A 127626-nucleotide genomic window follows, 5' to 3' on the forward strand; every position below is an offset into this window, starting at 1 on the left:
AATTATAAAACATTATATACAACTTTTAAGAAAATTGGGATATTAGAGATCGTTAAATAACATTCTCTATGTACTTTTAACTTTAATTTATATTATATAAATTTAAATTATACGATCATCTGACTTAGTATTTACTATTTTACTACTATAAATATAACTTGAACTTTAACAAAAATGTGTTAAATTAAATTTAATTGATCTACTGATCCAAAACTGCATTTACAATGCCAACTTTAAGGCGACTTTCCGCATTGTTCGCTGCTCTTGTCGTTAATAATGCCAACGCCAAATTAATTGAAAACTTTCATACAAAAAATTATATATTTTTAACTATTTGGCTAATAGAAAGTTTTCTGGGCAGTTTGAAAAGAAATTGGGCGCTCATTATGTGCATTTTCTTTATACATTTTTTTTCTTTTTGGGCATTTGGCTTTTCTTAATGCAAAACTTTGTATAAAGCGTCAAAGGGCGCTACAACTAAAAGCAGCGGCAACTGAGCAATTGCTGCTTGGCTCAACCTCAAGTCCGGGTTTAAGTTTGAAGCGCTGGCCAGGGACAAGGGCGGATTGTGGTCCTCTTGGCCAACGGAAGGAGTGAGCGGCGAGGGGATGTGGCAAAAGTGTTATTAGTTTGTGCGGTGCACGCTCATAAAATGTTTTTCTTTTTTTTTCAAGTGCCGCCGTCGCGGGCTCAAAAGTTTGGCGTTTTCTTCTGTATATTTTTGCCCAGTTTTTATTATTTATAATTTTTTTTTACCATATTTATTTTTTTGTGTGTGTGTGTTGAGGGTTGGAGCAAAAAACGGGTGGCGTAAAAGAGAAAATAATTAAAAAATGTGAAATGGCTACGTGACTGCTTAGTTATAAAGTTGAAAAACGTCAGTGAAAAGTAGTTGGACAAGTTGAACCAGCAGGGATTATGGTCGAAAACAAAAAGTTTGCCGACAAGCAGCCAGCTAAGGATTATATTGGAAATGTTGTGAGAAATTGATTAAACTTGAGAGCAAAAGAAAAGGAATGCAGTAAGCGACTGTAAATATATTTATGACACTGATTGATTGTAATTTATATGTTCCTTTAATTAATAAATGGTATTTAATTATTTAATATTGTAAATTATCGCATTTACCTTTTTGTTATGTTAAATTCTTTGACATTAAGAAGTAAAGCAAGATGCATTGACATAACTGTCATTAGCTTGGGTAAATTGTTTGCGCATTCTCAACATGCTTGACACATAACTTGGTTCAACAATTTATCAATATCTCAGCTATAAATACACACACACACATATATACACCCATGTATATGAAGTATATATAAAATTGGCAAGTCAAGTTGACATTTCTGTTTTGCTATCAACAACATTTTTCGTTGTACTTTGTTTTAAGCTGTTTATGTTTGGTTTGCAATGCAGACGAGAGTCGCATTTTTGACACATACCATTGCACTCACTCACACACATACACTCGAATGTTGAACATATGTGTGGCATGCCTCATGAGTGAGCATCCTCTTTTCTCTCTCTCTCTCTCTCTCTCGTTACAGCTGCCAAGAGGAAATATGTGGACAGATTCTCGCAACTTGATAATGATGATGTTCCTGCTGATGACGATGATGATGAGCACTTCTAGCAATGCCACTTGACTTGCCCCACACACACACACACACACTAACATACCTCTTGTGGACTTTTTCAGTGAGGTTGTTGAGTGGACGCAAGTGTCAAAAGCCTTTGTGGCATTGGCCAGTTGAAAGCAGCAAAGCAACAAAGCAAATGCTGCGCCACATTTTGACAATTGCTGCCAGAGAGAGTCCGCACAGAAGACTGAAGCCTACTTGTAATTAGCTTAAATTACAATAGCACCCCAAGCAAAGCAATTTCTAGCTAGGGAAACGAACCCTTTTTTTTATGCCGCGCTGAACTGTGAACTCTGTTCAGATATTATTAACTTTTGCTCGGCATTTTCTCATAATTTCCTTGCGCTTTTGCTTTGCATTGGCTTCTGTTTTTTTCCCCCTGCTATTTTCTTCTCCCCCTCAATACACTTAGAGTGGGAGAAGTCATTGGGGAGCTGAGCTGAAAGACTCTGTTGGCATTTGGCAACGTCAACGGCAGCTTTGGCAAAAAAGTTATTGTTCCCCCAAGTGCGTGCTGAACATTTATATTGGCCATAAAATATTTCTCATCTCTATATATGTGCAAAGTACACATGAAAAATGTCCAACGAAGCACACACACACACACACACACACAAATACAATACGAACTGAAATTGTACGAGATGTTCGCTGTGCAGTTCAATCAACTTTCCATGGATTCGCCATTGTGCACACAAATTGTTTACAAATGCAATAGCAATTATGCAATAATTTGTGGCAGCAAATTAAAAGCGATTTATATGCAGCAACGAGGTGCGCTTCCCTGCTCTTCTCTTCTCTTCTCTCCCCCCCGCCCGCCTTCAGCAGCAGCGTCATTGAAGTGCCCCTTAGAAAATCGATGGCCCAATACAGCAAATATAAATCGAGCTGTGTAAAGTAGAGGCGCTGTTGAGACTCCACTACGAGTATAACAGCAGCAGGCCTGGGTCCACTTCAGTTGATCTGGGGGTCTGGGGCAGGTCAGTGTTGCAGCAGCAGCAACAGCAACAGCAACAGCAAAAGCAATGGCAATGGCAGCCAACGCCCAATCGTCCTCATCGTTGTCGGCGCTGATTGCATGCAATTGTGTATGTGGGTGGGGTCCACGCTGCGTATGAATGACCAGAGACCACATTGCGAATGAGTGCTTTTGACTCATGCTCACGGGGTTCCACATTCGTTGCTCTCAGCCCACCACCCAATCTCTGACTCTCTCTCTGCTCTCTCTCTCGGTTGCTGCTGCTATCTGTGGCTGCTTCTCTGACTCCTGGTCAGCCGCAGCCGCCCACTTGGGCAATGTGCATCTGCTTATTTGTATGTATTGTATTAGCCAACATAATGGCCGCAGCACCAACAACAACAACAACAACAACAACAATGAGACGTTGCTCATAACGCAGGCTTGTGTGTGTGTGTGTGTGTGTGTGTGTGTGGGTCAGGCAGCGTTGCCGCTTCCGTTTCCGGCTGTTGTTGTTGTTGTTGTTGCTGCTGCTGCTGCTGCAATCCAATTTTCGTTGCTGCTATGTTTTTGACACTTACAAAGTGGTTACGGCTTTTGCTTTGGCATTTCTCACTTCAGCAACCGCACAAGCACCCTCACACACCCACACACACACACATAGTAAGAGGCACCGCAGCAATTTACAAATGTGTGTCAAAATCTGCACACGTAGTGTGGCATGCCCCTTGCCCTTTGCCCATCTCGCATCTCACGTCTCGTCGCTCTTTGCTTTGCCATTACTTTGCCTCGACTGGCGTCCAATTTTCATTGACGAGGTCAGCTTTTAACAAAGCATAGCACTTCAGCCAAAGCTGCAGCCCATCAACAGCACAATCATAATCATCATCATCATCATCATGATCATCTTCGTCATGCTGAACAGCAGCGTCATCTCTTGGGGGGATTATTGAGCTGGTCCTTAGTGGGCCACTGACTATTTCCATATGTCTATTTGTTCCCTCTGCTCTGAGCAAACATTTATTTGCATTCGTTTATTGCCATGGCCATAATTGATTTATCATTTCGCAATTGCAATGCGTGGCCTGAATTTCAAGTGGTTTCACATTTCACATTTCAACAGAAAAAAAAAGTTTATTTTCGATGAGCTGAAGAGTTTGTAATTCTTTTAAGCAAGTATTTTGGCAAGTGCTTTATTAGATTAAACTTCAATTATGACAATTATGGAAAAAATTCATACAACAAACTGAAATGCTGAAAGAAATGTATACGAAGTCTGTCTGTTCAGTAGGAAAATTAAAGAAGTATTTGATAAGAAATATAGAATTGTAATAATAATGGTGCAAGTATTTGTAATGCAATCAATTTATCGTTTAAGATATGAATACACATATAAATAATTTATTAGGAAATGTAAGATAAAGTAAAGTGTTATTTTTGGTACTTTGAATATGTCTGAGTATGAAATAAATAGAAAAATATTGGCTGCAAATTAAAGTATATTATTGCTAAGCATTGGATTCAGGATTGAAAGATTAAAATAATGGACGTAGAAGTACCATTAAAGTTACTAAACTAAGCAGTAAATAAATCTAACAGGGGGATAACAGTAAACTAATGGAATGTAGTAATGTGCTTTAGATTGAAGAATTTTAATGTGAATGCTTTAAAAATGTAAAAATAATAACAGGAATGTATGAATAGATCGATAGATTCTATCAGTTTCGGTTTGCATTAGCGAGTCGGTAGGCACGAAGTTATCGGTATCATCAGTCGTCAGTAGTATATCATCAGTTGTTGGAAGTAAAGCTTTAGTGGTAAGACTTAGGTTAACAGTCGTGTGAAGTAGGTCATCAGTCATCAGTCATCAGTCATTTATTATTTATTTATTATTTTTCCACATATCAAAGGTTATCTATAAACCAACATTACATAAAAATTACACTGCTCAATAAGTAAATAACAGAATATTCGAATTTTCATAAAAGTATATACATAAATAAATGATGACAAAAATGAAGTGTTGAAGATATATTATTAGGTATTGCAATAATAATAATGTGTAAGAATAATGTAAATCAAATCAAACTTTATTGCAAATTACGCACATTTCTCAAAAATATGTTATTTTGTTAGATTTCGCTTATAAATGAATGAGCATAAACATAACATCAATTGTTGATAAATTTTTATGTCGTCTACATGCCAGCGGAGCTCAAGCTTTGAGTTCAGAAATTGATAATGTTGAGTGTTGCTGCTGCTGCTGTTGTTGTTGTTGTTGTTGCTGTTAGCCAGCACATATTACAAATGTTGTGCATTAAGGACATGAATTTTACACACTTATGACACCCAAGCGAGTCGTAAAAAGAACCGCACGCAAATAACATTAGTCGGCGATAGATGCTGGCATGTCTGAGAGGGCGGATTGAGAGGGGACTAAGAGGGGGCTGAGAGGGAGGCTTGGGGTGGGGTACGAATATGGCTGACAGCTGAGCTGCTGTGGCATTTATTAGAGTTGCCACGCGACATAGCCACAGCTACAGCCAGCGACTCAGCCACAACGCGACTTAAGCTTATACCAAATGGCTGTCCATGTGACAGCGTCAAGCTGGCAAAAAGAAGAACGGTGGCGAGGAAGCCAAAGATGACTTTGGTCTCTTTGGTCCCTGGTCGTGGCTGAACGTCTTATTGTCTTGCCAAGAGGGGGAAATATCCCCTCCAGACACACACACTCACACAGACAGACACAGAGAGCGCTCTAACAAGCCAGTCAAATTGTATTTGCATGCAAGTTGCCACAGAACCAGAGTCAAAGCTGGAGCTGAAGCTAAAGCTACATGCTTGCAATGTCCTTGCTGCAAATATGCAGATGCCTGGCAAACAGATACAAGGAAGCAGAAGCGCAGAAGCAACGCATGCGACAGCCACGACAGTCTAAGTGAATTTTATGTCGAAAACTTTGAAAAGGGTAGCCGAGCAGAGGCGGGGTAAAGAGATTTGAGGATGACTCCTCCAACTTAAGCAACAAGTGCTTAGCAAATGTGCAGCAAACCGTGAGGCAAAGCGTCTTCCTTCTGCTTCTCCTTCTCGGCTACCTCAATCCTTGGCTGTGTCTGTGCGGCATTTGCATTTTTTGAATCTTTCGCATTTTTGGTCGTTCTTTTTGGCCTGACAAATTATGTAAATGCTGAAATAAATTGAAATTTATACTTGAAACCGCGCTGCGGCATTGCTTAAGCTAATTGAAATAACGAATTTTAAAGGATCCACTCGTTCCATTTTAATTACCTTTGCTGCGAAAGTCGAAAGTGCAGGCCATCAAATGTGGCTGCAACGAATTGCACTTTGGCTGCATAAAACGCCAAACAGTCTGGATGAGGTCAGTCCACACACACACACACACAGACAACTGCCATTTTTGCAATTAACTGCAAAAAGCAAATTGCAGTCAAGTCGCTTGGCCGGCAAAACCATAAAAAGATACGACAACTTGCAGTGTCACGCACTTATGTGGCCATTTCAATTGCCTTTGCAAATTATGAACTCGACGCGGCAAAAGCAGACAGAATGTGCTTGCCACATTGCCAGAGACAGAGGGAGAGGCAGAGACAGAGACAGCGACAGGCGGCAGCTTAAAACGGCGCCCAGCACAGCTGCCACATAACTTGCGCCAATTAGAAATATTTACAGCCATAAACAACATTCGTTGCTCTGTTGCGGCTGCCATTGTTATTGCTGTTGCTGTTGCTCTTGCTGTTGCCTTTTTTGCCAAGCGTATTTGGGTTTTTTATTAAATTACGCGCAGCGACATTAATTTCCTACTCTCGTCCCATGGAATCCAATAAAGTATAACGCAGCTGAGACTCAAACTCAGACTTCGACTGCGACTGCGACTGCGAATTCTAAGCCAGTCGGCAAAAATAAAATCCTCTTCAACATTTAATTGTGCACTCCAACTTTAAGCGATAAAGTTTAATAAATAACAAGATAAGACTTGTTAATTTAAATAAATGTGTGGCCAAGGTAGTGCAAATGGCCTACAAAATGATCAAATAAATTATTTCGGTAGCTGCAATTATCTGAAATGTACTGCAAAATGTGAACTTGACACACGATTGCCAAAAATGATTGCAGGCAATTATTTAAAAGTTTATTTTGTATTAAATTTATAAGAATACTTGGCCATAACAATGTAAATAATAAGTTAGTTTATCAACTAACAACTTGCTATTTTAGAATGCGCCTGAAAATATGCTTTAAATTGTTGGTGATGCTAATGAACTTGAGAAATATTTGACTGCAATAACAAAAAATAATAAAAACATATTTAAATATGCTGCTTGCTTTTAGATTAAATCTGAAAGAATGCTTTGAATTAGGGAGAGACTTTATTAAGTATACAGATGTTGCTTGGGAAGCACTATAGGAAATTTGACCACTTTCTCTGGCCAAAAGTCATTTTTTGAAAGTTGGCAGATTGAACTAATTTTAGGTGCAATGTGTTCACAATAGATCATTCATCAATGTTGCATACCAGAATTTTCGATAGATGGCGCCACTCAAGAAATATCAGCGGATAAAAACAGCTGTGTGAATGGCAGTTCACGTGTTTTTGCATATTGCATTTTTCTTGCAATTTTCCAATTGTTAATAGCGAAAAATTAAAGCACATTGCTAAAATTTTTGAAATGAGTTCTATCCACAGTGGTTTGTATTATGTGTTTGTGCTTGTCAAATGTGTAAAAAATTCGTGTTGTCCCCTGAATAGATTAAAATTGTTAGTAACCTAAAAAATGGATATTTTTGATGGAGTCTCATTTTTCGAAAGCTGTGTAAAGTGAGGGCACCAGAGGGACTTGATGAAATGTTTTCTATGTTGTAGAGTATTTCATTCTTGTTCAAATGAGAGTAATTAAAAAGATCACAAATAACCACAAGCCCCTTAAATTTTAATTTTTAGAAGGTAATCTAACTGCAAAAATTTAGAGTTTTAGGTTAAATGAAAATTAATGTCGAGAAAAAAAAACACAAAATTGATTTTTTTGTTAACTCTTATATGTAGTATGTGATATAAGTAGGAAAAAGCAATTTTACCACAAAAAACAATGAAAAATATCAATCAACACATTGCATGAAATTTTTTTTTTTGTAATTTTTATTAAATTACGGCGTGCCACGCCCACTAATGTTACAAAATATGTAAAATAATTATTATAGAAACATTTCTTGTATATTAAAATAGTATTTTAAACATTTTCGCAAAATTGCTTAAATTAAAAAAAAAAGGGGGCGGTGCCACACCCATTTTTTTTTTATTTCAATAGGTAATGGTTGGGTTAACCTAATGCAAAAAACCGATTTGAATTATCTTGCTCCGTTCTTGAGATATTAATTTTGGCCAGAGAAAGTGGTCAAATTTCCTATAGTGGGAAGTAAAACATTTATTTCAGCAAATCTAACTAAATCACAATTTTTCCTTATAATTACAATTCGATGAAAGTTCATAAACAGTTAAGCATTTTATTTATGTATTCTATTTTCTTTTATTAAACCAATTTCCTTTTATGGCAACTTGGCATTTTTACACAAATTAGAAATAAAATATTTGTTTCTCCACCTTTAAACTCCGTCAAGTTCTCAATGTCTAATGCGTCACATTATATATTTGTGTATTATTGCCAACTAGGCCATTTGTGGAATTTGTCAATCCTAACGCGCCAAGCTGAGACTGCATTTTTCTTTCTTACATCGGCCGAACAAAGCCCGGACATATTTGTGAGCTGCTCGAGGAGGCAACTAAACCAGCGACTTCTACGCCCACTTCGAAGCTTAGAATACATACATATCGTTGTGGTTGCGCCACAGACTGTGGCACGCATGCTGCATATTTAATAGATTCAGATGGCCGCATAGACACGTTTGTGTGTGTGTGTGTGTCTAGCAATCCGGTCTAGGCCAGACCAGGACTTAGGACCGTTTATGCTCAGAATTTTAAGCATAATTGGCCGCATATTTGGGCAGTGTATTATTTAACTATTAACGTTCAATTGCCACAAGGATTTATCGTGCCGCATACGCATACAGTCTCGGCATTTTTTCATATCTTAAAGCTGTGCGCGCTGGAATGTTTGGAAAAGGGGAATTGCCTTGCCTCGGTTTGGCTTGGCTTGGCTTGGAAGACAGTCTGAGCTGCACGAACAAAAAGGTAATTCAATATCTTAATATCCGCATAGATCAAGTGCAGGTACGTGCAGGTTTGCACAGTTTGACTTGGGCGCCGTTTAGCGTTAACGTTAACGTTAGTTCTAGCTGCGACTTTACTGTGGCTTCATTTCTTTAACGGGGCTGAGAACTCGTTTTGCGACTATTGCTTAAAGGGTGACTGGCTGCGCTTGATTAGAGCCGCTTTTGCATTTTACTTTTTTTTGTGTGGCTGCTCAACGGTTTTATGGACAAACAAACATTCAGTCAGTCTGTCAGTCAGTCAATCAACTAAGCAACTCGTCTGTCAGCAGTCGATTTGTAGTCGAATTGCTGGCAAAGGGAAAGTGTTGTTGAGGCAAGTTTTCTTTTTTTTTTTGGGTGGCTCTTTGTGGCCAAAGTCCCAAAAACTTCTGCCTTGTGGTTATTATTATACATAGACTTTATATATTTTTTTTTTGTGGGTGGCAGTCTCCATGCTGTTTCGACCGAAAATCTCGTCGAAACTTTGGCAATAAAACTAAAAGTTTCAACGTTTATTGTCGCCAACTTGAAAGTTTAAACAATGAGCCACAGTTCATGAGCTACATTCTGAAGGTACGGGGGAATTCTGTGGCCAGGGGTTGTCGGGATAATTAAAAGCCATCGTTGAGTATGGGATATTACAACTTTTCAAAGCGTTAGTTCGCTCGGTTTCGGAATCGGAGGGGAAGCTCGAATTGGTTTTGGGGGGCGGGTGCAATTAATATAAAAAAGATAAGCTGCAAAAAATGAAATTAAAATTTTCAAATGCGAGCGTAGGTACAGTTAGCTGCAGTATTATGTAGATATTATGAAATATTAAAACTGTCGTTGGCGAAAAACCAAATTAAATGCGCACGCATTGAAAATATTACGTATACGTATTCGTATACGGGCTTATGTTTAATTTAAAACAGAAAATTCAACGTTGTCGCTGCCGTTGACGTTTTTATTGACCCACTTACCCCCGCTTGGGCCCACCGCGAGAGCAAGTGAAAAAAATAGAAATAATAGTAATAATAATAAAATGACAACTAAAATTGCATTTTGTGGCAGCTGCAGAGTATCGGGCCACGCTATATGCGACTATATAGAGTATAGAATGTTGTATAACGAGAGCTCCACATATCGTTTTAATGCCTGTTTTTTAGTAAATAAAATTTATTTATTTAATTTGCCGCTTTTGCTGTGTTTTCTGCCGCTGCGTTCTGTGCAAACAAATGCGCGAACAATTCATTTAAAATGTAACGTGAACACACACTTTCAAACACTGTTACACAATCACACACACACATAGAGAGAGAGACATACATATTGCAGTTATTTGCATACAATGTTGTTGGGGCAACGGAAAGCCAAGTTTTTTCACTTTTTTGTATATTTGTGGCATATTTTTTGTGGCGCACTTTGTGGTGATTTTATTTTTGCTTTTGATGCTTTTCAATTGATTTTTAGCGGATGTAAAAGGGCTCACAAATTGCAGATGTATTTGTATTCGTATTTTTATGCGGGTGTGTGTCTACACACACACACACACACACAGTAGATACAAAGCTAAAATGCATAGATGGGAGCGATAGTGCTCAGGGCTCTATCTCAATGGGTTTATCGCAAAAAATAGCTGCAAACCGAAAATATTGAATTAATATTTAATTGCTGAAATGTCAACAAAGCTCTCAGTAAATTTGTTTATATACTGCACCTAGATTTGCAGTTGGTCGTTGGTGTACACACTCAGCTCTGTTATGTGCTCTGAATTTAGCACTAGAAATAACTAGGAAAATCCATAATAAATAAAATATAAATACTACAAATAAATAGAGTCGCATAATAAATAACAAAATGTTACAGAGAATAAAGCTAAATTGTTTCCTTAAATTACATATGTTCAGCAACAACTGCAAAAACTTTAAAGTTATGCATATTTGTGATATTTATTTAATAAATTGTCATACTTATTTTATTAATAAGCAAAAAGTTATAAAAATAATGTTTGTGTATAGAAATATAAAAAAAAAATTCTTAACAAGATATTTAATAAATAAAATAAATGCCCACCCGTATAATAAACTACAGAGAAATTTCTCAATAACTGCAGAAACTATAACAGTCTTTCATATTTATTGAATTTTAAAAATAACAACACTATTTTTTTGTAATTGAATATATAATTTTAAGATTAATAATCATATTATGAAATCCAACAATTATTTTAGGTAATTAATTTAATAAAAACAAGTATGAAAGACGATTGTGTTCGATTTCGAGATTCCCGGTACTTCTTTTGAATGATAGAAAAACAGTGTGATATTTTTTAAAATATACCAAATAAAATAAAATACCGTTATATGGCATAGTATTATATTTAAAATGTACCATAGAATGCAAAATATAGCAGATTGTTAGGCAAAGGCAACTAAGACTTCTAGTAAGTAAACATTTTTTAAATAACTTCTACAATTTTTATTTGATCGCAAGCAAGAAACTTTAATAGGTTTGACAACTCATTTTCTTTAAGAATTTACAATGCTTATTGTATAGATAAATAAATAATTAAAATAATGATAATTATAAATATAAATTAGATAATAATATGTGAAATTTTGCTTAATAAATAAAATACGTATATAATCGTATCATAAGCAACAGCAAAGTGACTTTAAGTAAATCTGCCACTAAAACTAAGCTTGCTATGCATATTCAAAGCCGTGGCTTAGCTATGCAGCTAGCAGGATATTTTAAATAAATTAAAAAAGCACCCGCTATAACCGCAAAGCGTAATGCAGCAGCATAAAAGTTATGTCATTGCCCCAAGAGACAGAAATGTGACGACGCCGACGACGACTACGAGGACGACAAGCAAAGGCAATTCGGATGGCAAGAAGTTGTGCATCTAATAAATGGCAAAAGCTTCAGTTGAAATGCGGCATTTATTGTGCTGGGTCCTGTTGCTGCTGCGGCCAAATGCTGGTGCTCTGGTCCAGGACAATTGCTTAAGAAACTTGCAAGTCGCTTTTGCCGTTGGCTAAGCGAACGTAAAAACTTTTTGCAGCATTGTAAACAAATCCCAATACACAATTCAATGCGCTTCAACACGCCTTAATGTATGCTCAACAGAGAAAGTTGCACACAACAGAGACCAGAGAGAGATAGTGAGTGAGTGGCTGGGAAAGTTGTGCTGCATATTATTGTATTAGTTTTTGTTTTGGCCAAGAGTCCCCAGAGTTGTAGCCAACATAAGTGGAATGAATGAATGTGAGTCCCCCTCCTCCCTCTCTCACAACACAGCTGCAAACCATCAACTCAACTCAACACTGCTCTGCTCTGCTCTTCTCTTCTCTTCTGTACTCTGCTTGACTTGAGCTTCGCATCGCATTTTGTTTGTACTTCAATCTGTTGGTTTATCTTGGCACTGGCCAGCGAGTGAGTGCCTGCTGCTGTCAATTGGCCATTGGCATTTTGTTTGCGAAACATATCAAAAACTTTGGGGCCACTCTTTTACTACCATCATCATCTTTTGTGTGTCTCTCTGGGTGTGTGTGTGTGCTTGCTCTTGAGCTTTGGGCGCCTGTTCATTATTGGGCTCTTATTATAATAAGTAATATGCTTATCAGTTGTGGCTCAGTTCATTGAACTTTGAGCCGCATAATGTTCCAGCTTGTTCAAATAAATCTGCTATTCTATGACAATAAATATATAAAAGATATTAATTTCCGTTTTGTCTGCAGGACGCACACAAACACAAACGCACAAACGCACCGATATGGCAGCCATTTTGTAGCGCACGTAGCGGAAATGAAAATCCAAATACATAGAAATCCGATTTAATTGCGTGTAATTGACAGTCGCTTTGAAGCATCAAACGAACAAACCACAAAACGGATGTTATTCGCAATTTTTTTTTATTTGTGCTTTGTTCTTGGCCGCAGTTTGAAGTCGTTTAAATCATACGAAATTAAAGTTGTACTTTAACATTGTGAGTCTATCTTAATCAACGTAGAGTATAGATACTTAAAGTGTTTATATTTTTCTTTATTCGATTTTAAAGTGTTCATCTTCACTTGCTTATCTTAATTAAATTGCTTACAGTTTCGACATGAGCTCTTCTGTGTTATCTCGCTTTGCCCTTAAGTAACTCATTCATTTTCATCATTATTGGTCGTTTGCTGTTTGTCAAGCAAACAAATTAGCTAACCGAAGCTGTACAGGTGAGTTCAACCCAATCACACACACACACCCATACACACACACAGAGTACTAGAGATTGTTGTAGTGTTATCGAATTGCGTTTGGATGGCAGACAAAGTCAATTTGCCTGAACTTTTGGGCTAATATCCTGTCGCCGCATTTTGGCAAAACTATTTTCGATGTGCTATCGAAAATGTTGTTGTGATTTTTAATTGCTTTCGCTGGGGGCTCTTGAGTCTTAATTATAATTTGAATTGCTTTTACGACTGCCGCAAAACTATGGCAATTATTTTGATTGCATTGCTCTAGCTCATGGTTTCACTACTTTTTTTGTTGCTCTTCTGTTCTCAATGTTGTGAACTTTTGTTTTGGGGTCGACTCGAAGTCAAAGCTTTTTGTTAATTTTCAGCGCATAATTGAGCTGGGGTGACTGTTGAAAAATACTACAATAAAACGTATGCGCAATAAATTTACGAAAATTGCTTTTTATGGTCATTAATTAGAAATACAATTTCCGTAGGCGAAACAGTCGAAGGTTGCAGATGAAGCAGGATGTGAACAATGCTCTGGGGCTCTGGCTGACACCTGAACAACAAGACTCAGTTACATCCGGTCAAAAGGACGACGACCAGCTGGGCTAACTGATGAGATTAATTAAGCAAGGCAAACAAAAGGATTTTAGTTTCCATGTATACACACTTGGCATAGTTGTTCTTGTTGCTCTTGTTGTAGTCGAAGTTGCCTGCTGTTGATGTTGCTGCTATTGCTGCTGCTGCTGTTGCCTGACAGGCAGCAATGCGTATGCCTGCTGGCATTTTTATTGACAAGGACACATTAATTACTCAATGACATTGTAATCAAATGTAAGCATAGCCTGGAAGCTCATCATGATTGTTGTTGTTATTGTCGATGTGTGTGGGTGTGTGTGTGCAGTCAAAGTTCAACTTTGGTCTGTAAATCTTTGCCGCTGTCAATATTGCGTATACGCCAGCATCACTCAAGTTTGTGAAGCGCGCATGTTTATCTACATGGCATGCAGCATGTTTTATTAATTACGTAATTATGTAACAAATTAAATGCGTGTGTGTTTCGGTGTGCAATAGCACTCGCATTTCAAACAGCATTTGCGCTCGTTGAAAGGGTTTTCCAGCTACTCAAAGCGAACGAATACTGGCACAAGTATTTTGTGAATGTAAATGGGTTAACTTGGTTAAACGACACACACAGACAGACATGTTTGTGACATGTGTGCGGCGTTGCACAAAGGACACGTTGTGTGTTGACGCCGCCTCGCATGGTCTGCTAAGCATTTGAAGCACTTTCTGCTGCTGCTGCTGCTTCTGGTGCTGTTGCATTAAAATGAAAATAATTTGATGAATGGATCATTATAAGCAACATTGAAGTTAAGCCAAGAGTGACAGCACTGACTGAAACTAAGCAAAGAAACATTGCGTGAATGGCAAGTAGGTTAAGTAATTAGCCTTAGATAAGTATTAGCTTAGAGACTGTAGCTCAAAATATTCTTTCAATTATAAAATGTATTTCTATTTCTCATTTCAATTATTTTGTAATGCAAGCCAAGTGCAGCCTAAGCTGTGCAATCAGCGTACGCTGTTTATAATCAATTAGTGACAGCATAACTAACAATGCGGAAACCAACAACAACGTGCTGGAATCCGAGCCTTTTAGGATTGCGACACTAGCACTGAAAACTTTGTCAGTCACACCTGAAGTCGATGTCGCTACAAGATGCTGCTGTTGCTGCCACAAGGCACACAAACCATAAAAACTTTCTCCTGGCATTTCCGCCACACTGTTCCGTGTGCCATGCGCCTCCTGCTTCGTGCCTCATGCCGCATTTGTCTCGTTTTTCTTGCTGCCTCTGCTGCCTGCTGCTGGTAGCGAAGATTGAGTTGGTGCGTCGAGGGTCGCTTGCCTGGTTTCACATTACGCCGTGGCACGCATTTAAAATCCAAATTAAATATTTCCGCATGAAACTCAAATCTTACAACTGATTAAATAAACCAGCGTCGACTGAAAGAGAGAGAGATGCGGGTGCTCCGGCAAATGGCTTTAGGGGCAAGTCAAAAAGGCAGCACGTAAATTGCGACAAATATTCTGTGTGTGTGTGTGTGTGTGAAGTGTGTGTGTGTGTATAATTGGCATGCACAGAAGACACACGTTCTGTGGCTTTTTTTCTTGCAGTTGAAAAATTTTTAACATTTAACAAAAACTCGTTGCTACGTCGCCGGGGTAATTGTGTTGTTATTTGCCCTCCACACCTTGCCTTCTCCCTTCTCTCATCCGTTGGTCTGTTTCTAAAACTTGCTCCTACACAAAAAACTCATTTGCCCGACCAGTTGCCAACTGCACACCTTCTTCTGGTTGCTTTATGAATGAATTCAGCTGCTCAGCATTCAGCATCGCATTCGTATTCGCATTCACATTCGCATTCGCCATTTGTGCCTCAACTTCACCTGGTTGTCTGAGTGACTGGGAAATGACAATGAGGCGAATGCCGCAGAAACGAAGATGAAAACTTTGTCCTTTGCCTTGAGGGAAGTCTCTTCACTCTTCCCCACCCTCCCTCAAGATGATGACGATGGGGGCAGCCCATCTAACTAACCCCTTTGCCTGAGTTACAGTTACAACTTGTTCAGGCAGCAACATGAAGTTGCTGGTCGTGGCAAGTCGACGAGGCAAGTCGTGGCAAGCTGAGGCCAGGCCAAAGTGAAAATCATTTGCACGGTAAAACGTTTTTCGGTAAACTTGACTTGACTTAGATTGTGGAATATAAAATAAAATTACCAACAAATTGAAAATTGCATCCTGCGTGCAATGCCAAAGCTTGCCATCGCTTTCTCTCTCTACTTTACTCGCTTACTCTGTCGCTCAGTAGGTACACGAAAACTTTTCTATTTCATACTCAAGGATTATGCTATGAATATAAAATCTTGCAAAATTACAGACACACACACACACACACACACACACACACACGCACAGCTACAGAGGGAAAGTAACTATAAGTTGCGGTCATGAGGCGTGTTGCGGGAGGCATCACTGAGGTTATGACTATCTGTCTCTCAGTCTCCTTATCTATCTGTCTCTCTGTCTGTTTGTGCTTTTGGATTTGAGTGCACTGCAAAAAATTGCACGCCAAATAAATTGCTCTGAGCTCTGATGCAACAAGCTTAACATAAAAGTTGTTTCCGACTACATGTAAAATTTAATTTATTTTACATTGAAATTTACGCTATGCTTTTAATAAAAAAATCTGTCACTTGAATATCACATGTATAAGTTAGAGACTAGCAAAGTTTTTGGGTATTAAAAGGAGAAGAATTTGTTCATGCTTTGGTAATTTAGAAGAAGGAAAATTATAACAGATTTGTCTCTATCAACACAATTTCAAATTGTTTTACTTTTATTTGAAATAAATCATAATGAAAATATATATTTTACAATTTATTTGATGTTCATTTTGACTTGTCAATATCAGCAACTTCATTGAATTTGAAATCAAAAAAATACAAATTAATACTTGATAAACTAAGTTTGGTTACTTTAAAATTCAAAAATATGTTAGCTTTAGATAAAGTTTACGTTTCAACAAGTTTTGCATTTTAACACTTGCATTTTAATACTACCGTAAAGTGTCGTTTAGTTTTACCTTAAATATATCGAAAAGAGCAACAGTGTTGCGCTTTGGCAACGTGTGATAAGAATAATGTTAATAAGAAAACGTGCTGAACTGTAGTTAAATGTGACCTGCGAAAACCTGCACAAACAAGTCGAGGACGTACTTAGTAATTTTAATCAGATCAAAAGCGAGCGAGTTGAGAGAGAAGTATGCAACAAAATGCAGCAGATATGCGTGTAGAATGAAACTGCCCTGAAGGTGTAAGAGTGCGCAGTGTAGCATCTCAAATTTGCTGCAATTTAAGCAACTTACTTGCAGTTTTTGTCGCTGCATCCTGCGGCAAAAGGAAGTGCAGAAGATGCTGGTGGAGCGGGTGAAGCGGGGTGCAGCGGGTGGAAAAGAGCAGCTGGTGACGCTGCCGCAAGCGCAATCATAAGCTAACACCTAAGCACGTCAACAACACTGCCAACTCCCCCGGGTAGTTGCTTCTCTCCTCTCGACACTCCTCATCCTATCCAGACAATCTCATCAAGAGTGACTCCTGCTCTCTCTCCTGCTGGCGTTGCTGCTAACGCTATTTAGTGTTAGAGACAGCGAAAACTTTTTGCAGGTCCTACAAGTAAAACTAAAATTTGCCAGATCATTGCTTCCGCTACGTGCAAGGATTCACTGAGGCAACAGCCGGTTCAGCGTTCAGTAGCTTGGCACGGATTTCAGAGCAACTCCTGCCGGTTGCTGGTAGCTGGTTGCTCGTTGCTCGTTGCCGGTTGCTGCTGAGCTGCATACATAAGCAATGTTAGTTTTTTGGCCAACTGCACAAATGGTATAACGCACATAGAGAGCCTAGCAGAAGAGCAGAAGCTAGCAAGTTGTGATTGTCACTGGTAAAAAGCTTTGGCTTTCTGCAGGAGCAACTTTGGCTGCAGTTAAGGACAGGCTTATGCTTGTGCTGGCTAAAGGCCTTCAGCCTTTAAGCCATATGCATGGTGCAAGTTTGGCCAAATTAAATGTTAATTAAATTGTTATCAGGCCTTTTCCTTCTCTGACGCTGAAGCTGACGCTGAGTTGTGTTGCTCAACAATTGTTGTTGGCATTCGTTTATTTTTGTATTGCTGTTGCTGTTGTTGTTGCTGTTGCTGCTCTTCGCTTTGAAACTAAAGTTAAACATAATTTCTGCACGAATTGCCACTTGGCATGGCAGCTGGGAAATGCAAAGAGCAGAGAATACAGCTTACTGCTGCTTATAGCTTTAGTTTTGCTCCTCCATGCTGCTGCTTTTGCTACTTGAGCGTAAATTGCATAGCTTCAACACAAGAGTCCAACAGCGACTGCGACTCCGACTCCGACTCTGACGCTTACTCTGAGTCCGAGTTTGAGTTGCAGTTGAAGTCGGATGCGAATCACAGATGTAGATGGAGATGGAGATGGAGCTGGAGAGCCAGCGGTTCGTAATACACAAAGCCGTGCACTGAGGCGCATAAAGTGTGGGGGGGAGGGGCGGCGAAATGGGAAATGGGAAGGCAAAAGGCAAGCTCCAGTTTCAGTCATTGAGGCACTATAAAACTGCAATGAATGGTTAATCAAGCAACCGGCCTGAACTGAACTGAACTGCTGCTTTTGGCTTCATTTTGCCAGCGCACTCGTGCGCAACTAGAGAAGGGGCCACACCAAACCAAACGAACCAAAGTAAGTATATAATGTGCAAAACGCATATAAACAAAACAAAAGCGCACACAAAATAGGCCGAGTGCAGTAAGCTGCAGTGCAGTGCGGTTGACATGGCAATGCTCAACTTCAACATGAGATTCTAATTAGTGCAAAAAGTGATGTGAAGTTCATTGCAGCAACTTGGTCAGCTCACAAAGTAAGTGCAGCTAATTAATCGATTACATTATTAATACAATATTATGGTGACAATTTATACTTTCAAACAAATCTCGTTTGCTTATGGTCCGCTCCTTTTAATCATAATAAACAGAAATTAATTAAATGTTCAGTCAGCTGTTGGCAACTGAATTTTAATCAACTGCATAAATTCATCTATGTGTTGCATTATTTTACGACTTTGCTGCAAGCTACTTTTATGTGCATGCAAAACAAAGCTGATAAATGGAAAATGGGTGATCCTTACCAGCTGCTGCTGATGTTGCTGCTGCGAAGCACCTGACAGTTTAACTATCTGCTAAGAGAATTAAAAAACGCAAATAAAACGAGTGAGAAAAAAGCAAACTAAAAATAAATTTCCGTTTTTATTGGCTGCCAAGCTTAAAAACGTTGAATTTCTATTAAATATCTGGCGCTCACGTCGTATACGTAATATCAGATTACGGCGCCGGCTTAAAGGCAAACAAACAAAAAGCACAGCAACAACAACAACAACAACAGCGGGAACAAAAAAAAGCAAAAAGAATAAAACAAAATAACAAAACAACAAAGGTAAATAGCGAAAAAAGAGTGCAGCAAACAAAAAACTCGCGCATAAAATAAAATGGAAATTACACAGAAAGACAGCACAAGAGCAGCGAAGACATGAAGAGGGGTGAGCAAAGAGAGGCGAACAGAGGGGGTAGCTGGCTATGTAGAGAGCCGGTGTAGTTGGCTAGGTATGGAGGTGCTTACGCTTTTTTTTAATTACCTCGTTTAAGGCAGCGGGCCTTGAGTTGCCCATTCGCATATGAGAGCGAATGTTTGCATGTGTATTTGTGAGCTTACGCTATTTGTATTTGTATTTGTGTGCGAGTATGTATGTGTGTGTGTGCGAGTGTTTGACTGTGTGCGCGCTTTTATCAACTCGTTTCGCCGTGTTTTACTCACTCGCAGACGTTGCCATAAGTTTTAATTAAAATTACTTTGCCCGCTACTGGCTGCTGGCTGACGGCTGCTGCTTTCTCTTCTTCTTCTCCAGCTCAGCTCGATGTTGTTGCCAGTTGTTGTTGTGGCTGCCGGTTGAGTGTTTTGCCGTGTGCTTTTTGTTATTTGCTGTTTGGCCGCTCACACTCACCAGCCGAACGAACGAAAGAACGAACGTTCGTTCTGTGTTTGTGAGTGTTTTTTGCGGTTTTTGCTTGCTGCCGTCGTCTGTCGTCTGTCGTCCATCGTCCGTCGTCCGCCATCGTCCTTGCTGATTTCGCTGCTGGCACCGGCAGTTTGTTTGCGGCCTGCGTTTCTGACATTGCCCCAGCAAATGACAATGGCGGCCGCGGTCGTCGCTGCCGCTGCAGTCAGCAGTCAATGGCCGCTGGCCGTTGGCTTTCGCGCTGCAATTGTTTGTTGCATACTTTTAGGCAGACCGGAAATTAAAAGCTGCAAAAGTTGCAGAAATTATTGAACAATTTGTTGAAAATCTGCGGGCGGCTGTGCAAATTGTGACTGCTGCAATTTTAAAGACATTCCTGGCAAATATGTGATTTATTTGTGTGCATTTTTATGGTATACAAAATGGATGATATATGTGCGAAATGCGCATATTGAAGTTGTGATTTAGCAGCTGTTTAACTGGGCGTGACAATTCGAATGCCAGTTAGCATCAAAGCGCAGCTTTATGGGCTTTGCACGCTGCTGACGTCGTCATCATTCAAACAATCAGCGAACTGTGAAGCGACGCGCCCAAACGAGCGGCTCTAAACGCGCATTTCAACGCTTGGCTTGCTTTGGCTTGGCTTGGCTTGGTTCCTCGACAGCAGCCAGCAGCCAGCTAGCCAGAGTCAAAGTCAGAGAACAGGAATGGATAGCGTAGCTGTGTAGGGATGCTGGCTGGCACAGGCGGTGGTCCTGGAGTATATTTGCCACATGCTGATAAGCAGACATAATAATAAAAAATGTATGAGCTGCCTCGCAAGCGGCAGTCATAATAAAATGTGCAGAATAAAATGAAATGGCGAATAACCACACAAAGAGAGAGCAAGAGCAAGTAAGAGTGGAGAGAGCAAACGGATGTGCGCCAAAAGCAGTAACGGAAACGTTGCACAATTTTTGCGGCGACAACGCGACGCGGGTGGTGGACCAAGGAAACGGGACATAATGAAGTCAAAAGTTGGCCAAAGAGTTTTGAACGTTTTGCTAATGAGAGCTCTGCACAAGGCGACAGTGATTATCTGAGGCTCTGCTCTGTACAGTGTTGGGTTGGACTTAAAGTTGAGCTGCCAACACGAAACTGAAATGACAGTTTGTAATCCGCTTTCCACAGAATTTCGCCGGGTTTTCGTTTAGTCAGCTAAATGCGTTAATACTCTGAAATGTTTGGTCATATGAGAATTGGCGAAATTAAGCAGAAAGAGCAAAAGATTTTTCCAACACACACACAAACGCACACAACAAGCAAAAAGCAAAACCAACATCAACATCAATAAAAACGAGCAAAAAATAAGGAAAAATATTTACGCTAAGAGTTTGCTGTTGATATTTTGTGACCCAGGCGACAACATTCATGGCCTTTGGCATTAAGAACCTTCATAAATTTCGGAGTGAGGCGAACAGAGCGCAGAGTGCAAAAGCATCAAACAGCAAGCAGCAAGCAGCAAGCACCAAGCAGCAAAGTCTGCTTTTGATTGATACTTGAAGGCAGCAGCGACGCCAGGCGATGAAGTTGAAGTTGACGTTGCTGTTGCTGTTGATGTTGATGTTGCGATGCTGGGGCCCCATTGTTGTTCTTGTTGTTGTTTGTTTACTCTGTCAGTGTTATCGTTGTTGTTGCGGTCGTTGTTGTTGTCATAAGCAACACAATTTAATAATAGATTCATTACACACACAGACATCATATTCGCAGCTCCACCACAGTCAAACACAAACACAAACACATACACTCACATATGTATGTATGTGGTGCTCCTTGGGCGCCGTCTTTTAACACGCCACGCGAACAACATTCGGGGGAATGTTCCGCAGTTTCGCAGTTTCATGCGTATCATTATGTCAACACAAAACAAGTGTCTCTATACAGAATATAATAAATTGAATATATTTTCATCAGCAATAACAGCAAACAAACGCATCAGCGACAGCAACAGCAACAGCGACAGAAACAACAATAACAAGAAGAACATCCACAACAATATCAATGAAAACATCATGTTAACAAAATGGCCAAGCAATCCGCCAGAAAATGGTAGCAATAAAATTAATAGAGCTGCGAGGGTGAGGGTGAGGGTGAAAATGAGGGTGAGGGTTCAACAATAGCGCGACAAGTGATGTGTGCGTGTGGTAAACAAAAAGATTGAGGGCACCAAAATGAGTTCTAATTGCGAGAGACGCTCGACATCTTGTTAAGCGCAGAATTAAGTATACGACGAGTAACCATATGAATCAAGATTCCTACAGAACGGTTACATTTATTTAAAATACAATTTACATTCAATGAAATAATTTCATATTGTTCATAAATTAAATCATAAACATCACTATCAATAATAATATTGTGTGTTTGTTGTTTCTATTATTTATTTTACAAATTTATTGGCAAAGAACTAGATTAATCAACTAACATTTACCATAGTAATATTGTATTATTTGTTTCTTATTGATATAACGGTATTATATAATATTTTGTGTTTACTATTTGTTTCTCAATATTCTTTAGAACTGTAATTAATTTCAGTCATTTTTCAGCCCTTTCTGAATACTGGAATTATATTCTAAGTTTCTATTACTAAAATTTTAAAATTGGAAGATCTATGTATATATCTTTAAAGCAAATAAAATTCTATTTTTTACAATCAATACACAGATTCATCAAGATGCACTATATACTTGAATATTTCATTGCAATATTGTATCTTTAAATTTAATGCAATTCTATAACCCGAGCCAGAGCTTCATTGAAGTACTCATTAAGAATTATGTATGTGGGAATGGGTCTGGCAACGCCAATCTATCCCCTATCGATGATATGAAGAAAGGAGTATCGATGATATGAAGATAGGAGTATCGATTGAGAAGGAGTATCGATTGAGAAGGAAGTCGATACAAGAGACTTGGAAGATGACGACGACGAGAAAAGCAAGACGTGCTAACGACAACCGCGACGTATATTTTTAAATAATTAAATTAATAAATAAACTAAATACAATAATAATTAAGGATTAAACTTATGAAATAATAAATAAACATAATCATAAAACCAATCCCACATGTATTGAGCTGATAATTTAATTTGCAGTTTCTGTTAATTACTTTTCTATTTTATGTTTCCTAATCCTTTGAGCAGCCCTCGCCTTGCCGTAACACTTCTATGCCTATCGCAACTGCTGCTAATACTAATTTATAATAAAACCCCAAGTCTATTTGTAACATTCGAGTATTTGTGAAAATGTCGCTTTCGCTAACTATTCCTCGCGTATACTATATATCTTGAGTATCCGTATCTGTATCTGTATCTGTAACTGGCTGTCAGGAGCCGAGCACAAATTGAAATGAGGCGACGATGCGCCAACAGTTTGGAAGTTTATTTGGCAGCTAGCTGAGGATGAGAAGCAGACGATGCGATTGAGGATGAGGATGAAGATGAGGAAGCGAATAAAGAGGAGACATGAAAACCGCCAAGATGCCAGCATTTCAACGCCAACACTCGACGCGTCGGTTGTTGTTTATCTCTTGTTGTTGCTGTAGTTGATGGTGTGGTTGCTGAAGCTTATTATCTTGAACCAGCAGGCGGTTCCTGCAAACACTAACGCAGGGACCATAATCAACGCCAGCTGAAGCCTTTTTCCATAAGGCGCTGTCGCCCCGCTCTGTGGTTTTGCCAAGAAGTTTCAATAAAGTTTGCCGTCGTCTTGGCATAAAAATTTCATGTGAACTTGCTTTGATATTTTATTTATTTTTATTTGTTTGCAGCCCACAGTATTTGCCGTCACTCTTTCACTCGCACTCCCAAAACTTTTTCCCTCACTCCCTCTCTCTTTTCATCTCGCTGTTTTCTTACGGGCTACTTCTAATCAATTCCGAATCATTTAGCACACGCATGAGAGCTGTCAGTGTGTCGCTGTGTGCGTGTGTGTTTCTGTTTGTGAGTGAGTGAGTGAGTGAATGGCATCCGCCATTTTGTTTAACTTAAAGCTGCTGCTGCTGCTGCTGTTGGGGGGCTTTAAGCTCGTTGCTGGCCATAAATCAGAGGCGTGACGGCGCACAAAAGGCTGCTGACAAAGCCCAAAAGCTGTGCGGGTAATTATGACTAATTAACGTAGCAAATGAACGCCCCAAAGACCCATTTATCCTCCTCCCATGTTTGCACCTCATCGGGGTGGGGGTAAAAGGGCCTTCTATCGATATGTCGAGTTACTGCGAGTCGCCTTAATAAAATCATCGAATTTGCCTCGAGCCAAGCATAAAAGGCTTTCGGTCGAGCCATAAAAACGTCGTCGCTGGCCAATGCCCAATGCCATTTTGATATGCCTCACACGCGCACCGCAGCTGATAAACTGAACAGCATTCGAGCATTTATGGACGCCACATGGCACATGGTATAATGTCCAACGTCCACTCGATACGTAATGTAAGTGGCGTAAATTTGTGGTCAAGAGGTTGGCCAGCGAAACAATGGAAAATGGGGAACTAAAACTTTGTCGCATATGTGAACGGGGAGAGGAATGAAAGAGAGTGTCGCTTAGCACTCGCTCTGGCTCCAATTTCGAGCCATTTCGTGATACTTTATGGCTGCTGGCATGCGTCTGTGGGTGGCTCAGCGTAAAATATGACAGTTCACTTTAGCGTCTCCCTTGTGTGACCAACAAAAAAAAACCAAAAATGTAATTTCAGTTAACAGAAAAAATTATAAACTGCGTTACGACATTTTGCCACTTTCAATTCTCACATCTGCCAAGCACTTTTCACTTGTAATGCAGCTCTCTCTGCCCCCCAAACATATATCTCTTTGTCGGTATCTTGGAGTTTTTGAGGAACAAACCACATTTTTTCCGTTGCGGACTTATTTACTCTGAGCTCTGTCAGAATACGCAATTCTGCACGTTCCTTTTGTTCGCCGCAAAATGTTCATAAATAAGTTGATTAGTTTTTTTATGTGGCTGGCGATGGGCGACGTTTTGAGTGGCAGCCGCCACAGACCGGAGCAGGGCAGAGAATGGCGAAGAGTCTCTGGTTGCAGCTCAGTAATTGAAAATGGTACTTAATGCGTGATTATTATATTCGCAGAGCCTGCCAGCAACGTGATAGGACCAAAAAGCAGCACTCCATTCACTTTGTTTATTATACTCGTCCTCGTACTCGACTCGCATATTCGTTTATTATGAACTCTGTGTGGTGTGTGAATGGAAACTGCGTGTTAAGCGGCTTTTGTGGTGGCCCCCGGAAAAGATGGACAACAACAGATTTCGTGTAACAACATTTGAAATCTCAGAGATGATTTTTAATATCATCTGTTTGACATCAATTTTGTGAAGTATTTTTGATTGATTGATGAATGTGTCAAAGTAAGAATAATAAATTGCATGAAATATGTTTTCAATTCAAGTAGTTTGAGCAGCAAAATTAATCGATTAGTTGCAATATACAACTGCTTATCGATAAGTTCAAAATATAAGCATTGATTGAAGAGCATATGAGCATTTTGATAATTAATTTGAACAAAAGATATTTAACATCTGCTTGTTTGCCAAAAGCATTTACACAATTTATGGAACAGTAGAGAAATGTTTATTTATTTGTATTTATTTTCTTTAATTTGAAGCTTACTCTGTTTATACAAAGGGTGGAGCAGCTGCTAAAGTGTGTCACATAAAATGAAATTAAACATGTTTACAATAGTCGAATGTCTGTTCAGATAACAAATTACCATAGCTATTATCGATTAGATGTAGTGGATTATTGCGCTGTTTATCGATAAGTTTCGACATTTTAAATGCAATTTATAAGATCATATAAAGCAGTTCGCTTGGCAAAGTTCTCAGCAACTTGACATCAAATAAACTTGGCCGGAACAACTTTTTCTTTTGCTTACTCAATTTTTTTTGCTGTTCTATATACTCGAATGTTGGCCAAAAGGATTGCTCTTGGCTAGAGCGGAAACTAAGTAACGGTTATTTGTCTATACTGTACAAATACATATACTCGTACACATAAGAGCATATGTAGTTGTATTTATGTTGGCATTTTCGTCACAATTTCCGCTTTTAGCTCCGCTGAAACTCAAATCGAACAAAGCCAGAAATAGGAAACTTTGTTTCAACAACTTTTCGGGCATTCTCGGCAGCTCTTAAGTTTATATGCTCAACAACTACTTGGCAAATTGTTTGCCATTGCCATTTCCATTGCCATTTGATAAATATAAAACGATTGCACTGCAATCTGTTTTTTATACCCGCCCATAAAATGTGCCCCAGAAAAAAAAGAGGAGAAAGAGCAGAAAGAATACTCGTATCACCTAAACTACGAGCATGTCTTGTACTGTCGACTGCACTGTGATTATTTAGGTGCCGGGGGAAGCAGTTGCTTGGCTTTATGACAGTTTAATCATAGCCAGGGTAACTGCTAGTCAGCCAGTTGTGTACCCCGAAAATGTTACTTTCTGACATTTATGGATTGAACTATTGAGTAACGTTTGCTGCATTTTGGGGGCAAAGTTTTTAATCATTTAATGTGCAACAACTCGAAATGCATTTCGCATAATTTGTTTTTGTATTTTGTGCACTGAGGCGTGCTCTGGAATCAACACACATCCCATCCCCAACCCCCCTAGCTATGTGAGCTATGATATCCCCTGTGCTGCAGTGCCATCAGGCTATTTGTATGCTGTCATGTGTGTGTGCCAGGGCAGCTAAGGACTCACAGGTTGGGGTTGCCTGGCACTCGTGTTGCTGTTGCTGTTGGTGTGTTGTCTCAAACAGCGAACCCCCACCCCACGATGCACTTACACTCTCACTTTAATTTGTGTGCCAGGCGTATACACACACACACACACTCATACACGAGCGACGACCCAGGGGCTCCTCCCGCCCTTCCAAAACAATGTCGCTTGTCCTTTGTGAGCTCACGTGTTACATGCAAATGCGCTTCCTGCCCAGAACAGAAGACTTACAACTCTCACAATTCAGAACTCAACTCGTTGTTTTTCCTGCTCCTGCTTCCCAGCTCAAGCTGCTGTTTCTGCTTTTGTCTTTTGTACTTTGCCTTTGTTTTTGTCTTTGTCTTCGTCTTTGTCGTTGTCGTTGTCGCTGGCATCTCCCCTGCCCCCTTCGGCACTTGTTGGGGGAGGTTAAGAGTGTGCACAAATAAATATTGTAATGATGTATGTGATTTCTTTTATGCCCAAGCAACACACATCCGCATCCACAAAAGAAGCTCCTGCCTATCAGTTTATTGAAATCTCTTTAGCTCAACGACAACTCCGACTCCAACTCCGACTCCGACTACGACTTCAACAACTCATCTCGGGCTGTGGTTGTGGCTGCAACTCAAGTGGCGTTCCACTTGAGGGGAATTCGTAAAAAAAATATGCAACATTTTTTCGATAGCATTCGCTCTTAATGAAGTAACAACCTGGCAAAAAGTCATTAAAAAAATGTCCGCTAAAAGCATGTGGCATGCAAAAATCAATAAACAATCAACAGCAAAATATAAAAATAAATGTGTATTCAAAATGTGTATAGAACATAGAAACATAGAAGCAGAGAAAGGTGCAGGCAGGCCTCAAGGCTGCAATTATGAAATGTTTGTCAAAGGAGTTTCGCCTAGGCGCAAAAAAAAAAGTTGTATAAATGTGAAAATGCGTTGACGATTGCATTTTTCAAGTGCACAGCAGCCGCATCAAGTGTGGCATTGCAAGGGTTGGGCATTGCAATTTAAAGAGCAATACACACACACATACAAAGAGAGAGAGAGACATGTAGGCATGGTCATTGCGATGACGCGCGAAAAAGCATGTATACCAATTAAATGCAGAACGGACAACGCCCAAAAAGTAAGCTACAAAAAAAGTGCACAAAAAATGTATGGCAACTGCTGTCAATGACAGCGCAAATAAAATGCAACAAAGCGCGTGTAATACGCGCAAAAATGAAAATCAATAGCGACACACACACATTCGTCCCTCCCCTCCCGCAGGACACCAACACCAAGAGAGAGAGAGAGACATATGCATGTGTACATAAGATTGTGCGAGTGTATATAGAAGGCCTGGTCAGCTGGTGTTTGCTTAAACATAGCGCAGCCCGGCAGCTTGGGCATTTGTCATAACAGCGGCAATAATCAGAACGACAAGCCGACAACAACAACAACAGTAGTAGGAGAGGTGCAACAACAGCAACAGCAACAACACGGGAAACGGAAACGGACTGTGCAGGCCCATCCATGTTGACGTCAGTCACACAGCGTGCAAATGTTGACCTACATACAAAACGTTGAGCAAACAGGCGCATAAATGCCACGCCAAACAACAGCAGCAACAACAGCAGCAACAGCAGCAATAACAACATCTACGAACAGCGCAGATAAGTCGGACTTTTTGTCCAGTTGCCAGCTGCATTGTTAGAAATATGACGGACATAGTCATAGTCTATATAGCTGTATATATACATATATATCTTTGCATTCATACATATCTATGCTAGCACAATCATAGTTGTTGTCTAAGCTCAGCTGCTGCCGTTATTGTTTTTAATACTAACCAGCATCATAATTGTTGTTATGTAGATTTATAGAATTGGGTTGCCAGCATCATTTGATGTCCACTGCCCCAAAGGCGGATGTGCCACGGACATTAAGCACAAGCCAACTGGACACTGTGCACAGTGGTGTACATTTCTAGCTATTAAGTATTTATGCTTTATATTAATATAATGTTAAATACCTCATTATGTTCTTTTAAATCACTTTTATTTTATGAGGAACTCTGTAAAATAACATTTAAGAATTCACATTGAGTTAGAGACGTCATTGGGGATACTATACATACAAGAGTTTTAGCATTCCCTTTCGGGTATCAATTAATGAATATCGAAGATGTTTTTAACATAAGTAAGTATTAATAAGCAAGTAAGAATAATACAGTCGAGTGTGCTCGAGTATGAGATACCCGACAACCTAACCCGACACAAAAGAAAAGTAGTGCGGCATTAATTATAAAATATACCAAATTATATACTAGAAAAATACTGAAAATGTGCCAAAGGACATATTTGAAATATTGATATAGTACTACATTCAAAATATACATTAGAGTGCGAAAGCTAAAGCAACAAATAACTTCTACAATTTTTATCTGATCGCATCCATATTTTCAGGAATTTTAAATACTATAGTTATTATTGTATGTAGCAAAAACAGCTCTATCTCTTATAGTCTCTGAGATCCAGTATATCATAAGGTTGATCAAGAATATGTGTATATACTTTATGGTGTCGCAGATGATTCCTTCTATCTAATACACACGTTTCATTTAAATACAAAGTTATAATACTCTACTTTCTCATTTAACTCGGAACTTATGATAAGCAACCAGAACAGCGATTATACGAACTGTGAACTACGTGAACAATAATGTTGACCTCACGAGTTGATAATTGAGCTGAAGTTGTTTCGATATTATATCATTAGTTACGGCTTATCATTTTGAATATAATTGAGTCTGTAATTGACTTGTTTTTATTAAACTTTATTGACTTCATTAGCGTATAATGACAACATTATATTTCCAGAGAACCTCCATCACAAAAGGAGCTGGACTGGACGACATTTTAAGTTTCATGTGCAGTTGATAGCGTCCAGGAGGATGAAAACTCGGCAGAACTTTAGCCTTTCGCAAGTTCTGCAGAACATATACTTTTGGTAGAATGGGACACTTGAAGAGTGTCTTATTGGCGAGAATCATTTGGTAAATATATCCGAAAGCTTTGCTCATAAGTGGATTGTTGAGAAACTGACAGCCTTCCAATTTGTTTATCTGATACATAATACGCTGCGATTTTAATGCTCGAATGGTGATGTCCATCGTAAAGCTTTTTGCTAGTTTGACCACTCGGAAAGCGTACAACTCTGAGCCAGGCACTTGGCGAAAGTATTCCACAAAATCATGATCACTTTCAGTTTCAACAGATTCTAAAGTCGTTTTGACTTTGCCGCGCACATAGAACTAAATACCAACAAAATTTATAATTTAATTATAATAGTATTGATCACATGTCATCTTACTGTATCGTTTGATTCCAAACTGGCGAAGAGCAGCGAATACAACAAGCAAACGAAAAGGGAAATCATCATGAACTGTGAATCAGACTTAAAATAGAATGCTTTTTATGGTAATGCATCATTAGCTGCGAGTTATTATGCTAATTATATATTTGCGACTTTAATTTGATTGTAATTAAGTTATTTTTGTCATACTTTATTTGATATTAGCCACTTTATATTTCCATAGAACCTCCATGACAAAAGGCGATGGGCTGATCGACATGTGAACTTTCATGCTCTGTTGATAGTGTCCAGGCGGATGCATGTACTGCAGAACCCTGGCCGTTCTTAAGTTCTGTAGAAAATACACTTTTGGACGAATGGGACATCTGAAGAAAGTCTTGTTGGCGACAATCATACGATAGGTATGAGCGAAAGCCTTGCTAACAAATGGATTGTTGAGAAACTGACAGCCTTCCAATTTCTTCAAGTGATACAATACGCGTTGCGACTTTGTTGCTTTGATAGTGATGCTAATCGTGAAGGTTGGAGCCTCTTTTACCACACGGAAAGTATAGAGCTGAGAGCCAGGCACTTGTCGAAAGTATTCCACAAAATCCTGATCACAATTTGTCTCCACAGACTCGATGCTCGTTCTGAGCTTGCCACGCACATAATACTATTGAGCAATAAATTTAAATTAGAATTATTGTAGTTATTAATTTTTTTGATCTTACTGTGTCATTTGCCTCAGTGTTCACAATGAGTAGCGAATAAAACATGTAAACTACAAGTGAGTACATTATGAACTGTGAATTGCCAATCCATATTTACCTCGCACGAGCTTCATTGTCGAGCAATTCATTTATAATAATGTATCATTAGCTTAAATCTGAAAGTTGATAGACTATATAATTTAGAATTGTCAGTTCGATCATTTCTAAATCAAATGATTTTATTTAAAACAAATTGATGCTATGATCGAACTAGTAAATATGTTATTCTCATTCTTAATTTTTTCAACCGAAAATGTTTAACGCTCATTTTAAGACTCTGTACTTCCACTGAACCTGCATGACAAAGGGCGCAGGACTCAGTGACATTCTGACTTGCACCGTTAGCTGATAGTGTCCAAGTGGATGAATTGTGGGCACTATGAATGCTTTGGATACATTCTTCAAAAAGTATACCTTGGGTTGAATGGGGCACTTGAAGAAGCTGTTGTTCACGACCAAGGTGTGGTATGTGGGTGCCAATGCCTTGTTTAACAATGGATTGTTCACGAACTGACAGCCATCCAAATCGGCGATCTTGTACATTATTCTTTGGGATTTCATGGCTCGCATCACAATGCTTAAAGAAAATGATGGAGCCAGCTTAACAACTCGAAATGTGTGTAAAGTTGTATGCGGAACTGGTCGAAAATATTCCACAAAATCGTGATCACTCTCCGTTTCCACCGATTCCAAAATAACCTTAATTTTGCCACCCACAATTACCTACAGCAAAGGTTATAAATAAGTTACATTAAAACATAATCTCAAAAGATCTCACCAGCTCCATTGCAATGACTAGTAGAGTGCTTAGCAGGCAAACCTGAGGTGCCCACATTGCGAACTTCTTGCAGTCTATTCTCAATGAAAAGTCAACAACAAGTGCTTAAACATTTTATCTACGTTGCACGCAAATTAATGAGTAATTTATAAACAGCAAATTAAGTTTTGTTACACATCATTAGTCAGTACTTATTTCAAATGTTCTATACTATATTTCCAGTTAATATCCATCACGAAAGGTGCATTGGTCTGTGGCATTCTGACGCGAGCATTCATCTGAAATTGTCCAGCGGGATGAAACGCGGGCATTGCAAAAAGTGCAGCTACATTTTTCATAAAGTAAACCTTTGGTGGAATGGGACACTTGAAGGTGGTATTAACCAGTATCTTACGATAGGTAGAGCCCAAGACTTTGTTTATGATGGGATTGCTAAGAAACGGACAGCCATCCACGGTGATCTTGTACATAACTCTCTTGGTCTTTGCGGAGCGCGTGGTGATGGTGAGGTTAAAAGAAGGCGCTACCTTGGCGACACGAAAAGTGAAGAGTAAGATCTTGTTGGGCACTATATCAAAGTATTCCACATAATCATGATCACAATCGGTCTCAACTGATTCTATAATTGTTTTCACTTTGCCACGCACATTGACGATCTAGAAGATATGAAAGGTTAAGCGATAAGAAATTGCATCATTAAAATTCTACTACCGTTTCATTACAGTCAACTTCAAAGATTGGCAGAGTGTAAAGCAGACAAACTGTCAACCAACGCATTGTAACTACGATTAACAATCTCTTGTATAGGCTTTTTTACATGAGTTCATTTTTATATGTTGCGCATGGTTTCGATAAGCTTAACAATTAATTGAGTAGCATAATTTATTTTAAATTGTAAAAATTCAACAGTTTTGGAGTGTGGTATTGGTTAATTGGGTACATTTTCAGTAAATTCGACAACTGAAACATTATGAACTAATAGACAACAATAATTTTGTTATTTTTAATGAACAAAAAGTAATAGTATTTTTTGTAAGCATCATTGTGTATGCTTATCGAAAATAGATATCTAAGTCGTTATTGTACATAGTTACTAGAGGTGGAGAACTATCGATAGTCTGCGCCATCGATAGTGATTCATAGTTTCCATAAACTATCAGCTATCGACGATAGCAAGGAAAATCTATCATCGATAGTTGTCGATAATGCAGTAAAAGAAAATAATTTAATTAGTTTTTAAAATAATCCATAAGTATGAGAGTATGAAATTGGCTTTCAAATCTTTATCTAAAAATAATAAAAAAATAATTCAAATAGTATGGATTTTCTATTTTTTAGGTTTATCTTAGCTGCTATTTATATATTTGTTTCAACCAATAATTTTGTACGCCTATTTGAAATGATTTGTCCTGCTTTGCTGAAGACCCTCTCCGACTCTACGAAGGATGCGGGTATACAAAGAAATTTGAAAAAATATCGACCACTATCGACGATAGCGATTCGATCGATAGCGATCGAGAGTGCGCGCCGCTATCGAGAGCGTGTTTCCACCTCTAATAGGTACTTACGGAGCGCGTTCTGGGCTTGAGAGTAAAGGTGCACTCGACACATAAAATCTGTTCAGTAAATTCAAGAGTGACACCATAAAATTGTGATCACAACTTGTACGAATTAAACTATGAATATCTTGATATAAAACATAAAATTAAAGTGAATTTGAAGTTTTAGATGAAATTTTCTACCAAACCATAAAAGTTGAGAGGTAAGCCAGACTGATTATCGACTGTCTCATTACGATTGAATAAGCTATTGTGTGGTGAATTTAAATCTGATGAACATGCAAACACAATGATAACAGCTAAACTAAATTAGCTGCTTGCAGTGCTCAATTCGTGTGTTTAGTTAAATCTAGAAGTATTTGTGGCGTAAAAGTGAAAACAGAAATCGATTTCAAAGCTGGTTTTATTGCAATTTGGCCCACTGTGCAAATGGCTGTCATGAGTACTCGGCATTGTTGGTCATTTGGTCATAGACCGTGTTGCCATGTCCATGGCCGCCTTTTTTGATGCGGGCTTGTTTTTGTTTTAGATTGTTGGCTCGATGATGATGGGTAGCTCTTGGTTTTTTGGCACGTTGCACGTTGAACGTTGAACGTTGCACAGTTGCCTAGTTGCATGGTTGCAATGTGAAGCAAGAGAGTGGCAAAGCCAATGCAGTGCCACCTGACAATGTCTAATGATGATGGAGTAAGTGCAGCGGCAACTACATAATCACAGCCATAACGTCAAGGCAGCAACAGCAGTGCCTATTGTTGTTGTTGTCGTTGTTGTAGTTGTTGTTGTTGTCTACGTGCAGACACGCAGGCAGTGAACCAAGCAGACAACCAACCAGCGAACCAACCAAACGAGCCAGCAAACAAACAAGCTAACGCTGCTTGAGCCAACGAGTGTTGCCGTGTGGTAAGTGGGCTGCATCCTCCTCTCGCCTCTTTAGGAGGAGGCGTGGCGCTTTTTAGAGAGGGGCGGCGTTTTGTTATCGCACCCACCCACACACACACACACCCCAACACACACACACTGAGGGAAAACTCAATGAGTCAATGACTTTTTGGTGTCGCCCGTTGATGCGCGACGCGGTGTCGTTGTCATTAGCAACAACATCGACACGCACTCACACATACACGTATACTAACTCACATACACTTACACACACACATAGAATGCAACCACATATGTCCGTTTGTTGGCGACTGTTGTGCCTTTGGCCACTGTGGGGACATTTGAGCGGGTCCAGCAATAAATTTGGCAAACAAACACGTTTTGGCTTATGTTTTATTGTTGTTGTTGTTGTTCTTGTTGTTGCCTATTGCGGCTGATGTTTCGTTGTTGTCCTTGGCGTACCTAATGTATGTCAACGGCAACCAGCGCAGCTGCTGCTTCTGTTCTCTTGCTGTTGTTGTTGTTGTTGCGGCTTTCCTTTTTTGTTTTCCTATTTTGGTTGACGTCCTTTTTTGCTCATTCAGATTCAGCAGCAGTTGAGTGGAGTACGGAGAATGAGTAGACTCTGATTCAGTTTGCTTTTTACGCATTCACGCGCCTCAAATTGGCCAACAGCATGTTAGGAAAACAAGAAAAACAAAAACAAATTATATGTTGCATGCTTTTAGGCTAAGTAATTATCATTTTTTGGCAGCAGCAACACTTGGCACAACCATTTAGTGAGGCTCTTCCTGCTCACTCAGTAGACATAATTTCCCCAGTCGCTCATTAGCCGCACTCCGTGCCGTGCTCCATCCAACATGGCCCTAAGTGTGAAATTGTTTGGGTAATGCCAAGTAAATTATGCAAATATATTATATTACGAGTTCATAGATGTGTCCGCACAGCTCTCGCTCTCTTAACTCTCAACTCTCCATCTCGCATCTCATCACAGCAGCAGCCCACGTACATTTTTGTTGTGCATACATTGTTGGGCATGATTTGATTAAACTATTTACGCAGTGGAGTTCTAATATTATGACTGAATTTCAAATTTATGGGTGAAAATAGTATATGTATAAAGACGAGAAATTTATGTAAGAACAGAAATACATTTATTTACATTTTATTATTAAAAATTTACACAGATAATAATAACTATATTATTTCATATTCCAGATAAATTGGTTGCGAACGGATTAATAAATGGTGGAAGGTATTTAATAAATACTTTTGTGAGGCAAATAACGCATATTTCAATAGGGTTTAGTTGTTCGGTCTAACAATCTTGTATGTTTCGATCTCTGTAGTATATTTCGAATGTACAATGTTATACCAAATATAGTATGGTCTTTGGTATCTCATAGTCGAGCATACTCATATAGAGCCTTCTTACTTGCTCCAAACTGAATTTATATTACTTGATCTACATTTCAATTGATAAGAATGAACTGTAGAATACTCCAACTGTTTATATTCTATTCTGCATAAATCCGTTAGCTACTTAATTTTACTTGGAAAATATCAGAAGATTCTCTGCAGCAATGGAAGAACCATTTGTCACGCACTCATTCGATTATGCTGAAAATAAATGTCATCTAGCCAAAATAATTGAAACATTAAACGAGGCGCTCAGCCATGGCGCAAGAAAGGCCTGCTCCACAAAACACACACACACACATACACACACACACACACATAGAGAGACGAAAGTCCAGTGTAAACACACGGAGCACAGCTGTTTGGTCTGCTTGTCGCAGCTCCCTCTACTTCATAGAGCTTCCTGCTCGTGCCTAACCACAGACAACAAAATGTTAGGCGCATGCGTCGAGTGTGCAGCGTCAAGTGCACCGCCAAAGCGGAAACACCACAGTCGACAACAGAAAGTGTTCGACACTCAGTTCAGTTGCTTTTCGAGGCTCGTAGGATACGCACGGCTCAGTCGGTTCAGAGAAATGCGGCAACCGAGTAGTGAACAGTGAGGTACTCAGTGTACTATCAATGTGAGAGTGCTGTGAGTTGAGTTTCAGAGTGTCGAGCTGTGGTGAATAGGCGCCGGCTTAAGAGAGAGAGAGAGTGCACGCTATCCAAAAAGAAGAGAGCGAGTACAGAGTGCAAAGAGCTTGACAGCATCACAGAAACAACGAGCATCGCAGTCAAGTTGAATCCTTGCAAGCGTGCAGTTGCCTCGAACGGAACGGAAGTGTTGCGTGCCGTGCGGGAGTGTTTGCCGTGTGCGCGTGTGTGTGTGCGTGAGTGTGTGTGCTCGGAGTGTGCCGGCTTCAAAAGTCTCAACAAAACATGCTAAAACACAACAAAGTTCGCTTCGTTCGCAATTAGTCAACACAACAAATCGCAAAATTTATTTTCATCAGAAATTGTGCCAAATCAAAAGAGAAAAGAGAAGAAAAGAAATTCGAATTGAAATCGAAATCGAAATTGAGATGTAAAGCCGCCTTTGAAATTGAATCAAAATTGCTCAATAAATCATTGCATAAACCGATAGGCAAACAAAACAAATAAAACGAGTCGGAACGGAGAGCAAACAAGCCAACGAACGACGTAAAGTAAATCAAAATCAAAACAGAAAACCGGAAAGCATGTGGATTAGTAGCCGCCTTTTTGTGATTTGTTTGCTGCTCAGGTTTGGTAGGTGCAACTTATAACTCACTCTCTTTCTCTTTCTGTTTCTGTTTCTCTGCCTTGCCTTTACCGCCTTTTATTTCTCTTGCAACTCTTAAGCCTGACTGCCGGCTTTATTTAGTCGAATCGCTTGGCACGCGCCGCAAAGTATGCTTCAAATTTTTTGTTGGCTTGCGTGTCTGTGTGTCTTGGGAGTATACAAGTGTGTGTGTGTTGTGGTATGCCCATCAACAGCTGTCGGCATATTCCCTTTTCGTGCTCTTCAAAAAAACACAAAAACTTATTATGCCAAAAGGCGCTAAGGCTCAGAAGGATTTTTTGGGATTTGATGGGGCAAAACAGCAAAGAGCTTATCAACAGTGTTTTTCCCTGGCCACAAATTAAACTGGTAATCTGAGTGTCGTCTATCACTTGTAGTATAAATGTCACACACAATTATATTTGTTCACTCGTAGTGCGAGCAGCTCTGCATAAATAAATAATATTTTAATTTAAATAAAAATAATAATCTGCTGTGGCAAAAATGCGATTTCATGCTACAATGAGCATATATGAATACAAAACGTTTCTCCGAGGTGGAGAGGTGTTAACATAATTTATGGTTGAGCACTCGCTCTACGAGGAGCGAGCAGCGAGCTAAGTGCAAATGATTTGGTCGCTTTATGATATAGTCGAGGCCATAAAAATGATGCTCGTGGCAACAAAAACTAAACCGGCATCGCACAAAATGCGTATACATAATATGAAATTGCCTTATGATAAAAACCCAGGCGTCAATTTATGCCACAAAATTGTGTGTGTGTGTGTGTGCTCGCATATGTGTGAGTGTGCGTGTGCTTGTCTGCGTATGAAAGACTAATGAAATGTGTCAGGAACAGAGTCAGGAATAGTCGATCGAACTGTCAGACCCATCGACCACTTCACACACTGAAATAGCAAAGAGCTTCTATTTGAGTTTTTTTCTCTCGCTTTTTGCGTTTTTTTGGAAATTTGATATTTTCCAATTTTCATTGCTTTTGTAGCTGTTTGCATTTTATGATGGCAATGCCAATAACAACTGACGCTCACATATATTTGGAGGGAAAAAATTACTGAAATGCCATATAGATATTTTATATTCCATGCATACGTATATGTACATATTTACGCTGCTATAAATATAAACGTATATATGACATATATATGTCTACTGGTGTCTATATCTTTTCGCACCCCTGGCTGAGGTTGAAGCAAATGAAAAATATGCAAATGAAATTGTTACTCAATGTCGGTAGAGCGCGTTCACCAATTTTTTTTTTTTTGTGTTTGTCGTTCGTTGTTATTTCATTTTCATGCGGATAAAAATTCGCATAAAATATAATGTGATCCATGAAATCAGCACCAGAGCAAAAAGAAAACAAACAACAGAAATGAGATTAACCCAACCAAAGCCAGAACCTCTTCTTGTCTACCACATTCCCTTTTCCTTTTCGCGCTGCAAGTTGGGACAACTAAATTATGAAATATATTTTTTTGGGGTTCTAAAAGGGCTGTTGCGCTCTCTGATTGATTGTGTTTTAAATCCTTTGTGACAAACACATTAATTTGTTGTAGGATTAATGAAGTGCTCGCACAAATGTGGTTCCGTGCCAAGGGTCAGAGCGAAAGCAGCTGGCTCTGAAATTGAAAATAAAATAATGGAAATGCTTTCAAGAAATGCCATATATTCTTTATGAAACTTTCGAGTACTCTCACCAGAAAATTATGACGTTGTGCACTTCCATTTAATAAGATGTTTTGGGGTCTATCTTTTAAATATTGCAACTGCTTATTATACTTTCAACACGATTAGTTAAAATCAGATTTATTATAAAAATAAAACACATGATTCTTTGTTAGCTTAAATATATTAGCATTTAAATTATTTCGATTAAATGGTTTTAAAAATCGAAAATCTCTCTAAGTCTTTCTTACGGCAACAATAATAGTATTTGGATAACATCTTCGAAAGCCTTTTTATTTGACGAAATATATTAAGTTAGAGTATATTAGGATTGTATTGACTTTTCTCTGACATTATTTCCAATTTTATTGTGACTTACTTTTCTTCTTTATATTATATATACGTGTGTATATATCGTAGATATATATATATATTTTTTTTGTATTTTTTTATCTAACGAAAAACAATTTGCACAAAAAACATTTTCACATCCCGTTGCCTTTTCTTGGGCTCTGCCTTTTCGGGATTCGCTTTCGACGGTCTTCCCTGGCGGGCTCTGTGTGTGCACTTCGGCCTTAAATGGGCTTAGGGCCAGCTGGAAAGCATCTTTTGGGCAAACCAGAAATAAAAGAAAAAATCAAGTTATTTACAATTATTATAACTGTTGCTGTTGCTGTTGCCATTGCTGTCGTTGTTGCTCAATGCGCGTTGGTCTGTAAACGCTTTAAGTTCTTTTCAGTCTGAGCTCAGACAATATTGACTTGGCATACGATTTGCCAGAGAGTGGGTGCTTTGGCTAGTGTGTGTGTGTGTGTGTTTGTCTTGGCGTTTCCTTTTGCTTGTTTTTGCGCATAAAAATTGAATTTCCTGTATTTTGGGCTGATTGCGCATAAGCCATGGCCCACCATTTCCGATGGGGCGTTACGAAGTGCCAAGGCACTTTAGTCGAGTATTTCCGGCGTCCTTCTTAAAGTTCGCTCTTGACTTTGGCTTAAAGGTGGCGGCAAACGAATGCAATACTAATATGTCAGTGTGTGTACTTTAGTTTTTCAGCTGTCAGGTTTTATGGGCGCACACGGAAAACTGGCCACGAATTTAGTGCAGTGCTTTTATGGCGAGGCCATTATAGATATTATGTCTGCAGGATCATAAATACAAAACTATACACGTGCAAAGTCAGACAACAACACTACAAAACACACACACTCAGACACACTCACACAACACCTACGACATCACTCGCTTTGCCCAAAGGCAAAGAAATAATTTTAAAAAGTGCCAAAAGGGCATAATCCAAAAAAAAGAAGAAGGAAAGCAGCAACGTCTGAGAATCCTTGCTAAGCAACCCCTCAAGTCCCAGTGCCACCACACACACTCACACACACACTCATACACACACATTCCATATGAATGCCAGACCAAAGCGAGAGCGGAAATTGCGTGGGTGGCACAAGGGGAGGGGAGGAGACCGCAAAAGCTGACTGCACTCGCCGTGTGGAGGAGTGCAACGAACTGGCAGCCAGTTTGACAACTTGTTAAATGCTGCTAGTTTTAAAGCCTCTTTGAGATGGATTTGATTTCGGTAAACTAGTTCAAAATTGCCGGAGACTTAATGCGGAATAAAATTCGCCTAAAATCCCCCGAAAATACTTGATGGCTTAGGCATAAAATCCGCATGGCTGGAAAATGTAGCGCAGCTAAATTTGTGAATATTCGCGTGAATCTTTAAGCCGCAGGAATAAGCCCAAGACGAGGTGCTCAGTGAACAAGATGATGATGATGATGTTCATGATGATGATGATGATGATGGGATAGAAGAAGAATAAGATCTGGGACCGGGACAAAAAAAAAGCATACACAGAGAGAACAACAGGAACAACGGAACACACACGCACAGTAGCGCTTGCAGCGTAGACTTTTTGTTTTCACAGGAAAGAATAAAAAACCTACAAGTGGATGTACACACACACACACACAGCCATACACACATACATATGTTGTGAGGGCGCGCTTTGAGGCACATGCTCGTAAAACATACCCTTTCTGCCCGAAAAAAAAAATGAACCGAGTGCCAAGCGTACTCAAGACATACTTGCAATAATTTTATGGCCTGGCAGAGGCCTCCACCATCCCCCTCGCTCTTCCGCCCTCGCCTATGTCTTCACCCTGACAGCGGGAGCCATAAAATCAGCGGGGAAAAGTAAAATGAAACGAACAAGAGAACAGAGGAGACGTCGAGAAAAACGAAACCAGAAAGAAGTAACATAAAAATCCATGATGCCAAGCATAAAACAAAAAGCGCCTGGCCAGGCACAACAACAACAACAAGAGAAACAACAACAGCACAACGACGACAACAGCAACAACAAAAAACATACAAAAGCAAAAGCAAAGGCAAAAAAAAGAACAAAAACAACTCTAATTGCAGACACAATGACTTGACGGAGCAGGACAGGCGAACAGAACGGGCGGGCGGACGAACGGAGGAACAGACGGACGGACAGACGGACGGGCGAATAGGCGGAAAGGAGGACGAAGTAAGAGGCTCCTAGTGGCAGGCCTGAACGAGTTGCAAGGATTTGCACAGCGCCGCAGGGACAGCCGCTTGGGTGGCACAGACATCCGAGGCGCATTCATGTGGAATTTGAAGCGAAATGTCAATTTGAGAAATACATACATACATACAAAAATATGTACACACATATCTATATACATACATATATCTATATAAATGAGTGTAGGTATATTTTTAGAGAGTGAGCGAGGAAAAAAATGAAACCCAAGCTATGTTATTCTAATTTAAGATAAGACAAAAATCTGTTTGCCAAGCAAGACGAAAGTAGAAAAAACACACTGCGAAAATGGTTTCCACTGACGAATGACGAATGCGGATAAAATATAAAATTTTAAGTGCTTCTTAAAGGGGGGCGAACGTTTTAATACATCCACGAAACCCCTAAATCCGAATCCGAATTCAGCATATCATTCTAATGGCGCTCTTAACAGACAAATACATATGCACATAAATATATGTGCATATTTGAAAGACATTTCACTTATTTGCACATGGAAACCATTTGATGACCCTTTAAGATATTTGCATGCATAAATTGTTGATGGTCTTCATTTTATGCTTTTTGTTCTTTCGATATTATTTCGGGTTTACGGTCATTCTTCAAATATTATTCATACACTTTGCAAACACATTAATTATTGAAAGGGGTGCGAAACAAATATTATTTGCAATTCATTGGCAACCCGAATAAAATGATTTGAATTATTTAAATACTCTATTTTACGATTTTTAGAATGTGACTTCTAGAAATATTACCAAGAAATAAAACTGGAATGAGATACTTGATAGTATTGCCAATTGTTTTATTAGAGAATATTAAACTCTTTTATATTCGAATTTTCAAACTTATTATTAAAAAATTGTAATAAAGAATATAGTTTAAAAGATTTAGTTTTAAATTTTCACTCTTTTCAGGTATTAATTTATGTTATTATTATTTATATAATCAACTAAGTTACTTTACTTAAATATTTATTAACGATGAATTACTTTAAAACAGTTAAAGTTAAATAATTTTAAATGTTCAAATTATGCAGCTGAAAAGATTTATGAAAGTTATTTCGTCCTTGTGAAGTTCTTTAAATATAATACATTTTTGAACGCTAAATTAATTATTATATTTTATTAAAAGAAGAATATTAAGTTATAACGAAATTTACAAATACCTAAGCGTATTTATATTTCACAGCAAACAACCAAATTATGCTAGTTGTTTCAGAATATGTAAATCTTGAGTTTGTCATTGAAAAGTAAATATGACAACACTAAATGAAGAACTCATATTTTCCATCATCATAGTTGATAAATTAAATCACTTTAAAATGCAGTAATGTTAACCATTAAATTCCCTTGCAGATGCAACGATTAGCGAACCCTTCGAAACACATTTGCGCGGCCCCGGCTTCGTCATGGAGCCGCCGGGCCGCGTGGAGTTCTCGAACTCATCGGGAGGCTGGCTGGACTGCTCCGCCTCGGGGAGTCCACAGCCAACGATCGATTGGGTGCATGCGGATGGCACGGCGGTCACAGAGATACACGGCGTGAGGCGGGTGCTGCGGAACGGGACGTTGGTGTTGATGCCATTCGCGGCGGCTGCCTATCATCAGGATATACACAATACGATCTATCGTTGCATTGCCAGCAACTCGGTGGGTCGCATTGTGTCGCGGGATGTGCAAGTGCGAGCGGGTAAGTTGTGCGATGATGATGCATAAATATAATTTTGGCATACGAGAATGCATTTCTTTATTCTTGTTTTCTTTTTTTTTGTGTGTGGCAGTTGTGGCGCAGGCCTACAAAGTGGATGTGGAGGTATTATCAGCGTCGCGCGGCTGCACCGCCATTTTGCGTTGTGTGGTGCCCACGTTTGTCAAGGAATTGGTACGAGTGGTCTCGTGGGTTCATGAACCCGCTATCTACATCTATCCCTCGCTGCAAGGCGGTAAGTAACGTTCCTCGCTCTCTCTCTCTCTCGCTGTGTCTCTTTTGGGGTGTGCACACTTGCAACTTGTCTATCTGTCTGCAACTGCTGCTGTCGCTGTTGCTGCTGCTGACGTGGCACCAGCAGGAGCTACAGCAACGGCCTCGGCCCCTTCTGTCTGCTACATCCTTGTCCCTGTAGCGGCTTACCAAGCCAACAAAGTGCATTGTTTGTTTGCAGTATTTGCCTCACATGTTTGCCTGCTTAACTGCCATCGCTTGCCCAACCCCACCAACATGAATACTCGTACAGCGACGCAACATTGCATATCGTAGAGTAGAGCATGTGTGTGTGTGCTTTGATGCATAATTAACATTGTCCTTTGGCAATTTGAGAAGCACTTTTAACTTGCCTTAACCCTGCGCCCAACTGAGGTGCAACTCTGAGCTCTGATAAGTAGGAAAAGCCTTCGGCATGCGCTTACATAAAACTGAACAATGCCTTAAAGAATTATTAAAACCTCCTCCTGCACACACACGAAGTCAGATAGCAGCTTTACTTATTAAACATGTGCAGTCTGAATTGTCTCTTCAACAACATAAATAACAAAATCTCTTCTTAAAGTTTTTTAAATTCTTGAGGCTTTCTTTTGAACAGTTTTGATTAAAAATTTGATTACTAAAATTTGTGTGAAAAATCAAGTGTTGCAGACAGCTTTGCTCGTGTTGAATTCGTTTTAGCTTTTATGAAAGTTTGATAAACGACAAGTAATGATTTTTGCTTCATTCACAGATGGCAAATTCCATTTGCTGCCAACCGGAGAGCTGCTAATCCATAATCTGCAGGAAAGCGACGAATCGCAATCCTTTCGCTGTCGCAGCATGCATCGTTTGACCCGTCAGGTTGTTGTCAGCTCGCCCACACGATTGCGTATTAATTGTGAGTAACTCAATCATAGCAGCTACACATACACTCACACTCAGAGTCGAGTTATGTGTGCATTCCATTTTACTGCCGTGTCTCGAGGAAACTAACCAATGTCAATCTTCAATCTCAACTCACACACAGCGCATCGCGGCATCATTTCGCCAAGCGTTGTGGAGCACACGTCTCATGTGCAGGTGTCGCAGGACGAGGGCGCGGTGCTTCTGTGCGTGGCACAGGGTTGTCCTTCGCCCGAATACAGGTGAGTACACATACCGAGAGAGAGAGAGAGACAGAAGAGAGAAGAGAGGGATGTGAGCTGCTGTCTCACGGTGTAGTGCATAAAATCGATGGGGCTGCCAAGCCACATAGACACATTACAGGCGAAACTTTTGACGTTGACAGCATTTGCTGTTGTGTGAGTTAATTGGAACGCACACACATTCACATTCACATTCACAGCAACACCTACAACACGCACATAGCATAGAGTGCTTTGTGTGTGATATGAGCGAACGTTTAGAGTTGCCAAGGCATACTCGTATAAATAAACTGGCGACCGCTGTGACTTGGCCATTAATTGTGTAAAATATGTCGAGAACTCGAACTAGAGAAGGAGAGTGAGAGAGTTGCCAACTATGGAACGCTAATTGAAATATGAACTCAGCATGCGTTGTCAACCTTAAAGTTTCCAGCTCAGAACTTTGTCGTTCGACCGTTGCGTATGAGCAACGTACGTGTACTGAGCATTGTTGTCGAGTAGTGTGCGGGACATTGAGCAGAGGAATTAAAGACAAAAGCATAGGTAATGATGTGTGTAGTCGTTAAGCTGCCATCTCTCCGGAGGTGTGGCTACATATGTGCACACATAATTACGCTTTGATAAGCAGACAAGTAATAAAAAAAACTTTCTGCCGCTGAAAGAGATAGCCAGAGTAGAGGGATTTACGAGTGTGCTCGTGTATATCCGGGCTACAATGCCAGACTGTAAACGCGAAACAAAAGAATCTATGAGCGCAACCAGACAGCCGACGGATACATGGATAGATGGATAGATTGCTCAGCAGCGAAACAGCAGCCACCGAAAGAGGAAGAACGACAGAGAGAGGGAGAGAGTGAAAGCACGTAGAATAGTAGAACAAAAAAATACTGTAGCCATTTCATAATTAATAAAGCCAAGCGAGAGACTGAGCAACAGGAGACAGCAGCAGGCAGGCAGAGAGACATTGGCAAATGAGCCCGCCATAGGGATTAATGCAACATTAAACAAAAGCAGCGCAGATACTGAACAGACACAAACAGGCAATACGGCGATGTGGAGAAGGTAGTTGAAGGCTCGTTAAAATACGCTGGCAAGAACCTTGAACTTACTGAGTATACAAATTAAAAAGAAATGCGCAGAATAGCAGAAACGTGATTTTAATGTATGAGAAATGACTAGATGAGAAATACATATACAGGGGAGAAACAATTGTGAAATTGAAATAAAGAATATTGGAATTGAGACTTAATTAAATCACAAAAGTTTGAAGTTGTCAAAACAAGCCAGAAGAAACTTTGTTTTATAAAAAGTTGAGCAAAGCGATTAATTAGAAAGTTGAGTTATGTCAAGGCGTAATTATGTTTACATTAAAAAATCTACAAATTTTAAAAAAATGTCTTGACTTTTTAATAATTAATTCTTAATGAATTGATAGACATCTAAATATTAGCTTAAGTATGTTCAATAATTGAAGTAATTCAATCTTTATTAATATTTATAAAAGTAGGATAATAAATAAATGAACTTTGGTCTCTGTTAATGAAGAATTTTTTATCAACTTAAAGAGTTTGTTCATTTATTATTCATAGTCTTAAATAGACACATTGTTTGAATCATTTTTATTGATTTAAGCTAACTTGAACTAATAGACTAATTCTGCAAGCTCACTGTTAACATTACCTTATGAAGTACTTAGCCTAATAATTGCTTGAAATTTGAAAAAACAAATTTTAAGTAATAAACAAAAATATGTTTAATTGGTTAAGTTGCCGATAAGCAGTTTCAGCTATAAGATATCGTTTGGGTTGAGAAAAAGTCTTTCTCTTAACTTAACGTAAAGGAGAAACAATTGTAATATCTTCGTATTATATCTATATATTTAACTACCTCTTATTTCAACGTATAATATAGAAAGAATTAGACAACAATAGTAGCTATCTGTCAACAGCTGAATATCTATATAACATTTTATTTATTTTTAAATTGAAATTAACTTTCTTTATGTCTTTCTATTGCAATTTAATAGCTGGTACACTCAGAATGGCGCTGGGCCATTGCCCGTTTTAAGTGGACCACGTGTGCGTCTGCTCGGACCCATATTGGCCATCGAGGCCGTGACCGGCGAGGATTCGGGTGTCTACAAGTGCACGGCAAGCAATGTGGGTGGCGAGGCGAGCGCCGAGTTGCGCCTAACGGTGGCCACGCCCATCCAAGTGGAAATCTCACCGAATGTGCTGAGCGTGCACATGGGGGGCACGGCCGAGTTCCGATGTGTGGTGACCAGCAATGGGAGCCCGGTGGGCATGCAGAATATCCTGTGGTACAAGGACGGCAGGCAGTTGCCCTCATCCGGTCGCATCGAGGATACGCTGGTGGTGCCGCGTGTCAGCCGTGAGAATCGTGGCATGTATCAGTGTGTGGTGCGACGGCCCGAGGGCGATACATTTCAGGCCACCGCCGAGCTGCAACTGGGCGGTAAGTAGCAATGCCGCAAAGCTGCTGCAGTAGCAAAAACAGAAAAAAGAGCGAGAAAGTCGCCAAAGTAATTGCAGCTAAAATATTTATACTTACTATACAACATACTATATATATATATATCCGCAATCGCATCTCTCCCACACACTCACACGCTTGCAGATGCACCGCCTGTGCTGCTCTATAGCTTCATTGAGCAAACGCTGCAGCCGGGACCAGCTGTGAGCCTCAAATGCTCTGCAGCCGGCAATCCAACGCCGCAAATTTCATGGACATTGGACGGATTTCCGCTGCCATCAAACGGAAGGTAATTGAACTTGTTGAAAAGCGGCTCGACTCGGCGAGGGGCAGCGGGGGGCTTTGGCAATGGCAACGCTGCAGGCGGTTCTGCAGCAAAAAAAAAACACAGAAAGAGAGAGGAAAAAGAATGCGACTGAGGCTGCATTTATTGCGCTCGTTGTATGTGTTATTTTTTTTTATTTCAGCATTTGGTTTTCAAAACATTGCACGTATAGAAAGTGGCTGCCGACGGCTGTCGGTTGTCGGTGGGCCTATCGAGTGGGCGGGACAGGTCGGAGTCATTGCGGTCGGGTCGTGGCTCGGCCTGCTTCAGCGTTCATTCACTCGCTGCAGACTCTCTCTATATCCAGGGATGTGTCTGAGCCAAGGTTTTGACTTTGCCTTTCTATTTGTTAATTAAGGCTGGTGCAAAGTGTACCAATGTGTATGTGTATGTGTGTGTGTGTGAGTTCTATTTGTTTCACGCATTTAATTACGTTTTTAGCTTGGCCAACTGCCAACTGCCAACAGGCAACTGGCTGCAAGCAAACTTTGCCAATTGGCAATAGTTGTTGGGGGAGCTTATTAAATTCTTAGTGGCCAGCCCTTTAATGACATTGACATTTGCATTTGACAGTCAAGCTGTGTGCTGTGCGAATAGTTGTTGCCTTTTGTTTGCTGCAAACAAATAAAATGCAACAGCACAGCGATTGATTGGCTATCTTTCATTCATCCCATACCTCTTTGCCACCACAATCCCTGTTGATCCTCCTGCTGCTGCTGCTTTCAATTGCTGGCGTCGCTTTGGCTTTGATGATGCCTGCTCTGACATTGTCGTCGTTTGGCATTTCATTTGATTTTTACTGCTTTTCACTCTCTGATTTTCGCTCTATCTCTCGCTCCTTCTTTTTCCACTCTCTCTCTCTAGCTCTGTCACAGTCTGCACTTCATTTGCAGTTTGTTGGCAGCTGCCACTAATTGTTTGAGTTACGTCTGTAATGATTTGCAAGTCAAAGTTGCCCCTTTGCGACTGTTGACTTCTGTTGTTGATTAAAAAATAGCTGCAACTCTTCTCTTTCTCTTTCTCTTCACTTTTCTTCTTTTATTTTTATTAACATTGACTTTGGCTCTCCATTAGTTTTGCTCTGTTTGCAGTCCAATAAAAAAATCACAGCAGCAACGTTTTAGCCAAAAGTCTTCAGATTCAGCTGGCACTGCATTTTAATTAAAACTTGTGCAATATGTTGTCCACTGCATAACAAACTAAGTGCTTGTAGTACGCTTTCAACATACCCATTTCAAATAAATAAATATTTAAAGCACTTAAAACTCTATTTAATATTACTTGGAAAAGTTTAGAAATATATTGCAAATATTTTCCCACTCAAGTTCTACTCTAATGCCATCTTATATACCCATTCAAATACTCTGCAGATTTCAGAGAAATATTTAATAAATAACACAAACATCTGTTACAATTCAGCTTTGTTATGCAGAAACTGCAGCCAAAAAACTGTCGCATGCAAAAATTGTTCTTGAGACTGTCAACTTAAAGCTCTTCACGAGCTGCTCATGAATTTTTGTCATGCTCTTCACATCCTGTCCAAAGAGTGTCCTCGCTGCAATATTGTCCAGCATTTTGGTGTGCAGAGTTTTGGCTGACCGCAAGCACAAATTGATTACAAGTATTTTGATGTGGCCAGTGCAGAAATGTTTTTTGCTTGCAGATGTGTACGAACGCCTGTGGCTTTAATTTAAAAGTTATTTGAGCAACACAATTTTGACACATAATGCCGTTGGGCATTATCCGGCAGTGGCAACAACTGGCAACTGGCAACTGGCAACCAGCAAAGTGGCAAGTGGTGTCGTGCAACCTAATTTGCCTGACAGCAACAGCAGCCAGTGACGAGCCTCCGCAGTGCTGCATAAATTTCGTTGCTAACGTCGGCTGTGTTGTTATTGCCGAGTTTTAAGTGGTTTACATTATTCGGTTTAAAGGTATATCAACTTGGTAAGTGTATTTATTTAATAGACACGCAGCCAGCTCTGCTGCCACCCACACGCCCAGACAACCAGACAGCCAGACAAGCAGGCAAACAGCAAAGCAGTCACAGAGACAGACTGAGAGACAGACAGACAGACAGTCTGGTTGTCAGGCAAACTGAGGCTCAGCCAAAAAGGAGCTGGAGCAGACGCCTTGGGGCGGAAATTAAATGATTGCGCGCACGAGGTAACGCAACACTCAAACGCTCATTTTACGCCATTTGCGAAAGTTTGTCTGCGGCATGTGGCAACAAGGCTCCGCTTGTGGCAGCCACTTGCCACTCAGAGAGTGCTGCTGCCTTCTCCTTCTTTCGGCATGTCTGCAACTGCAGCACTCCAAACACACACTTACTCATATACACATACTCGCACACTCATATGCAGCAAAGTGTGTGTAATTTTGGTTTAAATAATAAAACGTTGTAAGTTCAACGTTAAGTGCGAGTGCAAAACTGGCAAATGCAAAATGGAAAGTTGCGAGCGAAAAGTGGAAAGTGGAAAGTGTAAAGTTGTTGCACAAACTACGGGCAGAAATTTTAATAAGCTTTTGGATTTACCTTTCACCTGCGAGAATAATTAACGCAAGTCTTTCAGAAATAGCTGAATCCCAAGCTAAGTCCTTTAAGCGATTAGTTATATTTTCGTTACTTAAAAATATCTCAATTATCTTTGCATTTTGACCACGAAATCGAATTAGTTTGCTATTGTAATTTGTGTGAGTTCTAAGCAACTTCAATTCAAACAAATTGAAATTCATAATTTGGCAAGTTTGTTGGCGCAACTTTTGCTGTTCACACTCTTATTTAAGTTGTAGCTAAAGTTTGTTTTTATTTTCTTTTTTGTCTAATTTTTTGTTGAAATTAAGCCAACCACAAGCCACACCCCCACACACACACACACACACTCCCAGATGGGGGCTGGCACAACAATCAGCTAAAACTGCACACAAAAGCCGCGCCAAACTATTAGGTTTATATTGTTGCAAGCAAAGCGTTTTATGCCACAGTCCTGCCCCTTGATCCAGCTCATAGATTTCCACACACACACACATAAGAACACACCCACACACACATTCACACTTGCACTTAAAGTTTCGCATTGTCGTTTATGGTCGGGAGCAAGAGTCTCGGATGTGTGCAACTTTGTTACAATTTTGTCCTGGCATTGTTTCAATGCGCTCAAGTGTGGCAGTTAGCAGCCATGTCCATGGCTGAGTGTCTGCTTGTAGCTGTAGCTGTAGCTGTAGCTGTTGCTGTTGAGTCTGCGACTCCGTTTTGAGCAGCTTCATTTTCATTTAACTACACTTGTTGTTTTAACAAGCGTCGCGCGGCTTTTTTGGGGCCACTTCATAAAGTGCAACAGCAATGAAAGGAAGTCTGGGATGGGCATCAGGAGTCGGATAGTCGCCAAGTTTTTCGCACTTTCTGGGGAAATCAGTGCAGAGGAAAGTGCAGCAACTAATGCATTCATAAGCCACAGCACAACTGCGATTTGCGGCTGTTGCAAAACTTAATTAAAATTGTAATTACTTTGCCTGCTGTTGCTGTTGCTGTTTCTGTTGCCGTTGCTCTAATGCCAATTGAAAAGTTGAGCATGCCTCCTCGGTCGCAAACTAATGATTCGCTTACAGAGAAGCTGTGCTTAACAATAAGATGCCACAAAGCCGCTCAGCCACATTACGCGGCGTATGCGTAACATTGTTTTGCTGTAATTAATGTCGATGCCAATAAGAAGCGAAGCAAAGCAAAACGAAACGTAACGAAACAAACGGAACAGACTTAATGCCAACTTGAGCGCTCGTAAAATCCTTTTGTTTTTCGCCATTATTTGCCATAGAAAAGCGTTACGACCGCGCGCATTAAGTGCGCGTTGTATCTGATGTGGGGCTGAGCTTTCACTTTGTGGGCGTGGCACATGACATTGAAAGCAGCGTAAAAACTATGCTAAGCCTGACAGCTCGACATAAAGACATAAAGCAGGGCCTCAACTGACAGCCTTCATTACGGCTGAATAATGCAATGTTACGTATACGCCGTGGTGTTGTTGCCTTGTTGTGTCGAAAACAAATGAAGCCCACAGCCAAAGGATTTGGGTCAGCCTGCATATGAGATGCGCCTTGTTGAGTGTTTGCACACATCACTTCACACACAGACACATTCGTAGTTGCTCGTTAATGCCCCTGGCCGAAGCGTTTAAATATGTATGTAAAAAACAATTCTAAAATGCATATCGTATATCGCATTGCGCATACGATGCGTATGTTTTGTATATTAATTCATGATATTTTCTTTTTTGTGTGCTCTCTCTCTTTACATCTTTGCCACAGATTTATGATCGGACAATACATCACGGTGCATGGAGATGTAATTAGTCATGTTAACATAAGCCATGTCATGGTCGAGGATGGCGGAGAGTATTCCTGCATAGCCGAGAATCGTGCGGGTCGAGTGGAGCATGCGGCCCGCTTGAATATTTATGGTATGTGCCACATTCACCAACACACACACACACACACACACACAGACTTACATACACACGCATAGAGAGAGACATTTCTATGCGAGTGTCTGTAGCTACTTTACACATGCACTTAAACGTTTTTCAGAGCTCTCTCTTCTCAGTTTTTATATCTTTCTTTTTTGTTTTTTGTTTTTCGTTTTTGTTTTTTTTGACTATGCGATTTTTTGCCTACTTTTGCTCGATTTTGTTTTACATCGCGTTTGCCATGTTTGCCACTCGTACCTTCTCCACCACCCTTTGCGTCTGTCCTTGGCTATCGTTCCCTTTTTCTTTGCCTGCAGTTTGCTTTGCAGCTCTCAAAAGTGTTGTTCAAGGCTCACACAAAACGAGCTCCGCTCCCCGGAGGCGGGTGTGTGCTGAGCGCCTCTTCTACCTTGTTTTTGCAAGAAATCAAATATTTTTGTGTCGCCGGGCAAACAAAATGGCGTTGCCAGGCGCAGCGCAACCCACCATTGCAAGGCAGCAAAAAATTAAAAAGAAAACGCGCCGTGTTTGTACTCAAAGTTTGCACTGAAAGTTAACAAATAACCAGCAAAGCAGAACTGATATACTCTACTCGAAAAAGTTGGTATATTATAAGAAGATTAAAATAGTTGATGTTGAAAATCTAGTTTCTGAAAAACGATATTGATCAAGCGAATGATTTTATTTCACTTTTAAGAAACTTAGTTACTCTTGTAAACACAGTAGTTGATCAAGCGCATTAATTTATTGTAATTTAGTTTATTCATTTTAATTTTTTTTTTAAAGGCTTGACTTCAGTTCTCATACGAAATCTGGCACATTATTTTATTTACATTTTGAAGAAATTTAAGATTTTTCTAGGACTTGGGAAAGTAGCCTCTAGATAGGCACTAATTCTTCTCGTTAGCTTTCTTTGCTTTTTGTATAATTATAATACAATAGTTGACTTACGAAATCTATGCTCTTTAAGCTATCAAGCGCATTTTATTTATGAAAAAATTAATTTTTTCCGGGATTGATTGAGAGATTTTTCTAATACTCTTCCTCATAGTTTGCTAAGCGAAGTTTTCATTTGTATCCAGAAAAAAAAGAAGTAACGTAAAAGCGCTGCTTAAGCTTAAATCAGGCAGGCCGCGTTTTTGTTTTTGCTTAAATCATTTGCATTGTCGCTGATTACGCGACTTGGTAATGACGATGATTACAAAAATTGTGCCCTCCCCAGACACACAAGCCGACAGACAACGCGACAGACACGACGATGAAGTCGGAGACGGGCAGCGACACCAAAGAGCACAGCAGACAGCAGAGCACAGCACAGCAAAGCATACAACACAGCACACGTATGACATGCTCAAAAATTATGCATATTCTGCAGGAATCCGCAACCAAGAGCAGCAAGCAGCCAACGACAACGACAACGAGAACGAGAAGAACACGAGTAGTAAAGACTATGAGAGGAGTTGTTATATATTGCTGTTGTTGTCAACCGACATTTGCTGCATTATTTCCTTCCGCATTTCGCCAGGGGAGCAAGGCAAACGCAAAAGTGTTTTAGCGGCAGAGGTTGAGTGGCAACCAGCTGGCTGGTTGGCTGGCGAATCTGCCAGCATATATGCATATTATATTGTGAGCTGTGGCTGCCGCTGCTGGGCTTGCCAACCATTTTATTTTTTTGTTTTACTTGCTTTGTTTGCCTTACATTTTAGCTGCATTATTAAATGAGCAACGTGAGCTGGAGAATCAGTTAAGCATCTCACATTTACATTGGCCAAACACTACTTCTCTTCTTTTTACCCCGTATAACAACAATGTCTTTACCAGGTCTGCCCTACATTCGGCTGATACCAAAGGTGACCGCTGTCTCGGGTGAGACATTGAATCTGAAATGCCCCGTGGCCGGCTATCCCATCGAGGAGATACACTGGGAGCGTGGCGGACGCGAGCTGCCCGATGATATACGTCAGCGTGTGCAGCCGGACGGCTCGTTGACCATCAGTCCGGTGCAGAAGCATACGGATTCCGGTGTCTACACGTGCTGGGCCCGTAACAAACAGGGTCACAGTGCTCGGCGCAGTGGCGAGGTGACGGTCATAGGTTAGTATATATTTTTTGTTCGCAGTCCCAACTCTCGGCCATTTGGCCAGTTTGCTTCACAGCATTTGACGGCGTCAAGGAGACGACGACAACAAAAACAACAACAACAACAACAACAAGTGCAGCGACAACAAAATGAAGCCAAGTGAAAATTGCATTTTAATTATTAACAGCAAACTAAGTACATACTTTCGTACTCGTACTCGTACTCCTTGTATCGTATGGCGCTTCAAGTTTTTCATTTGCCTTTGCCGTCCTTTTGCTTTCGGTTTTTGCTTTCGTTGGTGCTTTTAATTTCGGGGTGTATGTGTGTGTGTCTGAGTGCTCGGCATTTGCTTTTCCTGTAATTAAATATGCGCAATAATCTAAGCTTAAAAGTTTTGTAAATTAAAAAAAAATGCGGGCGCAAGTGTTTGCAGGAATTTCTCGGGCGCGAGTCAGCGAAAAAACCGAAAGCGCGACCCTTTTATATTATATCTTTTTTTGCCTTCTTATACTTATATATATGTATTTCACTCATTTTACCTAATGAATTCGCGTGTTAATGAAGCGCGACGTTGATTAAATTTTCATAATTTGTTACCCTTTTTTTTGCCGAGATTTTTCTGCGGATACCGCAATCGTTGCGCCAAAAAGTATGCTACGATTTTTTGTATTGTGTTCACAAAGGGTTTTTTTTGCTCGTAAGCGTTTTTGTTACTCATGTATTCGTTGACAACACCCACTTTGCAGTGCCGCCGCGTCTGAGTCCCTTTCAAACATCGATACTACAACTGAATATGGGCGATCGCGCCTCCCTCACCTGTTCGGTGGTCAAAGGCGACCTCCCGCTGACCATTAACTGGCGCAAAGACAGCCGACCCATCGATCCCACACAACACATGTCGGTGAAGCAGGTGGATCAGTATAATAGCATTCTGGTCATTGACAATCTGGGCAGCGATCACACCGGCAACTATTCGTGTGTGGTGCGAAACTCGGCGGCGGAGGTGGAGAACTCGCAGGCGCTTTTGGTCAATGGTAAAGAAACAAGTCGCGATACCTAACTAGACACATTTGACATACACAACATAGCATACTCAATATATTACAGTAATCGTATTTAGTTACCAGTAGTTGCGTTTTGTTTCGTATGCACTTTGTTCAATGTAATCAAAAACCAAAAAAAATCAAGAAAACACGCGACATGAACGAGAAATGGAATTTGATCTGTCTTGTTGTATTATACCAAAACAATGCAATAATAATATCCTTGTATACCTTATGTACATTATGTTATCAAAACGGCATTTAGTTACCTTTCTGACTCACTCACCATTTAACTTTTGGAATGTTTGTACTATTAAGTAAACTATTTGTACTATTTTTCGTAGAGTTTAACAAAAATCCTTTAACAAAACTGCGAAGGTTTAGTTGTACATACAATATCATAATTCAAATTTGAAAACAAAGGAAACATCAAACAGCAAACAGCAGCTCAGCGTGGGAAAATGGTTCAACGAGAAGATCAAAGGAAAATTCTGGTCAATTCAATTGCAGTGCCTAACCAAAACTTTGGATGCTTTCTTCCTATTTGCAGTACCGCCGATCATAGAACCGTTCGCCTTCCAGGATGGCCTGGCCGAGGGCATGCGAACGCGCACCGTTTGCGGTGTCTCGCGCGGTGATGCGCCACTGAAGCTCATCTGGCTCAAGGATGGCGAACCTCTGCCCGAGCTGCTGGGTGCCAATGTCACCATGCTCGATCAGTATAGCTCGCTGCTGAGCATTCCCTCGCTATCAGCCACGCATTCTGGCGAATACACGTGCGTGGCCAAGAATCCGGCAGCCGAGATCAAGTATACCGCTCTGTTGCAGGTCAAAGGTAGCGTACCAGGTTACAAATACACAGCAATCGAAATCAATAATGACATCAATTCACTTTTACACTTAATCACATACATAGAACACTAACCGATTAACTTAACTCTTTCACGATTGCCCCCTCAAAACAAAAAATCAAATACAACTAATTTTTTGCTTTCTCGCTGATTGTACTTGTATTGAAGATAAAAAAGCGCTTCTTAATGGTTTTCAGTTTTTCAAGTTTTTACTTTATGTATCTCTTAATAAACTCAACTCTCTTTTGATGCTTGTAATCTGTTTTACAAGTCCCCTGCCCCTCTCTCTTGGGTCGTAACTGAACGTTGCGCAACTCTTTGCTTAGCAAAAATGGTGCTTTGATTTTGACGCTTTCTCACAAACCAAACCAAACAAATATAAACCAAACTAAAAACGAAACCATAAATAAAACAAAAAAATATGAAATTAGGAAATACGAAAAACGAAAATTGCCCTGCTTTAAACACCTGAAATGAAATTATTTATCTATACCCTTAAGTCGCTTTGGCACGCTGTGGGTTTTTTTGACAACAGTTTCACCACCAGGTAACCTTAATAACCGCACTGCTTTTTAAACGCTTCAAATATATATCGCTAAATTATACACACATATTACTAAGTATTAGTGATAAGTTATTTACTGATAAGTTGCCTATATAATTTAAGCTGCTTTTTAAATAGAACGATACACGAAACACGGCTTGCCGTTGTTGCTGTGCGTTTTCCCAAGTGAAATTAATTTCAAGTGTCTTCAATTCACACTGTTTATTCAGTCGTGAATTTTGCAGTCACTTTTTGCTTATTAAATAAATTGATTAAGAACATTCACGCTCAAGTGAAGAGCGAAAACTAAATGCTTGCTTTCAATTTGGACTGCGCACAGAATAACCAATTAGCTGTAATTTTAATTTATACAATTGCTCAAACATAAATAAGGAAACATAAGCTGGCTTAAGATTAATTTGCTTACTCGCTTACTCCCATTTTATTTGCTATCTCAATTGCTGTTCATAGAATATAATGCAAATACATATACATATATACATATTGTTTTTCCTTTTTGTTTTTGCCAATTTTTGACTTGCAGCTTCAAAGTTTAGCGCACAACGGCTGCTGTTTGCCCGCCTCCCCCTCAGCTAAAAGAAAACTAACTGAATGGCTAAACCCTAGCTATAAATGTGATGTGCTTAATTAACACAAATGATAATAATAACAATAATAATAACATAAAATGACATAAATAAATAAGAAAATGCAGACATAATAATCCACACAGAAGATGCGCTGCATATGCTTCAATTTGGTTTTGGGTTCTAATTGCTTACACTCTGCCAATGTGTGTGTGTGTATGTGTGTGTTGCTATTTTTCTACACTTGTGTGAGTGGCATTTTTGTGGAGCTGAGAATGTGCATAAACATATTTTTTGCAGAGCCAAAACGAGAAATGAAATACCGAAATTACTAACAACAACAATAAATATAAAGCTTCGCAGTATTTGCTAATGTACTCGTAGTTGAGAATGATTGTAGCACATACTTGAGCACGTTGTGGCATGTTGTGGCAGCAGCAAAGTATGCTTGCTACACCATTTTCTAGTTCCCATTTGCTTTGGCTTTTGCATCGTTTTTTCGCATGCTGCATTTGCAACTGTACATAAATTGCCTCCTCCTCCTTTTTTGCTGTCATCTGCATGGGCGTTAATGCTTGTTAAATATATTTTATAATTTCGTTTACTTATGATTTGCTTTGCTCTTGCTTTCTTTTGCTTTTGCTTTCGAAGCGCATTTGTTTTACGAAATTGTTTTCACTGCAATTTCGCCAAATTAAACTAAGTATAATACATTCTCTTCGTATTATTTTCATTTTTGATATATCTTTCGGCGAAACGCAAAGTGAGAACAGATTCGGGAACATGGCGTATACGCAATTTGGTTTGTCACATTTTTGTTAATGCCCAATTACCCAGGCTGCTGTTGTGTGCAAAGATTTTTTCCAACTAGTCGCTATTAACCAACAACGCGCTGTCGTATACCCAGAAACCCGCTTTATATGCAACATAAACGAGAACCAATCCATATATTTAAAAAAAAAATCATTAAACCGCAAATGCTTTTTAATTAATGCCGCTGTATTCATAGATGCAGCTGTTCATTTCAATTCTTATATGCATATCATCAGTTCGACATTTTTTTGTGTTCGTTTTTTAATTGTTCAAATTAATTATTGCCTGACAAACAAAAGGCTGGAAATTAAACGCAATGCCTAAATAAACAATTATTGGCCTCATAAATTATGATAGCAAAACGCCTTCTGCTGTGCAGTGGGGCGATTCGGATTGCAAAACTAATTATTAAATGCCTCTTTGGGGGCTTTGTTCTTTTAACATTTTCATGTGTTTGTTAATTTCCAACTGCGTGCTTAACCATTAAACTCATATAATCGTGCATATAAAATATTTATGTATATTTTATGTTGCGCATTTTTTCTGTTCTGTTTCTGTTTTGTTTTTCATTTTAAATGCAAATATTTTCCAATAACGCTTTCGGCATGCTTTTGTTATATTAATTTATGCGCCAAGCGAGAAGCAATCTTTTTTGTAAATTTGTTGTACAACAAAACAGCAAAACAGCGAGGCGCAGAGCGTGGGGCAAATATCAATAATAATAACTAATTTAAATATGACTATAAAAATCCTTGCACAACAACAAAAATCACAACTAATGAATTAATCTAATGGATTTCCTCAAACCACAAAAAAGCCTAAAAATCCATTATAAAAGCATCAAATTACAATTTTTGTTTGATTTTGACTAAGTTGCATAAGAAGTTTTTGTTAACATTTCTTTAAGCAAAACGGAAAAAAAACAAATACCAATGAATTTTTAAGCAAAATATGAAATAATTGTAAATTAGTTGAAAGTTTCTCTATATGCTATTAACCTTTCTACTACCTTTATTCTCGAAATCATTTGACTAGACACCAAAATATATATTTTGCCGTTTTTACTTTGCCAGAATTTTTCACTTTTCAACTCTCTCTCGCTCTACTCTGTATCTCTCTCTCTCTCTACTCAACATCATGAGTTTTCTGTATGTCTTAGAGGTTTATCATTTACATCATTTTTGTCCAATAGTTTACTGTCGCTCTAACCGAGTCTGTGTTTACATTGACTTACTTTGAAATATTACGTATACGTTCAATAGTGCCACCACGTTGGATTGTGGAGCCCGTCGATGCGAATGTGGAGCGCAATCGTCACATAATGCTGCACTGCCAGGCTCAGGGCGTGCCCACGCCCAGTATAGTGTGGAAGAAGGCAACGGGTAAGATTTGCGAGTCGAGAATAATTGTTTGCACAGCATTTATTTGGTGCGCTCAACAGGCAGCAAATCTGGCGAATACGAGGAGGTGCGAGAGCGTCCTTTCACCAAGCTGCTGGGCAATGGCTCGATGCTGCTGCAGCACGTGAAGGAGGATCGCGAGGGCTTCTATCTGTGTCAGGCCAACAATGGCATTGGCACGGGCATCGGAAAGGTCATACAGCTGAAAGTGAACTGTGAGTATTCCTGTTGCGATGCTGTCAAATGGATTGAAACGTGGCAATTTGCTTAATTGCAATGCCTGACGCTGTTGGCTGATGATGTCGACGCCTCTTGGGAGGGCGATAATTAAAATGCAAGAAATTATTGTAATGCGCAAAATGTTGTTTGCAGCCTCGCCATACTTCTCATCCACTTCACGCTCGGTTACAGTCAAGAAGGGCGACACAGCGCTGCTGCAGTGCGCCGTCAGCGGCGACAAGCCGATTAACATTGTGTGGATGCGTTCGGGCAAAAACACATTGAATCCATCAACCAATTACAAGTGAGTGCAGCGAATCATTCCGTCAAAGAGCAGTGACAATTATTGGTATTTTCCCTCTAGAATATCTGTGAAGCAAGACGCAACTCCCGACGGCGTTTCAGCTGAGCTGCAAATACGCACCGTGGATGCCACCGACAGTGGACCGTATTTCTGTCGTGCCACCAATCTCTATGGCAACGATCAGCAGCTGGTGCAGTTGCAAGTGCAGGAGCCGCCACAACCTCCAAGTGTGCTCGAGGCAGCCATGATCAGCAGTCGCTCTGTAAATCTCAAGTGGCAACCCAAAGCGCTGAGCTCAGGTGATGTCTCCAAATACATTGTGGAGTATCGCGAGGCAGAAGGTGAGCACATTTAAAGCAACTCCATTTGGATATACTTTACAAATTGTTAACTCTCTTTTTAGCCACGCTCTTCATCGATCAGTGGCAGCACATTGAAGTCAAGGATCCGCCTAGTTATAATGCGCTCATTGAGAATCTCAAGCCTGCTACTCGCTATGCCTTCCGAGTGATTGCTGAGGGTAATGCTGGACGCAGTGCGCCCAGCCAGGAGCTGATAGTTCGCACAGAGCCACAGCGTCCAGCTGGTCCACCGCTGAGTCTCTCAGCACGTCCGCTTTCCTCGACTGAGCTGCTCATCAGTTGGGTGGCGCCTTTACCCGAGTTGCGCCACGGCGACATCCAAGGCTACAATGTAGGCTACAGACTGGCAAGTTCTGGTAATACGGCGTACAACTACACCTCCGTTTCGGGTGATGGAGAAGGCGGCAATGGCGAGTTGCTCCTGAGCGGTCTCTCGAAATTCGCACGCTACAGCATCGTGGTGCAGGCCTTCAACCAAGTGGGTCCCGGACCGCTGTCAGAGCCAACAGCAGCACAGACCATGGAGGATGGTTAGTAGACAGTCTTTCCTCTTTATACAAACCTTGAACTCTCCTTTCCTTGCAGTTCCAAGTCGCTCGCCGGAGGATGTGCGTTGTGCTGCGTTGACTTCGCAGTCGCTGCAGGTTTCGTGGCAGCCGCCTCCAATTTACCACACTAATGGTTTGTTGCAGGGCTACAAGTTGATCTTTGAGCCCATCATCGATGATATTGTGCCCAACAAGGACGAGGTGGAGTCCCGCAAGACCACAGCTTTGACCACAGTGCTGACTGGACTGCGAAAGTACACCAACTACAGCATCCAAGTACTCGCTCACACTCGCATGGGAGATGGCGTGCTGTCCAAGCCTCTTTACTGCCACACCGAGGAGGATGTGCCCGAGGCACCGTCGGACATCAAAGTAGTGGTTAGTTCTCCCCAATCGCTCTATGTCTCCTGGCTGCCACCCACAGAGCCGAATGGCGTCATCACAAAGTACAGTCTGTACACGAGGGTTGTGAATGGCCGCGAGGAGCTGAACAATGAGAAACGCAGTCTGCCCTCGCAGCAGGCGTATTACGAGGCCAAGAATCTGCATCCCCACATGGAGTATCAGTTCTGGGTGACGGCCTCGACCCGTGTGGGCGAGGGCAAGAGTTCGCGCGTTGCTTCGCAGATAACCACGAATCGCGTGCCTGCTAGAATCATTTCATTCGGCGGTGCTGTGGTGCGTCCTTGGCGCTCAACTGTCACGCTGCCCTGCACAGCGGTGGGCAAACCCAAACGCGAGTGGTTCAAGGCGGATGTGGCTCTGCGCCAAGGGGGATTGCACAACTCTCAGCTGCTGGATACGGGCGATTTAATCATCTCCAGCTTGCAACTAGCAGACAGTGGGAATTACAGTTGTCAGGTGGACAACGGCATTGGCACCGATCGCCTCACTCACATGCTGCTCGTCCAGGTGCCGCCCTCGGCTCCCGTTTTGTATGTGACCAGCGCCACCTCGAGCAGCATTCTGATGCACTGGAAGTGCGGCTTCACTGGCAACGCACCCATCACGGGTTACACGCTCTTCTATCGCCGTGCCACTGGCAACACGGATGAGATGCAGTTGTCCCGACATGCTTCTAGTCACGAACTGAAAGGTTTGGTCTGTGGCAGCACTTATCAGATCCATTTGAATGCCCACAACAAGGTGGGCAGCTCACCTGCCAGCATAATGCTGCATGTACGTACTCAGGGACAGGCTCCAGGATTGCCTGCAACGAGTAGCTTGCTGGCACCTAACTCCACTTCGGTGCTGATTCGACTTCACACCTGGCCGGACAATGGCTGTCCACTCATGTACTTTGTGCTGCAGTATCGCGCAGTGACCGACGATCCCGACAAGGAGTGGATACTGGGTGAGTAGCAGTTACATTTGGTGAATAGTAGAAAATAAATGCTTAAAAGAACAATTCAGAATCAAGATGATGAAACATTTAAAAAGAGAACTGAGAAAAATATAGCATTTAAGCTCTTCAAGTTCGATAAAGAAGAAAAGGGTCTATCAAGATTACTTAAATTGAAGTGTGCGTGACAGGCACAAGACATTTTCGAATCTGTAAATTAAGTGAATAAAAGACAATAATATTATGGAAAACTTTTTATATATCATTCTATTAAAGTTCATTGATTGGAAGTAAATTGGAGCAGACAAGATTATAAGTAGACTACTAAAAATAGAATACAGTCAAAGCTTGATCTTTATTTTCAAACTTGTTTTAAATATTTCTGTTGTTTTGCTTTCAGCTTTAAGAAGCTAGCATTTAATTATAACATTTTGAAAGAAGAGCAAAACATATGAATCATAGGCAGTTTCGTCTAAAGCAATTCTGTGTTTGTTGAATGCTAATAAGATCAGCATCTTAATCTTAACTTATTATTAGACTTAAATTTTTATTTTAAGCCTATCTACTCAAAATTTAAATACCTAATGAGTTAGGTTCTTATATATAGAACATTCATTTATTTGCTTGAACTTAACAAATATATTTTCTAATGAACTAATTTCAATTCTCCTTTGCAGTTTCCAATGCCTTGAAACCTCAAAGACGTGTTGTCATTTCGAATCTGCAATCATCGACGCTTTATCAGCTGCGAATGGAGGCACATAATGTGGCGGGAGTGTCGCCGGCAGAGTTTAGCTTTGTGACGCTGACCAAGGATGGCGATCCGCCACCGCCGGAGATTGTGCAGCGTGGTCAGCGCGGTCCAAGCGTGTTCTATGGCAACATCAATTTGCTGATACCGACTATAGCAGCTGTCTCTGGGATGATATGCACCATAGCCTTGGTCATAATTTGCTATCGTCATAGTAAGTCATCGAAACTCTACATCAGATTGGAGACTAATTGCTGACTAATTGGTTGTTTGCTTACTTTCAATCAGAACAAAGCAATCACATACAAAAGGAATCACTTGAGAATCGCGCCAACTCAGAGGCAGCGCAGCGTGAACGCTACTATGCCACCATCCACAAGGTTTCCATGCAGAACAATGACAAAATTCCGGGTAAGTTGTCGAAATATGGGAGCACTCGATCAGCTCAGCTCAAGTTAACGCTTCCGGCTCTGTTTTCTACTCCTTAGAAACCTCTGAGGACATTTCGCCATATGCCACCTTCCAATTGTCGGAGGCGGGCAACTTGTCGCAACCGCATCACGGCGGTCCGGCCAACACGCTGCTGCACTCGTTCATGTACCATGAGAGGGCTCTGGCCGAGGGCTGCTCGTCGCCACCACCAGCTGCGGTATTAAAACAACCAACAACAACAACAACAACCACCACCACCACCCATCATTACCACCACCATAACCAACGTCCACAAAAGACAATTCATAATTATTATCAGACCTCACCGTTTCATAATATCGTGCGTTTGTTTATTCATTTCTTTGATTTAGCTCTCTCTCTTTCTACTACAACCTCGACCCTCTCTTTCTCTTGCTCTTGCTCAAGGGAAGGGGGGACGTACTATACTCGTATATGTCCTACAATTAGTGTGTACTACATAAAATACTTACGTATTTAGAGACTCTTGTACTACGTGCTTTTTATGTTGTTTCTCTGCTCGTCTCTTACTTTCCACCTCTCTACCTCTCCCCCTTCCTCCTCAACCCCAACTAATTTCACTTATGTGCAATGCCATTATATGAGTATATCGTGAGCATTGAGCGACGCGCTCTGCCTCGTGTCACACGTCAAACTTATGAGTTTTGTTCCTCTGTTTCATTTGAAAGCGTTTGCCATCCCAAAGCGCTTTTGTAGTCGCTAGTCGCATTATTTGTTTCGACTACATCCAATGCCAACTAATGTTCTCTGATCTGTTCTTCGCCCAGTCCAAGAATCGACGACGCCACTCACGCAAAACCGAACCGGAGAGCGAGGAGTCCGAGTCGGATCAGGATCAACTGACTTCCAGCCGGACCGAGTCTTCCAATCAGCACGAGGGCAAAATCAAGCACAGTAAGTCGCAACCCGTAGACAGCTTTCCCCTTAATGTGATGAGAGTATTCGACGCTTAAGGAGGTCAATCATGAAAAAGACAAAAGAGCATAACTATGATTGAATGCTAATGTCAAATATACGGAAATGTAATAGATAGATCACTATGATTAAGTGTCCACTAAAATAATTGTAAGATTGCCACTTGAATGAGAATTAGTTGACAAACGATTTCTTATCTATCTTGATAAGTGCAAATATTCACGAGTGCCAATTGATTGATTGATAAATAAAAGTTTATTTTAAACAAGTAAGAAAACTTCAGTCGAGAGTGTTCGACTATGAGATGCCCCTGCCTATTTTCAATGAAAGTAAAACGGTGCGGTATCTTATAAAGATATACCAAATTCATATACCAAAAATACAAAAATATACTATATTTTTTGTACACTGCTATTCTCCTAAATTTTTAATATACCACTGAGAACAAAATATGCCAGAAGCAAAAGCAACAAAAACCCAACATCAGCAGCCCGTAATTCCTATATAAAATTGTTTCTTTTGTCTGATCGCAATCAGGAATCGTCAAGACTTTTAGGGTGTAGGGTATAATAAAAGGCAGGCTGATGATTGGTTGACTCACAATTGGCTGATGATTCATTGGTATACTTTAAATGATTGGCTTTAATGTTGACTAATAGTAATTATGAAATAATAAAGTTAACTAGAATGGAATTGTTATCGCGTCTAGTGATTGACCTTCTTACTGCGATCCTTTCAAAAAAAAAAGAGTTTTGTAGATGTTTCCCCGCAAACGTTCGTAGTGCTCTCGGGCTATCAAATGGAGTAATCTGCTCGCTCTTTCTCTCTCTTTTTGCGCCATTTTGTATATTGCAGACTCCGACTCTAGGCTAATACAGCATTTTCCAAATCACAACATATCAATAACATATCTGTAGTAGATCAACGCCTTACTTAAGCACAATTTGTAGTAAAATGCACTAAAATTAATGAACTTAAATAAAAGTAACGTACCAAAGATTCGACCAGCATCAAAAGAGCGTAAACCGAACTGACTAAGAGAAATCAAAATATATATTGAATTTGTTATATCAATGTTAAGTAGTTAAAGCCTAAGTTAGTCATATAAGTTTGTGTGTGTGTGTGTGTGTTTTTTGATCCCCCATTCCACATGTCAATTCTCTATTTGCCCGTATTTTCTTTCTTTCTTTCTCTCCAACAACAACAACTAAAAAAAAAACAAACCCAAAATGAAATATTTTGTATATGCGACGAAATGCAGGCATCATCTACCATGGAGCACAATCAAGCACATCCTCCGATCTGTCACCAATGTCCGAACAAAAATCATTGCCACGACGCGGTCGCTCCAGGTATCATCATCAGCAATATCAGTTTTCCACCAATACAACACCGCGTCATCACAATAGCAACAAAAGCAACAACAACATTACAACAAACACAAATACAAATACCACATCGAGTACAGCTAACTCGAGCAAAATTCTATCGCCACGCAACGGCAACGGCGCTGGCGTTGGCGCTGGCAATCTGAAATCGATCTCGAGCACATTCAAATCACAAGACTCCATACAATGCCACATACCCACATTGGTTAAATCGCCATCGATCAGCACACAACAACAGAAACAGTTTCACAAACAACAGCAACAACAGTTGAACAGTAGTAATAAATCTGGCCAGAGCCAGAACCCCAACCAGAACCCCAACCAGACCCATAGCAACAGCAGTAGTTTGAAGCAACAGCAGCCACTGTTGATCCAGCCAAAGCTGCATCAGCTCGAGCCGATGGCGATGGCGACCAATGGCCAGGAGCTGATGGGCTTGGATGGAGGCGTTAGTACCCTAGCATCTGTTGTGCCCGTCACTTGCATGCCACCCTCATCACAGTTTCGACCCATTCCACACAAGCATGACACCACAGCCAATCTTCACAATCACAATCATAACCATCAGCATTCAGGTGTCGGTGTCTCTGGCACCGCTCTCTTGAACCCCCTCGACGGCTCTGCTCTCCTCCAAGTTCTTTACGGCACCAACGTTGCCGCTGCCCAAATAGGATACGGCCAATGGGGGGGGGGGGAAGTGAATACGGTATTGAGGGCGGCGGCGGCGGCGGCATCGGGGCAGTTGCTGCTGACATCAGCTTTGGCTATAATAGCGGCGAGATATCGTGCACCTATATGGATCCCATAGATCAGACATGAGACTTGGCCTACGGTGAGGTGTGTGGTCCAGAGGGTGCCCATTGAACCACCCCGCCACTCCACCACCTCATCACCACAACAACAACAACAACTACAACTACAACAACAATATTAAACAAGAACACAACAAACACCACTAAGTCTCTGTTACTCTCAAATGCTTGAGTGTGGTTGCTAGCTAGACAAACCAAAGTAAATCAAAAACAACTCCAACTCTGGATACTCTTCCTCTCCCAAAACAAAAAAACAAAACGCATGCAGAGCTGGCATCCTGCGCACGCTGCATCCGCTGCAGCTGCAGGCCGAGTGCACCGCTGGTGCCGCCTTCCACCACGGCGAACGCGATGCCGAGCACATAGAGCTGGCCGAGGTTGAGTGCGATGTGGACACAATCAAAAAGCTGAAGCTGGGACAGCGTTCGTCGCTCTGGTCGCGTCCCAATTCGACCACATCTCAGTTGCAGCAGGAGCATCAACAGCAGCAGCAGCAGCAGCAGCAGCAACAACAGCAGCAGCAGCAACAGCAACGTCAACAGCAGCAACCACCGCATAAGCGAGCACATTCAAAGTCACCGCAACCGCAACAGCAGCAGCCATTGCAACAACAACGCCCACAACAACATTCCCCAGCTCCAGGCCAGAAATTGCTTAGCGAGAAATCGGATTATTCGATATCAGTGTGAGACATTGGTAAGATCTGATCGAATCAAGATCAGCACTTGGGATGAGGTCAGGTCAACAAACATTAAATTTAGAGTGCTACGAATCGAGTTGGGCAGGAAGCGAATCAAAGTGAAGTCTGAAGTGAAATGAATGCCAACCAAGCAAGAAAAGATAAAGCTGAGCCGTTCTATAGTAGTTATTGCAGTACCTTGATTTATGTAATGCCAACACTTGAACTATTATATATCCGTTAACCGTTATCCGTTGCCCGTTGCCCGTTATCCGTTGCCCGTTATCCGTTATCCACACCGTTATCCGCCTTCACCACAGCTTGACAAAACTCCCCATCAACACACTAAGAACAACTTTCGGACAATCAATATCAAAATTATTTGCACAACCATCCAAAAATCAAAAAAAAAAGAAAAAAAAACTTGAAAATGCAACACTTCCCATTTAACAACTCTCCATTCCCAGTCAAAGTCAAAGTATAATGAAATAACATAAAATCCAAATACTAATCTAAAGCTCATATAACCGTATATACATACCTTTATACCACATATACTACAAATATATTAAATATAGGTACATATATAGATATAGTAAATACGATTTGTGCATGTTATACGGCATGCAATCCAGAACCCAGGTCAGTTATCGAACTTCCAAGATGTTGTATATACATTATACATATACGTATGCCTATGCATATAACATATACTTACAATACTACTATCCACTCGTGTGTACTAATCTAGCTAAGTAAGTACTTATGACTAATGTAACTCGAACTAACTCTCGACAACTATTTGAATACTAATCGTGTATTAATCGACGTACATATTTAATCCCCGAACTGTATGTAGACAGAGGTTGTAAGTACTACTAAACTATACTATATATATATACAAGTATATATTTCCTTTGGTTTATATCTCAATATCTGATATACTGATATTTGAGTCGATTTCTCCGTTTCCGAAAACTGCATTTTCCAATTTTGTAAAACGAGGAATTTAACTCAAGACATATGCTGTGTACAAATTTATATATATTTATGTATGTCTAAAAATATAAAAGGTAGATTGGCTCTCATGTACATATTCAAACACTATACACAAATAATGATATATCCAAATATACACTCACAACATGATAAACCTTTAGCTGTTATTCTGTACATAGATCCCAGTAAGATATCCATTATGAAACAAAACCAAATGACTGACAAAATTGATGAAAATACCAATAAAATGATAATGATAAAAGCAAAATCGATAAATAATTGCATTACGATGAGAAGAGGAAAATGTTAACTAAATGTATTTGATATATTCAACGCATATTCAGCGAATACACGAATGAATCGCCAGCTGAATCGAATCAGTATTCATATATGATATGACACGATATCTCGTAGTATCTTCACACACACACATACACAGAATTTAGTGTTTCCATTACAATAAACTGTCGTTCGTCAACGTGTAGATAAATGTTTTTAAAAACCAAAACGAAAAACAAAAAATGAGAATTCTAGAAATCAAATAGCAAGTCGTAATCAAATATTAAGACACACATAAAAACACACACATACACACACACTTACAGACATAACAAAGGCCAAGTTAAGAGCAGCAAAAGAAACTACAAATTAATATTAACAAACGAGAAATTACAATTAGTTCGTATTGAGTAATCCACATCATAATTAGCTGTATTTTAAAAAGACAAGCATTAGCAAAAGAGATCAATAGAACTTTGAGAACCCTTTCGGAAACCATGTGCCAAAATTTGTTTAAGATCAAACTCAAATCAAGAACAAGAAATCGTATTAACAAAATATACAATAACTTAACAGCAAAGAGTTATAGTCTTAAGCGCCAGAAATAACAACAAAACAAATATAGATATACAAAAACAAAAAGAAGAAGAAAAGAAAAAACTATATAGCAACTACAAGACAATTTACAGATCACAGTCGAGGGCAGTTTTATAGATGCCTTTGGCAGCCAAGAAGTCTGTAATTAAGAGTTTCATTTGCTGCAGCGTTAGAAACAATTAACAAACTATGGAGAAAACTAACAACTAAAAATAATTAATAGAGTTTAAATGCAGCACTTTTTTTAATCATTTTTAATAATTATACTCAAGCGAGGGCGCTGCAGTATTTTTATTCGTTTTTATACGCATTTATTTATATAATATGTAATAAATGGTTTATTAAATTTAACATCGAATTTTACGAATTTATTAAACGAAAAAAACGGAAATGCAAAATCACAAATCAAAAAAGAAAAAAAACAAAAAAGATGGCAATTAACTTAAAAACCAAAATAATACAATCAAAATGCAATACAACAAAACAATATAAGATGAGTAAAAACCAAAAACAAGATCATTTTTATGTTTAATTATATAATTAGCACAACAACTACAAAAGTAAAAACAACAAAACTATTAATGTAAAAACAAAAAAAAAACAAAAACAGCATTAAAAAGTATAAAATAATTACTAAAAAATTATATCGAGTTTATTCTGTTCCTTGTGACTCAAATCTAAGCAAACAAAGTCAACGCCAGCAGCAACTAAACGTTGCAAACGTTTACTGAACAAACATTAAACGATACAGCGATAGATGATAGAGACGGTCGAGGGGGGGTGCAGTTGACGACGCTTTTAAAACGTTTACCCCGCCGGCTATTTAAGCTGTGGAGCAGCGACGCCAGCGATATCAGTTTGATTTGTGTATTCAGTGGAGCAGCAACAGAGAAGCAACAGAGAAGCATCATCGGGCCCAACGGCAACGTAAGTTGAACTCTTATCAGTGCCGTGTGTAAAAAGTGTAAACTAGTGCAAAAATGTCGCATGCTGATAACACGGCAACTACTCGTAAGTCAGGGGCTGAGAGACAACCGCCGAAGGGCTGCAATGGCTGCTCTGGCTTACAGCCACGCCCACAACTTGTCGACTTGGAGGACATGGATAAAATTGCCCTAGAAACGCTTATACGCAAGGCGAATATCGCTCAGCATATGCTCAAGGATCTCATGAAGCAACTGTCGAGCATGCAGACGAGTCAAAGCAACTTGATTGGATTTCAGCTGCTGAAGGGATTGAATCATAAGGATTGCTATATCTGATAATAGCAATAGATAAATGGTAAGAACTTGGATTGTGTGGCTAAATATCATGTTAGACTCAATGGATTGTGTCGAAGAGCAGCAGTTGAATATGATCATGGATTTATATCTGATATTTATGTATTAACTGTGTATTTAACGAAGAATAAATCCTGGTGTCAAATAAATAAATAATTCTATAAAATGTTTCATTTGGAAAATTATATAGAACAATATTTCTGTCTCATAGTGCATTTGAAATTAGCGGGCGATATATATATCGATTAAATTAATCGACTTTGGGTGCAATGCTTCTAAAACCCGTTTCGTTTATTGGTGGTTGTTGCCTCTGCTAAGGGCAGTTTTTCACAACTGATTTGTCCTCGCTATTTCGATAAAGGACTTTTTCTTCGGTTCACGCACAGCCTGAAAAATTACCGCATTGTTAAAATGTTAATAACAGTGCGGGGAAATTTTTAAATGTGGTCCCTGTCTCGGCTGTTATATTCTCAACGACTGTTCTTGGCAACGTTCTAAACATAACGAACATTAACAGCCGTCGAACCCAACGACGCTTTTTAACAGCTTGGTTCTACACCCCGCTAATTGACGATTGATTGAGCACGCTCCACACCCAACGGTCTCTGTTAATTGTTATACGCAGTCTTCTACTAAACAGGCCGAAGAAGTACCAATAGAGTGAAATTTAGTTTGGTACTTTAAAGTTGTATCTAGAAAATGTCCAAATTATAATATAATTGGCTTGTCAACTGTAGATTGGCCAATACATATTGGCAACTGTTTGGCGTGCGACGAGGAAGAACATCATCAATCACCAAGGCCACTTACACACACGCGAAGACACACGCACGAATCCACACATACCCACACACAGAGACAAAGACAGAAAGAGAGAGAAAGAGAGAGAGGGACGCCCACCTATTGTCGCCATGACAGACAAGTTTTTGTGTGCGTTAAAATGTCGATCAAGCTAAGACGTTGGCCAGCCAATAAATAAAAAGGGTTATTTGAGGCAAAGCGTAGAAGCTTTCAAATGACCAGCTAATTAACATGCAAAGCAGCAACGAGCTGCTGTGAGAGCTGCGGACTATCAAAAATATCTATTTATTTTGGTTTTTCTTTCCGTTGGCCAAACTCTTGACCACAAAACGCCTTTGGCGCCATAACAATTTTATTAAATAACAATTTTTTGCACAGCCCCGGAAAAAAAGGCGAGAAATATAATAGATATATGTGAAATGGGCAACGGACTAGGCGAATTTGGCAAAAAAGGAATGAATTACTTATATCTATCTATAAATACATATAAATTGGTGAATGGGACGAAGGAGTTGGAAACCAATTCGTAGTTCTTCTTCTGGTTCTTTGTCATTTGCCAAGCAATTTTCATACGCAAAAACAGTTTTTGCTGTCTGGTCAGTGCTGAGTGTGTGTGTGTGTGTGTTGTGTGTGTGTGTGTGTGTGTGTGTGGCACGTGACCATAAATGCGTCTGTTTGTCTTTGTTGTCGTTTTTGGGCTTTTTGTGTATTTCAGTCATGTAACGGTAAAAATTGTTTGCATATTGTTTTGTGCTTCCATTGTGATTTCCTTCTCCAACTCAACCGAACTGGGTTGAGCTCAACTATTGCGGAACGTGTGCCAGATTGAATAAGGCAAATGAAGCGATCGTAATGATGATGAAGATGCCATTGCGACACATCGACAACTTTCACTTTCGCTTTTGTGCGCTGGCTTTTGTTAAACAAATTAAAATAAAATATTTGCTGCTCGGTTATAGGCCTTGCAACTGACGGTTTGCCATTGGTTATTCCTTCTGCCTGCCTCCCTTCGACTGTCGAATGTCGCATGCTCTGGTCACGCACGTGCCCCTGTGGCTATGCAACATTTCTCGCCCATCCGTCTGTCTGTCCGTCCGAACATTCGACTGCCTCCTGTCAGCCTGGCTGGGAAGTCGGCACACTCAAATTAATGGCTGCCATTGCCATAAGTTATGCAGCTGCATATTAAACGCATGTGAGTGTTTAAGAGCGAGAGAGAGAGATTGAGAGAGGGAGAGGGAAATTGAGGTAGGATGTCAGGGAGGCAGTTGCCTAGATTGTGCCTGCTTCTCCCCTGCCAATGCTTTGCGGCATTTACACCAATTATCAATACTAGCACACATACTAACACACACACACACACACACACACACACACACATGCACAGGGGCAACCAACAAGTTATATCATACTGAGATTGAGAATATATTGCATTGCTAATGGTCAATTTTCACACGCCTGCTTAAGCAAATGTTGGTGAAACCAGTTTCCATGCTTCCAGAACTTCTCCTCACTTATCCCTCCCCCTCTGTGCTCTCCAGCGATGTGCGTTGCATGGACAAACAAACAAACTGGCTGCTCGAATAGACACGCCAGACAAGCAAATAGTCGACTTAGTGTCCTGGTTACATATTTGCACATTAAGTGCGATCATAAATCAGTTAGATTCAATTCACTTGCGACCATTGCGAGTGCTAATTTCAGTCAGGGAGACGAGTTGCCTGGAAATAGATGTCTGAACATCAAGTTGCCGCATCTATTTTTATTCCGATTTAAGCCAAGAGTCATGTGTTGCAACTCAGAACTCGATCTTTAATATGGCGCAGCATTTTAAATGTGATTACGCGCAATGGCAGAAAGTGGAACGTAGTCGAGCAGTCGAGCAGGCGTGTGAAGGACAACGTCGTCGTCGTCGTCGCCATGTTCAGGCAGTGCCAAACAACGCGTAAAGTTGAAGAGCAGCCAGGAAAACACACACAGACAGACGGACAGACGGAGAGGGGGACAGACAAACAGTGAGGCTGTGGCAGGCGTGTTCTCACACTATGATGTCCTGTGTCTGTCAACAACTTCGCTCAACGCCATTTCAATGTCTTGGCAATGTCTGCAATCTATCTCTCCCGCACTTTTAGTCACCTCTCTCTCTCTCTCCCACTCTCTCTTCCTCTCGCTCTCTCTGATGGCATTTGCTGATGATGCGTTTAAGTACGTTGATTGCACAAAAATTGAATCTTAAGAACATATTTGCATTTGATTATTTGTTGCTTGTAATTTATATGCAAAATTAGACCAGAAATGTGCTCTTTACACTTGTTACGTCTGCCAGCAAATAATATTTATAAATGTGCTCCCTCCTCTCCACATTCCCCCCCTCCCCATCCATCCACTCTATTCCGTATTCCAAGTGTGCTCGTGACACATTTTATTTGATTGCATATCGTACTCGAAATACCGAAGAGAAGTCTTCTCCGAATTCCCAGCCAAACAATTCATTGCCACCAAAAAGTGGAAGAGCAACCAAATGCCTATCGAGATGTGGAATAAGCCAACTAGAGATTGCCCTGAAATAAAAGTATTTTGTTTAAAAAAAAAAAGGTATACTTCAGTCTTGAATTTAAATCGATTGTAAGAAGTTTTGCTAAGATTCGTTTATATTATATTTGCATCTCTATCTTTATCAATATCTTTAGTTTTATGCTATGTCATTTTTGAGTTATATTTAATTTTTTTTTTTTCTTAAAATGGTTTTTTATTCTTTTTATATTAAAAGAGCAAAAGATACTTATTACTGCCTGAGAATGGAATATTAATACTTGAGTAATATTAATTTAAATTGATTGTAATAAATTCCTAAATTCCTTCATTTTTGTGTCTCTATCTCTCGTTACAATAAGTTTCCTTTTTATGAATATTTAGTTTTACTTTATTTTTCTTTGATATTCGTTCTACTAAACTTCGAATTTGCTTTTCAGCTTACCTCATTGATTTTAGATTTCTAAGCTGTATCATGTGTACATATGTTATGTATCATAATTCTTAATAAATTTCCTCAAATTATTTTTATGTACATAATCTGTCTAGCATATCCTTCATAATCGCATTCATTCCAAATCTCTACTTTCTATTCCCAGCACCTTAATCTCTATTCCTGTTTCGTTTTCCGTGTTACAAAGTCGGTTTCAAAGGCAACACAACTTCAAATTGTTAGACAGACAGCATATAGTATGTTTATGTTGAAAGGGGGGACAATGATGAAGGAGGAAAAGAAAGAGGAGGAGGTCAGGGAAGAGGAGGAAGGTTGTTACCGTGGGGTCGATTTGCGTATAAAAATTTGTTTGCCTGAATCAACTGAGTCAATGTTGAAGGTTGCGGATCTGTTTATTCTGTTGCCTGCGCTCAGATGCAGTCACTGATATGTAAATGCTTTAATTTCACAGCTGTAACATAAAAATCAGTCAGGCACACACATACACACAGAGTGAGAGAGAAAGAGTAAGAGAGACTGAGACAGCGATTCAGGCTCCCCCAAGTTTGTCTTGGAGTTCACTCTCCTTCTCCAATTCAATCGACTTCCTGCCGCCGCATTCGTGTTTGCGGTCGCCAAAAAGCGCGTTGCATGTTCTTCCCTCTCTCTCTCACTCTCTCTCTCTCTGTCTCTTGGTTGAGCGAGAGTGTGTTGAAAACAAGCCAACTGATGTGAACGGCAATGGGAATGGGAAAGAGAGAGGGGAATCAGGGGATGCGGATGTGAAAAACACGTAAAGCAAAGTTGCACTTGCGGAAAAGTTTCAGTTTCTCCACATTTTGTTGCAAATAAATTAAGTGCAGGCGACGTTGAGGCTTATTGGCACAGCTTTCGCTTATTTTGTAAACAAGAAGCAAGAACGCACAGCACGATGATGCTCCTTGGATGGTTCTAGATGGTGTAGGGGGTGCACTCTGTGGGCGTGGCACAAAGCGAACTGAGACAAAACAGCACTCAAACCCTTGCTCTGACTGCTCGCTTCCGTTTCGCCAGTTAAATAACGGTGAGGGAATATGGTCGATGCCTTTGCAGTCGCTGTTAGTTGTCAATGCCCCCAACAGACATTATCGAAGTTATTTCCCCTTCCTGCTGGCTCTATAATTGTGCTGGTCGGATGTTAAACTGGGTTGCAGCCTCACTTCATTGCGTGTCAAAGTCAAAACATTGCCACAATGTCAATTCCTTATTCATTTCGCAGTTCGCATTTCCCATTTTTCAGTTTTCATTTTCCATTTCCCATGCTCAATTCCATTTCCCCTGCTAAAAAACCAAAAGAGTGCCGAAACCAGATGAAAACCTCGTTTTAAAAGTGAAACCAAAACCTGACTACGACCCGATATATAGTTAATTAGCATGCAGTGATTTTTAATGGCGTTAATTACATGCCATAAATGATACTCTTTTTCTCTCTCTCTCTCTGTCTGTGTCTCTCGCTCTGCCTTCATACCATCAGCTCAATTTTTGTGTTAATAAAAAATTTAATTAACAACAGTTGCACGCACAAAAACAAATATTCAGCGGCGGGCTTCAAGTGTATCGCAAAGTGGGGGAAAACAATTGCAGCGGGTATCAATTACTTAATACGCTGTAAAGAAATAAAAAGGAAAATATTAAATGTAAAAATGTATATATAAAAATACATATTATTGTAATGTAAATATATTTTGAGTTTTGTATTTCATTTATATTTTTGCGGCGCATCTGCAAGTCGTCTTCATCCAGCTTATTTGTTCGGCTTAAGTTAATTTACAGCGCACACAAAACAATTAAATGCTGAGGTGATAGCCATTCAATATTGGCAATTATGATGATGCCATTAAAATGCTTTCAGCGTGTTGATTGAACTTGCTTTGAATTTCTTAATATCTGCAATGCTTTTGATGCTGAATTCAATCGCAAAATCCGAAATTCCATTTACAATTGTTAATTATTAGTTCGATTAGCTGCTTGAGAAACACTTTTCACTAATTCATATTCATATTCATATTCATTACGAGCTGCAAAAGCAGTTTCCGGTTCGTTATCGCTTCCTCAGTGCAATGTGCCTTTGAGCAACTTCTTAGTCGCATTCTCGCAGTTAACAGTTAAGTAAATTGTTGAAACACATGAAGCTATCATAACTGCAAGTGGCTCTTAGACGACAGTCTATGGCCAGCTAACTGGCTGGTTGGCTGGTTGGCTTCTCGTCTGGATTGCAGGACAAAGTTTGCCAACAGGAAGTGACAGTTGATTTAACACGAACACACACTGACGCATTGTGAATAGAGAGCTGCAAACACACACACACACACAGTCGCAGTCACAGTCACAGTCATAGACATAGACATAGACAGAGGCAGAGGAAGAGACACGTGCACCTGTCGTCAAAACTTGCATAAGTCATGAAAATGCATGCACTTCCAGATTTCTTCCTCTTTTTCCTGCTGTTGTTGTTGTTGTTGTAAAATGGCACACAGTCTTATTCTTTTTGGTTCATCCTGTTCCCTCTTCCATTAAAAATGTCAGCTCGAATGATTTCCTTGCTCGCTTTGCTCTTCGCACTGCTCTACTCTGATGCAAATGTCAGACCACAGCTTCGGCTTCATCTTCAGCTTCTCAGCTTCAACTGCAACAAAATTTATGTCAACTAATTAAATTTAATGCGCTTTGTATGTGAGTAGTTTATGCAGCCAGCTTGCTTGCCGAATAACTGCAAAAAGACTTGGCCTCAGTCTTGGCCATGTCAAGCTGCATTGCCAAAGTTTCGCTTCAATTTTTGACAATCTTTTTAAGCCTGAAACGTGTCGTCGTCGACGTCGACGTCGTCGTCTCAAGTCTCTGCCCTATCAAATTGGGTAAATTAAAACTTTGTGTGCTTCCTTGGCAAAAAGTTTGCACTGTGCCCAACTGTTAACCTAAAGACAATACACTCAAATTGACAATGACAGGCAGCAGACACAACAACATGGCCAACAGCATTAGAAGCCGGAGAAGCACTGGCAAATGAAAACGTGTCAATTTATGTGCCACAAAAAGCAAAAGCGACTTTGGCTGCAAAATGAAAATGAAAATGAAATATGTGACAATTTCGTATCCGAAACGAAATGAAACGAACCGAACTTATATATTAATTTCATATTTGTCTGCTGACTTGACAACTGTTCAAATTAATTCGAAAGCTTCCAAATTCCTTTTGTGCTCTAACAAAATATCATATTTTTATGCGAAATGTGATAGGTGGGTGGCCCATTGTAATGAAAAATTGTGCAAAACTAGTTTATGAAAGGCCAAAGAAATTGCCTGCAAAGTTTTATCAAGCTGTGTGCTAAATTGTTGCCTCAATTGCTGGCTATCATCACAACTAAAATTTGCTAAATATGTTAAAAGAGAAGAGATTATGATTTTATAACTAGTGTAAAATTGGAGCAGCAGTGAAGTAAATCTTAGCAGAACAAAAAGGTTTATGTTCAGAAATCAATTCAATTTTGTAGTGCCCAAAAATATATATTTATATATAATCAGTTCTAGTATAAATGTATTGAACATTTAGACACAATTTAAAGTCAGTTCACATTGCAAAATTCAACTATTTATTGGTGCAAACATTATATTTATTTATTATATTATTATTTAAGGTCTCTTTTGTAGTTAAAATATACGGACTCAGCATTTATAATTGGCTAATCGAAAACTCTCACGAATTTTAAATTTTGGTTGCTAATTTTAGCTAATTGTGGTTTCACTTTTAAATGCATTCTTTTTTGTGCCCTTAATACCTTTGTAACTCACCTGTCATATTAAACACTCTGAACGTATTCAGACCCAATGGCCAATTGATTAAAGCTGCTTATGAAATGTAGCTGAACAAAAAAAAAAGGGGGAAATATGCGTATAGTATTTCTTTTGCATTTGCAGCACAAAATTTATGAGCATAACGGCCAAAAATTGGCAGTCAAAAACCCTTTGGTTTATAGATTGCGCTGTTCCTCCTCCCCCTTCCGCCTTCTTCATCCTCCTCTACTCATATCGAGAAACTCCGTTGAACACCGCCAAATACCCGACCACTTTCAGTGTTTATGTGCTTATTTATTATTTCACTTTTATATGGGGCTACATTACTTTGGTTGTGGTTTGCCAAACGATTCGGGTTGCCATCGTCGTCGTCGTCGTCTTCTTTTGGGTTTGGCTTCATTTTTATGGCAATTTGACGCCATTTTATTGTCACACCGCAGCGCTGGCCACTTTAGAGTTGTCTCCGGCAGTCATAAATTCCGCCACGTCGGCCATTTTGTGGCATGCTGAGACATTAATTCGATGCCAATGTCCAAACACATTGTTGTTGCTGTTGTTGTTGTTGTTGCTTACAGGTTTTTCTCTTCCGCTCGGCGTGAGAACATAATTTATTTACACTCGTTTTTGCTGTTAGAAACTTCATTTTTTGTCGGTATTGGTTGCTGATTGGAAATCTACACAAACACATTCACATGTGTGTGTGCTATAAGCATAAGCATCTGCAGAGGGTTTTTCAATTTCATGTGAGGTGGCAACAACAACAACGACAACAACAACAACCAGAAAACATAATTCCAAGTGCAGCCAAAGTTATGGCAGCCAAAGCAGCACCTAAAGAGCAGTGTTAACCAGCGGCAAAGTAGAAACATTTCTCTCTCTGTGTGTTGTTGTTGTTGTTAAAGTGTGTGTGTTTGTGTGGGTGGGACTGAAGGACGCAGTAAGCAGCAAAATGCCAAACGCAAATGTCGCCAATATCCCAATGGCAATCGATGAAAATTTATAGAAAATTGCGCACAAATAAAATTTTACGTTTGTTTGCTTTTTTCATTTACGATGCCGGCACGCAAACCTCTCCTTCTCCTTCTTCTAGTTGCGCTGTCTCGCTCGCACATAGCATCTGTCTCGCTTTATTGCCAAGTCCGTTTTCTTGGCTTATTGAAATGCATTTTCTTGACTGCTTTCACTGCTGTTTGCTGCAGCTCGTCAAGTTGTGTGTGTGTGTTTTTAGCCGCATCAAAACGATTTGCATTGCAGCTGTAACTTTTGTGTGTTTTTGTTTTGCCCCCAACTGGCTATAGACCACGCCCCCTCCCTACCCTTTCATTCCTTCGCCCACATGTGGTGCATAGCTGTTGCTGCTGCTGCTCACAGACGCTCAGAGCTGTTAATGTTAATGTTTACGATTGTCGTTTTCCATTTCAGTTAATTGAAACATACAAAGGGAAGCAACCTTTCTGGCCCTGAGAGCAAAAGCATATCCTTTCTACTATGTCCTGTCGCCTGCCAAGTGCCAAAAAATACGTATACCACAATATTTTTCTTGTTGTTGCTTTTTGTGTGTTGATGCTCTTTAAATTTCCCCTGCTCAAAGTAAAGTTCTCCAAAGCTGTTGGCGTTGCTTTTACATTGAGCGCTGTCAGCAAAGAGTTAAAAAAGAAACTAAAGCACAGAATGATAGAACGAAAAAGAACGATGCTTTAGTTCATGCTCTTTGCGCCGTAAAGTATGCAACACTTTTTCCTACTAAACCAGTGCACTGTGGAAAGTTGCCTTTTTGTTAAACTGTGTTAAACTTAAACAGTTGAGAAACTGCAGAAACCACAACCAAGGAGATACACATCTCTATTTGTCCACCATTGAGGGTTAATATGCCAAACTAATTGGAACACTCGCAAATTGAAGATGCTTTCAGAAATGGCAAACTACATTACAGCAAATATTAAAGAATTGTAACTGAATGTTGAAATAGCATCTCTCGATGCTAAAGAATATTAATATAAATAAGTAATCAGGTTGAATTTGTTCATAAGTTTCTGCGCTTATTTTTATCTGCGTCTATAGCATATTCTCGTCTGTAATTTGTTTATTGCTTCAGTTTATCAGTTTCGTTGTGTATGTGTGTGTTGGTACTTTGGGCAATTATGAAAGTTGTACCTTGTCGACTTAATTAAATGCCTTATCGTGTATATTTTTATGTGTAGCGAAATAAAGCGGCAACTTTCGTGGCTCAGGCTCTGCATAATTAGCTTAAACTTTAAGTTTTTCGCTGGGCCGCTGGGAAATGCTACCAACAACAACAACAACAACAACAACTGAGAATAACAACAGAAACTGTAGAAAAGATGTTGCTATTGCTACTGCATAAATAAACAAATTTCGCACAAGTTTGCATATATTTTTTGACTCAGTGTAATTAATACAATTAAAAATTAAATAACTTTAAACTCAATTCCCGACGCTTCATTTAGTCCAGCCTTTGCCTCCAGGGTGCTTTTAGTCCTTTAACCCATTGTTGCCATTGTTGTTGTTGTTGTTGTTGTTACTTGTACTGGCCGCATGTTATTGGCCTCTGAGTATCGGTATTTACCGCAACGGCTAATTGTGGGCAGGGTCCAGGCAACCAGGCAGGCAACTAAAGGCAAGACAACGTAACGCAAGGCACAAAGCAACCAGAACAACCGCAAAGCAGAAGACACTGAGCCAAAGACAGAGAAGGCAAAGGCATGGAGACAAAGACGAGACCGATAGAAACCGATAGCACTTTATGCACAAACGAGACCCCAAAGTGCTCTACACCCCCCTCTCTCTCTATCTCTTACCCTTGGATAGGAAATGAAGATGACTGCAACAAAAACACAAATATTGCATATCAATAACTTTTCATACATATATGTATATTGAGCATTTTTTGGGTGGGCGAGCAAATTTTCCACATCATTAGATGGCAGAGCACTCGAGTGAGCTGTCCGGGGAGTTGTTTCACTTGTCTTTCCCGTTGCCTTTCGCCTTTCGCCTTTGGCTGTAAGCATACGCGTTATCCTGCAACGGCAACTGTTTTTAGGGGCATTGCTTCGAGTGCCATTCAGACTCATCACACGCCATATTCATCAACTTGATTTCTGTTTTTGCCATCCCAACCCAAGTCGAAACTCTTCTCTCTCTTGGACTCTCTTCTCGATGTTTGTTCTCTCCGGTTGTGTTTGCTCTCTTTATGAAATCCTGCTTAAGTTTACAATATGCCACATTAGAGGGCAATGCCAATCCCAATAAGTTGTACAACTCGATGAATGAGCGAAAAGCTACTCCAAAGCCGGTTGAGGAAAAAAAAAATATTGTTTACAAAGCGAATATGGGTTAATTTTCATCAACTTTCCAGCGAAAGCTCTGGAATTGAAATACTGGTTACAGTTATTCAGACGATTATAGCAAGAAGCTTTGCACAAAGCTTCGCAAGCTTAAGAACTTGATGAACTTTTACCGTCGAAAACAACCCTTAACCCATTGGTGACTCAAAAAAGCTGGCTGGTGCTTTTCAGAGTGAGGAAAAGTTGGAAATGTATTTGAAAATGTAATACTACAGTCATGTCTCAATATAAGAAATAATTCTATTCATGCACAATAGTTTTGAAATGGATAGTCACAATAAATTGCTACTAGAGATAAATGCATACAACTTAGCATAGGGATAGGATTAGCTAACAATATATGATAGGTACCTGTGATGAGGATGAGGATGAGGAGGAACAAGTCTAAGGTACTTTCTTAAACTTTAGCAGACACTCGTAGAGCGTCAGCTGCCGCGTCTCTGGCATCAGCGTGAACACGAGCAATCCGAAGACAAAGCTCAGGCCACCAAAGGTAAAGAAGAACACCGAATCCCTCAAATTGTGCTCGAATGCAGCCACCATGAGACCCAGATGCAAGGCCTGCTCGCAGATGAGGACGCCGGCCAGACACCGCGCCTTGTGGGCCACGCTGAATGCCTCCCCAGTGTAGACGAGAGCGGGCACCGCGACACCGCCGGCGACAATTATCTCGAAGAGCAGCATCAGCAGGGCAATGGCCTGCAGATTGATGTCGTAGTAGGTCTTCTTCGCGGTCTCCAAGTGCTCAAACACGCCGCCAACCATGACAATGAGAATGCCCGCCACAAACAGCGACAACGAGCACAACTTACGCCTTCCCTGCCAGTCCACCAGCAGAGCACCGCCCAGGCTGCCCAGCAGACCACAGAATGCCAGCCAGTAGAGACAATTCATGTCGCACTCCAGCCCATGCCAGCTGACCGCGAGAAAGGCGCGATTGTAGGGCAACGAAAGCGCCAAAGCCGCAAAGCAGCGCAGGAACAGCACCTTAAGCAGCGGCAGCGTCCGTCTCCCCCAGCGATGCCAACGCGGCGAGTCCTCTGGCGCCTCTGCAAACTGTTCCCAGTCGCGTGCATTGTGCAGCTGGCGGCAATCCTCCCGCAGTCGCAGCAACTCTGTGCCCGATTGCGACTGGCCATGCAGCTGCTTCAACGTATCGCCCAGCGCCATGTCTCGCTCCTGGCGCAGCAGCAACAGCGGCGACTCCAGTCGATGGGCCAGGCTCATGACAACAGCCGCCAGACCTAAGGCTGCCAGCAGTATGCCATGCAGCTGATCGATGTGCATTGTGTGACCCCGTTCGATGGGCTCCAAGGCGTACCAGAGGCGTGTGTAGAATATTTGTATCGACACTCCCAGCCAGAGAAAGATGCGTTCGCAGCTGAGCAGCATGCCACGTATCGACTTGTGTGCCACCTCCGAGCCGGTGACCAGCGCCTGCACCTGGGTCAAGCCATAGGCGGCGCCCACGCTCACGCTGCTATAGCAGGCGGCGCCGAAGTTCCGCGGAAACGCCAGGTTCAAAATGCCAGCGACGAGTAATAGAAAGCCGCTCGAAGTCTGCAACAATCCAAAGAGCATTTATTAGCAATTTGGGAATTTCACACAGAAATGGATAAACAATATTTTATTATCTGAGAAATTCCCTAATATTATTGTTTTGGTATTCTTAAGATAACACAATATCCGGCAGTCCACAAGGGTGGCTAAAAAGTTTGGAAGATGATCACGAATTGTGGTCACTTCAATTAAATATTCATAATACATTTAATTATATGAAAAATTTTAAGATGCAAACCATTATTGGTCAATTTATACTTTTAATTTAAAGAAATTGTTCACTGCAATAAATCCACATATAAAAAAAAGATTGCTCTGAGTGACTCTAAACAAATCAATTCAAATTACTAACTCACTCAATGCAGAGCATCTGCAGAAATTAATTTTAATTCATAAAAATATTATAAAAACAAGTAAGGAAGTTACAGTCGAGTGTGCTCGAATGTGAGATACCCGCTACCCATTTTTAATAAAGGCAAAATATTGCGGTATTATTTTCAAAATATACCAAATACACTGCAAAAATACTAAAAATATACCGAATGGTATATTTGGTATATAGATATAGTACACCATTCAAAATATACCATAGACGGCACAATGTACCAGATAGTCGGCCAAAGCAACTAAGACCCCCAGTAAGTAGGCGTTTTAGCCCATACAAAAGTATTTATTTAATAACTTCTACAATTTTTATCTGATTGCAATTCAATCATAACTACTATAGTAATTACCGTATATACCAAAATTCGCAACTTTAAAATAACGCTTGTTATTTGATTTTTTTGATTTGCGGGGGCGGAAATGGGTGTGGCAAAAACTTGAAACAAACTTGAACTGCGTGTGAACATAAAAAATGCTGTCGAAAAAAAATTATAGCTCTATCTCTTATAGTCTCGGAGATCCAGTGTTTCATACGAACAGACGGACAGACACACAGACGGACATGGCTAGATCATCTCGGCTGCTTACGCTGATGCCTCGTTCTACCTGTTACATACATTTACTGCCGGCACAAAGTTATAATATCCGTCTACCCTATGGGTAAAAAAGATTGTTCTGAGTGACTCTAAACAAAACAATACAAATTACTAACTCACTCAATGCAGGCAATCGGCAGAAATTAATTTTAATTCATAAAAATATTATAAAAAAAATCACTTAAGGTGAAGCTTTTCTAACAAAAACTAGAGCTTTGTATTTCAATTTCATTCCATTAAACATTTTATAAATTTAAGATTGATCCATTCAACAAAGCAACTTTTAATCAAGTGCAGTTTAAGTAAAATTAAAATGCCATTGTTTGATCAAAATTTGCATGAACTTTTTCAATTTATTGGAAAAATTCTCAAAAAAAAATGTTTGTGTTAGTATTTGAAAGATAATAAAAATCAGCTATAATTTCTCTGCCTGCACTTTGTAGCCTAAAGTGTATTTCTAGTTTACAAAAATATTAAATAAATAAAACTCACTCAATGCAAAGCTCTTCTCAACAATAATGCACTTCAAGCTCTGCCCATTAAATATTTTAAATATATAAAAGTCAACAGCAAACAACAAAAACAATTTAGAATCAAGTGCAGTTTAGGCAAAATAAAAATTCCTGTTCAAACAACAAAATTGGAATTTGATATCCAACTGCTGCAAAATATTCCATTCATTAATAGAATGCCTTCACGAAATATGCAAGTAATGTTGTTAAAGTCTTTAAAGTGTGCGTTGGTATCTCTTTAAAATATAGTACTGTGCAATTAAATACGCTTTGACTAGCCAATTAACTAGCTCGTAATTTGAGATTGCCCTCAATAATATAGTAAGCGTTAAAAACGCTTTGATTTCATGTTCGTGTTGTTGTAATCTGAGTCATCAAATAGCATAATATTGGTGGGAGATTCGTCGAAATCTGCGTAGGTTTTGAGAGGGTGCTCGTATTTCGCCCCGAAAAATGTGTCGGGGGCAGAGCTCTAATTAAGATTGTCAGAGTTAATGGCAATTGCGATTTGAAGTTTATCAGTTTATCATTTTATGGATGTGAGATAAGCAGCTAATGGCTGGCAGGCAGCCCGCCAGCCCGTCAGCTAGTTAACCAGTTAACCAGCTAGCCAGTTAACCAGCTAACCAGCTAACCAGTTAACCAGCTGGAGGCAAAGTTGAAGAGGAATTCTGCGTACTTACATAGGCCACGTTTTTGGTGACGCGCTGGACGAAGGCGGCGGCGAGGAGAGCTCCAAAGGCGGCGCCAATGAACCAGCTCATCATCAGATTGTGAGTGCTGTCGTTGTTGTGGAACTTGCCAGCGGGTGTATCGAAAATGGACCAGGCCAAGCGCATGCCGCTCCCCACAAAGACAAGCGAAGCTGCAGAAGAGATAGAGATAGAGTAGAGGAGGCGGCTTAAGTGTCAGAGTTGAGGGAGGTCAGGATCAGGAGGTCAAGGATTTACCGGCGGTCATCGACTGAAACTGCAGGCGATAGCGCCACATGAGACGCACCCAAGAGAGCTTGGCCTCCTCCTCGATAGTGGGCAACAATGGCATTTTGCACTAATTACGCTTAAACTGCAATTTCCTTTTGAATGAGCACAATCGATTTGTTTATTTCATTTGTTGCTTGCCGCAATCACAATCGGAATTCCAATCACAACGACGTAGCCACTACAATATGTATGTTATTTCTTGTTTATTTTTTTGCTTTCTTATTACTTAGAAATTGCAGAACTTGTCACTTGTTATTGCTTGCGTATCTGTATCTGTCATGTTCACATACTGCGGCGGCCTCAATATTAATTTGGGGAGTTTTCGATCTCGCGCGATATATTCTGTTGCCCGTGCGGAGAGAGATTGGCGAGAGAACTGGACAGTTGCTGTTCGCCTGACCGACCGGTTGCCTGTGCCTGTGCAGTTGATAAACGGAAAACACACACAACACACAACAGTTCAGCTCAGTTGTCTGAAGTGCTCGAGGCAGCGTCGAAGTCGAGTACGTCGAAGCTCTCGCTGATAAGATAAATACCCTGCAGATACAAACAAACAAACAAACTGGCAGAACTGGCAAAACTGGCAGACGCACAAAACTTTTTGGCTCGCTCACTTATCAATATGATTACTGGATATATAAATGGTAAATAAATTAATTAAATTTGAATAGTAGGCGTCCCAAGTGGGTAGAGTGGACACGAAGTCCAATGCACGAATAGCTTCCGAATTAAAGTGTTTGTAACACACCGAATGTGGCATGCTCTATACAAAGTTTGAGTTGTAGTAATTTTTGGACATTTCAGTAAGTAGCATATATGTATGTATATTAATATTTTTGATTATGAAATTTATTTGAAAAATATTTATAAAAATGTACTATATAAATTATAAAATATATATAATAATTATAGTATAATATAATAATAAAGGAATCCAATACAAAATTAATTTAAATCAATTTAAAAGTTCCTAAAACTTCTAAGATAATTTCTACATTATTATTATAGTTTCGATTATAGAAGTTTAACTTTACTAAACAAAATAAATTGACAATTTGTTTAGAAATTACAATACACACATATTTAATAACATAATATATTTTAATTTAATAATTAATTAGGAACCGTCTGGAACTGATAACTTATTTAACAACAGATAAATATAAACAAACACCCATAATTGAATCTTCTTTCTCTCTATGACTACTCAACAGTAAATAATGAATCCATATAATATATATAATATTTACCGATAGCATTGTTTTCTCATGTGGTTCAGAGTTTACTAGAACTTTTATTTCGTAGTAATCGCTATTCACTAGAATTTGCCAATAATTCGTCGAATGCACTCAAGAAATCAAGGCGATTGCTCTCTGATTAGAAAGTCATTATGTGCAAGAAGTTGAAAAGCTCGCTGTTATTTCAAGTGGTTTATCAGTCATTTAATATAAAAGTCTATAAAATACACACATATTTTAATCAGGCAAGGTTTTTATGTCTAAATATAGCTATAACATTAGGTGGTAGATAGTCTTTGCTGTATGTTGTGCCTACTTCTGGGCTGTAGGTTGATCACGAGAAGTCCCGAAACTTTTGCTGTGCCTGGCGCAGAGTGAGAAACTTGGTCTCTGGCAGATACCAATGGCTAAATGCAAAGCCCAGCAACAAAAAAGTGCCGAGGCCGAAGAAATAAATGCTGGCCGTATGCAGACTCAAGTCCAAGGTGAAGACCGCTATCTGAACAGCCAGCTCCATCACATAGGCGATGGCAATGCAGATGCGCTTCACGGCGAGAGGAAATGCCTCCGAGAGATAAACAGGACTTGGGGCAAAGCTGAGGCCAGCAAAGAATTGGAAGAGGAGGAGCAACCAAACTGCCATCCTCGAGTCTGCAGTTCGCACAAAGTCGACGCCACTAAATCTGCTGGCAATGCCAATCGATGTGCCACTGCAGACCATAAATCCAATCAGCTGGGTTAGCTTGCGACCCAAAGTGTCCTGCACAAAGGCGCCACTGCAGCTGCCGGCCAGACGCAGCAATCCGAAGAGCACATAGGGACCCGAGCTGATTCCGTAGACACTGGTGCTGGTCATGGTGAGTGTGAGGACGATCAGCATGCTAGTGCTCAAGGCGTAGAGGGCACGCAGCAGACAGAGACGAAGCAGAGCAGGCAGAGCCTGACACCAGGCTTCAGTTGTGCTCAGCGAATGGTTGTGTCCAATGTAGGAGCTGTGTTCGGTGAGCTGCTCGTTGGTCTCCGTTGTGACAGCTCGAGGATACTGCAGCCGTATCAGCGCATCGATGGCCAGCTCCTCTTCGTCCTTGGCCAGCAGCAGCACAGGCGACTCGATGCTGAACAACATAGCCAGACACCAGGCAATGCTGCCGTAAATCGCACAGAGTATGCCCTGAAATTGGTCCACGCTCAGCTCGTATTCCGTGCTCCAGCTGACGCTGATAACGATCTGCATAAATATGCCCAAAGTGCAGGACATCTGCTCCGTGGCCGAGGTAATGTTGCCACGCTTATAGCACACTGCCAACTCACCAGCCATGGCCAAGGTGCTTGGCAAAGCCAAGCCATTTGCCAGGCCATTGAGGTAACGTGCTGCCAGCATCGACTGCACATCCAGATGCGAGGCAGTCAGAATGATGCCACCAATGACGACAAGCAGACAGCACAATTGCTGCAAGCGGAGAATTCTTGATTAGCAACAGTTTCATAGCAGGGGAATTGATGATGCTGCACTTACCATGAGCAGTTTGTAGGTGAAACGATTGCCCAGCAGAACGCCGAGTACAGCTCCTAGAATGGCACCGAAAAACCATGCTAGACGCAGATGCATGCAGATCACCAGCTCATCCTCGAGACTGTCGAAGCCAATGCTCCAAGCAATGTTCATGCCGCCGGACAGGAAGATCAGTGCAGCTAAAAGAAGAAAAATGTTTCAGAATGATATAATTGATTCCTTGAAATTGTTAACAAAGTTCAGAGCACCTAATAGTACAAAGCGGTATTGTGATTCATATTTAGTGTACTAAACATCAGCTAGCAGTATAAATGTTTATAAGAGTTAATTAATATTAGGTATACACATTGAAAACAGTTAAGAGTATAAAGATGCTTTTCAATATATTGATGTGGTAAATTATTGTTCCAATGCAAAAGTATAAACAAGTTTAACGATATGTTTATGTAGGAACAGCCCCCAAGTTCCAATACATTATGAAGTTAAAAATTCACATTGAGTGCACTCGTATTGATACTGGGAGTAGCTAAAAGTACAGAGATGATTCATTATCTCTTTATGATATATTACCTGTGCTAAACATTCCCAGAGTAATGACTGTCCACAATAAAAATAGGTAAAAGCGACAAAGAGGGTTAACGCTTTGTTTACTATGTATTTGGAGGCTACTCTAACGCATTGTTTAATTTAAAATTCATATTGAGAGCAGCTAAAAGTACAAACAGGTTTGCTACATACCATATTCAGTCTAGTAAACATTTCGAATCGTATTATTGTTCCAATGGTTATTGAAATGGAAACATACATGTATGTGAAAATAACAAAACGGAACAGCTAAAAGAACAATGCGATACACCATTACGAGTATATTATATACTCCCAAATTTAGAAACAGTCATACACTGCTTTATTATACAAAAATAAAAACTTGATAAATTCTAAGCAGTATTCTGATGTATAGTATAAATAGTATGACTGTTTTACTGTTTTATTGGATGCACAAATGAAAACAGGTTTTGCGACATCCGATATTATCATAAACATAGTAAACATTTATAGAACTCTCTTTCATGACTCTTTCGCTGCCTTGAGTGTGGTGAATAATACAAATGTTTAGTATATTCCATCAGTCGAGCAGCGTTGCCAGACTGTTGCACTGTTTAAAGAACCTTCAACATATGTTACACATTGAACGGAAGTGGAAATAACAAACTTCTTTTGTCGAGTACAATGCACAATAATAATTCAATTATTAGTCACACTTCTCACCTGCGCCCAAGGCATTGGCCTGTGGCTGATTTCGCATATCCCTATTGCAGCAGCTAGAATGCAGTTGATATTGATGAGGAAAGGTTGTTTCGATCCGACTTGGCTCGGGCAACGGTGAATAACCCACCGTGGACTGCGACGCCGTGCGTTGATATTCACTTCTGGGTTCCATCGTATACTGCTATTGTCTCCGATGCGTCCAGTTTGATCGAGCAGCCAAAGAGTACTGCACGAAACACAAAATAGCCACATTCTTTTTTGGGTGCTCGTCATGTCGATTGTCGAACAGGTTTCCACTTTGGTTTAGCCATTGACATAAACGAATCTTATCGCGTATTGATTGATAAACGTGGGTGGTGATATTGCTATCGCGAACGCAACCTTTCTAGCTGCGCTCTTATCTGTCATTTGTTTATATTGGACTCTAGGCGAGCCAAATGCGAAGCATATGTTACTTTTGTTTTCCATTTGAATAGATAGAAAACGCAGGTAAAACCCAAGTTGTGCTCTTTTCTTTGTGTATTTTACTTGTCTCTTTTTCTTCAAGTTCGTATCTCTTTTGTCAACAATGTAATTGCTTTTTTCTTCTTCTTTTTTTGTAAGTAGTTAGCTTTATTAAGTTTAGTTTATTACAAGATAGTTTTATTACATTTTTGCATTTATCGATAGTCGTATAACAAATTCGGTTATGTCGTATTAAGAATTATTGCACGTTGAAATAAAGGATCTGAATCTCTGCTGAGCAATACGTAGCGTCGTCCTTCGAGTCTCGGGCAGACACAATATGCTAATAAAAAATGCACCCGCGCAGATGCCACCGACTACGTATTGGAATTGATCAATTAAATAATTCAATCCCATAATGATGAAGATCACCATTTCGAGGATGAAGGTAAAGCTCAGGAAATGCTGTTTCACTTTGAGGGGATAGGCCTCCGATAGGTATGCGGATGTCATGGTGAATGCCAAGCCAGCGAACAGTTGGAAGAAATACAGCCAAAAGATGGCATCTCTGTAGCTATAATAGGATTGACTGGCAGCCACACAGGCAAAGATTGCAGTCCCAGCAAGACCCACAACTGTTGGCCCCTTGCGTCCCAACGAGTCCACAATTAAGGCGGCAATGCAGCTGCCCAGCAGTCGAGCCGCTCCAAAGATAAGGGCATGTTGGTCATTCCAATAGTAGGAGTTTCTGTTGGCCAAAAATAGAATTTCGACGAAGAAACTTGAAATGCTAATGGCACTGATGCAGCGTATTGCAGTGAGCTTAAGAAAGGCAGGAATCGCCTGACTAAAACTCTCCTCTGAGGACATATTCGTATTCTCGGTCACATAACGCTTGTGCTCCTCCAGCTGAGCCAAAGTCTCCTCTTGTGCTGTCAAAAACGGCCGCTGCAGGCGACGCAGTGCATCAGTGGCCGCCTGTTCGCGTCCAGTGGCCACCATAGTGACTGGCGATTCAACGAACATTATGGCAGCCATAACTAGTCCCATGAATCCGAACACCGTAGTTATAATGCCATTGACATACTCGGGAGCGAAGTCGTAGTCGTCTGGAATGTAGGTCGAGGCAACAATGATTTGTAGAAAGATGCCAAGGTTGAAGCTCAGCTGCTCGGTGCTTGCGGTGATCTTGCCACGCATGTAGAACACTGCCAGCTCCCCTGCCAAGGCTACTGTGGGAGCAAATGCTAAGCCATTGGCAATTCCGTTCAAGTAGAGGTTGGCCAGGACAGCGCCGACACTGTAGAAACTGCTCCAAGTAACGATGCCTCCGATGAGCACCAGCGTCGAGCAGAAGATCTGAAAGATAGAATGCAATAAACAGGCGTTTTCAATTTTCATTCGACTTGTTTACTTACCGTAATCAATCGTCGAGGTATCACTTTGGGCAAGAATGCTGCAAGAGCAGCTCCAATGATGGCACCGATGAACCACGCCACACGAACATGGTCGCTTGCTCTATCGTAGATCCTGTGTCGGAATCCAATGCTCCAGGCAATGTTCATGCCACCCGTGGCAAATATAAATGTGGCTAAAATGATACCAAAATTATGTCAGAAAGTGGTGCCAACACTTGTTTGTTGCCTCACCCAGCTCATGTGTATTGAGCAATAAGACTGTATATTATTTTCGAGTATCTGCTTAATCTAATCTCAATAATTTCAAAGCCCGATAGCTAGACAGACGATGACTAATTGCACAGTATAACAAATTATTATTACAAATGTCGATGCGACTATTCAACAGTATTTAAAGACAATGTATTTAATTTCAAGCGGTTAAAATATTCCTTGAGGCCAAAATATTATAATTGACATATTAATTGGCAAGAAGTCATTGAACAGAACGAGCTACGTAAATCGGTTTAAGAACGTCAAATGAATGAAAATATTTTCTTAACTCTACTGACTTTCTCAAAACAGTTGAAGTAATTATTAACCCTGATTATTTATTTGTTGAGTTTAACACTTACCCGCACTTAATACGTTCATCTGCGGTCGATTTAACCTGGTTCTTTGATACCAACCAGACGGACGCACCAGCAATATAGTTGGAGGAGGTGGTGGAGGAGGAGGCGGCACATAATGTTGTGCTGGCTGTGCATAGACCTGTCCTGGAGGAGCAAAGCTCTGTGGTGGATATGCCTGTGGTGTGTATACTTGTGGTGGGTAGCCTTGAGGTGAGTAGACTTGTTGAGAAAAGTCTTGTTGTGGTGGATATCCTGATTGCGAGTGTCCTTGGGGTGGATATCCATATGCTGGAGGTCCCTGTGGTGGATATCCATGTGCTAGAGGACCCTGTGGTGGATATCCGTGTTCTGGATGTCCTTGTGGTGGATATCCGTGAGCTAGAGGTGCCTGTGGTGGATATCCGTGAACTGGAGGTCCCTGTGGTGGATATGCTTGTGGCGAAAATCCCGAAGTTGAAGGTCCTTGTGTTGGATATGCATGCTGCGAATAGCTTGGCGGCGGATAGTTCTGTGCTCCTTCCGGCGGAGCCGATGAAAACCCGAATGCGGGTGGCGCAGCTGGCTCCGGCGGCAAATACTTATCGTTCTTCATTTTGATTTCCCGCAATAGTTTTTTTTTTTTCGTTATAACAATCGATTGACAGAACAAACTCCGCTGGAAGGTGTGTCGACACTAAAAGCTCCGAGCGTAGGCAAAGCGCTTATAATAATTTCTCACTGAACTGGAAAAACGTCAGGCAACTGATTGATAAGCAAAGCCCAATGATAAAGCAAACAAAAAATAAAACAAAACGCTTTTGATAATAAACCTGGTAATGCTGTGAATTTGTAAAGTCAAGGCTAAGCCGACGCAGCTTGTCGAATAGTTCAAACAACTCCGATTAGATAATTAATTTATTTATATCCTTAGGAAGTAAGTTTAGTACACTCTCTGTAAATATAGACGAAACTCTGCAGTCCGCATTTATTAAAAATAATAATATTAAAGTGCCATCAACTGATTGGAAACTCCCTAGATATTATAGATAGTCTATAAAGTATTAACAATGAGCCAGACACAATTGACACTTGTCAGGTTCAATGTTCAAGTTTAATTTATTTTGATTGTTATATTTAACTAATAAAAACTAATTTGCGAGCGATGCAAAGCCAATGACGCCGCAGCCAATGCGTGCTCCAGCATTTCCAGTTGTTTTGCTCAACTCATGTCCACCTTTGCCAAGATCATCAGGATCGGCGTGGACAACCAAACTGCGTCCAATGATGCTATTGACGCCAAAGAGCGTAATGTGGCAATCGCAAAAATTGATTTTTGTTGCTCCTGGGCCTCCCTCGACATTGATGTTTCCCAAATCGCCCAGATGACGCTCGTTGTCTGTGGGTGCACCATGCTGTTTCTTGTGGGGATTAAAGTGTGCTCCGGCGGATGTGCAACCATTTGTGGAGTCGCCAAACTCATGCACATGAAAGCCATGTAGACCTTTCGATAATCCAGTCACCTCACCTGTGATTTTGACGGCACAATTTTCGGATTTTTGTTCGAAATAAATTGTGCCCTTGGCATCGCCATTGAGCACGCAAACTGCCTTGGTCAACATTTTCCAAAGTAATTGCCAATTTGTAACTCGGCAATATAAAATGTGATTTATTTCACCAGTTGTTGAAATAATTCTTGGAATCACTGAAAAACCCCCTGGAGATTTTGATGATTAGACAGATTAAAATGTTGATTTTTATTTGACATTTATTGCCCAGTTCAATGTTCAATGTTTGAAGTGTTTATCAAAGATGTTCATTGAATGGTTCGATCTGATTTAGGCATATATTTATGACAGGTTAATACTTGTTATTAACACGTAACAATAGTTTAAAATCCCTTGCTCGACATGCCCTTAAACTTTTCCTGTGCCTCGCGTAGTGTGGTGCCCTTAGTCTCTGGCAGACACCAAAAGCCTAAGAGAGCTCCGAGTACAGAAAATGCACCGAGGATGTAAAAGTATATCGAGATACCAGTAACAGAAGTAGTGCAACAAGATATTATGAGGAAGACAAGCATTTCGGCCATAAAAGTGAAGCTTATGAAATGCTGCTTCACTCCCAAAGGATATGCCTCGGATAGGTAGACAGAGGATGGGGCAAAGGCAATGCCAGCGAAGACCTCATAGACGAAGATGAGGTTAACTATGCTGTCAACAGCACCATACGGATAATCACCCACCATGGATGCAATGCCAAAGGAAAGGCCTCCGCTGACAAGCAGTCCAAAGAGTGTTGGCTTCTTGCGTCCCAGAGACTCGGTGCAGAGACTGATCACAAAAGTGCCTATCCAGCGGCAAATTCCAAATACCAAGTACTGCCACATGAAATCATAGGGAGAGTAATGTGTTATTATGGAAAGGAGGAACGCATAGTACACCATGATGGACAGACTCATGGCATTGAGAGCACGGAGAAAGACGAGTCGAAGAAGCGCTGGCAATCCTTGCGTAATGCTCTCGACAGTCGATATGTTCTTGTTCTGTGCCAGATAGCGCTTGTGCTCCTCCAGCTGGGCGTAGGTATCTGTGGTGATCGTGTGAGGTTGCTGCAGTTGGCGCAGTATCTCGAGTGCGGCCTGTTCGTTTCCATTGGCCAGCGTAATGACTGGCGACTCAATGATGAGAAAGGCGGCAAGAATCAATGCAATCAGTCCGTAAATAGCCGAGAGAATTCCGTGCATTTGCTCCGAGGTGAATGTATTGTAGTAGTAAGAGTCCACTCCCCACGCTTCGGTATAAACCAACTGAATGAAGAAGCCACATGTGAAGCACATTTGCTCTATGGATGCGGCAATCGGACCACGCATATAGGGCCAAGACACTTCGCCTATTAGTGCCAGGGTTGGAGAAAAGATCAATCCATTGGCAATGCCATCTAGATATAGACTGGCTTCAATGGCTTCACCATTGTAACTTGTTGCGGCTCTAACAATTCCAGCAATAAGCACAAGGGCTGAGGCAAAAATCTGCGAGGAATTTAATTGTTGAATTATTGAACTTTGATGACATTTTTAGCGTTACGTACCACTACGAATTTCTTTGGAATTTTGTTTGCCAGGAAACAGCTGATGAAAGCACCAATAATAGCCGCAATGAACCATGCCACAGCCAAGTGCAAAGATGTGAAGATGGTCGAGGTCAAGGGGCGAAAACCAACGCTCCAGGCAATGTTCATGCCACCCGATATAAAGATTAGTGAGGCTGAAATGATACAATTCTCATTACAATCACATTCACATACTCGCATTTTAAAGGAATTTACGAATCACATCAAATAAACAGCAAAACTTGTAGGATAGACTTGGCCTATCTTATCACCGATTGCTGACTAACTCTCCAATGATTCAGCTCCCACTCTATTTATCAACCCACCTGCGGCCACAGCGTTCGATTGGGGTTTGTTCCTGCGGTTGCGACTATACCAGCCACCTGGCTGCACTATAACTGGAGCTGGGGGAGGTGGTGCGTAGTTCTGTGGCGGAGGTGGACCATAGTTTTGTGGTGGTGGATTGAAACCTTGTGGTGGATAGTTTTGTGCCGGATATTCTGGCTGTGGAGGTCCTTGTAGTGGATAGCCATGCTGTGGAGGTCCTTGTGGCGGATAGCCATGCTGTGGAGGTCCTTGTGGCGGATAGCCATGCTGTGGTGGTGCCGAAGTGAACCCAAAGGTCGGTGGCTCTGGAGGTCTATATTTGTCGTTCTGCATTCCGCGGTATTCACTGATCACTTTTGAGAACCGATTGCGACCGTTTGTTGATAGAAACTGAACATGTTTGGCCCCAGTCGACCGTTTTTGACGTCTACATTTGATGGAAAGCTTAAGATAAAAAGCCTATCGCATGCCTGATAAGCTTTTGGTAAAATCACAAATACGTATTCTCAAATGCCAATTGGTGATAAGAGAGCTTATCACCGAAGCGTAGGCAAGTCCAGGCAAAAACATATCAAAGCTTCTAATACGTGAGAAATGTAAGTACTTGAAATATGGTCAATGTTAGATCTATACTCTGTACTTCCCCATAGTTAGAGTTCTAATTCTGGCGAAATTCGTCATATAAAATTGTATGTATTTAGTTAATCAGGTTACGGCAGGTTATGCCAAACACTTTACGGCTACTTGGCAAAAATATTAAATATTGTTGAGCCTGATAAGACGGTTGTAAAATTAATAAACTGTTCGTGTGGCTGCCACAGCTGTTTTCAAGTGCTCGTAGATTGTTTATGGTTATATTTGTTGTATATTTATTTATAGCAATAAATAATATATCGATGCTTCTTTTCGATACACATCGATATGAAATACTGCGTGTTTAGAGATGGGAGTTTCCTCTGCAATATATTTATATTGATTCGATAAGTATTTTTTATGTATTCTCTCAGCTTTATTGAATGTATTAAATGTGATTCATCGACTAGAAATCCTCATTAAACCATTTGCGTATCTTGAGGTGAGCTTTTGCCAGCGATGTGAGCTTCGTCTCTGGCAAACAAAAGATGCCCAACAAGAAGAAGCTAATGGAAGTGCCACCTAGCACATAAAAATAGACGACTATATCCGATGAACTAGGTGTAAAACAGCAAAGTGCAATCCTGATCGACAACTCAAAGATGTAGACGAAGGCCACGAAATAGGGTTTGACCAGAAGCGGAAATGCCTCAGTCAAGTAGACGGCTGAGGAAGCATGTGTCACGCCGGCAAAGAACTGAAAGCTGAACACCATCGCCAAGGCTGAAATCATGTGAGGTGTTCGCTGGAACAACATAGCAAAGGCAATGGCGAAAACACCGCCGGCAAAGCTGCCAAATAGCGAAGGCTTCTTGCGACCACCCGAGTCCATGAGGAAGACAACACAGCAACTGCCAGTCCAACGCAGAATGCCAAAGACAGCATAGGGCCAGGTATGAAAGTAGGGCGTCAATTCGACGGCTGTCAGATAGAGAGCCAACCAGATGAGCGGCGTCAAGCTGAGCGCATAGAGCGAGCGATGGACAAGGATCTTGAGCAGGGGCACGAGACCTCGTTGAATGCTCTGGCACCACAAGAGATCTCGGTTGTAGGCCACATAACGCTTGTGCTCGTCCAGCAGCAGAAAGGTCTCGCTCGTGACCATCGACGGACGTTGCAAGTGCCGCAATGCCACCACAGCAGCCTGTTCGCTGCGCCGCAGCAGCAAGTAAACGGGAGACTCGACACAGAGAGTCAGGGCCAAGGCCAAGGCTGCCACTCCAAAGAAGATACTTAGCAAGCCGTGCACCTGATCGGCGACAATCGTCAGATTCCATCCGCTGTTCCAGATGGCGGTGTAGAAGAGCTGTATGAAAATGCCAAAGTTGCAGCTCAGCTGCTCCACAGAGGCGGCCAAAACGCCGCGCATCTCCCGCACCGACAACTCGCCCACAGTGCTCATGGTGGGCACAAAGACGAGCCCATTGGCGAAGCCATCCAGATAGCGTGCTGCGATGATGGCATTTGCTCGCCCGGGCAGCGTGAGAAAGAGCACGCCACACATCAGCACGAGGCAGGAGCTAAAGATCTGCAACAAGGTTTACTAGAAATAATAGAATAATCGGTATTCATTTCAGACTCACATATATTGGACGCTGTGGCGTGCGATGCGTGAGGAAGGCGCTGACCAGGGCGCCCAGCAAGGCGGCGCCATACCAACAGATCTGTATATGGAGATCCATCTTGAGCAGCTCCACGTGTAGCGAATGTTCTGCGAATCCCGTGCCCCAGACCAGACTCATGCCGCCCGAGACAAAAATGAGTGAACTGGCGCCTAGAGCATTCCATTGCGGTTGATTCTTGCGACTACGACTCAGCCAATTGGCCTGCTCCAGATCCTTTTGCTCCTGCTGGAAGGAGACCCTCGGCGTTGCTGTCTTATCGCCTGTCATTGGCGCACTACAAGCAGCTAGCCAGCGACCACATGCATTTATTAATAAAGTCACGCATGGATTGATGGGGCCACACACACGGCATTATCAGCTTATCTCCTCTCATTACCATAAACTATAAAGCCCATTGCCCACCATAACCATCAGGCAGCAGGCAGCAGGTAATAGGTAGCATTCAGCAGGCATCAGCCACCAGGCGTTAAACCCATCAATCTATAAACACAGAAAATCAATATACTACGACGAGTGCCATATTAAGACTTTTAATAACCAGCTACTATTTCTGATGCTATAAACGGGCATTAATTCAAATAGCTAATGCGATAAGCTACCCGAATTACCAGCTACGCCCTGTTCCCTCTGTGCTCTTGACTTGGATGATCGTCAACGGTTCCAATTGTTTGCGTGATTCAGAAATCGCGGCAACATGTGGCAACTTTGTTTGCATGCCTTTGTTAATTAAGCGTTCAAATTCACAGTCTTCAAATCACAGAGTTAATTGATATTCGTTTTAAGTTGTTTAAAAATAGTCGGGATTCATTTTGAACTAAAAGAATGTTGCTAATGTCTTAATTATAGTCTTTGATAAAACCATTTCCATTTAGTCTGCAAACTTTTTTATTAGTCGAGTGTGATTGAAAATTGGTATTTGTGTGTATTTTATAATTAGCACAAACTAATCGACATTTTTATTTTAAAATACAGATTTTAAAATGAAGCTTTGGAAGTTTGGCGAATAATTCGTTTCGATTAATAAGTTCCACAAATAGCCGGAGTGAAACCTTTTTACATATACAGTAGGTCACAGCTTATTTCAACCACCACCAACCGACAACTTTGAGTTAGTGTACTGGCCAAACTAAAAGAGGTATTAACTTTATTTAAACGCAGGATTTTAGTTTATTGTTTTAACATACAAAATACTTTTTTCATTTATCCTCTAATTTTTTGTTTACTATATAAAATTATTGAAAAACAAAAAAATGCCAAAAAAAAAAGTACCACAGCTTATTTCAACCAGCTGAAAATAACTAAATATAAATATGTTAAACTGTGTATTTAGAATTTCATATGACCTCCATCTTGGTTAATAGCTTCTTCCAGACAGTTTGGAATAGATTCCACCAATTTTTTTTGTGATATAGGGGCTAATTTTGTCCCATTCTTCCACTAAAGCCGATTTAAGGTTAGATTTGTTGGAAATTGGCCTTTTTCCGATGTTCTGGTCCAAAATGGCCCAAAATGGTATATGTATGCATATTAAGTGATCCAAATAAAGTAATCAGAATTTTACAACAGCTTTACACGAAACTCTTAGCTGGGAGGTACCAGCATTATTTATGCTTTAGTCATACTTTATTTTTAACGATCACTTTACTTTAGTATTAATTTTTGCCCTCCCTGTAGTCAATCTACATCTTAGATTTTAATCTCGGCGATCACCACTTCATGAACAGAAACCTCTTCTGATTTATATTTATATTTTTGATAATTTTAATTTCAGAAACTTAAGTACATTAATGTAGATAGTACATATTGCAAACTAACGATGATAGCCACTGAGGTAAAAAAATGCAAATAAGAAAGCTACAGACGAATAGGCTCGACTGCGAGAAACACGTTACCCAAAAATAATCCAAAATAAAAATATAAAAAATAAATACTAAAATATGTGAAAGATTATATTTAGTATACCGATATATGATTTAAATCATAATATACCAGATATTAAATCAACGCAACTAACACTCGACTGTCTATATATTATAGTCTAGGTGTTCATTCGGACGCACGGACAGAATTCATCTATGTATTCATCTTGACGCTGATTATGAATACACATACTTTATGGGGTCGGAGTTGTCACCTTCTGTCATTTCCTGTAGACACAAAGTTATAATACACTTCTATGCTATAAGTAACGGGTAATATACGTGAAAGTTTAATATAAAATCTTTTTTTACGGATAATTCAAACTAACCTAAATTTGAATTTCAATATACAAATTCTGTTTTTCACGTTAAATTTATAAAATTGAGTTACTCGATATCACGGTCTTGTTTCATCACTAACTTGAATTCAGTCTTATTAAACCAACATTGCTTTGCCAACATTGATTTCGGTTTATGGCCAGCAGCGAAATTCTAGGAAAATTCGCATTGCTATTGGTATTTTTGTATTCGCTTGTATTCCGTTTGTTTATCTGTTGTGCTATTTCCGCTGCAACGCGAGTGTTGATTAAAGTGGCCACGCCCACTTGATGTCACAGCCGCCTTGCATTACATTTGCCATTGCGTTGCATTTGTCAGCTTGTTTATGCCTTGCATTAGCCGGAACAGCAGCAACTCTAGTAGACTGTTGGCCAGTGGGTTGGCCAAATGGACAGAGGTGTCGGAATCATGCGTTTGCCATTGCCAAAAACTGCCAGCGACAGCGGTAGTTGAATTCACACACAGACAAACACTCGCACACACACACACGCACACACACATGCAGAGAGAAATACAGAAATGGCGCAGAAACTTTTATCGCAGGTACGAGACGCCTTTCCTGTGAAATCTCTCCCATCTTTTACGGCAAATTTAAGCGATTTCCGCCCACAGCTGCTGCAGAGGAAGGATAGACAAACGTTGCCACTGCCGTTTTGCCTTATGCCGGACATTGGCATTCAAGTTTTCAACTAGCAAACTAAGTTCGCGATAATGTTTGACTATGTGCGCACATGACACGCCCACAAGCAGTCCCATTCAAGTGTATTTGTGTGGGTGTTAGCCTGTCTGTGTGGCTCACATTTGGCTGGCGTTAAAATAAATTTAATTTTATCGCTACATAAATAGAGGCTCAGCGGGGAGAGCTTGCCACCAATAGACTTGCCAAGTGACACTTCTATGGAACTTTCGTTTCATACCCTTTGGGCATTGACAATGCGAGAAAGGATGTGATGAGCTTAGTTCATAAGAAACGTAGTTGAATTTAATTCATATTTTGAATATTCTTAGTCACATTTATTTTATATTTTTGTACTAGCTAAACAGCAGTTATTGCATTAAATGTTTATTAAGAAAATAAATAAAAAATTACAGATAGATAGTAGAATGACAGATAGTATTGTATTGCCCTTAAGGTAAGCATCCAGGGTATATCTTTCAAGTTCATACTTCGTCTAGTTTGTTTCACCTTGTTTTTGTTTTCTGCTTGTGGCATGCCACATTTTAACATTTATTTACAGACACTGCGAGTTTCAGCCCATAAATCCTTGAATCGCAACCTCTGGAACTAAAGTTGCGTGTGTTTTGTCTTTTCATGTCTCCTCTTATCTTTGTCTGATTGAAGATTTGTAGATGGGTACATGGTTATTAATTAGCCACGTCGATGCGGACTCGTCATATGTGAATGCGCAACATTTTTATGGCCCCTCACGCAAACAAAATATATGTATAAATAAATGTTTTATTGATCTGCCTTTCCAGCACTCTTTAATGTGTGTGTGTGCGTGTGTGGCTTGTTTGTGTCTGGCTGGCCTCGGGGAATTTTGATGGGCAATTTTCCATTTTTTTTTTTTAAAGATTTACGAGCCCAAAATGTCTATCATAAACATTGCAGCAAGCCGAAGCAGACAAACCATTTCTTTGCCTTGCAAATAAAATTGCTTTCTAATACCAACAAGTCAATAAAAAATAAATACGTGAGTATGTGTGTGTGCATGTGTGTGTGTAAATGGCCGTCACGAAACTCACACTCATGGCTGCGGCAACTGGCGCTTGTCTCATTATGCTGGTGGTTTACATTGCGCATACGCCGCGTGTGCATAACTTACAATGCACATTAGGAGCACAATGCCTGCAGCCTCTGTAAGTAGGAGGTTAGTTCGACACCCCTCAAAATACACGACATTACCATCACTTACATGCACAACAGGCGCTTTCAATTAGTCTTGCACCCCAAAGTAATGCTTCAACTTTTGCTGTCGAGTTGCCGAATTCGAAACTTTAGCTTGACAATTTTTCCGCTCTAATAGTTACTCTCGATTAAGTAAACACATACAAACACAGCTTCTCTGTCAACAGTTTGGCAAGAATTTGTCCTTCTACTGCACATAGGTAGTCGGATAGTGACATAGTATCTGAGTCATTGGTTTTCTCTGATTGTTTAACTTGCAACCCTATACGCTCGATCTTAAACTAAAGAGACAAACTTTCTGGCTTTTTATGGCAAGTTTATTTGTTTGTGACCATTGACTGAGTGACAAATTGTGTCACATACACACACATCCATACAAACGAATACACAAGATTCTGCTGCTTCGCCATAAACAATAAATCCAAAGTTAATGTACTGAAATAATAGAGTTTTGAAGTTTGCTTTTCTGTGCTTGCTGTGTTTGTCCCGCTTATCGAGTGCAGAGTTTAAGGTTATATGTATTGTATGTGCCCCGAATGCTGCTTAATTTGCCCCAGGCTATAGAATTTTTATGTTTCCTGCCGAGATTTACATGCCAACCTATGGCAAATGATATTTATGCAAATTTCAATGGAGTTGCCCGTCGGGCAGATCACAAATTAATTTATCTGTGAAAGTCAACACAAATCCTGATTAACTTCCAGGCATGGAATATGCGACAGCATATATAAGAACATAATAAAAGCAGCAGCAGCATGAAAAAAAGGCAAGAAATTTGCCATTTGCCCGCCAGGAAGACGAAACAATTGTGAAAGCCATCTACGCACATAAGGATATACGGTACGTTGGAGTATGTGTGCACATATCCTTGCACACACACACACACATATACACACGCAGCTCCAGCTAAAGCGAGTTCAGATGCGTGTGTGTTGGTTAATGCGTGCTAATAAATTTCAGCGACATTTGTACCTTTTTCGGGCTGTTCTTTTTTTTTTTGGGATTCGGCTGAGGCGTGCTTTTATTGTTAACACAAGGCGGCATCAAATTCCTTTGCCTTTTGTCCTTGCTGTTGCTGCCATTTTTTGTTGTCTTTATTGCCCTATGCTATGTGGATCGCAAGTGCGTTCAACCCCTCAGTCAAAGATGCCTGAAAAATGGCAACAATTCATTTGCAGTGCCACTGAAAATCTCGTCACGCCAGCAGCAGCAACCGCAGCAGCAGCAGAGAGAACAGAGAGAGAGAGCAGAAAGCGTCGTCTGGAAGTGCAGCTCCTTTTGCTGGAGCTACGACGTAACGTGGTAGTTGTAAGTTTGCTGGAGCAAGTGATTTGTTTTGCTTCGTTTGGCAACAAATCAGAAGATAAACGACATCGATTGCGGCAAACGACATGGCACCAAATCCGCCACAGTTGCCCCAAAGGGTTGTTTCGGCGCCTCAAAGGCCAATGGCATCGACTACTGCCATACTATAGATGGCATCGATAAATGTCACGGCTATTAGTTTTACGATTCACATTTGTTTATTCGATTTCAGTCTTTGCAGCGCAGTGCGTTTGCGTTCAACAAGCAATTAAATATGCATTATGTGAGTGCCAACAACTGTTGTTGTGCTGCTTATGTGTTGCAGCCCCAAACATTTTAATAATCCCTCTGCTCTCGTTCGTGTCGTTGTTGCTGTTGTTGTTGTTGTTCTTGTTGTTTTCTAATTAAATTATGCATAACGAGCGACTTGGGCGACCCACAGAGAGCAGACACAGCAGGACAGAGCGCAGAGGATAGACCAAACCGATTTGCAAATAATTGAAAGCAATCGTATTAAAATGTGCACACAGCGGTTGCCAAAAAGTGAACAGCGCAAAGGTAACGGAAATGAAAGAAATAATCGCCATTTATACACAAATTAAGCAGCTCATTGGGCACGTGTGTGGCTGTGTGTGTGAATGTGTGTGTGCGAGGAGGTCAACGACCTTTGGGATTAGAAGCATGAATACCGAAAGTAGCAAGCGATTATAAGCTGTTTACATGGATTGTTGCACTCTGACCCCAGAGGAATCGTAGCAACAGCTACTAATTCATATTGCATACTTCTCGCATGGAATTCTAGATTAATTTATGCTGTTTTTGGGCCCCCAGCTTCGCGATGTGAGTAATTTGTTTTTCGACAGACAGAGCTTACAAGCGAAACTCTTGCTGAACTCAAGTTCTCATTTACATAAGCAATAACAAAGTTAAGACAATAAAGGCTTATAAGTTAACACCATGCTAAAACACCTGCCCAACATTTGAGCATTAGTAGCGAATGCTACAAAATGTAAATGAGTTTTTGTCGGCTGCCATTTGATTTTCAACGCGTCTTACGCTGCGTATGAGCAATCTAATTAAATGTTATGTTTATGTTATAACGCACTAATACTCGCACACACACACACACACACGCGCGTAACCAACAAAACTCTTGCCACTTACAAACTTGCAACGTTAATTCGCCCGCTCAGTGTGTGAAGCCTAGTTGAGACTATCATGTGGCTTTTTCGGTTTTCGGGTTGCGCAATTTAACGAGGCACTCAAAGTTTTATGCAGCGTCGTGAGGCCTAGTAAAAGTCATAATTTTTATGGTCGCATTGTCTCAAAATGGCTTACTGTGCTGTGCGTATGCGTACGCGTATAGAGGAGAACTTTAAGCTTAAGCTACCTGCCATAAAGTTCAACTTAGTTGCCAAAACTCAGCCTTCAACTAATGGCCAGAACTGTGGCACGCGCATAACCCTCCACACATAAATCAATCATAATTGTCCTTGTTAACTACAATCATGAATATTTTGGCGTACATAAAGCAAATGACAGTCATGCCATACACACACACACACACACACAGACCGCACACATGCCAATGGCTCTCTACTTTCCTGGCTCTCCGCCGCCCGCAACCGGATTCCTGTCACATTCTCGAATGTATATGTGTGTGGATTTTGGGTCAATTTTGGGCGGTTGCCCTGTCCTAATGCTTGACGTTTACCGGCTCACTCTAATTGTTGACCGGGGCTTGCAGTGAATGCCAGACCGTAACCAAAACTAAATGCAGAGGCCAAAACTCATGCCACGCCGTCGAAAATTCACTTCACCCTAAAGATCGTGGTAAATGAGTTTTAATTAATTTAAAGCCCACAATGTCATTTGACAGCCTTACACGTCTCTCCTATTGCAAATGGAGGGTGGAGGTTGACTCACTCCAGCTTTGGTTTTCTGATCTCATTGTTGCTGCGGTTGCTGTTTACTTTAGTTAATTGATTTTCTTTCAATGCGCTGATTTGCATAACAATTTGCTGACCGAACTGAACCGAACCGAACCGGACTGAAGCGAAACAAAACGAGCAGCAAACCGAATCGTTGCTCAACATCAGAATCAAAAGTGAAAGCAAGAGTGAAAGCCCAAAACAAAAAGCAGTCAACGCTTTCCGTTTTGTTTGACAGTTTCATTTGCACTACTGAGAGTGTATGTGTGTGTGTGTGTGTGTGTTTTGAGCGAGCAACAACAACAACAACAACAAGAAACAACAAACAGGCCAAATTGCCATTGGCACAATTAAATTTAGAAAATGATTTAAGTTGATTGCCTTTTTGTGCTGCTCAACTGTTTTGTGCGTTGTTTGTAGATTGAACAATAAAAATGTCATTTCGAGTTAGAGCAACTATTTTGGGGACCGAGAATGGTGTGTGTATAATGAGCTTATGCATAAATAATCAATTTGGATTTCAAAGTTTTTGCTCCAGTTTGTTTCAACATAATTGCAAAATTAAATGGGCAATATTTCGATTTATGAATTAATAAATATGTGAATAATTCATTAATTAATTCATTCGTTAGCTTCAAAATTGATGGCAAACATTTTGCAGCAATTATTTTTCGTTTTAAAGCAGCGCTTAAATGAAGAAAAGTGAGTTGAGTTGAGTTGATCTCGTCTCTGCTGCTATCTGATGTCCTTTCGTGTCGCCATGGTCCTGTATCAAAGGACTTCAGCACGTACGCAAGGTGGCACGATTTGCAGCTCATTAGCTGCCACAGACAGGACACATGTCCGAACTGCTAAGCTGCGCTCTAAATCACTGGACACGACAGGACTTGACACGAATTGACTGCGACTTGGACAGGGACGGGGACAGGGACAGGCCCTGGGACAATTGCACGCGGCTCGAGTTGTCCGGCTACCAAGTTGTCCAGTTGCCCCCTTTACCCAGTGCTTGCTTCAATTAGTCAACAATTACCAGTGACAATCCAAACTGGACTGGTCACTGCTGGAATCGCAAGAGCAACCACAGCCGGAATGAGAGCTGAGCTAAGCTGGATGATGCTGGTAGACGACGCGGGAGAAGCGAGACGAAAGCGAGTTGGCCAACTCAGGTTTTTGTGTGCACGGCCGGCTAATGGCTTATGAGTAGTCACGTGCCATGATGCCACGATGCCACGATGCCAACGCACTCATGGCACTCACATTCTGCATACGCGTGCACTGAGAGAAGCACATATGACTAACCAAACTTAAGGGGTACAAGTAACTATAAAAAATTGTTTTTCAGCTTACAAATTAAATACTTAAATCAAAATATAAATAAGTAACTCAAATATAGAATAAAATAGGCGTTTATAAAAATTAAAAAATATATTTTACTTCTGTAAAGAGATTTGAGTTCAATAGTGTAGCGCTAGAACACTTTCAATACATATCAGCATAATTATTTCTCTCCGTGTTTATCTATGTGAATCTCTCTGTTGTCTGTGTGTATGCGTGTGTGTATACATGTGGTTGAAGTGTGTGTGCATAGAAGTTTCTATGCCTGATAATGAAGCACGCGAGCTCGCGGCTAAAGCAACATCAGCATCAACATCAGCAACGGCAACGGCAACGGCAAGTTTTCAGCTGAAATTTGAATAATTACACAAAATTAAAAGAGTTGTGTCGAGGATGGGGCTGAGGGAGACAGAATCGGGGTCTAGTTGGCCAGATGGGTGCCAGGCGCAGTGACTGAGCCTCTTCTTTCAGCGAGTCGGCAAAATCACTAGTGAATCCTGGCAGGCTCTGCTCAAACTTTTACAGGCTGGCAGAAAGAAAGCAGCAGAGTTGAGCCGTTAATAAAGTGAAGTGAATGCGCTTAATCAACACGTGTGGGCGTGGATGGGGAATGATGAGGCATGCTGCACGAGGCATGTCTGCTCGCGAACAAGGCGGAACAAGGATATTCATTCTGATGCCCTCCTCTGTCTGTCGACTGCTGCCTGCAGTTTCACCTACATAATTTGTTTTCATGCTTTTTAAATTTGCACCCACTCCACAACATCGCACCACATCATCCCGAGTGGCGGGAAATTAATTAAATTTTTTCCTTTTCACACACTTGGCACGCTGTTTCGCTCATAAACTTTCGCATCGAGAGGGTTTTTTATGCATTCCAAAAATAAATATTATTTTTTAAACACTTTTTATCTGTTTTCGGCGCTCAAGACTAATAAACGAGCCAACGGAAAAGAATAAGAAAATATGAACAAAAAAAAATGAAGCCAAATAAAATAATAAAAAAAGTTGTATGCCAAAAAAAAAACAAAAAAGCCAAAAAGGCGGCACGGTAGCGAGCACAAAAGCCAAACTCGTTGCCATTAAAAACGCATTATCCTTTGTGCTTTTTTATTACTTTATATTTGAAGAGTACGAAGATTAAGGCACACAACACACATACACTCATACACGCACAGGGTCGAGTTTTCCCAGTTGCGTGTTTATGTGCTGCTGAGCTGTAAACGAAACACAATACGATAATGCATAGAAGGCCCAAAACAAATTATTGCATATGTATATGTATGTGTGTATGTGTATGTGTATGCAAAGTGCGCGGAAATATTTACTTAATAATAAGTACGAGCAATTCCATTTAAGAAGTAGTAAAGAGACAATATTAAAACACGTCTGCCAAAATAGAAATCAATTGTCTTTCGTTGCGAGACACACACAGAAACGAAAAATGGAAATGTGACTTCGATTGCGATTTCGAATGCGACTGTGAATGGCAAATTGGGGAATGAAGGAAAAGTCTCGACTGAGATGGAAAACATTCGATGGGTCTGCCTTCGGAGCTGCCAATTTGGGCGCCCTTTTGCGCTTGGCTGCCAAAGGATTACATTGGATTTTTATTTGATTGTTAAAATGAAAACAAAAATACAAGGCAAAATACAAAAATACGAAGAAAGAAAAGTGGCTCAAAAGTGAATGCTCTGGGGAATTGTGGAAAGTGGGGAGTAATGATTTACAATGTTGCCAAAATAGAATGTAATCCAAATTGGAGCTATCTGCATCTCTTATCCTAATGGGAATCTTACGTTTGCTGGATTATTACATCAGTTTCCCTGTTCGGCAAATTTGGGACCAAGGTCCCCGAGAACCGGAGGGCTTAATGAATCTAAAACACAGTCATTAGACGTAACTCATTACGATACGGGATTGTTTTGAACCTGTTAAATACCTTAGATTAGAGTGGCAGCAATATATTCATTAATAATAGTAAAAGTTTAAATACTTAAGAGAGTCGACGCACAACGAAAACTACCTAAATGCTTAATAAAATATTGGACTTAATTTAATAAAGCATTTCTGTTCCTAATTGAACCACTTTCCTTCACATTATTTTACAAATGATGTTTTCATTTTCACTGCAGACAATTCTCTTATGAGAACTGAGATAACAATTGTCATAACAAATAAATAGCTAACCATCACCACATCTTACTTGAGAGCCATCGAGTCTGAGTCTCTGCTTGGGACACTTAAGGGTTATGGTCACAAATGGCAGACACCGCATTGTTCTTATTGTAACCCTCTTGGCTTGTGGCACGTGCATTGAACGTAGCAAATTAAAAAGAGCATAAGTAATGGGGCAATATCTGAAGAGCACCCACTGAATATGAGTATGCAGAAACATTTGGGAGACGAACAAAAAAATGCGAAAGTAACTGAAATTAATCGGCGACGCATATGAATTTATAATAAAAGCACAAACGAGAACATTTTGTGCAGCTGACTTTGAAATAAATTTCCACAAAAGAGCGGCAAACTTGAGCTCAGCTTGGGATTGTGAATTGGTATGTTTGTGTGTGTGTGTCGGTTAAGACGGCATTCATAATTCACCAGCATAAATTGTAAATATCTGTAGGGAAAGGGAAAGGGAAAGGGAAGGAAGGGAGGCTGGGTCAGTTCACTGTGTACCTGTGTGAGCTCTGAGCTTGTTTTTGGCAGCCGTGTGTTAGGGTGCCACGTAAATTTTGGCTAACGATGCACTTTGCAGTGGCAATTCGCAGGGGTTTCGCTGCCTCCAACCATCCAACCATCCTGCCAACTGTTCTGCCTGCCACAATCAAGTGCAATTCATTTTGCGCCACGTCAGCACACACATGTGACACCAGGACCACCTTAAAGCACTGAGCACATCCAGACTACGTCGTTGAGTACGAGTTGTTGGAAACAATAGATGATGCCAACTATTTTTTGTGTTGTCGTGGGCCTCCAATTGGCCAAGTGTCGTATCCATTTGTTTGGAAGAGGACTTTTCAATTTTTCATCTCTTGAAGTTCAGATTCATTTTTCTTTTGCCGTGTTTCATTGTTTCATTCAACATCACAGCCATCACAGCCAACCGACCCGCCCAACCGCCTGGCAGCCATGTCGAGTAAATAATTTATTTTATAAATTCCAAAGTAGGATTAGCACTGAAATATGCAGATTTCCACAGGCGCAGTCAAGTGTAGCTCAACTGTGTGTAACCGTGTAGTCTCCATCGTCGTCGTCGTCGTCATTTCCCCCCGAAAAGGGTCAGATGGAAAAGCAAATGCAAAACAAAAAGCAGCAGTGAGCAAATCCCAAAAGGGTCAGTTTGGCCTTTTTGCCTGGACTTAAACCTGTTCCTCAAGCAGATTAGCAACCAAACAGTGTTAAGCCTATTTATATAGTTAAAATGGCTGCAGGTTTTCTCCACCTCTTTCTATTTCATCTACCTCTCTGTTGCTCTCTCACTTTGATTCTCTCTTCCTTTGGCTGTCAACTTTTCAACAAATTAAATTGAGTTTGTTTTCTTATAAATGTAAAAACATTTCCCAGCACTTTGCAGAACATCATGTAGCTAGCTCACACATTCTCACTAATACATACTAGAGCACACATACGCACTGTTGCCGTTGACAATTATTGAGCTGATGACAAATGTTGCCCAGCCTGAGAGTGCTGTCCTTGCTTGTCTGTCCCTGTCAGTGTGTGTGGGTGCTAGCAATTTGCAAAAGGCAAAAGGATAGAAAAGCATTTGGTTTACAGTCTATTTGTATCGCCTGCTTGAATATTATAAATTGACTTGTTGCTAAAGAATTGTTACACGCACAAAACTGACACAGAAATTTAAATGATTTATTCTACATGATTTCTTTTTTGAAGAATTGTAGTAGGTTTTGTAGTTGCCTTCTGTTGGATATTACATTCATAAGATCATTCCAAGGAAAACCTGATTAAGATATTACTTATGTAGCATCGAAAGCTAAAGCTAACTAGATTGAGATATTAGCAATGTTGGTTAAGTATAGATAGGTTATTATTATTAAAAAGAGTTTGACGTCAAGATATTGTAAGACAAGTAGTAAAAAAGGTATTCTGTCATGTGTTTTATGATAATGATTGTGATTGGTTATTAATAGAAAATTTAACAATTTAGTTCGAGTGTTAATAGAATATTTACATTGAAAATATGTCTAAAAGCAATATGAATGCGCTCTAGTTTTACTCTGTCTGTTAAATTGCACTTCAGTGAAGCATAATATATTACATTCTAGCAACGCTTAAAGCTTTACTTCCTCCATAGACACTGAAGGGGTTTTCCGATGTTGGCAGCAACTACGCCGCAATTGAGCGCCAACCAGCTACATGTGTATTAACTACTGCAACAACAAGCGATAAGAGAATGCCATTGATTGCGAGTAACATGTGTTTTTCAGCGTCGCTTTACAAGTTTCGATTTCGGCCTTGTCTGACATATTGACAACAAAAACACACACATAGAGAGAGAAAGAGAGAGAGAGAGAGGGAGTGAGGACAAAGCGCACGCTGGCAACTTTAGCGATAGCGTTAAATTAGACATCAACTTGGCAAAGTACACAGACACAAGTCACACTCACATTCACGACGCGTCACACCCCCCGCCGCACACTCACCCATTCAAACTGACACTCACACTCACACTCGCACTCACATTGGCATACTCCCACTCAAATGCTTGTAGTCAGTCAGCTAGCATTGATACCCCGTCGAGCTGATGTCTGACATCGCTTGTCGCTTATCAGCTAACGTAAACAACAACAGCTACAGCGACAGCGACTCATGGTAGTTGTATGTTATATACTGTCTTTGAGCGCCTTGCAAAAACACAAAGTGCAGCGTGCACAACATTTAGTGGGCGTGGCCCAGGGAGTGCAGCACATGTTAAAGGCGCGACAGACGTCACGTCACGTCTGGCTTTCGCTCTGGTTCTTGTTCTGGCTCACATGCCCACGCCCACTCTGCCACTCTGCCACACGCCTCGTTTGCATATCCAAGTAGCCTGCATTCATATGCCATTATCAGAGCCAAGGCATCGCCATCGCCATCGCCTCGGCATCGCCATCGCCATCGCTTAAAACAAACAATGGTGCCCATTACTCAGCTCAAATGTATGACCAGAAGTCGTGTGTCCATGTTTATGGCTCTATGCGTATGCCATAGCTACATCTAAAGCTATAGCTATTGCTATATACTATGCAGCTTGGCTTTTGCTGCTATCTATCGCTGTGTGGCACAGATCTCGCCCAAGATGTTTGGCTTCGGGCTAATGGCAGCACGCACATCAAAAGCAACTCGACCCACGCGCTTGTCTTGCTTCAGCCACAGCAAACAATTTTCATATAAAATATATAGTCAACGAGATAAGTAAGCTTTTCATTTGAATAATTCGAATTTTAAATACAGTTCTTCAATCACTGCTACGCATTTGATAATAAAGTGACGAATGGGGAATGAATGTATTTCAAATATGCTTTAGTTTATTTATATTCCATTTAACATTAAATTTTAAATAATTTGAATTATAATAATTTAAATTGTATTGTATGTAAGACAATTCTTATTTGTATAAATTAAAAAATTGCAGCAATTAATATAAATTTTATATACAATTCAATTTATTTATTAATAAAAAAGAATTAAATTATTGCATTATATAAAATATTTAAACAATTCATTAATATTATAAGAAAATTAAGTCTCATAGATACGACAAGCATTTAACAATAACAAATATTTACTTAATAGTAACAACACACTTGTACGATATGCCAAGCTTTTGCCAAATTCACAGTGCCCTTTTTAGACGCATCAAAATGAAACTTTTGGCACGCGTCACTGCTAAAGTCTGCGAATTGTTCGCTAGAAACACAAAATGAAATTTTGTGCCATCGCGAAATACCGAACGAAAGGATGGAGGTGAGTGCAAAGGGGGGACAGAATCAAAAGGACTAAGAGCAACATCAGCAGGAAAAAAACTTTTGCTGTGTTTTTCTTTTTATAAATGTTTATTTAGCAGGAGAAAAAATAAAAAAAAAAGAAATGAAAAAAGGCAAATGCCAAAAAGGTGAGCACAACAAGAGAACAATAAGCTGTCCTTTTTGTCTTTAAGCAAGGCCAACGCTTCTTTTGGTCATTTTCTTGTGCGCCTTCGTTTCATTTATTTCGCTTGAGCTTTTTGTCGATTTCGTTCTTTCAACAATAATTTTGCTACTTAAACGGATTTTTGTATTTGTCTATCAACATTTTATTTGCTGACAGGTGTAAAATTATTCTTTCAACCTCTTTTCACCCGCTTCTCTACCGTCTCAATGTCCGTGCTTCGCTTTCTTATCTACAGAGCTTGTCGGTGAGTTTTGCCCCAATTGCTTTTACGCCAGACATTCGCAACGGATAATTGCCAAAGCGCAACAAAAGCAGCAAAAGCGATTAGCTTAATAGTTGCAATTAATGTTGTTTGCCTGAGCAATCATTCTGTTTGTGTCTGTAGCTATATTACGCATACGCCATGTTGCTTATTGGTTGCATCAATCAAAGCCAGACTTGCGCACAGCTGATACATACATAGGGATACATCAATTTTCAATATACACACAATAAATAATGTTTGCTACTGCTGTTGCTGTTGTTGTTGCTTTTGCTGCCGATGTTTTCCGCGTGCCATATTTTCTGATGTCCCGGAATGCTTCACACATACTCGTAAAAAGTGCCTTCTTTCCTCTGCTTATCGACGTCAGCTGCAAACTGGAGAGTGCGTTTGCCAGCAGTTGCTCCTTGCCACTTGCCACTTACCATTTACTACTTCGACTTCTTCTCATTCCACTAGCTTGGCATATGTGCATTGCTCGCAATTTCGCCGTGTTTGCCTTTCCCATGCACGTGCAATTTTTTCCATTTCCTATCGAAAATGTTTTGATAAATATGCACAACTTGAATTTTGAAGTGCAGCAGAGGGGCGAAATGCGAAGAATGCTGGCAGAAACTGGGAATGTTGCTGAAAATATGAGTACGAGCATCGAGCATGTTGCTTGGCGTTGTTTGCGCAATTTGATTGCACAAAGTTGGTTTGGCAATATGCAATTTCAGTGCAGACATTCGCAAAAAAAATTGCTTGGAAATATTCTATATGCCAAATGCCCATAATGAACATATCAATAAACGAGACTGTACAATTTTGATTTCAAACACATTCTTCACATTGACCTTTTTCTTCGTATTCGTTTTCGATATCAATCATGAAATTGATATGCAGAAGAAACCAATTTCTTAATTCGCAAACAATTTTAATTGAATAAATCTGAAAGACAATGCTTTCGTATTCTTATTGCCATCGTTTTAACCACTTAAAATCACATAAATTTAAATGTGGAAATTGTGATGATGCCAATGATAAAGGGATAATAAAAGAGAGAAAAACGAAAATGCGAACGAAATTAAAGATCAGCACATAACTTTCATAAAAGGCAGCAAGAGAAGACGCCACAGCCGAGAACACAATTTTGACTGAAATAATAAAATAAAATTAAATTCATTACAGATTGCTGTTGCGTGGCGCAATAAGCAGGCAAAATTTTGCGAAAAGGCGCAAGCAGAGTAAAACCAGAGCAGAGCAGAGCAGAGCCAAGCCAAGTCGAGCCAAGCAGTTGCGCTGAGTGTTTATTTAAAAAAAATAAATTACATTTTAAAAGCATCATAATTCAACGAAAACATTCCCAAGCAGCAAGAAACTGGAGGCAGCCAAGACAGTCAGGCAGTCAGGCAGCCAGGCAGGCCAAGCAACCAGTCGGTTAAGGACCAGAAGCTGAGCATGAAGCTGCTGCGCCAGTTGAAATTCATTAAGCATGTTATAAATGCCTGAAATTTATAAGTAATTGTAAAGGTTTATGCGGTTCGCTATGGTTTGAACGTGTTTATCATCACAAAAGCGATGGCAAAACTCAAGGCATGCCACATAATTTATTTAAGGACCAAATAAAGCGTTCTCCCTCTCCCCTGGTTCCCCATATCCCGTTGGCTCCACCACGACTGTCCGCCATCCTTAGCCCCAGCCACTTTGACTGACTTTGGCCCTGAGCATAAAACGTTTAGCGCAAATAATTGTGAGCAAATATTTGTTGAGCATCTAACCAAAAACGAATTTCATTCTGCGGTTGCCACACACACACACAGAAAACGTAGAGCACTTGTAATAGTTTCAGCTTTTGGCTTCAACCCACACACACATAGAAAGTAGGCATTCGCTTATGTCCTTAACGATTCGTACTTCAAAGCAAAAAGTATTCACTTTCATGCATTTTAGCTTTTAATTACTGAATACTGAAACTGATGGAACTGAAGAACCCTAAGTCCACATGGTTTCGGTGCTTGACTTGAATCGTTCTTACATATGTATGATATACATATGGATGTTGTGTTGCGTAAGTAGGCTCGGAATTTACGCATACGCCTCGTGGTCTGAACTATGGGTTTCAATTTCACATCAAAAATCGATTTCAAATCAAAATATCAATGTTTACCTCGAGCAGAGCCCACTGTTTACCTCAAGTGTTGTTGTTCCCGCTCTCTAAGCTGTTATCAAACTATTTGTAGGTGAAAGTACTAGTGCGTGTGTGTGTGTGTGTGTGTTGTGTTTATGTGTGTGCATTGGTGTGCATTACAGCTCATAATTCAATATAGCTAAGTGAACTGTGGTTTTCATTTGAAATTGAATCAGCAATCGTAATTGAGATGCCCCATTAACATATGCACATATATATTGTATAAATACTTTATCCTATCAAATCTTTCCTTGATTTATCGATCTTGGAATATGATATTTCTCAAGATAATTTGCCCGCTGCTGAAAGCGAACTTCCTTTTGAAATAAATAGCATGCCAGTCCAATGGCAATGTGAGTAAATAATTTACATGGCGCTTGGCTCAAATTAATGGCGTTACTTTTGAAACCTTTTCTACATGCTAGAAAGGCACCAAATTCCACCAAAAACACACAGCAAAAAAACTAAAGCCACAACAACAACAACAAGAATAACAAGAGGAATGCCTACGCAAAGCAAAGCTCGTAAATTTGTTGGCCATAAAAATCAATATGTTAATGGGCAAAAGTTTGCTACAGTTATTTGTATGTTTGTCCCTCCACATGTATGTGTGTGTGTGTGTGTGCGTGCGAGTGTGTGTGACACTGTTGAAACATAAATCCTTCTGTCAACAATGGCCAACAGCATTGACGTGCCGACGACGAGCAACGACGACAGCGGGGACATTTGTGGACGAGGATAAACTGAAGCGGCAGCCGGGCGTAGGAAACGGATGAGGATGAGGATGAGAAGCATCCATAGCCAGCGGCTGCAATGACCGCAGCGTTAAATAAATACAATAAATACACACGCTGACATATGAATACGAATGCGAATGCCAGTGTGAATACGAATGCGAGTGCGAGTGCGAGTTTGAGTATAAACCCGCAGATGTGAATACTGTAAAACCTCATTAAACTGTTAAATCTTTTGACAGCGCCTGACGCCAATGCGGACTGCGGACAACGGACTGCGGACAACGGATGACGAAAGGGATTCCGACAGCCACAACCGGAGAACCAGAGAACCAGAGAATCGGAGAATTGCCAAGCCAAAGGCAACCGGAGAATCGAATGGACTGCGCATTTAAAATATGCATGAAAAACAAAAATAAAAGGCATTAAATTAAAATTGCAATTAAGCGTGGGAAATATGCGCAAAGTGCTGAAATGTGAGCTGACGGAGCGGCGCGCTTCCAATTGAAATTATTGACCAAGCAACGACTCCAACATAGACCACAACCCATAGCAAACCCCACAGTGAGCAAATAAGCCAAGGATGACTATAAAATTTATGTAAAGATATGCCATGCCATGCCTCCACCAAAAACTCTGCCCTCCATAATCTCCTTTGCTCGTCGCTTTCAATTTCTGCGAGACACTCGTTGAGCTTGGAGCTCTCAACTGGAGTCGACTTGAATCAACTAAAATTGATTTATGGGTATTTTTAGAGAAGAAGCGAGTCGACGACGGCGACGACGTCGACGTCGACAACAAATGGAAAACTTTAAAGCGTGTTGCGTGTCAAGTGCAAATATCAAAAATCGACATTCGACATTCGAGGCGTGGTCGTAAAACCGCTTGAAAATTATAGCTTTCAGTTTGCGCGCGAATTGTAATAAATTTAGAAAACTTATATACACATCGCGAGCGTTTTTTGCTCCCCTTTTCGTAACCAACCCCCCCTGGCCATTTTCATAAACTTGGCTGGCAATTGCAGCTTAACGTCGTTCCCTTCTCGTTCCAGTAACGCTCAAGCTAGGCGCTTGATTGCCCCGCCCCCACAGTTTGAGGCCAGCAAACGAGCCTTACAACTAGCAAAGGTCGTTAACAGCTGGCAAGGCTTAAGCCTGGCCAATGCAAAAAAAAACAGGAACTGAAAGTACGGTAGGTGCAAACAAGCGTGCCATAGAGAGTGGCTGAAGAAAAAAGAGAGCAACAGCAGCAACTGTACAGAGAGAAAAATTGTGATGGGAAATGAATTTCAAGTATTACACAAATTTAAGAAATTCAACATCGAAAGAAGAAATCAGACATGCAATTTGAAAATCATGCATGAAAAACTCTTAAATAAAAAACGAAATATTTTTGGAAAACTATGTTGAAAGCAGCATTTCTGCATCTACATTGAAGCACTTTAAACACTTGTGTGTTTCAGTTTACTTTTATTGTATTTATCTGAAGTATGGAATGAATTTCTTTTAAGTGGTGAGTAAAAATACTTTTGATACAAACAGTTGAATCTCAAATTGGATACATTAATTGAATTTATTTTCTCAACTATTGATTTTATATCCAGGAACTTGAAACTTTTTTCTCTCCGTGCAGCAGCAGAGGATGTGGCATAAAGTGCCTGACCTCGACCATGGTATACGCTGCAACGCCCCCAACGCTCCGAAGAAGCGCGATGGCAAAAAAGAAATGGACGCCGAGGCAATCAAAAATATGCTAATGTGAATGTTATGACTACCAACACCAACTTCGAGGCACTAGATGAGTTGTAGTGGCAAACTCTTGCAGCGGATTAAGCTAGGTGAAAGTGGAGAAAATGTAGCAGATATGTTATGTTAGTAGTTATGACAATCAAGCAAAACAGGCTCTAGCATTGAAGTATCCACATGGAGAGCATACACTAATTCCACATAATTGCTGGAATTCCCATGGAAATGGAATATTGATTGACTTCGAGTGATAGCTGAAGTTGAACTGCGGCACGCCTCCACTTCAGCTTGTTGCATAGCTGCAGACAAAATAATAATACCCTTATAATCCTTAGCATACTGCAGGGCATCAGAAACAACTTGCCTAAGTAGTGAGAAAGAACTTTCAGACGACTTAACACGCAATCCAAAAGGGGCTTAAAGGTTAAGCATTATAATTTTGTGCACCTTTTTTTCATCATGTTGTTGTTTGCTTCTACAATTCATTTGCCGTTGTTGTTGTTGCCGATGATTTTGGGAGCCTACAATTGCAAAAGTTAAAAATAGTTTTAAAAACTTGCCCGCCAGGCGTTTCTCTGGCCAATTGAATTAAATTGAAGGTGGTGGCGGCGTCGGCAACCATTTCAGCCAATTTTAGGGGCCAGTTAAAGCGTGCGAATGCAAAAATGTGTCTAATTTGTTGTTTAGCCTTCCCATCTCGGATAAATGGGATCGAGGGGGAAGGAGGCCAACTAATTTATGGGCTTCCCTCCAGCTATAAAAAACGACTTTGTAGAGCAATTTTGCGATTGTATTGCTGGGTTATTTATTGTAAAATACCCGAACACACACTCCAAAAACTGTTAGATCGATACAGGAGGCGCAATCAATGGGCAGCGGAATAGGAAAGGGAAGGGGAAGGGGAACTGATTGCTCGTATTTAATAATAATTTCTACATTTATTTATGCCGCTTTTCGGCGTTGTTGTAATTGCTAGCAGTAGCAGCAACTACCCGGATTGGGGCCAACAGACATGTTCGAACAGTCGCTTTGGATTTGTAAATGCCAGACTGGCATTTTAGGGGTAGCTGCCAGTTAGGATTTTGATCGGAGAAAGGGAGCCAGCCAACCAGCTTTAGGGCATTGGCGTGCCAAACGAAAATATTTAACACTTGAGTCATAAACTATTGTCAGCTATTTTAGGAGAATGGGAGCCAAGCAGTCGGCTAGCCAGACGTTTGTAATGTAGGTCGTGGTTATGATGCCGCCCAAAATGCGTTTAAAATCCGCAAAAAAAAAGAATTAACCAAAAATTTACTCGTATTTACAATTCCCTTTAATTCACGCCTGAATTGTTTGCATTCAGCGATGAATATGGCCATTATTTGTTGAGCACTGCAAATATGAACAGGTAGCCAATTTGTAATTGTAAAAGTGTTTGACTAGTAAATACTCTGTAATATCCTTTGCTTTATTATGAGCAGCAAATATTCTATCGATACTTCCCTTTCCGTTGATGCTTCAAATTTATAGGGTGGCAAATGGTTTTTAATGAATCATTAATATACTCGATCAGGGCAGCAATAAACAGAAATGCTTTCTCGTCTGTTTGCCAATTTATTAATTTTTAATTATCATTATTAATATAATCACATAACATTTCACATGCCATCATGAATCGCTGTTATTTGACAATAGAATATTTCTGCCATGAAATTTCATTTTGCCAATGCGCGTTACATTTTAATTGCACAGATTTCTCGGATTTTCCCCAGTTGTCGCCATCTAGTGAGTGAGAGGAGGGAAGAAGGGGAGGAAATGGAAGGCGTAAAAATGCCAGATGCTGAAATTAATTCATTTGAATTGAAATATTTCGCATTTATTTATTTGCGCATTTTTGGAGTGGTTCATATAAATATTGACACATACACCATTGGGTTTTGCAATACATTTATACTGCAGCTGGTTAAGCATTATGTGTTCTCTGTGTGTAATGCAATGCAGATAACTGTGAGATGTGTTTTTTTTATGTAGGAGGTGTTGGTCATTGGGGTGATTCAAGAACTGAGGAATAAAATAAATGGCATAAATTTAGTGTTTTAGTTAGATGAATTCATATTTTTCCAATTAGATGAATTCATTTTGAAATATTATTTACATTATTCGAGTCAAATTTTTTTTGCTGCACCCGCTTGAAATCGATTGCTTGTTTTTTCACATTACTCATACGCAGCGTGGCACGCACTAACCGTACAAACAGCCGCTGAAAAACTACAATTATATTGTCGTTTTGTGACATTCCAATAAAAATCACTCTATCTACACTTTGAGTTTTTTTCAAATAGCATATTTGAATGCATCATTTATGCGTGCGGCGCAGAACTTTTTGCGAATGACTTTGCGATAAGGCAGCAAACGATACGAAAAGAAGAGTATGAAATAAGTGCAGTCGCATGATAATTGTTGTTGCTAGAAAAACGAGAGAGGCAGGGAAATGAAACAATGAGAACAGCACTGAAGCTAAATACAAGGTGCTTAAGATAGCGCACAAAAGGCTGACAGAGAACAACAGCAACAAGGCGGAGACGGAGAGAGAGGGAGAGAGAGATAGAGTTGGCAGTTGGCGGACAATGAAGTCGCAGCTTAGCATAAAAAAGACGCAGTTTCTTGTGAGGGAGAAAGATGAAGAAAAAGAAGACTGAGCAAGATTTGTGCCATAAAAGACAGCAGCTGCTGGTTATTGGCGTTGCTTGTTTCGAGTGCGTCTGCCAGACGCTCATTACGTAATTAATTATACGTCACGTTGTACGCCTATGGCCTGCAAGGCGTCTTCTTTCCCAGAAAGCGGCAGAGCGATGTGGTGGTGATGGAAACGGAGATGGAGCGAACAACTAAAACCACAAGCATAATGAGATAATCTGTACAAATGGCGCATACGCCATGGGAGCCCTAAAGGGGTCACCTAAATATCTGCCTTTCTCTCTCTCCCAACTATATATAGTATTTTACTATCTCACACTTGACTAACATCGAGCAACAGCAACACGAACACCAACGAAAAAAAAGTGTATAGAAAAATGGTGGCAGAAGTGAACTTTTGGCTTTAATGGCACTATGCGCTGTTTTTAATTAGCAGAGAGCGTGTGAAAAAAAATGTGCTGAAAATGGCAGAGCAAAAACGGAATGAAGAAGAGAGCGAGCGAGTGCAGGAGATGAGATGAGACCAAGAGCCAGGCCGCAAATGCAACACTTTATATGCATTTTTCTTTTAATTTTCATTTTTATGCGGAGGCTGTGCGACGACGACAATGTTGCCCCACAAAATTTAGGTTAGCATTTCTTGCGACACACTCGACTCAGCTCGACTCGAAACGCGCAGCACATGCCACATCCCAAGCTCGAGCCCGAGCCCGAGCCATTGCCACTGCCACTGCCACGGAAGCGCAAGTGAATGAGGATGTTGGCAAGGATGTGCCCCACTGACAATGTCCCGGCCAATGTTATTGTATTAGTGCGAATGCGAAGGCATATCACTTGTAATTAGAGTACGAGAAAAAAACCAAAAAAGAAACTAAAACGAATAAAACCCTCTCTTTAAAAAAAATAACACGCAATTACCATTATGCATGCCGAATTTCGTTTTACGATTCGAGCATACACTAAGAGCTGGCCAACAACAGCAAGGATAACAACTGCAACTGTTACTGAAATGGCAACAACACTTTTGTCTCTTAGTTGACCTCAATTTATTTTAAATCCAAGGCGTTTAGCTTAAAACACGCGCAGCAGACTGACAGGATATCGTACTATTTGCCATAGTCTTTTTTGCTCTCCGTCCACTATTTAATGCAGTTGTCCTGTCTCCGTGTTATCCTTGTGGCTGTTCTGGGTGTTAAATGTATATTTAGCTTAATCGATGTTGCTCTGAAAACAAAAGAGTATTAAATGTAATTAATTGCCACAATAACAAATAATTATGGCCAGTAAAATGGTTTAGCAAAATGCAATAAGCACGTTTTTATAGGCTCTTATCTTTGGCCAAACAGCTCGACCATAATTCCTGCATATGCTTGGCGTTGATGAATTCAGCCGACAGCAGACTGAAGAACTGTCAGTCTTCTCAGTCTTTTGGCCACAAACTAGCCTCTGTGATTCATAGCAAGGTCAAGCTGTAGCTGACATTTATGTGTGTGTAGTGTGCTGTTGATTGCTGGACTAAGCCACGACTCGAGCTGCTCCCCAAATTCAGCAAAAAAAAAAGAACTGAACCGAAGGTCAAGTTGTGACTGACATTTATGGGATTTGGGGGGTTCTCCGGAAAACGGCGACATTTCGCATTCCGAATGCTTAACAATTCAGCACATGGTTTTTTGCTTATGCTGATGTTGATGCTGATGCCGATGATACGCAAAATTACTAAGAGATAGATAGATAGAGCAAAGAAGTGGCACAAGACCACAACGCTAAGGCCACAGGATAGAGTGTATGTGTATAAAAATGTCTCCATGTGGTCTCGAAAATCGCACGCAAAATCCACCGCAAAACTATTTTTGCTGCTCTCGCTCTCGTCGCATGCTGAGCAATAAAAGTGTCCTGGTTGGCCGGAGACTCTTTCACTACAGTCCATGTCTATCCCATAAAAAGAAGGGGCACATGCGCTAAATCTATACGGACACAGCTGTGTGTCTGGCCAGGCTTACGTACTTAGATGGCCAGCAATAGAAGCAACAACACACAAAACGAGACTGACAATTTTGGGTTTAGAAGTAACGTTCGCTCTTCCCTTAACATCGTAGTTGTAACAAAGAGTGAAGAGTGAAAGGAATGTAGGAGACATCCCAAGTTCTATGTCGCTGCCTGCTTAGCAGTTTTTGTGGCTTTTGCGGTTTCAAAAGGATAATATGTCAGCCAAGGTTTTCAGCTGGTGCAAGGAGTAATGAAATTGCAGTGAGGGTTTTTTGTCCTCTGGGATATATTTGATGGTAAAAGTCAAAAATGGAAGCACATAATTGCTCTGCTGGACAATATAATAAAACACGTTCATGTATATAAAATCAGTAAAAATATTTGTTATTCACAAAAGAGAAGTTTATTCAAAAACTGCTGCAGGTGGATTCAAGCAAAAGTCACCAATAAAAAGTCATATTTCAACTGCTTTGGGAGTGACGCACAATTGAGTGCAGTGTCTTTTTTGCATTTGCATAAAATAACCAGCATTAGCAGTCATATTGCCAATGGCACAATGCAACTTTATAGCACAATAATTATGCTAATTTCGAAACAAAGTTGTGGCATAGTTGCATCGAATCCCCAACCCCTCCCAACTCTATCCCGATTGTTTCCAGCAGCCAGAAGCCAACAGGCAGCAGGCAGCCTGTTGCCCTGTGGGCTGTTTTGTTAGCATTGCAAAAATTATGAGTATGAAATCGAAAAAGTTTCAATCATCCACGTGCAGAGTTTTTGCTGCGGTCTGCAAACGCAAAGTTGCCAGCAGTTGGCAGCTTTGAAGTTGCAACTTCAACGCCCAACATCGCTCAAAAAGTTGAACTCATTTCAGGCGCGGCAATAAAACGCTTGAAATGTTTTTTAATATGGAATTACTTAACCCAAATCGTGCCCAGCTCAGCTCAGGCCAAACACTTGACCCAAAGTTTGAAGCAGATAGAAACCGTTGGCAACTTTCGGCGACCCGAACGAAGGAAGATTCAATCTTTGGCTCTGATTAATTGATTAAGCGTACTTAATGTTAATTTGTACCAGGCTGCATCTTAATCGCACTCCCGTGTGTGCATTAGTGTTGGTGTGTGTGTGTGGCACAATTTCTTAATTTCATGCCACCGAGTGGCACTTGAAGCGCTAAAGTTGCAAGCTCGAGGCACTTCATTATCCCTGCAAACAGTGGCAACAAAGACCGAGAGAGAAAGAGAGAGAGAGAGCGTGAGACGAGGCGTCGGCATCCATTATAATTGAGTGCAAAATTATGCATTGAATTTTGCTGTGTGCCACACACACTTGCCACACACACACACAAGCTGCAACACACGGCCCTCTTCAAGCAGCTAGCTGATAGCATCGTGTGCCCATAAAACAACTAATAGCTCGGTGTGTGGCTGCCCAGTAAGGGACTAACGGGCTAAGGCTGCTGACCGGAGCATATTATAAACAACACTGTCGGGGTAACGATAACAGCGACAACAACAGCGACATCGGGCGTGGCAGCAATAACAAGCACAGTAACAACAGCTCAACAACAATGGTGGCTAATAACTGCCAGCAAATGTGATAAACCATATGCAGAGCATTGTGTGTGTGTTTGCTATTATAAATCGCAAACGTTTCTCTTAGCGATTTCGCTCTAATTTCAGCTGTGCTTGGACATGCAAATAGTGCTGAAATGAAGCTGACACGAGTTATGGATTTCTGGAACATTTATCTCTCGAGTGGGGAGTTTAAATTTTAAAGCAAAGCTGCCGCAACCAAAGAGGCAATCATAATGCAATTCATTTTGTAACGTTCCTCGGGGCACAATTTTTGGTAAACGGCAAAGATTAAGCGGCATTAAAGTCAAAAGCAAAGCAAAAAAGCAATAAAAAGTAGCCGCACACAAAGCCACAAAAGACGCGGGAATAAAGGACTTAAATATTGGACATTGTGCAAGCCAAAAGGAGGCAGGCAAAGAGGGACGAGGGATGAAAGGAAGAGAAAGACAGCAGAGTACGTTGGCTGAACCAACATTTACAAGCTCATTGCCCGATGGTTTGGTTGGGCGCGCTATAAATTCGCAATTATATTTTATAGCTGCGGTGCTGGGGTGGCGTATACGTAATTTTTCAAGTATTCACCAATTCTCGTTGTTAAACAGAACTTATTTAGCCAATTAGTTGACGGAAGGAGAATGGCAAATTTGCATGGCCACAGCCACATTAAGAGCCGAGCCAAGAAGAAGAAGAAGATGACGTCTTGTGCCCTCAACTTACCTGAAGCAAAAGAGGTAAGAACTTGAGCGAAAACTTGTTGGCAACTGCTTTGCAATTATTACAGCCGTAAAGTATGCTACAATTTATACAGTTTGAGAAGTGTCTTTGCATTTCTCCGTCTCTCTTTCGTGCTCTCTCGCTTTCTCTGTCGCACTCTCGCCATTGTTAGCGCTCTGCTCACTGTTGCTTTTATATATTTATATTTATATTGTTTGCTTTGCACTTTTGAGCTTTGGCAAAGATTTGCATTTTCAATTCGTCTCAACTCGGCTTGCTGTTGCGCAAAAAGGCTTAAATACACGGCAAAGCATAATGTAAACTTTGCAATTGATTGGACTGGGTTTGGGGTAAGATTTACTTGTATATACGTTATGTATACTCGTGTTGTGTATGTTTGTGAGTATGTGTGTGTGTGTGTGCTTTGCCTAGTTCGTCGTTGATTGTTTGCCTCGAATTTGCCACTTGACATTCAAATTCAAATGTGAAAATCAAATGCCATGTTTTAAAAAATTGAGCATTGCCATGGAAAAACTTAAGCTGGCAAACGCATTGGCCAAGTCAATTGCTTGGGTCTTATCGGCATTTGGCATTCAGCTTTCAGCATTCGACATTCAACATTCAGCATTCGGCATCCCTTCTACGCTCTCGCAGTCCTAATGGCATTGTAAGCATGTCTAAGCTGGGACATTTTGTTTACAACTAGTAAAGGACATGGATTTTTCAGCAGCCTCTCTACACTCTGAAGTGCCTCAGCTTCTCAGCTTCTGCTTCTGCTTCTCTTCCTGCTTATCCTTTTTCCAATTGAATCGTCGTCGTCTGGCATTATGTATACAAATTGACATGTTATGCTAAAAATGAATTGCGTAATTTGATGGGATTTTTTGGCAAGACGAAACAGAGAATCCGAAAACATCAAGCAATAAACAACAAGGAAAATTCATCACAAACTGCAATTCAAATTCGAAAAGTTTTTTGTAAATTCTGTAAACTTATGCTTATGCTGATCCTATTAGATTTTTGTCTTGTTTGTTGCCACTTTGCTGCACTAAATTGCATTTAATTTTGAGATTTGCGTTGTTTGTACTCGGTATGTTATTTTATTAAATTTCATTTTTTTTCTCCACCTTCTGTTCTCTGTTGTTGTTGTCGCCGCCTTTTGGGGCTGTGTGCATGGCCTTCACCTAAATACACTGCTGGCCGCCTTTGTGTATGTGTTTGCCTAAAATTTATGTGCAAGAACAATGCACTCATACACACACACACACACACACACACACACACACTCACAAACAGTTTCACACACCCTTATATAAATGTGCATGCATTACGCCGCGTCGTTGAATGTGACAAAACAACACAGAAATTTTGCATATTTTGCGCGGCTTTAAAATTTCGCACATGAAGAGAACAATATACAAGTGTGTGTGTCTGTGTGTGTGTTTGCGTTTGTTTGTGTATTTTTTCCGTTGCACAATAATATAAAAAAAGTATAATGAAATGTTTGCATAATTATACTCTAAGCCAAATGAGGGTATTTTAATTATATACAAAGCTAAAGGCGAGCATATTTCTAAAATGAAAGCTCAACTATTGAGATGATATTCTAATAGAATTAAAATCAATATAAATAAATTAAAATGACAAAACCACTATTATATCATTATTCAACATCTCAACTTATTTTAACACTATTTGGAACGACAAAAGTTTTGTATGCAAATCAACCAAGAATAATAAATTTGCTATTATAATTTATTTCCGTAAAGTTTGCCAAGACTGTTGCAACATCAAAGTATTTTAATGTCTTTTGTGTATTTTGTAGAACAGCGAATGTCGCGATTAGAGTTTAGTATTTAGATCAAAATTTAAGTACTTAATTAACTTAAATTGAGTTGCAGGTTCCACCCCAAAAAGTAGCAGAAAGTTGAGGACGATAAGCGGGAAATGCGCTAGATTTTTATGTTTACGACTCTGGCGTTTCACAAGGACTGAGGACTAGGACTAAGACTAGGACAGGACTAGGGCAAACTCTATTTGAATTGAGTCTCAGACGAGGAGTCGAGGCGTTGGAGAGTTACTTGGCGCAGTTGACACATTTCTTGGCATGCAGGACACGAACAAGTTTTACACGGCGGCGCTTAAAAACTTTCGCAACGACTTGCAGAGAGGATTGCGCAAACTAAGCTCATCACATGGAATGGCGGGGGAGTGGAATGGAAGAGCAAGGAGAGAGAGAGAGAGAGAGGGCAACAGGATATATAGACGATGTCTGGAGGCGGTTACTTTGACGAGATTTGCATAAAATTAAGGCTTATTGTAACAGGATTCGGTGAATTGCGTGAAATATTGAACTTTATGTGCATATTGATGGGCCAGCGACAGCTCAACGGCGTCTTTCAGCTCAATCCTTTGACAAGGGTATTCCGAAATCCGCAATGTGCTTGCATCAATTTTATTAGGCAAATATTAGCGCAGGCTGATTTAATTTATTGCGACCTGACTAAACAATAAATCACCTCGAACGAATAACAAAAGGGGACAGGAGAGCAGAGCATAAAGGGAAGAAGCATAGTCTCGCCTTTAACCACAATGCCATTGAGTTTGATTATTCAATTGCAAAATTCAGACAGCAGCAATTTGGAAGGAAATGCCGCCGCCGAAGATGCATTGCTCAGATAGCAAGAGGCCAAACAATGCTGCTCAGGAGCGCACTCACATTGCGTCTCCAGCTGCATCCTTTGCCTTGATAATGACATTCTAAATGCACAACGCTTACATAATTGAACGCCTGATAACAATGGCCGCACTTTGATGTGCAATGCGGTCTCCACAAAATTTATGGGCCCAGCAAACAGGCAAAAACACTCACACAGAATATCGCACAGGGAGCATAAAATACGAAAATGAAACTGAAACAGAAGCAGCAACAGAAACAGAAATGGCAACCGCAACCGAAGAAGAAAAAAAAAGGAAAAGCAAAGTTTGTTTCTCTATTAAAAATGAATTATATACAAAGCACAAAATATTGTATAGGGGCCACGTAGTAGGCCATAAATTTGCCAACCAAAACTGACTTTATGGCAATGGCCAGTCGCAGAGTGAGATAGAGATAGAGAGAGAGAGAGAGTGTGTGAGAGAGGGAATGGTGGATATAGAAATAGGAGGCAACAGGTGCACGCGCGTGCCTCGAGTGCTGCCTTCAGATATTTGCTGTTTGCAGGCAGCTTTGGTTCCGGTTTTCACTGTTTCGCTGTCCAGAGACTGGCCCTTGTCTGTTGTTTAATGCATGCCCCTTCACATGCCTCGCCCCAAACAATAAATCAAACAAAAATGCTGCTGTGCCTCAGTTCCTTTATTTTTCTTTTTTCGTTTTTGCATTAAAATTTACAACCTACTAAACAGCACAACATACCCCACAGAAAAAAATGGAGAATGTGGAGAACTTTGATGGCTGCACGCGCAAATTTCCCTATATGAATAATTATGCATAATTTAAACATTTATCTTCTCACAGTGAATTCAAGTTTAAAGCAGTTAAAGGCGTGGCGAGAGTTGCAGGACTGCCTTGCCACCTCGAGCAGTCATGCCTAATTAAGCCGGCTTCGATAAAACCAATTACACAAATCAGCCGAGCATCAGTTGCCAGACAATTACGGTAGGCAGCTGGGTGCTAAGAGTTGTGTGAGCTAAAAGCTGAAGGCTGAATGTCCTTAGCGCAGGACCTTTCCTTTAATCAATTGTGCGATATTGAGTTATTAGCATGGCAGCCTCGCGAAAGGATTTTGTAGGCTTCTCTCCGCCTTCATGAAGTGCCATTTAATGTTGCCTAATGCGAACCTCATTGACAGTTGCGTTGCCAGCGAAACAGCCATTGCGAGATGGGAAGAAGTAAAGGGAATGCCAGCTTAGGCACTCGAGCGTTAAACACGACAGCCACAACAACACCAATAACAGAAGCGACAACGACAACGACAGCGACTAAGAAAACGGCAACGACAACGACAACGACAACAATGGTGACAGCTTTTTTGGATTGTAGCATGAAAATGGAAATTATCCTTGGCAGCAGGCGCTGCTTTCCCAAGTGTTTGCGGCTAATTTGCTGGCCGAGTTAAGAACATTAAAAATGCTTGAAGAGACTGACAAGTTTAAGCTCAATGAAAAGCTTATGTCATGCCAAAAACAATTACAACTTATTCTTGATGAGCCAATTGAAGCTTATACCAGATAAACCCGATAAAGTAGAATGTTAAAAAAAGGCCCAGCAAATCTTCGAATGAATCAATTTTAGTTGTATCAAATTGCACACACCTAAAGTGAATAAGCTATTAAAGACAAT

At 40.4% G+C, this 127626-nt stretch overlaps 8 protein-coding genes and 1 long non-coding RNA gene across 23 annotated transcripts; 1 reads left to right on the plus strand and 8 right to left on the minus strand.

The window, feature by feature from the left end:
- Nucleotides 1–30784: 30784 nt before the first annotated feature.
- LOC133842848 (uncharacterized) lies at nt 30785–32398 on the minus strand. 2 transcript variants are annotated; one of them, XM_062276122.1, is made up of 3 exons: nt 32030–32398; nt 31319–31974; nt 30785–31263 (listed from the first exon to the last, which is right to left on the minus strand). In XM_062276122.1, exons 2-3 carry the CDS (start codon nt 31373–31375, stop codon nt 30805–30807), a joined length of 516 nt encoding a protein of 171 aa, XP_062132106.1. In that variant the 5' UTR covers nt 31376–31974; nt 32030–32398; the 3' UTR covers nt 30785–30804. The 2 variants fall into 2 exon arrangements, with proteins under 2 accessions (XP_062132106.1, XP_062132105.1); XM_062276121.1 differs by lacking the exon at nt 30785–31263 and having other exon boundaries at nt 31392–31974; nt 32030–32390.
- A 3317-nt stretch (nt 32399–35715) lies between these two features.
- LOC133840829 (cell adhesion molecule Dscam2) lies at nt 35716–66355 on the plus strand. Of its 12 annotated transcripts, none has more exons than XM_062272927.1 (22): nt 35716–36444; nt 42072–42404; nt 42496–42657; nt 43429–43575; nt 43705–43822; nt 45849–46297; nt 46460–46604; nt 50946–51097; nt 52925–53197; nt 53930–54217; nt 58284–58403; nt 58463–58636; nt 58794–58944; nt 59005–59285; nt 59348–59836; nt 59892–61208; nt 61874–62161; nt 62236–62358; nt 62436–62719; nt 63186–63312; nt 64595–64685; nt 65802–66355. In XM_062272927.1, the coding sequence occupies exons 1-22, from the start codon at nt 36396–36398 to the stop codon at nt 66220–66222; spliced, it is 5982 nt and encodes a 1993-aa protein (XP_062128911.1). In that variant the 5' UTR covers nt 35716–36395; the 3' UTR covers nt 66223–66355. The 12 variants fall into 12 exon arrangements, with proteins under 12 accessions (XP_062128911.1, XP_062128912.1, XP_062128917.1 ...); XM_062272928.1 differs by having other exon boundaries at nt 62436–62596; XM_062272933.1 differs by lacking the exon at nt 53930–54217 and adding an exon at nt 54777–55061 and having other exon boundaries at nt 62436–62596; nt 65802–66354.
- Nucleotides 66356–79885: 13530 nt separating this feature from the next.
- On the minus strand, nt 79886–84796 carry LOC133840572 (uncharacterized). The gene is made up of 3 exons (XM_062272470.1): nt 84332–84796; nt 84065–84246; nt 79886–81889 (listed from the first exon to the last, which is right to left on the minus strand). The coding sequence occupies exons 1-3, from the start codon at nt 84423–84425 to the stop codon at nt 80714–80716; spliced, it is 1452 nt and encodes a 483-aa protein (XP_062128454.1). The 5' UTR covers nt 84426–84796; the 3' UTR covers nt 79886–80713.
- An 811-nt stretch (nt 84797–85607) lies between these two features.
- Nucleotides 85608–88690, minus strand: LOC133840571 (uncharacterized). Its single transcript, XM_062272469.1, has 3 exons — nt 88385–88690; nt 87119–87294; nt 85608–87052 (listed from the first exon to the last, which is right to left on the minus strand). The coding sequence occupies exons 1-3, from the start codon at nt 88554–88556 to the stop codon at nt 85937–85939; spliced, it is 1464 nt and encodes a 487-aa protein (XP_062128453.1). The 5' UTR covers nt 88557–88690; the 3' UTR covers nt 85608–85936.
- Nucleotides 88691–88975: 285 nt separating this feature from the next.
- LOC133840568 (uncharacterized) lies at nt 88976–91632 on the minus strand. Its single transcript, XM_062272466.1, has 3 exons — nt 90861–91632; nt 90247–90419; nt 88976–90187 (listed from the first exon to the last, which is right to left on the minus strand). Exons 1-3 carry the CDS (start codon nt 91447–91449, stop codon nt 89081–89083), a joined length of 1869 nt encoding a protein of 622 aa, XP_062128450.1. The 5' UTR covers nt 91450–91632; the 3' UTR covers nt 88976–89080.
- A 301-nt stretch (nt 91633–91933) lies between these two features.
- On the minus strand, nt 91934–92467 carry LOC133840574 (superoxide dismutase [Cu-Zn]-like). The gene has a single exon (XM_062272473.1). It carries the CDS (start codon nt 92453–92455, stop codon nt 91985–91987), a length of 471 nt encoding a protein of 156 aa, XP_062128457.1. The 5' UTR covers nt 92456–92467; the 3' UTR covers nt 91934–91984.
- A 108-nt stretch (nt 92468–92575) lies between these two features.
- Nucleotides 92576–94691, minus strand: LOC133840569 (glucose facilitated diffusion protein-like). 2 transcript variants are annotated; one of them, XM_062272468.1, is made up of 4 exons: nt 94484–94691; nt 94268–94453; nt 93921–94096; nt 92576–93861 (listed from the first exon to the last, which is right to left on the minus strand). In XM_062272468.1, the coding sequence occupies exons 1-4, from the start codon at nt 94599–94601 to the stop codon at nt 92725–92727; spliced, it is 1617 nt and encodes a 538-aa protein (XP_062128452.1). In that variant the 5' UTR covers nt 94602–94691; the 3' UTR covers nt 92576–92724. The 2 variants fall into 2 exon arrangements, with proteins under 2 accessions (XP_062128452.1, XP_062128451.1); XM_062272467.1 differs by having other exon boundaries at nt 94268–94689.
- A 505-nt stretch (nt 94692–95196) lies between these two features.
- LOC133840573 (uncharacterized) lies at nt 95197–97137 on the minus strand. Its single transcript, XM_062272471.1, has 2 exons — nt 96485–97137; nt 95197–96429 (listed from the first exon to the last, which is right to left on the minus strand). Exons 1-2 carry the CDS (start codon nt 96791–96793, stop codon nt 95308–95310), a joined length of 1431 nt encoding a protein of 476 aa, XP_062128455.1. The 5' UTR covers nt 96794–97137; the 3' UTR covers nt 95197–95307.
- A 3280-nt stretch (nt 97138–100417) lies between these two features.
- On the minus strand, nt 100418–101337 carry LOC133840575 (uncharacterized). Of its 2 annotated transcripts, XR_009894196.1 has the most exons (3): nt 100701–101196; nt 100531–100642; nt 100418–100446 (listed from the first exon to the last, which is right to left on the minus strand). It is a non-coding gene; the product is annotated as an uncharacterized LOC133840575 (long non-coding RNA). The 2 variants fall into 2 exon arrangements; XR_009894195.1 differs by having other exon boundaries at nt 100418–100642; nt 100701–101337.
- Between the last annotated feature and the right edge of the window lie 26289 nt (nt 101338–127626).

Source organism: Drosophila sulfurigaster, chromosome 3 (genome assembly GCF_023558435.1).
Source record: "Drosophila sulfurigaster albostrigata strain 15112-1811.04 chromosome 3, ASM2355843v2, whole genome shotgun sequence".
Lineage (NCBI taxonomy): Eukaryota > Metazoa > Arthropoda > Insecta > Diptera > Drosophilidae > Drosophila > Drosophila sulfurigaster.

Excerpts from the sequence above, each read along its gene's own strand:
- LOC133842848 (XM_062276121.1), bottom strand. The coding sequence starts at position 32,095 with ATGCGTTGGTTGACAGTTTGTCTGCTTTACACTCTGCCAATCTTTGAA. Across the intron at positions 31,975-32,029 it reads AAGTTGACTGTAATGAAACG|ATCGTCAATGTGCGTGGCAA; the intron begins GTAGTAGAATTT and ends CATATCTTCTAG.
- LOC133840829 (XM_062272922.1), top strand. The coding sequence starts at position 36,396 with ATGTGGATTAGTAGCCGCCTTTTTGTGATTTGTTTGCTGCTCAGGTTT. Across the intron at positions 59,837-59,891 it reads AGCACAGACCATGGAGGATG|TTCCAAGTCGCTCGCCGGAG; the intron begins GTTAGTAGACAG and ends CTTTCCTTGCAG. Across the intron at positions 63,313-64,594 it reads CGAGGGCAAAATCAAGCACA|GCATCATCTACCATGGAGCA; the intron begins GTAAGTCGCAAC and ends GACGAAATGCAG.
- LOC133840572 (XM_062272470.1), bottom strand. The coding sequence starts at position 84,425 with ATGCCATTGTTGCCCACTATCGAGGAGGAGGCCAAGCTCTCTTGGGTG. Across the intron at positions 84,247-84,331 it reads GTTTCAGTCGATGACCGCCG|CTTCGCTTGTCTTTGTGGGG; the intron begins GTAAATCCTTGA and ends TCTCTTCTGCAG. Across the intron at positions 81,890-84,064 it reads TCACCAAAAACGTGGCCTAT|ACTTCGAGCGGCTTTCTATT; the intron begins GTAAGTACGCAG and ends GGATTGTTGCAG.
- LOC133840571 (XM_062272469.1), bottom strand. The coding sequence starts at position 88,556 with ATGGAACCCAGAAGTGAATATCAACGCACGGCGTCGCAGTCCACGGTG. Across the intron at positions 87,295-88,384 it reads GGCCAATGCCTTGGGCGCAG|CTGCACTGATCTTCCTGTCC; the intron begins GTGAGAAGTGTG and ends TTCTTCTTTTAG. Across the intron at positions 87,053-87,118 it reads TCACCTACAAACTGCTCATG|CAATTGTGCTGTCTGCTTGT; the intron begins GTAAGTGCAGCA and ends CTCCGCTTGCAG.
- LOC133840568 (XM_062272466.1), bottom strand. The coding sequence starts at position 91,449 with ATGAAGAACGATAAGTATTTGCCGCCGGAGCCAGCTGCGCCACCCGCA. Across the intron at positions 90,420-90,860 it reads GATGAACGTATTAAGTGCGG|CCACATTTATATTTGCCACG; the intron begins GTAAGTGTTAAA and ends GTATCATTTTAG. Across the intron at positions 90,188-90,246 it reads TACCTCGACGATTGATTACG|ATCTTCTGCTCGACGCTGGT; the intron begins GTAAGTAAACAA and ends TCTATCTTTCAG.
- LOC133840574 (XM_062272473.1), bottom strand. The coding sequence starts at position 92,455 with ATGTTGACCAAGGCAGTTTGCGTGCTCAATGGCGATGCCAAGGGCACA.
- LOC133840569 (XM_062272467.1), bottom strand. The coding sequence starts at position 94,601 with ATGCAGAACGACAAATATAGACCTCCAGAGCCACCGACCTTTGGGTTC. Across the intron at positions 94,097-94,267 it reads ATCGAACGCTGTGGCCGCAG|CCTCACTAATCTTTATATCG; the intron begins GTGGGTTGATAA and ends GTATCATTTCAG. Across the intron at positions 93,862-93,920 it reads TTCCAAAGAAATTCGTAGTG|ATTTTTGCCTCAGCCCTTGT; the intron begins GTACGTAACGCT and ends AATTCCTCGCAG.
- LOC133840573 (XM_062272471.1), bottom strand. The coding sequence starts at position 96,793 with ATGACAGGCGATAAGACAGCAACGCCGAGGGTCTCCTTCCAGCAGGAG. Across the intron at positions 96,430-96,484 it reads CGCCACAGCGTCCAATATAT|ATCTTTAGCTCCTGCCTCGT; the intron begins GTGAGTCTGAAA and ends ACCTTGTTGCAG.